General features: G+C 43.3%; 1 protein-coding gene across 1 annotated transcript; it reads left to right on the top strand.

Moving 5' to 3' along the window:
* The first annotated feature begins 7,907 nt into the window (after positions 1 to 7,907).
* On the top strand, positions 7,908 to 83,427 carry PRELID2 (PRELI domain containing 2). Its single transcript, XM_055142217.1, has 7 exons — positions 7,908 to 8,019; positions 26,276 to 26,333; positions 29,344 to 29,417; positions 31,281 to 31,441; positions 56,222 to 56,327; positions 75,561 to 75,630; positions 79,394 to 83,427. Exons 1-6 carry the CDS (start codon positions 7,945 to 7,947, stop codon positions 75,618 to 75,620), a joined length of 534 nt encoding a protein of 177 aa, XP_054998192.1. The 5' UTR covers positions 7,908 to 7,944; the 3' UTR covers positions 75,621 to 75,630; positions 79,394 to 83,427.
* Positions 83,428 to 144,179: the final 60,752 nt, after the last annotated feature.

Genomic DNA, 144,179 nt, shown 5'->3' on the forward strand with positions numbered 1-144,179 from the left:
TCATCCTTAACTGCAGGAAGAGAAACCTGGGTAAGAGATGCCACATGTCCACTTACTTACTCTGGCAATATGTTTCAAAATTGTGCCTTGTTTTCCCTGTAAATTCCTGTCTAATCCTCTAGTTTCTTGAACAACACCCAGGTGGCTGACCTTGATTCTCTACCCATTTTAAATCTCAAGGAGCTAGAAGAGGATTTAGATTTAATCTTGGTCCACTCAGGCATTTTGTTAACAGAGAAATTGAGGTTCTAGGGACAAGGAGGAACAGTTGTTCAAGGTCATACTCTATGCTAGGCACTGTCATGAATTTATTCAACATATATTATGTGCAAGTCATTTTGCCGGGATAAATAGAAAAGAGTCAAAAAGCACATAGTTCTCTCCAGTGTAGAGAACCTGAAAAACCACTTGAAAATTCACATAAGCAGGCAATTATAAGAATGCTTGGGCTGGAGCAATAGCACAGCGGGGAGGGCGTTTGCCTTGCATGAGGCCGACCCAGGTTCGATTCCCAGCATCCCATATGGTCCTCTGAGCACCGCCATGGGTGATTCCTGAGTGCATGAGCCAGGAGTAACCCTTGTGCATCGCCAGGTGTGACCCAAAAACCAAAAAAAAAAAAAAAAAAAAAAGAATGCTTAAAAAAATCAGCATTAGAGAGATAAATGGTCAGGCTGGTCAGAAAAGGTGGAGAGGGCCAGGCTCTATGTCCACTGGAGCCCTATGTCCACAGAAGGCTTTTTATAAAGGGCCAGTCACCAATCCCATCCATAAAAACTTATTGGCTATCTGCTCTACTACACAAGCCACCGTGTCTTACATGGAAGAGAGACAGATGAATTTGACACCCTAAAATCTAAATACCTGTGTGAACTTGTAGGGGAGGGCAGCGAATCCCATGGGTTAACTAGTTCTAGACCAAACCACCCGACTTCAAAGCAATGGAAATTTGTTTTATGTTTCTTCTTTTCTTTCTTCCCCAGAGGACTCTGCAATAACAATTCTTTTTATATTAGCTGACTCTGAGTCTGCGTCCCCACTGACCCATCTAATCAGACCTGCAAAACTGCTGCCACCACAATGCCCTGATGCCCTTGGAATTGGCAGGTGGCATTTGCTCTTGCACAAGGTCCTTTGGCCTTTTAGGATGCAACCTTGCTGTTTGTGGCTAATCTGTTGATGGTGAGCAGCCACCTCTCGGTACATTCTAGAAGAAAATAGGGTCGGTGTGGAGCGTGGGCACAGGGCCCATTCCGGCAGGGGATTTCTGTTTCACACCCGTGTCCAGCTACCCTCTGGGAGCAGGGACAGAGAAGAGATGCTACAAATGCCACAAGTCCATTTTTCCTGTGTGCGCCTGTGTAGTTTCCCACTGGGGCTAATTTTTAGTTACTGGTTTTCTCTGTAAGAAGAAGTTGATGATTCCATAGAATTGTTTTAGTAGATATTCAGCATTAAGTGACTTTGGCACCTACCCTTCACCCAGTACTCATCTATCAAGCAGTATTTCAAGAAAATTCTGCTGATAGGTTTTGTTTAATGGGGATAAAGGATTATCTCTGGGATTGGGTGATCTAAACCAGTGGTTTTCGACCCACTAACGGTTGGGGACTGTCCAAGCACAGCTTTCTCTGGCCCCCGGGCCCTATCTTTTTTACCAGTCGTCCCCCTAGTCTCATGCCATGACCCTCCTTAACCATTTAGGTGAGTTTCAGCTGTGATCCCTTTGGAATATTCTGAGGGCCAATGGGGGTAGGGACAGATGGCCCCAGTTGAGAAGCACTTTTTTTTAGCCAATGGTTGTTTCAGTGGAGTGACGGGGGTTCATACTGATTGGAATGGGCTCAAGAGATTATAAACAACTCTATTAAGGAACGAAAATGAAACAGAGAATACAGCTGGTGAAAGATAAAGAATTAAGAGTGTATATATTTTTTCATAGTTGATATTTGTTTTTAACTTTTTTATTGAATCACTGTGAGATAGACCCATACAAAACTGTATATGATTAGGTTTCAGTAATAAAGTATTCCAACACCCATCCCTCCACCAGTGTCCCCAGGTTCCCTCCCATCACCCCAACCCCCACCCCCTGCCTGCCTTTATGGCAGACCTCCTCCTCCTTCTTCCTCTTCCTCTTCTCTTTCCTCTTCCCCTTCCCTTTCTTCTCCTTCTCCTTCTCCTTCTCCTTCTCCTTCTCCTTCTTCTCCTCCTCCCTCTTCTTTTCTCTGTCTCTCTCTTTATCTCCTACCCTCTCTCTCTCTTTTAGGCACTGTGGTTTGCAATATTAATACTGAAAAGTTATCAAGAATAAGGTGTGGATTTTTAAAAAATTTTATTTTATTAGTGAATCACCGTGAGACAAAGTTACAGACTTACAGGTTTTCATGCTTACGTTTCAGTCATACAATGATCGAGTGCCCATCCCTCCACCAGTGCCCATTTTCCACCACCAATGGTCCCGGCATCCCTCCCACCACCCCCACCCTGTCCCCTCCACCCCACCCTGCCTCTATGGCAGGGTATTCCCATTTGCTCATTCTCTTTTTGGGTGTTGTGGTTTGCTACAGAGGTATTAAGTAGGTATCTTGTTTGGTCTATAGTCTATTTTCAGCCTGTATCTCCCATCCCTAGTGGGCCTGCCTAGCACCCTTTGCTTGTTGATCCCTTCTCTACCAGAGCTGCTTCCTCACCTAGCATGTGAGGTCAGCTTCCAAGCTGTGGAGTACTTCTCTTGATACTCATCTCTACTATTCTTGGGTGTTAGTCTCCCATTCTGTTACTTTATATTGGTGTGGATTTTTTTTTAGTGGAAAAAATATCAGCATCCTTAGTCATGCTGGTTAGAATGATCTAGCTGAAGCAAAACTGAAGATGTATAAAAACCGTGGGACACGGCTAGAGAGGTGTCTTTGAGTGAGAGAATAGGAGCCAGTGAAGTCCTACGAGGGTTAAGACACGTGCACTGCCTGTGGTTCCTTTCCTTTGGCTAGAGGGAGGACACCTCTCACAGGAAGGCCTCCAGCCTGCATCCTGTGGGAAGAACGGGGAGAGGAGGGAACCCCCACCCCCACCTCTGTCCTTTTTTTAAGAGCCTTCCACTTACAACACCAGCATGACCAGGTGCCTGAGTCTGAGGCACTGTGACCTGACCCCTGTGAGCTGGTGGTTAAACACAGCTATTATTAAGTATTAAGTCATATAATTGTACAGTGCAATGACCTACTTAAAGAAGGCAGCAGATTTTCAAGAATCGTCGCTTCCCGATGCTGGACTCAGCGCTGCTCCCACGCTTGTGGTTCTTTCTGTCTGTTGAGGCTGGGTGGAGAAAGAACCACACAACCCAAGGCCATGCTTGGCCTGATGTCAAGTTCAGTGGCAATTGCAGGGAAGTTTAAAACTGTTTGCGGTGGGGGTATTTACCCCAGAGAAATCACAGTCAGTAGAAGCCATGGCCTTCTTTTGGGGGGAGGGAGAGGGGCTTTCAGTAATTTTAGTTAATATGGTCATTCCATTTGATAAACTTGAGATGTCTCAGGCTTGTTCTAATAAAACTGACTTACAAAACAGAAAAGAAGGAAAATTGCAGATATATTTGATAGCTGTGCAGAATAAATCTTCTCTTTTTGCTTTTTTTTTAAAAAAAAACACCTTGGTTTACAAAATTGTTCATAATACAGTTCTTACAGGTATTCAATGTTCCAACATCAATCCCACCTCCAGTGTGACCTTGCCTTCATTGTTGCAGTTTCCCACCGACCCAACCTGTCCCTCATAGCAGGCAAAAAAATAATTTATTTTATACTGCTTCTTCCAGCTAAATGGTTAATGGAATTTTCCAAAAATGCTTCAGTAAAAAGAAAATTTGTGAAAATTGTTCTATCTCACCATGGGGTCATTAAGTCCTTGCCTGAGGGTTTACTAAGTTGTTTTTTGCTAGTTGGGTCTTTCCTTTCACTGTTTTTGTTTATTCAGCTTAGTTGGCTTCTGTGTTCCTTTCCCATCTAGTTTGGCCGCTCCTACTGGAGTGTCAGTATTGGAGGTGTCTGTAGAAGCAGGCTGATGAATTTACTTGGTGGGGTGGCAGCCGCTGTGATCCCGTGGTGGGTGTGACTTCTGGAAGTACAAGGTGGCAGGAATCAGGCCTTTATCATTTTTTAAATTTTTTTTGGTGGGGGGATCTGGTATTGAACCCAGGATCTCACACAGCAAAGAAAGTGCAATATGATTGAACTATACCTCCTGCCCTTCTTTTTGTTTCTTTATTCTATTTATTTTATTGAATCACGGAGATACAGTTACAAAATTGCTCATGATTGGGTTTCAGTCATACAATGTTCCATCACCTGTCCTTCATCTGTGTACATTTCCCACCACCAATATTCCCAGGTGCCCTCTGGCTCCCCTTCCGCCAGCTTGCACTATGGCAGGCCCTATACTTCTCTCTCTCTCTCTCTCTCTCTCTCTCTTCCTCCTTCCTTTTGGGAATTCTGGTTTGCAATCTAGGTGCTGAAAGGTTAGCACTCAGCTCTTGTCTAGAATGATCATTTCCTCATTTCCAGCTGTCTTTGTCATAGTGGTCCCTTCTCTATCCAAACTGCCCTCTCCCCACGTGGCATGCTTCCAACCGTGGATCATTCCTCCTGGCCCTTGCCAGAGGCACTTTTTATTTATTTGCCAGCCCACCACGTATATGGTAGTAAGTGGACAGACTGACCTTCAACTACATGTGGGAGGTTCATCCTTAGACACAGAGGAAAAGGCACTTGGACATTTGGCAGAGAAACAGATATTACCTTTTTACAAAGTGATAAAGGAAATAGGAACTGACAGGGGAAATGCCAGAGGTTTGGGGTGAGAGGAATGTGGGGGAATAATGGATTAAGAGAAATGTAGCATTTTTTGCCTGACACCATTAAAATGTCCCTTGAGGTTAGTGGTTATGAATTGAATACTATAGTTGTGGCTACCAGCTGTGATTCTCATTGTAAATACATTAGTCCTGTCTCACACTTCTTGTTACCAATTGGTAATAAATCACCAAGTCACTTTGTTAGGGAAGCTCACCACAGAAAAGGCTGTCTTTCCTGTAAGCACAATCGTAAACCACGTTTGGCGTTTTCTGGAAACGATCTCCCTGTTGTACTTCCCACCTGGGAGTTCCACCCAGTGCTACCTCATAGTGGCTAGTAAAATCCAATCGGCCAACTCAAGGTAAAAATGAAATGCACTGACAGAATACTAAATTAAAAAAATATTTAAAAAAATTGAATCATAGTGAGATACAGTTACAAAGTTGCCCATGATTGGGTTTCAGTCATATAATGTTCCAACACCCCTCCCTTCACCAGGGTACATTTCCCACCAACAATATCCCCAGTTTCCATCCTGCCTGACGGCTTCCCTGCCAACCCTCACCTGTCTCTACGCAGGCACTTTCTTCATTCTCTGTCTGTCTGTCTCTTTTCTTTTGGGCATTATGGTCTAAAATATAGATACTATAATAACGTATATTCCTTTACCTACTTTCATCACTTAATTCTTGTCCAGAGTGATATACTGAATTTTTATTTATTTATTTATTTATTTAATTAATTTATTTATTTATCTTTTGCTTTTTGGGCCACACCTGGCAATGCACAGGGGTTACTCCTGGCTCTGCACTCAGGAATCACCCCTGGCAGTGCTCAGGGGACCATATAGGATGCTGGGAATCGAACCCGGATCAGCCGTCAGTGCAAGGCAAACACTGCTGTACTATTGCTCCAGCTCTATACTGAATTTTTAAAAGCATGTTCTTTTAAAACCGAATAAAGATAATGAAATTGTAAAATAACATTGAGAAATGGAAAGAGTCCTGTTAGCTCTCTTACAGAGTTATCTATTGGTATTGAGGGGACGACACAACTATGTCTCAGGGATTGGGTGAGGCAGTCAGTAATTAGAGAACTGCTTTAGCCATCGGTAAAATTTTTTCAGAACGGTCTGACTATATATAATAAACAGATGTACCTTGGAATTTAATAAAAGTATACGTATAGAAGCCACCACCCCAGAAACTGTCTTTATACATCCCGACTAAAACCACGGCCCACTGCCTGAAACCTGACATACTTATTTTGGGTGACATCCCACGGACCTTATGGGACCGTATGGGGTGCCGGGCTAGATTCCTACCCACTGTACTACCTCTCCAGCCCTAGCGACCTGTAACTTGCACACACTATTGGATTCAGTTTCCTCCTTGCTGTACCGGATCTTAAATCCTCCTGCTCCCTTGCCCTACAGGATAGTGGGGTCTGTGCTCCATCACTGGTGAGCCTGGAGCCATTCACTGTGCTTGGCACATAGTAACTGTTCAGTAAAATTGTGGAGACTGCCCTGAACAAATGCATTCACACTCATAATTCTCTTAAAAGATGTACAGTCAATGATCGCAATATTTGTGGCATATAAAAAATTGTATGATTGGAGTCATTTGTGAGAGATTTAAAAAACCAATAAGAGACCAACACCCAAGGACCACGTTTGGATTAGTCCATGTTTGGAAGCCTACCTCAACTGCTGGGGAGAAGGCAGCTGGGACAGAGAAGGGACAACCATGACCAAAACAGTTGGAAATGGATCATTCTGGGTAAGAACTGAATGTTGAAAGCAGGTAAAGGAACAAACTTGATAACCTCTCAGTCCCCTTATTGCAAACCATAAAGCCCCCAAGGGGAGGGGGAGAAAGAGAGAGGGAAGGGGGTGGAGGGAGGGAGAGAAAGAGACACAGAGAGACAGAGAGACTGAGAGACAGAGACAGAGAGACTGAGAGAGACTGAGAGACAGACAGAAATAGACACAGAGAGAGACAGAGAGATAGAGAGAGACAGTTTGGGTTGGGGAGGGAGGGAGAGAGGGGTCTGCCATAGAGACAGGCTGGGAGAAGGGTGACAGGAGGGAAAGTAGGGACATTGGTGGTGGGAATTGTGCGCTCCGGAAGAAACGCGTGTTGGAACATTGTATAACTGAAACCTAATTATGAACCACTTTGTAACTATGTATCTCACGGTGATTCAAAAAAAATACAGTTGGGTGAACAAAACTCTAGTTCTCTCCCCCCACCAGCCCTCATCAGTTTCCCTCGTGTTTGAGGAGCCCAGGGACTGCAGAAGCCCCGAGTCTTCGTCCGCCCTCCCCCCCCCCCCCCCCCCCCGTCCCCCAAAGCTGGGCACCTTCGTGCTGGGACCCCGTCTGAGAGGTGACCGGGGAGTGGGGTGGGGGGGAAGGGGAAGGAGCAGGCGCTGGCTTGGTCCCCGCGGACTCAGCCACGACCCGTCCACCAGGAAGGCCGCAAATTTAGGGCTCGGGTCCCTTTCCTCGGCGTTGCCAGAAGCGCTTAGGGGCTCAACACCCCACGGGGCCCCGAGGTGCCTGCAAAGCGCACATGGAAGGGCCGCAGCGGGCAGAGACAAGGGGGGGGGGGCGGGGAAGGGGATAGAGCTCCCGCCTGCGGGCAGAGACCCCGGGGAGCAGGGGACAGAGCTCGGGCCAGCAGGCAGAGCCCCCGGGGGCAGAGGACAGAGGTCCGGCCAGCGGCCAGAGACCCCGGGGAGCAGGGGACAGAGGTCGGGCCAGCGGGCAGAGACCCCGGGGGGACGGGGACAGAGGTCCGGCCAGCAGGCAGAGACCCCGGGGGGACGGGACAGAACTCCCAACTGCGGACAGAGTCCCCGGGGGGACGGGGCAGAGTTGCGGCCAGCGGGCAGAGACCGCGGGAGCGAGGGGACACGGCTCCCGCCGGCGGGCAGAGGCCGCGGGGAGGGACACGGCCGCCCCGACGGGCGCGGGGGGCGGGGCGGGGCGTGTGTGTTCTCGGGCGGACAATAAAGTTTCGGGAGTTTGAAGAGGAAGGAGCACCCCCCCCCCGCCACACCCAGGGCCGCCGGCGCCGCGCGCGGGATGGGGGTGACGGTGGAGGTGCGCCAGGTGTACAAGTACCCCTTCGAGCAGGTGGTCGCCAGCTTCCTCCGGAAGGTACCGCCGCCCCCGCGGGGTCGGGCCGCGCTTCCTGCCGGGCCGGGGTTGGGGGGGGCCGCGAGCCCGGGACGCTGCAGCCCCGCGCGGAGGGTGGGGCGGCCGGAGCCCCGCGGGCAGCCGGCTGGTCCCCAGCTCGCGGGGAACCGCTGCGGGACGCGGGGACAGGGACTGGCGGGGGGGGGTGTAGGAGGGGGGTGTCTCCGTCTCCCCGCCCCCCGCTGGGTCCTGGGAGCGCGGGGACAGGAAACGGGGAGGGCGGGACGCCTGCCACGCGCGCGGTTCGGTTCCCTGCCGGGAGGGATGAACCCCCTTTTGGGCCCCAAGTTTCCTCCTTAGGACTGTGCCCAGCGTAAGGGACAAGGGCACAATGGGACCTTCCTTTTCTTTCTTTCTTTCTTTCTTTCTTTCTTTCTTTCTTTCTTTCTTTCTTTCTTTCTTTCTTTCTTTCTTTCTTTCTTTCTTTCTTTCTTTCTCTTTCCTTCCTTCAATCAAAAACATCTTTTATTTATTATTATGGTTTTTGCTTTTTGGGTCACACCCGGCCATGCACAGGGGTTTCTCCGGCCTATGCACTCAGGAATTAGTCCTGACGGTGCTCGGGGGACCATATGGGATACTGGGAATCGAACCCGGAATCCCCGGTTCCCGGGTTTCCCCATATCTTTTATTCAGTCGCGTACAAGCAAATGCCCCACCCGCTGTGCTATCGCTCCACCCCCATATCTTTTATTTTTTTAAACTTTTATTTTTAAATTGAATCACTGTGGGATAGAGCATTACAGAGCCGTTCCTGATTGGATTTCAGTCCTACAGCATTGGAGTGCGACCGTTCTTGGAAAGCACCCCGCTTTGTGGGTGGGGTCTCGGGACTCTAGTCTGCCTCTGCTCTTTAACTTCCCTCTCTAGGGGTCCAGCTCAGGGGTGGGCTCGCGGAGCCTTCTGTTTCTTCCTCTACAACATAAGAATGTGCTGAAATAGCCTTTAGGTTCCGCCCTCCCGTTCTTTTTCCTTCTTTCCTTCTTCCTCTGTGCTCAGGGGTTACTCCGGTGGTGTTCAGGCGTCCGTATCTGGTGATGGGGATGTAAGGGGTGGCTGCATGTAAGGCAAGTGCCTTAGCCACTGATGTATCTATTTGGAGGGGTGCTCCGTTTCATTGATGTCCCTCTCTAGAGCATTGTTTAGCACCTACTACATACTCAGTCATAATCTAACAAGATGAATAAGAATGAGTGAATGGTCTCTAGATCTGGGCCAGACTTCCCCATAGAGAAACAGCCAACATCCCAGTTTTGAGTTAGCACTGCTATTTCGATACACGGATTTTCTCTTTTTTTCTTCTTTTTATTTTCACCAAACCTGGTGGTGCTTAGGGTTTTTTGTTTTTGTTTTTTGGCTCTGCTCTTAGAAATTACTCCTCGCAGACTCTGGGGACCTTACGGGGTGCTGCCGATCAAAACCAGTTGGCTGTATTGAAGGCAACTGCCCTACCTATAATGGCATTTCTTGGGCCCCCAACACATGGATTTTTCCTTTAGTACATCTTTTTTTTTTTTCTTGGGTCACACCCGGCGATGCACAGGGGTTACTCCTGGTTCTGCACTCAGGAATTACTCCTGGCGGTGCTCAGGGGACCATATGGGATGCTGGGATCCGAACCCGGGTCAGCCTCGTGCAAGGCAAACGCCCTACCCGCTGTGCTATCACTCCAGCCCCCTCCTTTAGTACATCTTTCTGGATTGTCCTCATTAGAAAGGGTCTCTTGCTGCTCTGAAATGGAGCTCACTTTGTCCAGACCCCAACGATCATTTTAAAAGTTACTTTGATGGTTCTCTATTAATTTGTAAACACTTCCTCAAAGCAGGATTCCCGCAGAAACTTGTAGCCCAAACATGCCAGGCTTGGATCTGAGAGTGCTGGGTGCTCGGCAGTTTCTGGCTTACATTACTATCTCGTGTGTGTGTGCTGGATATTTAACCACATCTGAGCTACGTTTTGGCCCTGGGTTAAATGCCAGGTGATTCGACATCGTGAGTGTGTGTGTACCAGGTTCTCTGCTAGGTACAAGGCCCAAGAAAAAGATCCTTTTCTCACAGCCCTGATGGCCTGTAGGGGGTGAGGCTCATGTTAATTAATAATCTACCTGTGAGCAAACAATTCCAGTAGGTGATGCGTATTCAGACATGCAGAGTTTATGGGCCTGCTGAGGCTCCTGAGTTGTCTCTTCAGTCAGAGCCTTTCTGGAAACAGTGACATTTGTGGAACCATGCTGCCTTTTCGAAATAAGCACTCATAGTTATCTTTAGTCCTCGCACAGCCTCATGATGTAGTAAGATGGACTTAATGTGCTTCACTGGCCAAAGAAATGGAAGAGCACGCAGAGATGCTCAGGGCTACTCCTGGCGGTGCTCAGGGATGCCAGGGATTGAACTTGGGTCAGCTGTGTGCCAAGGCCAACACCCTACTCTCGGTACTAACGCTCTAGCCTCTCGGAGACTTTAAGTTCGAGGTACTTTTTTAGGTTACCACCGGCAGCAGGTGAGAGAGCCAGGATTTCCGGACTTCAGCATCCAAAGTCCACAGTCCTGGTGACCAGCGGGCTCTCTCGCTAGTAATTGGCTGTTGACTCATTGAGAGAAGGAACTGCTTACTGAGCAACTTTGCTGTGCTCCTGATGTTTCCTCCCAGGCTAACCCTGCCCCATGAGTCTGCTACAGCCGGAAAGAGAGGATCACTGGAATGAGTGGCAGGCCGAGAAGTGTTTTAGTTCTTCATTGCTCAACCAGCCCCCGGGATTGCATGGCTGCCCTGAGCGAGAGCCTTAATTCTCTTTCTTCTATGAGTTGACGGGGTTTAGCTGGTGCATTCTGCACTGTTTCATGTGTTTTAGCCGAGGTCCTCTGCGTCGCTGGATTCAGTTTGGACGTGGCATCACTGCTTGGCGTCGTGCCTAGAGCATAGTTAGGAACAGACTGAGAAGGGCATTTTGGGAGGTGGATTAGGGAGTGAGGATAACACTGGCCGATGACAGGTCTGGTGATGAAATGGAGTTAAGGCCATGGAAGAGTCTAGAAGGTTATATACAGAGCTGTCTCGCAGAATCTCTGTGAGAAGCTATAGGCCTGTTTTTGTTTGGTCTTGTTTTTGGGGGCCATACCTGTAAATAACTATGCACACCTAAAGGGTGTGTGCTCGAGGACTCTCCGGGCGGCTCTGTCTCACCGCCCGCGTTTGGTGCTCTGGAACCGCTGTGTATGGGCTGGATCGGGAGAGCTGTTGGCCACAGACAGGCGAAGGAAGAACGAGGACCAAGCTGTTTGCCGATTAGTTACCGTTTATTCAATCTTTTGTCTCTCTCATCTCACACTCTCTTCCTTCCTAGCTCCTCATTCCTCCACCCCTGCTCTCTGGATTCTGCTCCTTCTTCACTTGTCTGTCCCCCTACTTGTCTCTCTCCACCCTGCCCTCTAGGCTACACACAGTCTGGTAGCAAAATCAACATAAGAAAGCCCTTAAAGGAAGCACCACCTAGGGGCATTATAAAGCCCTTCCTGAGGGCCCTCAGGCAAAATACCTCTTAAAGTGTTTTTCTCCTTTCCTCAGTCCCAAAACTCATCAACATCCTAATACTAATTATTTTTGTATGGACACAGTAGGATACATTGAGGCTTGTAGGGCAGCTCTCTTGGGAACATCTTGCCACAGACTCAGACTACAGCACTCAGGCCAGATTAATCCTTCCTAACCCTAGCAGGGTCCGAATCTAGTTATTACTTTTTGGATCGTGACAGCATTTGTCCATGACCGAGCTCTTAACTTATAGTTAAGCATTAGGCACTTTGGCCAGGCCCATCTCAATGCCAGGGTAGCACGTATCTCACTGCTTGCCCTGGGTCCGTCCCGTCCCTCGTCGGGACCCTGCTTTTGGGGGTGCTAGGAAGTAAGGGCAGCTGAGGCTTAGGTCTAGAGAACAGATGCCCAGGAGGAAAATATCATGTAGAGTCAAATGACCCCCAGGTTACAAAGCATAGCGTTTGCTACAGTCTTCCTGTGACCATACAAAAGGACATGGCTCTGAATAAACTATGCAAAGGACTCAAGGAGAAGAGCAAAACAATATTTACAAGTCAACAGAACACTAAGATGGAAGCTATAAATAAACACAGAGGAAAGTTCCCAATAGACTACCTGAGGCTATGTTATCCTACAGATACCCATTTATGCTCAGGGCTTACTCCTGGCTCTGCACTCAGGGGTGACTCCTAGCTGGCTCAGGGGACCATGTGGGGTGGTGTGGATTCAATCCAGCTCGGCCGTGTGCAAGGCAAGCACCCCACCTGCTGTACTACCGCTCCAGCCCCTGACATGCCTATTTCTTTTTTTTTTTTTTTAATTTTATTTATTTCTTTTTTTGCATTTTGTGTCACACCAGGCAATGCACAGGGGCTACTCCTGGCTCTGCACTCAGGAATTACCCCTGGCAGTGCTCAGGAGACCATATGGGATGCTGGGAATTGAACCCGGGCTGGCCGCGTGCAAGGCAAACGCCCTACCCGCTGTGCTATTGCCCCAGACCCTGACATGCCTATTTCCAAGAAGCCCATAAACCCACACGCTGGGAGAATTTTCACCTTATGAGAGAATGGGTGGATTTGGATTCCAGTCATTGTGATTTCATTGTGATTTCACGTGCCTTTGGGAGCCGTTTTCACTGGCCTGTACTGTGCCCTTGTGCCAGTTACCAAAGGCATCACTGGGCTGGAGTATAGCGGGCAGAACACTTGCCTTCACATCGGCTGACCCGAGTTCTAACCCTAGCTTTCCATATGGTCCCGTCAGGAGTGATCCCTGAGAGCAGAGCCGGGAGTGAGGCCTGAACACAGCTGGGTGTGACAAAGACAAAACAGAACGTAGAAAAGGCGTCATCTAGGGCTTCGTGAGCTTGCAGTGAACAGGGCTAGTAGAGTTGAGCTATGTAAGCAAAGTTGGAAAAGGTCCATGACCTGCTTTGGGAGGCCTTGTGCAGTGCACGGGGTAAGCAGCTGTAGAAGACGGTCCTCCTGCTTTCGTTTGTCACCTGTGCCATGAAAATACCAGGTGCCCTGCCTCCCTCCCAAGAGTGTTATGAGGATCGCGTCCTTCCCTCCCTTCCTTCCTTCCTTCCTTCCTTCCTTCCTTCCTTCCTTCCTTCCTTCCTTCCTTCCTTCCTTCCTTCCTTCCTTCCTTCCTTCCTTCCTTCCTTCCTTCCTTCCTTCCTTCTTTCCTTCCTTCCTTCCTTCCTTCCTTCCTTCCTTCCTTCCTTCCTTCCTTCCTTCCCTCCCTCCCTCCCTCCCTCCCTCCCTCCCTCCTTTCCTTGTTTCTGGTCGCACCTGGGGGTGCATAGAATTTACTCCTGGCTCTGGATCACTCCTGCCAGTGCCCAGGAGACAATACGTGGTGCCAGGGATCGAACGTGGGTTGGCCACATGCAAGGCAAGTGTCCTACCTGCTGTTCCATCGCTTTGGCCCAACACATGCTTTTTAAAATAAATGTTGACAGACTGAGAATTCTGGGCAAAATACACTTTGATTTTTCTTTTCGTCTTTGTGTATTCCTCCCCTCCCCACTCTCAAAGGAAAACAGAAGGGATAATGAGATGTATAAGAAACATTTAATCTGTTTTGAAACTCCACTCAGCACTGAGAATGTTCTGTTTTAAATTGTTTACTGATCTGTGGCTTTTGGTATGTTAGGGCCTGCCTTCCAAGTTATGATATGCGACTATTTTTAGAATAGGAGGAATGTTTGCTCTCCTTACACCTGCCTGTTGGATTCCACTGGCAAAAGATTAGCGGCATGCTTTCCAACTGCAGCGGCTCCTTGGAAACAAACAACCCAACACTCTTTGGTCATGGGACACAGTGCTCCCTTCCTTCCTTCCTTCCTTCCTTCCTTCCTTCCTTCCTTCCTTCCTTCCTTCCTTCCTTCCTTCCTTCCTTCCTTCCTTCCTTCCTTCCTTCCTTCCTTCCTTCCTTCCTTCTTTCTCTCTCTTTTTCTCTCTCTTTCTCTCTCCTTCTCTTTCTCTCCTTCTCTCCTTCTCTTTCTTTCTTCCTCCTTCCCTTCCCTTCCCTCCCCTCCCCTCCCCTCCCCTCCCCTCCCCTCCCCTCCCCTCCCCTCCCCTTCCCTCCCTTCCCTTCCCTTCCCTAAATCACAGTGACAGTGTTTTTCATTGAGCTCTTCATGCAGGAACTCTGAAACCTTAAATGGTTTATTCATCAGATGCTAAGCCGTAGTTCCCATGAACTGTGGTGTCAAGGCACTTGACAGTGTATTTTGGTGTCTCTTTTTTGTATGGCTCTTAGCTTTCTAGTTCTCATCACAGAGGCAGCACAAAGTTGCATAGATGAAAGCAGAACAGTCTACAAGGGCCTGTTGAGTGCTTCTCTCTCTCTCTCTCTCTCTCTCTCTCTCTCTCTCTCTCTCTCTCCCCTTCCCATTCAGTATTGCTCTGATGATGTGGGTGTAGATGCACACACACCTGTCTCTGCTATTAAAATTTTTCTTTTGCTTTTGCGCTGACATGTGGGTGTTGGTGCTCAGGAGCTACTCTGCTTACTGCCAGTTGGGTATTGGAGCCTCTGGCATGTAAAGCACACGCACAGCTGAGCTCTCTGAGGTCTGAGCCCACTGGAATCCCTCCCCCCTCCCCCTCTTACTTTTGGCATGGTGCGGATGCTTGCATATTTCCAGCTGTAGGGCTTGCTTTGCCGAGCGTGGCACCGCAGGTTCTGGCACTGACACACTTAGTCTTTTTTAAAAGGAGGGCCGCAACCAGTGATGCTCAGGGGTTACTCCTGGCTTCACACTCAGGAAGTACTCCTGGCTGAGCTCAGGGACCATGTGGCATGCGAGGGACTGAATGCAGGCTGAGTGCAAGGCAAGGGCCCCACCTGCTGTGCTATCATTCTGGCCCCATTTTGCAGTCTTTTTGTTTGTTTGTTTTATTTTTGGGGTCAGACCCGGCTATGCACAGGGGTTACTCCTGGCTTTGCACTCAGGAATTACTCGTGGCGGTGCTTGGGGGACCCTATAGGATGCTGGGAATTGAACCCTGGTCGGCCGCATGCAAGGCAAATGCCCTCCCTGCTGTGCTCTCACTCCAGCCCCCAGTATGCAGCTCTTTATTAGCTGTGGTGCTGGCGGGGGTCATAGGTCTTTGTTGAGGCTCTCGGTTAGATTGTGGTGCTGGCCAGAGCTTGCCATGGCGCTCACACAGTGCTCTCCATGGCTGGAACATCTTGGTCATGGTGCATGCACATCTTTGAAGTTGTGGGGCTTGCTGGGGGTCCTACGATCATTGCACTTCCGTGTCTGCTCACACATAGCTGGCTGCGGTCTAGCTGGAACTGGCTGGTGGCAGAGCATCGCGGCCAGGCTCAAAGAGCAGGGCAGCCAGGATTGGGCCCCATGCCCGTGGGGCACTGGGGATTTGAACTTGAGACCATCTCCTGCCAGGCAGGTGCTCTGCGCCAGTGTCCTGAAACCTTTCACGCCTGCAGAAGAGGAGAACTGTTTTGCAGGACGGCTGATGACCAAGATAGACACAGAATCCAATGTAGGTCGTGTTTTTTTTTTTTTTATTATGACCAATTTTTGTTTGTTTATTTGTTTTTGGGCCACAACTGGCTGTGCCCAGGGCTTACTCCCAGCTCTGCACTCGGGGATCACTCCTGGTGGACTCGGGGACCATATGGGTGCCGGGAATAGAATCGGGTCAGCCTTGTATAAGGCAAGCACCTACCTGCCGTTAGATACTCCGGCCCTAAATCCAATGTCTTAAAATTACACTTTACAGCTGCGTGACGTCTGCTGTGCCTTGGAGTTGTGTTGTGATTGGGAGTTGGGAGCAGTTCTTTGTGGCCTTCGTGGCCGGGTGCCAGCCTGCAGATGCCCGGTTGAAGAACAAGGCTCTCAGCCACCGTGCCGTTCCTTTCGACCCTAACCAGCTTCTCTTTTCTGAGTTGGACTCAAAGATAACTTCTTAAGCCTCTCTTGTTTGTTTTTAAATGAGACCGGAAAGGTTATATTTTTCCTTGCTATAGGGTTGTTCAGGTTGATTTTCTCTTTTTTTTCTTCTTTTCTTTCTTTTTCTCTTTTCATATCTTTTTGTTCTTGGCCATACCAGGGGTGTTCATGTCTTACTCCTGGCTTTGTCCTCGGGGTCCATATGTAGTGCCAGGGGTCGAACTGGGTTGACCCATGCCAGGCAAAAATCCCTTAATCCCCTTCTATCTATACTTCTTGGTTTTGCCTTAGCCCCTCAGATGCCTTAACCCCTTACACTTTCTCTCTCTCTTTCTTATTCTCTCTCTCTCTCTCTCTCTCTCTCTCCCTATATAGGTAGGCATATTTATGTATACATATGCATATGTGGCATATATAAACACAAAAAAGTGCAAAAGTTCAGTATAAAGAGGCTTCTTTATTTCTATGTAGACATCCATGTGTATTGATTATGAGAGGCAGACATTTGCCATATAGAGACACATATATGTCTATATAGAGGCATAGATATGTCATAAACTGTGTATATGTCCACATAGAGACACGAAATGAAAACATGTCATTGTAAAGAGGCTTCCAAGACTTTTCTTGCTGGGTTCCACATTCCACTGCAGCCTCAGGACATAGCAGATGCTCAGTGAATCCGTGTTGAATAAGTGAATTCTCACACGTGAGAATTAGGCCCAGTAACTTGGACTGAGTCATGTCCTTATTTAGGGTACTGTAGTAAAATGGACAGATTGAAATAATTTCTTTCCTTCAACACAGCAGCCTCAGGTTTTATTTATTTTCGCCTGGAGCCTGATGTGTCGAACCAAATGGTCTGAGTGTTTACCCTTAAGCGCATAAAGGGGATTTATGAATGGCTATTTCCATTTAGAGTAGAAAGTTTCTTGGGTAATTAATAATGTTTCCATTTCTGATCCTATTTTTTTTTTTAATTCTCTTGCAAATCTCTTACATGTGCTGAACAATTCTCCCTGCAGAGCTTCTGAAATATTTGGGGGGGGCGGGGGGAGGCAAACCTATATTTCTAAAATAAATGATTTGCTCTATGGTAGGCCAAGTTTAGCATAACAGCTATTTATTATTTTGCTCATACTGGAGCAGTGTTTTCCCACCCTTATCTCCTTAGCCTTGGTTCTGTTGTAAGATTCCAGGCAAGCTGGTTCTGTTATAAGATTCCAGGCAAGCCGGTTCTGTTATAAGATTCCAGGCAAGCTGGGAGTAGGGGGGCTGGCGGGGGGGATGGAGCTGCTGTGATGGGCTCAGGTTGCCATAGCCAGGTGGTGCAGGTGGACTGAGCCTGGCAAGCCCAGTGAGTTGTATTTCCCTCTTGTCTGCTGCAGTCCTTTTCCTCACGTGAGGGTAGAGGGAGTCCTTTGTCACATATATGGATTCTGACCATGGGATTGTTACTTTTTGTGCGTGTGGTGCAGGGTTTGAACCCAGGCTTCTGGACCATAGCCCCAGTATTCCGCCCTGGTCACATACGAGCTTGTGAGAGTGTTCTGGTCTAGAATAGCAGAAACTATCTTTCTAATCTTTTTCAGTTGCCATTTAAAAATTTTGGACACAAATGAATAACTGTAGCGCACCTAATGCTATACCATCCTAGTTTGCAAGAATAGTAAAACCTGGTCTTGAGATTTTAAGGTTTCTTTTTTTTTAATGTTAATTTACTAATAGTGAAGCTGGCTTTTGATTGAGCAGAGTATTTCAGTAGTTCAAGGTGCTGTGCTTTGTACTCAATTATTCCTTTAATTTCTAGAGCAACTCTTTAAGGTAAGGTCTTTAAGTAAAACTCTTTTAAAATGAAGAAACTCAGGCAGACTCAAATATAAGTGATTTGCCCTTCAACTGAGATCTCTTGAATTCTAAAACTCATTTTGCTTTTTAACACTACCTTTATGTTTATTTTTGAAATTTTCTAATCTTCCTTTTGAAATAATTAGACTTACAACACATTGTAAAAACAGAGAATTTCCATATGCCACTTTCCCAGTTTTCCAAACCAGAAGATTATTTTAAAACCAGGAAAAGTAATAGACAATAGTCAGGTTTGGGCAATTGTCTACTTAGTATCTTTCTTTGAACATTTGATTAAGTCCAGCTCCCGAACTGCATTTTCCACAATTTTTCTTGGCACTTTTTTGTTTGTTTTCTGGGGCCACACTGGGGATGCTCAGTGTTTGCTCCTGCCCGTGCTCAGGGCACCGAATGGGATGCTGGGATTGAACCTGGGTTGATCGTGTGCAAGGCAAGCGCCCTACCCACTGTACTATCTCTCTAGCCCCAGGAACTTGGTACCTTTGAAGACTACAGATCAGCTAGTTACTTTATAGAGTTTATCTTCTGTGTGTTGGGTTTGTGCAGACATTTAATGTTGAGATAAGAGGACTTTCTTTTGTGCCAGAGACATAAACTCCTTATTTTAAAAATTGTTATGTCACGGCCAATTGGAACATGTTTGAAAGGGATGGGGTGACAGGACGTTAGTGAGCCTTTGGTTAGAGCCCTGCCTTCTCCGGGGACCATCTGGTGGCCGCCCTGCTTGGCATCACAGATGGCAACAGTGAACTCTGCATCGTGGCTTCTCGTTCCTGATTCTTTCCAGTTCACCGTCCGCCTGGTCTGAAGGCCATGAGGCACCAACCAAAGTACCTATCCACTTAATTCTCTGCAGTTCTTTATTACTGACACTTTGATGACTCATTTGATTTTGGGAGCAAATCAACTTTGCTTTTCTTCTAAGACTGTTGTGTGTAGCTCATAAAGGGAATTTGGCACAGTCCAGAGTGATTTTGTGTAATTCAGTTGCGAATCTCTTTTGCAGGAGTCCCAGCTCTTTGCAGGTGCGCTCTGGGAAGTAGTGGGGGGGAGTTTCCCGTAATGCTTGTAAAAGAGGTCAGTGTGCCAGACTTGTAGGTCCACTTGGCTTTTTTTGCAGGTCATTCAAACAGATCATCCGCCCCTCCCCCCCACCACCATTTTGTGCTTTCTTCTTCCTTTTTTTTTTCTTTCTTCTTTTTGGGTCATACCCAGCGATACTCAGGTATTACTCATGGCTCTGCGCTCAGGAATTACTCCTGGCGGTGCTTGGGGGACCATAAGGGATGCTAGGGATTGAACCGGGGTTGGCTGCGTTCAAGGCAAACACCCTTCCTGCTGTACTATTGCTTCGGTCCCATGTTTTGTGCTTTCTTGGAGAATGTCATTTGAAAGTTGCTAAACTAACTCTTTTCAAGGACATTAATTTTTTTTTTTTGGCTGGGAAAGAAGTTTCATGGGGGTATCATAAAAGGCAGACATTGACTTCTCAACTTCTTGGAGAGTTGGTATTTTATACCTTTCCTTTTTCTTTGGGGCCATATTTGGTGGTACTTAGGGAACCGTGCGATGTTGGGATCGAACCCAGGACGGGAGCCCTTTGACTGGAGCCCTAGCTTTCCCCTTTCAGTAGTAGGCTCTTTTTCATTGAAAAAAATTAAGAAAATTTCCTGCGGATAACAACGATAAATGTCATATCTTCAAGGAAGCTCCCCCAGTCCATAAATAAATCAGCTGCTCCTGATTCTTTGACCTCTTAATTGTCCTAGTTACGTACCTGTCTCTATGTACTTATGTCCGTATACTCATGTGCATGTCTCTGTAGCACATTTTGTGGTTTACCGAGTATTTGACAGCACTTGGCCTCTAAAGAGAGGTGAAAGCAAAGTAGACGACTTGGACAGAGGGATAGTGGCCCTGGGTTTGTATCTTCAGGAAAGGACGCAGTTGGCTTCTACATGCTGGGGGGGAAGTGGAAGCCGCAGAGGGAGCGGCTGCCCTGAGGCGCTCCTGCCTGTCCCCCGGCGGCCTGGCACGGTGGGGGATGCGCACAGCCCTCTGCGGTGCCCAGACGCCGCGGCTGCCTCTGCTCCTCCCGGCCAGGTCCAGGGCAGGAAGGCTGGGCCTGCCCCGTGTGGGAGCCTCTCTGGAGGGGGCCGGGGGAGCCCCAGCCTGCTGCCGCCTGCCTCCCTAGCCCGGTGCCATTATGTCTTTCCACGTAGGCTCCTTTTCTTCCTACTTGTTAATATGTTCGCTCGTTGGGAGGAGGCGGAGGGACACGGATGCAGCTTCCGGCCTCTAGGCTACCGCCCGTGTGCTTCAGAGGATGCTCACTGCGTCCTCGGCCAGCACCATCCAGTCCTGTTTGGAAAGATGCCAGAAAAACCTGGCCCTGAACTTCACGAGCCCCTCTGGGACCCGCCATCCCACCCCCTGTTGGGGACCAGTTATCCCCAATATATCCGGACACGTTGCGTACCGGCTTGGGGCAGGAGCCTGGCCACGGGGCGAAGGAGGACCAGCATGCGGAGAAACCCCTCGGGGAGCGGCTGATCACAGCTCACTTTATTGCCAAATACACACATTTTTAAAAAATGTGAATCACCATGAGATAAACTTGCAGACTTACAAACTTACATGCTTGCATTTCAGTCATAAAATGATCGAGTACCCATCCCTCCACCAGTGCCCATTTTCTACCACCAATGGTCCCAGCATTCCTCCCACCACCCCCACCCTGTCCCCTCCACCCCACCCGGCCTTTGTGGCAGGGCATTCCCTTTTGCTCTCTCTCTCTCCTTTTGGGTGTGTGGTTTGCTGTAGAGGTATTAAGTAGGCATCATGTTCAGCCTATAGTCTATTTTCATCCCTAGCGGGCCCACCTAGCACCCTTTGCTTGGTGTTCCCTTCTCTATCCGAGCGCTTTGCCCCCCAGCATGTGAGGCCAGCTTCCAATCTGTGGAGTAATCCTCCTGGTACTTATCTCTACTATTCTTTGGTGTTATTCTCCCATTCTGTTACTTTATATTCCACAAATGAGTGCAATCTTTCTATGTCTGTCCCTCTCTTTTTGACTCATTTCACTTAACATACTTCCCATGTTGATCCACCTATATGTAAATTTCATGACTTCATCTTTTCTAACAGCTGCATAGTATTCCATTGTGTAGATGTACCAATGTTTCTTTAACCAGTCATCTGTTCTCGGGCACTCGGGTTTTTTTCCAGATTCTGGCTATTGTAAACAGCGCTGCAATGAACATATAGGTGCAGATGTCACTTTTATTATACTCTTTTGTATCTCCAGGATATATTCCCAGAAGTGGTATTGCTGGGTCCAATGGGAGCTTAATTTTCAATTTTTTGAGAAGCGTCCATACTGTTTTCCAAAAGGGCTGAACCACTCGGCATTCCCATCAGCAGTGAAAGAGAGTTTCATTCTCCTCACATCTATGCCAACACCGGTTGCTTTTGTTCTTTTGGATGTGGGCCAGTCTCTGTGGTGTGAGGTGATATCTCATTGTTGTTTTGCTCTGCATCTCCCTGATAATTAGTGATGAGCAGCATTTTTCATGTGCCTTTTAGCCACTCATATTTCTTCCCTGAGAGTTTCTGTTCATTTCATCGCCCCATTTTCTGATGGAGTTGGATGTTTTCTTCTTGTGGAGTTCAACCAGTGCCTTGTAAGTCCTTGACATCAACCCCTTACCAGATGGGTATTGGGTGAATATCCTTTCCCATTCTGTAGACTGTCTTTGTATTCTGGTCACTGAATCTTTTGAGGTGCAGAAGCTTCTCTGTTTAAGGTGGTCCCATTTTTTTTTTTTTATCTCTGTTCCCACTTGCCTGGTCAGGTTCAATCACATTAAGCTTATCACTATTGGCCTAGCACCTTTTCCACTCTGTTCTGTCCCGGGTCCAATTTCTTATATATGCTGGGGTTAGAATGTCTTGGTTAAGGCGTAGTGACTCGGGGGTCGAGTGAGGCTCAAGGCCAGACACCTGGTGCAGACACTCCGTTTTGCTAATGTTGCCCAGTTACTCCCTCTTGCGAGGTTTCACCTCAGGGCCGCTTTGCAAGGTCGGGTTTTCCTGCTCCAGTGCCCGAGGCCACGCTCCACAACCCCCAGTCCCTCTCTGCAGACATTTTTGTGAATGAAACCAGAACAATTCAGGTTACCGAGAGGCGGCGTCAGATCATTTAAAGAAGTGCCAGGTAGGGGGAGCCTCAGTACAACAAATCTTACAGTTAAAGTAAAAGTTGAAATAAACGCCTTTCCTGGCATGGAATAAAGCTGTTTGAACCAAACCTCTGATTTCTTTTCCCAGTATCAGGGGAAAACTTGAGGCTGGTGTTATTGAGTTCTAGAAGTAGTTGTGTAGGATAATGACTTGAGTGTTGCTAGTAATGTTTCTGGAATGAATAGGTAGGGTCTTTTGTATGTATTTTAAAATAAGTGATATCTAATGGGTGGCACTTAAGTACCACGCAAGGTGTCCCCATAATTTCTCATCCTTCTATTAAACCTTAGTATGATTTGTTTCCTGCTGATTTATTTGTTTGTTTGTTTCCCCAACTTCCAAATAAATTCTCTGAGAGCAGGAAGCCTTGTTTGTTTTATTACATATCCTCAGTCCCTGGAACAGTGTCCTGCATGTAGATAATAAAACAAGTGACTCTTTTTATTGCTGAGTAGACAGCTCACTATTGCTTAAATCAGTATCTCATGATACTGAGTGATAAGCAGATGTTAATAAACAGATGTTAAAGTTCTATTTAACCTTTCAAAGCGTTTGAGTTTACAGTATGTAGGGCTGTTACTGATAACTTAGGGACGCAAACAGAACCTGGAAACTCTACTTCTCTTTCATTTCCAAGCTCCTTTGCCGTTTAGCAATCACAGCATGTGGTTTATTTATAATAGCTGAGACTTATTTATGACCTTAAAGCATGCGAACCGAATTAGAGTAGAGGAAATACTCATATATTACCTTGGAGTAAAAGTTCTAGTTCTATGTGCACCCTCTCACCCGTGCCTGTAGGACAGCTGAGATTCCCCCACCAGGTGAGAGACCTGCCGAGGGGCAGACGATCCACACCTGTGTCCGGACGGGAGAAAACTTCAGGAGAACAATCAGTGGGACTTGGAGTATTTCTTCCGGGAGCAAAATGGAATGAATATCTGGATGAGTGTATTGCGTGCGCTTGTGTGTGTGTGTGTGTGTGTGTGTGTGTGTGTGTGTGAGAGAGAGAGAGAGAGAGAGAGAGAGAGAGAGAGAGAGATTCATTATTCAGGATCAGAGTGAATGACAGCGTTGACACTGTAGGGCATAAGGGGTGCTGAGGCGATAAGGACTAGGTCCCCTGCTCTCTCCACAGATTGGTTCTCCTCAGAAGCTTCAGTGGACATTCCTTATGGCTCTCTGAAGTCGGTGAGGCCTCTCAGCCAAAGCGTTCATTCACTCAGCCAGTGTTCATTGAGTGCTTTCTTGACCCGATGCTTGGTGATGGAGGCAGGAACAACTGAAGTCAAAATGTCCCTGCCTGCGTGGAGACAATGTTCAAATCCAGTGTCACCGGGGGACACATACATCTTTAAGAAAAAGTGAAACTGGGGACCCTTTTCTTAGAACTCAGTGTGCCAGCCCCCCTTTGCCTCCCTCCCCCCGTACACACAGAGTTTTGCATATACATGCCAACCGCCAGCACCCAGCTTCTGCAGGCAGCGGCCTGTCCTCACCCAGTGCCGTGTCCCATTTTCTGGGATCCAGAGGAAGAAAGCCTCCGGTCATCGGTGCAAGTTCTCTTTCCTGTGCTCCCCCAGCCCCTTCCTCCCGCCTGCTACTCTCGCCTCCTCAGCACCTGTAAGGCCCTGCGTGTCTTCCCTTTACTTTTCTTTCCTTCCTTCCTTCCTTCCTTCCTTCCTTCCTTCCTTCCTTCCTTCCTTCCTTCCTTCCTTCCTTCCTTCCTTCCTTCCTTCCTTCCTTCCTTCCTTCCTTCCTTTCCTTCTTTCTTTCCTTCTTCGTCGCACCTGGTGGTGCACAGGGGTTACTCCTGGCTCTGCACTCAGGAATTACTCCTGGCGGTGCTTGGGGGACCATATGGGATGCTGGGAATTGAACCCGGGTTGGCCGCGTGCAAGGCAAACGCCCTACCCGCTGTGCTATCGCTCCAGCCCCCTCCCTCTACTTTTCTTTTCAGACTTGATCACGGGATGGTGCCGTAGCTTCTGGGGAAAGAGCCCACCCTGAGCAGTAGGCCTGAGGCAGCAGCCGCCTGGTCCTCTGACTTTACGGGGTCACTTGCTCTTCCCAACTCTCCCCTTTGGCCACTGCGCCGTGGAATGGGCTGGATCCTGGGCGAGGTAGACAGACTGTGCAGCAGACGGTTTCTGAAACTACATTCCAGTCTTATCTCTCATTAGCCGGGAGATTTTGAGCCAATTTCTTTATTTTATCAGAGCGTTATTTCTTAGATGTGAAGGGAGACAAACAGCACCTACCTCATGGGAGAGATTTGAGAATTAAACTGAAATTATGTATGTAAACTGCCTGGGACAAAAATAGCTATTATTAACCCTCTTACAATCCAAATAGTTTTTCAGAGGAATTAAATCAATAATTCAGCTACTTCTTGAGCATGTGGTAAAGTCTACGGCTATGACTGTCTTCCTGCAGTGCTGACCTAGACAGTGACACAGGGCATTGTGAATGAACTCATTTGGATTAGGCTGGGTTTAATGTCCTGGCTCTACCACGGAGTAGCTTAGTGACCAGAAAATGACACACTCAGCTGGGGCCCAGCAGGAGTGTGTGACCTCATTGTGTTGGGAGGGAGAGTGTGAAAAGGGGGGAGTGGAACTGGCACCCCAATTGATTCTTTTTTTCTTTTTGGGTCACACCTGGCGATGCACAGGGGTTACTCCTGGCTCTGCACTCAGGAACCACTTCTGGCGGTGCTCAAGGGACCATATGGGATGCTGGGAATCAAACCTGGGTTGACCACATGCAAGGCAAACACCCTACCTGCTGTGCTATTGCTCCAGCCCCTGGCACCCCATTGAGGCAGCTAGGAGCAGACTGTAGGTGGCAAGTTGCTCAGAGGAGTAAGAAGGTGGGACCAGGAGAGAAATCAGGAGTTGGGCTCTTACCTGCTGGGTGGGGGGCAAGTGGAAGTGTGGCCCAGTAGGTAGAGAGCTGGGGGCTTGGTGATTACCTGGGAGGGCACCTGGGGCTAGAGACACACAGGGCCCCAAAGGACACTCCATATAACATAGGTTGGTTCAATATCCATTGTACTATTATTTTCTAATCAGTTGACCCTCTCCTCCCCTTCTCTGCTCTGGGTGCAGCTAGAGCTAAAGACTTCTGAATGTGTGGGAGCCTCTGTGCTGTGAGATGGTATCTCATTGTTGTTTTGATTTGCATCTCCCTGATGACTAGCGATGTGGAGCCTTTTTTCATGTGCCTGTTAGCCATTTGTGTTTCTTTTTTTGAGGAAGATTGCTCCATAGTTGGAAGCCTGTCTCATGAGCAGAGGGGAGAAGGCAGCTGGAATAGAGAAGGCATCACTAAGAAAATGATGGTTGGAGGAATCCTTCGGGATGGGAGATGTGTGGACCAGAGTAGATAATGGGCCAAACATGATAACCTCTCAGTATCTGTATTGCAAACCACAATGCCCCAAAGTAGAGAGTATGGGGAATATTGTCTGCCATGGAGGCAGGGGGAGGGTGGGAAAGGGGTGGTATTCTGGGGATATTGGTGGTGGGGAATGTGCACTGGTGGAGGGATGGGTGTTTGATCATTGTGTGATTGTAACCCAAACATGAAAGCTTGTAACTATCTCACGGTGATTCAATTAAAAAAAAAAAAAAGAAAGAAGACTTCAGGTAGAATGTACATTTTATGTGGGGTATAGTACGGGAACCGCAAACACAGTAAAACTTTGGACTTGGTTTTGCAGGGTTGAGCTTACCAAGGGCCGGGAGGTGCTTAGGGGGACCCTGAGACAGTTGGGGGGGGGCAGGCAGACACTGGAGAGGGTGGCGTTGGCATCTCGCACACATGAAACCCTGTCATGTCATGAACAGTATTGTAAATTATGGTGCCACGAAAATGAAAAACAAAAAGTCCTGAAACAAATAGAAAAGTCATGTCAAAAGATATTAAATAATTAAAAAAGAAGGGTTCCCATAGATTTAATGATGGTGGATCCAAATATTAAAATTAAGACCCTTACAAAAAATTAAGACCCTTGATTGAAAACTTGTTTTAGAATTGCTTGGAAAATATTTTCCATTCATATCAATAGCTGTGGTTATTGCTGTAAGTCACTTGGCAAAATGATGAATGATAACTTTTCTGTGTGTTTTCATTTAGTATCCCAACCCCATGGATAAAAACGTCATCTCTGTAAATACTGTGGAGGAAAAGAGAGGTAAGTCCTCTGAACAGACCGCACTTCGCTGATGGTTATTAAGTGACAGACAGTGATCTCTTTAAAAGATCTTCACAGGAACTGGAGCAACAGTTCACTGTGTGTGTATGGGCGGGGGGCAGGGGTGTGCTTGTCTTGCACGCAGCTGATCCAGGCTTAATCCCCGGCATCCCATACGGTCCTGAAAGCCTACCAGGTGTGATTCCTGAGCACAACCAGGAGTAAGCCCTGAGTATTGTGTGTGTACCACCCCCACCCCCCAAGATGTTCATGTGTGCATATGAATGCATGTGTGTGTGTATTTTGGAAGGGGGAACAGTTGACCTGGGGGAGCATATAATGCCAGGGATCGAACCCGGGGTTGCTGTGTGCAGGTGCCCTAGCCCTTCGAGCCGTCTCCAGCTGCCTGTGATGTTTTGACAGGTGTGCTAATCGGCATAGAGGTGTGTTTGAGCTGAGGTGACAGAGGGAGAAGCACTCAGTATTTACTGCTGCAGTAGAATTGTCTAAATTACCTTTGCCACTTTCTTAGTTAATTATTGGTGGCAGTTTTCACAGCCTACCTTTGAAAGAGCTTAATATGTACCAGATACTTTTTTACTACCTTTTCTGATCTTCAGAACAGTGTGTGTGGGGGGAGGATTTAGTACCTCTCATTGGAATGAATGGAAAAAAATTAATGAATGAAAGACAGGTTAAATAACTTATCCAAGCCTATCTGGCTATTTCCCTATCTCATGCCATCAGTGACAGTATAGTGGGATAGACAGCGTCTGCATGTATGAGATGTGACCATACAGCTGTGAATCGGGGAATCAAGACTGTGCTTAAGGTGGTTCAGTATTGACTAGAACAGGTTGACAAACTGTGCTCATCCTGCCTATAGTAAATAAAGTTTTATTGGCACATGGTTGTGCCCACTTATTTATATGCAGTCAACTGCCATGGAACGACAGGGATGCACTCTGAGAAATGCACCCCCATGCGAGTTTGTGGCTGTGCGAACACTGTATGTAGAGTACATTACTCTCCAAACAGTGTGTCACTTCTTTGGCGGAACAGTTGAGCAGAGCAGCTCCTGAGACTGGGTTCCCTGGGCCGTCTGGCTGCTCCTGTGCTCCCAGGCAGGACATGCTGTGGTGTCACCGGGCCACTGGGATCTGGGGGCCTCTCTTCTGCAGCCAGCGCAAGGGTCGTTTTCTGACACATGACTGTGATCTCAGATGTCCCTGCACCAGCGCGGATTTGAGTTGTTGCGCGAGACCATGCAGCCCACAAAACTCTAAATAATCAGTTTGCTCTTCACGGAAAGTGTTTCCCAAGCCCTGGCACGGCAGAGCACTGCCTTTCCTCGTTCCCCGCCCAGCAGAAGCTTTTTCACTCTCAGGACTGGAACTTCAGGCCAGGCAGCTACCAAGATATAATTAATCAGTGCACAAAGTTTCGGAGGTACCCGTGCGCAGGTCTGTTGAGATCCCATAACATCGCGTCTCCGAGGCCTCTGTGCTTGGTGAACGTAGAGCATCCTTTTGCTCGTCAGGGCATTTTCATACTTCTGTAGCCTTTAAGTACATAGGTAATCAATTTCCTTATGTCCCTGACCTTTGTGTAAAAGGTTTCGCCGCAGACAATTCTGACTTCAAGCCCTGATTTCGTTCCAGACAGCATGTCCGGGCTTCCTGGGGGCTTGGTTTCTCCAGTTGTTAAATGGGAAGATAGTAACAGTTCTCCATGTGGGCGGCTGAGGCCAGTGTTCCAGAGTGCAGCTATAAGAAAAGACAAAAATCAAGCAGTTTATTGCTACATGGATGGATTTGAAGTTACCATGCAGAGGGAAGTGAGTCAGAGGGAAAGGGATAGCTGCAGAATTCTTCTCTTACTTGTGGGACTTAAAGTAAGGGATCAACAAGTGGTCAGAGACGAAAGAAGACAAAACAAAATACCAGACCAGGAAAGTTGGCCCATGGAACTGAGCTTTTGAGGTGGGATGAGGGTTGGGGGACTGAAAGGAAGGGGCCTTTGAGGCCTTGGTAGTAGAAGAATAGTGCTCTGGGGTGGGGGGTGGTATTGGAGTGATGTACACATGAGATCATCATGAACTGTATTGTAGATCAATGTCGTAGTAAGGGTCTAAAATAGTAAACAAACCAGAATGGCTCTGGTCACAGGGAATGTTTCCTTATAAAAAAAAGAATGTGACTTATGTGATTATTATGGGTTTGAATTTTGCAACCAGAGAGGTGTGCATGAAAACACACTTTCTTCACCTTGGTAAATAAAGTGGCAGAATTAGATTCTTCATCTTGTCAAAACATTCTCATTGGAATTGATCAGAGGCTTATTGGCCACTGATTATCACTGGGCCATTGATACTGATAGTCTAGAGAGAGAGAGAGGTTTATAATTCTTTTATCCTTGACTCTGGCGTGAACTGTGTGAAAAACTGTTTCACCCTTTTTCTTGGATCACAGATAACTATTTTTGGATTTGACCAGAAAAGTAATTGTGGACCCTGAGATTTGAGTTGACCATTTTCTCCTTGAGGTCCCCATCCAGAAAACTCAGATCTGTATTAAAACATGCATTAATATTGTGCACTGGTGAAGGGATGGGTGTTTGAGCATTGTATAACTGAGACTTAAACCTGAAAGCTTTGTAACTTTCCACATGGTGAATCAATAAAAGAATTTAAAAAAATAATAAAATAAAAAAATAAATAAACTAGGTGAACTTAAAAAAATATTAAAATACAGACCTTCGTGTTTTTTTTGTTTTTTTTTTTTTTTGCTTTTTGGGTCACACCCAGCGATGCACAGGGATTACTCCTGGCTGTGCACTCAGGAACCACCCCTGGCGGTGCTCCTGGCAGTGCTCAGGGGACCATATGGGATGCTGGGATTCGAACCTGGGTTGGCTGCGTGCAAGGCAAATGCCCTACCCGCTGTGCTATCACTCCAGCCCCAGGCCTTCAGTTTTTTTTTTTTTAATTTAAAAATGTTTCTCTCTCTAGATATAGCAACAGGAATCATCTACAGAAAGAGGATTGCAATCTGTCAGAATGTGATTCCAGAAATTTTAAGGAAGGTAAGTTCATTTTACGACTTAGCCAGATTTGGCATAAAATCGGCCGTTTCCAAATAGCCAGGCAGTGTTTTCTTTCTCTCTTTTGACAAGATGATTTTTGAAAAACAACCAAAAGAACGTCGCAGCACCAGCCCTCTTTACTTCTCCTTTCTCTCCCCATCCCTGTTAGTACTCTCAGTTTGTTGTTCCTGTCGCTTATTTTGGGACCACATTTTCTGATGGAAAGGGGTGTTAGTAATTGTGCTCCTACCTCTCAACGCTTAGAGGAAGAAGCTCTCATCGCCACCTCTCTGGTAGATGCCACTGGAAGTCAGGTTTTTCTCTTCTATATCTTTATTTTGTGGAGGATTCTGAGTGCTCAGAGATGCTTTAACAACTTTTATAAAGAGACTTCGAACATTTTGCATAAGTTGCCATCTTCTTTTGTTTGTTTGTTTTTAATCTGTCTCTGGTTAGAAATGACTTTTTGGTAAGAGTGATCAGAGAAGAGAGATTGTAATATTAGTCTTTTTTTTGTTTGTTGTTTGTTTTTGTTTTGGGGCCACACCGGCAGTGCTCAGGGCTTACTGCTGTCTCTGCACTCAGGGATGACTCCTGGTGGTTAGGAGGGGTAGGGGTGGGGGTCATACGGGAGGCCGGGGATCAAACCCGGGGTGGCCTCATGCAAGGCAGATGTAGCACCCACTGTGCTATTGCTTCACTCTCGTCTCTCCTTGAGTCAGGAAGGTAAGAGCTTCTGTTTCTGTTTCACTGTCCGAGCCATTCATTTCAGGGAGTATGGAGGGTTCTGTGCTCTTGGTAAGTCTTCTTCTGTGTGTTTCTGTCATGTTATGGCTTCGGTGATGAAACTGTCATGATAGCAAACTCTTTTCTCTCTTTGAATTCCTTAAGCACTCTGGTGATTATTGGAAATAGGTAAGTAGAAAGTTTTCATCGCATTGCTTGACCCAGAGATGATTTGTCAATGAAACTCCTTTCAGAATTACTAGCAAAATAAAGGAGAGCATCTTGAATGTCCTTTAAGAAATATCTTGAATGTTTTTAACCTGGAAATGATGGTGTGTGTGATGTCGAATCTAGCCTGTCTGCTGCTCATTGGCTTGCAAACGGTATGACTGGACCGTAGGTAGAAAGGCTGGCAGCTTCCACTCCTTCCTTGCTGTGCATTACGGCGCTGTCTCATTCCTTATTAGGAAGGATGCTGAGCTATAGTGAAAGTGAACTTCCTTTTATTTTCCAGGCAGTAAAATGTTGCACTCTCTGCAGTCAGTTGTAACTGGCTTCTCCACAGAGCGTGTGCTCTGTATTTGCCCTACATACACGCTTGGAATCTATTATTTAAAATGGCATTCAACTTTGTCTTGTATCTCAATTCCTAAATAATTTAAAGACACCTCTGACTCGCGCAAATCTGCTTTTGTAATTTCCCACGTCGCCTCCACCTAGAGAAGCATCATTTCTAGGTGGTGGAGAGTTTCAAGTAAATTTTATTTTATCTGGTGCTGCGCTGCATGTGGGCCTGCAAGGGGGCTCGGTGAGAACCTGTCAAAGACCGTAACCGGCAGAGACCATACCCAGCTCCAGGGGAGACCAGAGGGGCTGATGATCTGCCTGGTGTTACGCAGTTAGGGGAATCAGGCCAGAGACGCGGCAGCCTGCGTGAATCCCAGGCCATTTGCATGTCCTCTCCAGCGTCTAGTAAGGCCAGAGTGTGTTTGATGGTTAGAACTTGAGCCACTGGTGAGTTCTCACCCGTAGGCCAGGATCACGTGTCCTCTTAGTCAGCCGAGACGAGCGCAGCGCCCGATGCAGACCTGCGACCTGCGCTGCCTACACTGAGGAAACCTTCTCCTCTGCTGACAGGTGAGCATCCTCAAGGTGCCCAATATCCAGCTAGAAGAGGAATCGTGGCTGAATCCTCGGGAAAGAAACATGGCCATCCAGAGCCATTGCCTCACGTGGACGCAGTATGCATCCCTGAACGAGGAGTCTGTCTTCCGGGAAAGTGGAGACAATCCAAATTGGTAAGGTCGTGTGTGTGTGTGTGTGTGTGTGTGTGTGTGTGTGTGTGTGTGTGTGTCTTAGATTCAGGGATGTATAGTATATATGGCCATATATATGTGTGTGTATATATATATTCAGGAATGTATGGTATATATGGGCACATATATATTTAGGGATGTATAGCATATATGGGCATAAATATATTCAGGGATGTATAGTATCCTATACAGGAATGGGCATATATACAGGAATGTATATATGTATGTATAAATATATATGGGCATATATATGGGCACAGATATATATTTATATATACTTAAAAGCTATATATTTATTATATTTATATGTAAACATTTAAATGTATATTTAAAAACTATGATTCTAGTAGGGATTAGGGTAATGGATGAGTCATGAGAGTGTGCTTTGGATGTATGAGATGCTGGGTATGATTCTTGGCACCCAAAAGTTATAATTTCACACTGAACACTCTGTTTATAACTCACATTAAAAGATACTTTAGTAAGTCTTAACCACACCAAGAAATTCATCAGTCTGGTTCACTTTGTGGTAAAATAATGGTGTTCACCTTCCTCCTGACTGTCCGCTCTTGGGTTTCTTTTCTCCTTCTCCAGAGGCAGTGGTTACTACTGTGCTGAGTTTTCTTTCTGACCTTCAAGAGTTACTCTTTCTTACGGTTACTAGTACCTTAAACTTATACTTACCTGTACCTGAAAGGCACTTACTACCTGTACCTTTTTTGATCCTATGTAGTCACAGAGCATGCCGAGTATGACTTGGTCTGCCTTTTCTATAGACATGTCTTCATTTTGTGTGTCTATATTTGCACTTAGTAGAATGTTTCTAAAGTTTGTTTGACGTATCTATGGCACATAAGCTAGATCATATATAAAATAAAAACTTAATATTTATATATAAAATCTAGTTTATTCTTGGAACTGCTGTATAGTTCTCAATTCTGTTATTTTATTAGATTTTCTTTAGCTATTTTTGATGTATGTTCATATGGTATGCTGTTTGCATTTATTATAAATAGTACTGCAGTATTTTTGAAATGACTCTTGTATGTATATGCCATAGTTGAAAGTTCCTCTAAGGTAGATTTTCCTTTTTTAATGAAGAACTACCCAGTGGCACTTGGGGACCACACAGTGCTAGGGATCAAACGGGGCTCCCATCTACAAAGCATATGTAGGTCCAGCTCTCAGAGCCCTCTTAGCCCCTAATGTAGAATTAAATATTTTATTTTTAGGTTTTTTTTGGGTCATACCCAACAGTGCTCAGGGCTTAGTCCTAGGTCTGTGCTCAGGAGTCAACTCCTGGTGGTGCTGAGGGAACATATTTAGTGCCAGGAACTGAACTGGGGTCTTCCACGTACAGGGCAAGCACTTTAACCTCTGTACTGTCACTCTTGTCTAAAGTGGAATTTTAAATTTTTAGGTTTATTGACATAATACATATATCATTTATTCTTTCTGGTGTATAATCTTCTTAGTTCTAACAAGCAGGCATATACAGTTGTGAAAATACTGCCTCAGTCAAGGTATAGACCAGTTACGATCTAGAATGAAAAACTCTATGCCAAGACAGTTTAATGGGGAAAGAATATTCTTTTCAATGAATGGAACTGGTACAGATTGATACCAACATTAATCAGAATGAAGTTTGACCTCTTCACCATACCCACTTGGGAGAAAACACCGATGTAAATCTGTGATGATCATGATAGTGATGGTGGGTAAGGCAGTGATAAGAGGAATATAAGTATACTTGTTCTCATTGAAGTTAAAACTTTTGTGCTTCCTAGGACACTGGTGATCCAGAGTATGGGAGATAGCATTTGTAAGCCTTATCTGACCAAGATATAGTCTCTGGAATACATAAAGGACTATTGCAACTCAATAATATAAAACAGTTCAATTAAAAGATGGCAGAGGCTGAAGAGGTAGTACCGGGGTTAAGGCTCTTGCTTGGCATGCAGCAGACCCGGATTCAGTCCCTAGCACATGGTCCCTCAAGTGCCACCAGATCTGGCTCCTGAGCACAGAGTCGGGGACTTCTGAGTACTATTAGGCGTGTGTCTCCACCCTGGGGTGGGGGGACGCAAACAGTATTAGCAAAAATGGGCAAAGAGTTTGAGTAGACATTTCTCCAAACAGGTATGCAGCTAATAAGAACATGAAACAATGTTCAGAGTTGGCATCGCGACTCCTCAGGGATCACCACATTGAAGCGCCAATGAGTTGCCATTTGGCACGTGCTAGCATCGCTGTAAATTAAAATGATAATACAACAGCAAGTGTTGGTGAGGATGGGGAGAACTACGGAGTTAGCAGTTACAGGGTTACATCCTGTGGTGCCACGGCACCGGGTGGCATTAGGGGTTGTGTTCAGGACCTGGCACACGCTTTGCTGTCTCCAGACATACGTTACTGTAATGCATTCGTCTAACGGCAGTGGAAAAGGTCTTCAAGCCTAGAGGACTGGAAATCTAGAATCTGGAATCTATTCTGAAGCTTCATCACTTGTCCAAACCGTTATGGCTCCCCTCATTTTGGTCTTGTGATCATTCGAGGGTGATCTAGCAGCAGCACATGAAATGAGGTCATGCCAGGTCAGAGGGAGTCTGTCCTGAACACCAGAAGAAACAGTCTGTCTTTTGTTTCTCTCATCATTAGAATGTCATATTAAGCCTGTGTATTATAGATGTTTGAGATTAGGCTTGGAGGCAGAACCTAGAGCATTTCTTTTGTTCACCAAAGGAGAAAAAGACCAGAATTATTTTTTATGCAAAACAAAAATACAAAAAGTCTTTCACTTTAGCTTGACTTTTCTCAAATCCTTGGGTGATTAGTCTTGAAAGCTGAACTGAACCCTTTATTAGTTGGTAAGTAAAATGATAATTGGTCCTGAGTATCCAAGGAAAACAGCTTTCAGAAACCTTTTGTAAATATGTTTTTTAGAAAATATTTTTTAGTAGTAACTGATTCTGGGAAAAATGATAATGTATCTTATCAAAAATGTTGTGTTTTTGGGGGAAAAAAGAATTTTTTACCTTGAAGCAGTGTGCTTACATAATGTTTTGGTCCATTGCAAATTGGTATTTATTTTGGTTTTGGATCTTTTTTTGCCTTTTCCCTGTTAGAAACAATGCTCTGGTGGAAATTTCCTGTGACTCCACCGTTTCCCACTTAATCCAATGTCTTTTTTTAAGTTAAGGATTAAAGATCTTAGGCAGTTTATATTTTGATACACATTACCAATTTTTTTTAATAAAAAGATTGAACCAATGACACCTCTTTCCCCCTTTGGTTTATACTTTTATCCTCCCCAAGCACTTGTTTTGCATTATTCCCCTGGCATGCCAGTGTTTACTGAGACCTACCACATCAAGGTCAGTGCTAGAATTTTCTCCTGCGTTGATTTGGAGCCCAGGTTAAATAACTCCCTCGAGCTGCTACAGTGAGTAAGTTGCCAAGTCAAGATGTGAATGTGGGTATCATGAATCCACCCCCAGCACCGTGTGGTAAGATACATGTGGGCTTTTCAGAAGAGCACTTTTGTCTCAGATGTACGGTACTTTGGAGCCCAGGCGATGGAGACTGGGTTTTGTCCTCTCCTTTTTCCCCCACTTTAGTTTTCAGGTCACACCCGGTGGTGCTCAAGGCTTACTCCTGGCTCTGCATTCAGGGATCACTTCCGGCAGGGCCCTGGGCAAGCATGTGTGATGCCGGGCATGACAGGGCTGTCCACTTGCAGACAAGCACCTCCCCCCACTGTCCTACCACTCCAGCCCCCTGGTTTTGTCCCTTGTGCCACACAGAGAGTGTTCAACAGGGGAGGATCTGTTGGAAAGATCCCAACTCGAGGAAAGTTTCGTTTGTTTTTGTAGCTGCCAGCTTGGATTTAGACAGACATTGAAGCAGATGTTCTAAATGAGGTGTGCCGGGGGAGGGCACCGGGGAAGGAATACATCATTGCTCCCATTCACCTCCTTGCCAGAGAAATGAGAGTGGAGACTGGCACTGATCCCTGAAGAGGAAACCTGGACTTTCTTGGTTTCTTAAAAAAAAAACAACATTGGAACTTGGACTTTTTTTTTTTCCCAAAGAAACAAGTTGTCACAGTCGCTGTGTCTGAAATTAGACCTCGGAGCTGTGTGTTGGTGAGTTGTGTGTGTGGGACCGGACACCAGGTGCCCTGCTGTCCCCGTGCCTGGCTCTGGAGAATGATGAGTCGGTGCTCGGGGTCCCTGATCCACCTTTGCTTTCCTGGTGACAGTGCCACCGTCATGGCACCTTCTTGGGCAAGAATGACGCGGGCCTCGTCCCCCTTTGCGGTGCTGCCCTGAGGGTTGTTTCTGATGATTTTCTTCCTTATTAGCGTCCTCAGACTTCTCCGGAGGGCAGTGGGGTCACCGCTCTCTTTAAAGAATAGAGATGGATGTTTTCTGCTTGACTCACTGTTACTACGGCCAGTTTGGTGCTCACGCGGGCAAAACCCTCTTGCACAGCTGTGTCTTTTCTGATACCATTGAGGCTGCACAGAGCAGCCCCAACTGGCACATGTGCCAGGCGTGGTTTTAAGTGCTTGAGTGCTTGATGTATGCATGACCGTGTATGTGTACGTACGTATGGTCTTGCGTCTGTCTGTTCCTGTGAGATTGGTACCTGAGTATCCCCATCCTAGGACCCGGGGCTTGGACAAGTGTAATGACTTGTCCGAGGTAATTTGGCCAGTATTGACCAGATCAAACCTGGATGGCAAATGGGTTCTAATTTCCACCCCAGGCCCATTTGTCTGATCCACAGATTTCTGCACAAGTTCCTGTAGGAACTTGGCAGTTGGCAGCGACACTGGCCTTCCTGTCCCCGAGGGACCCTGTTCTCAGAGCCAGCAGGGCCTCTACCTCGGCGTTCTCGTCCCAGTGGCGTCTCTTTCCCTGTGTCTCCAGTTGTTTGCCCTTCAAGGTAGGCCTCCGCATGGCTGCCCGGAGCAAGGGGGGTCTGCACCGCTTCCTGTCTCAGCTGAGGGCGAGAACCTTTCTCCTGCCCGGGGACTCCCATCAGTCTGTTTGAATCAGCTGAGGTCCCCTGCTTCCCTGCTTTCGTCTGAAGCCAGCGAGAGAGTGGCCCCAGACTGGAGTGGCGTCCCTCGGCTCCTGGAAACCCAGGGGCTGAGCCGGGAGAGCGAAGGGCCCCAGCACAGAGGAGCCTGGAGGGTGAGAAGGCGACCTCGCGCGTCTCGCCCCTTTGCACGGTTGCTCACTACGTGGTGATGCTTTGGAAGTGAAAGAAATGTCTCTCCGCCAGGGAACCCAGGGCTAGCTCTGTTCCAGCCACTGGGCCTCCCGAGGGCCTGGGGCCAGGACTGGGACTCTCGCAGGAACTAAAGCAGCTCCAGGGCCTCTAATTTCCACCGCAGGCTCATTTGTCTGATCCACAGAACTCTTCTCTGCACGCAGCTTCCCTGTAAAGACTCTCGCGTTCTCTGCTGCAGTTAACGGACCTGCCTCTGGGGCTGGAGTCCCACCTCTGAAGCCCCGCAGACTGGCTTCCTGGCCTTAAACCTGCTGTGTGGTGGGAGCTGCCCCAGCCCAGAGGGGTGCTGTGAATGGAGAGGAAGAGCTACCCCAGAGCGCAGGCTACTACCTGCTGCAGAGGCCCATAAAGGCTAAGGCTTACTTCTTAGCACTTGCTTCCCTGTGGCTGCAGTGGTCATGACCTGGGTTCAACCCTCAGCATCGCATATGGTTCCCCAAGTACCACCAGGGGCCACTTTCGAGCACCACTATATGACCCCCAAGTCTCCCCTCCTCCTGCCCCCCCCCCCATACACCAAGAAAAATAAAAACGGTATTTTACAATTGATATTTATGCTGCAGGGCCTTCCCTGTTGGGATTTTGCAACCCCCAGTGCACAGGGGCTGGGGCTGGGGGGAGCTGGACTGTTTCAGTTCCAGAGCGAGAATTCAGCGCTGGAGGGATCAGCATCCAGGGCTCGATGGCAGCATTTTGTGTGGACTGAATTCTTCCACTTTTGGGTTCTCTTCTCGGCCCCTGCTGTGACCAGGCCTGTTACGGACTCCAGGACACCGAACTGTGCCCTTCCATGATGTTTCATTACTATTGAAGCCTCTTTTATGTGACGAGCTTTCATTCTCATAATAAGATCAATATCGTTTTTAATTTCTTATTTTTCAAGTTCAGGGTTAAATTATCCAAGACCCTGAGTATTCCTTTGATGAATCACAACTAGTATAATTTCCATAATTTGAAGGACAAACTTGTTGGACATATTTTCCTTCGCCTCTATGTTCTTCTTCTGCTCTGAGATAGTTTTTTCCCGGGAGTAAACTGACAGTTTGGTGTCTCCCGTGCATTTCATACAGGACTTTTAAGTTGACCTCCAAACTTGCTTTTACTGAAGCATTAAAATACACTGGGTTTGTTAACTTAGGAATTATTTCTCAGCTCCAGTCTAACAGCTGGAGGGTATCGTGATCTAATAGTCTCAATAAATATCACTCTGCTCATTCCACACATGACTCCCTGTTCTCATATTGATCTTGATTTCCAGTGGAACGGTGATGATGACACACTTAGCAGCAATAAGGCCTTTACTGTGCTGTCAATATGACTTCTGGACAAGACCTTTTTTTTTTTTTTTTCCCTTTTTTGGCTTTTTGGGTCACACTTGGCAGTGCACAGTTACTCCTGGCTTTGCTACTGAGGAATTACTCCTGGCAGTGCTCAGGGGACCATGGACCATATGGGATGCTGGGAATAGAACCTGGGTCGGCCGTGTGCAAGGCAAATGCCTTACCCGCTGTACTATCACTCCAGCCCCTAGAGCCTTTTTTTTTTAAATTTGTTATTGAATCACTGTGAGATACACAGTTACAAAGTTGTTCATGATTGGGCTTCAGTCATACAATGTCAACACCCTTCCCTTCCTTCACCAGTGTACATTTCCCACCACAAATGTCCCCATTTTACCTCCTACCACCTCCCCCAGTCCCAGTCTCTATGGTACTTTTCTTTCTCTGAGAACCGTATTTGTGCCCCAATTAAACTGACTTCCAAAACATACTCATTGATCTGTGATGTTTGTGCTCAGGTAGTCCGGCTAGAGAGATAGTACAGGGGTTAAGTGCCTTGATCTGCACATGACCAACCTTTGTTCAACCATACATGGTCTCCTGAGCACCGCCAGGAGTGATTCCTGAGCACAGAATCAAAAGCACGTCCCCAGCATGGCCTGGTGTGCCCCTTCCCCCCCAAAAAAAACCCCAAAACATCCAAAACTAGCCAAAATAGTCAGAGTCTTCTCTGATTTTTCCAGTCCTGCCACATCCCTGTCCTCTGAGTCGTGTTTAGCTGGAGGATGCTCTGTTGCCTCTTGATGATTGAATGGTGGATAATGGCCCTTTCCGGAAAAAGGGATAGAAGTGGCAGAGAGAACTGTCTCAGAGATCCAAAAGCATTTGGTAGGAAATTTGATGGAGAGAATATCTTGTACCACTACTATGGAGACAGCCTCCGGATTTACTGATTGGCCAGTAAGATGCCACGTGACTTCCGGGATGTGGAAATCGCTGAGTAGCACTTGGTTGCAGAGTGCTGGAATAGCCAATAGGGTAACGAGTAAGAAGGCGCTGCACTTGGAGAGGACTCATCACTGGATGAATGAGTCGTTGGAACTAGGGGTCAGCTGTGTTCAAAGTGGGGTGCCTCCTTCAAGAGGCTCCATTTGAAAAACAGAGGAAGCTGTTTTATTTGAAATGGTGATAATCCCACTGGAAAAGACAGCCAAGGAACATTTTCATTTATTTCTAAGTAAGATCTTTTAAGATCTTGTAGCAAATCCATATTCATCTTTTTCAGATACTCCTTTTACCTTTTCTTTGTTCCTATTTTTTCACTACCATATTGCGTTGTATTGGTTTGAGGTATGTAACATAGTAAGTTGATGTATGGGTATATTGAGGAGAATAATCACCAGAGTAGACCAATACCCATCGTCTTACAGGGTTAGAAACTTTTTCTTTTTTTCAATGAGAACTTTAAATTTTGCTCTTGTGGAGCTGGAGAGATAGGACAGAAGGTAGGACACTTACTTTGCACATGGCTGACCTGGTTTGGATCCATGACATCACATGTGGTTCACTGAGCCCTGCCAGAAGTGATTCTGAAGCCCAGAGCCGGGGAACAGCCCTGAGCACAACAGGGTGTGGCCTCCCAAAACACTACAGTAACAGCGACCACAACAGCAGTCACTCTTGCAGCAACCTCTACATGTACAGTACAGTTTTTTTCTGCTGCAGTCACTATACTGCACGTTACATCCAGGATTAATTTATCTTCTGAAGGGACGTTTGTATCTTTTCAATGTTCTTTATCCACTTTGCACCCCACCCCCACCCCTACTCTGGCATCCACCAGTCTGTTCTGAGTATGTTTTGTCAGATACCACAAGTAAGTGAGATCACATGGTAGTTGACTTTATCTGACTTAGCGTGCATGTAGTCCATCTATGTCATAGATGTAGAATTTTCTTCTTCCTTTTAAACTTGCAAAAATATTTGAAAGTGTCCATATCTATGCCTATTCCAGATTGTGTATTCCAGATTCTTCTTTCCTTGATGGATACTTGCATTCTTTCATATTTTAGATACTGTAAATAATCCTGTGAACTCAGAGGCCAGATACAGCTCTTTGAGATCATGATTTAGTGTTTTTTGGGTATATCTATCTATCTATCTATATAGATATATATATATCTATCTATATATCACTGTAGCACTGTCGTCCTGTTGTTCATCGATTTGCTCGAGCGGGCACCAGTAACGTCTCCATTGTGAGACTTGTTACTGTCTTTGTCCTATCGAATATGCCACAGGTAGCTTGCTAGGCTCTGCCATGTGGGGTAGCTTGCTAGGCTCTCCGAGAGGGACGGAGGAATTGAACCCGGGTTGGCCGCATGCAAGGCAAGTGCCCTACCCACTGTGCTGTCACTCCAGTCCTGGATATATATATATCCAGAGTGGAACATAGATTGTTTGATAATGCTATTTTTAAGAATTGTAGGAACTCTTACGGTTTTTAATTTGGTGGCTGTCTACCAATTTGGCTTCCCGCCAACAGTAAAACTTCCTTTTTGTCAACATGCTTGCCATCGAAGGTTTCTTGTCTTTAGGACAGCCCTTTAGCAGGCCTGGGGGGCAGCAGGCGGTGTTGGGGATGGGGTGGGGAGTGGGCAGATGTGTTTTTCATCTGCATTTCCCTGATGATTGGTTCTCTTGGGTTTTGAGACGTGGCCACGGTTCAGGGCCAAGGTTAACTGTGTGATTTATTGTGATTCTGGTTTTGCAGTCCCAGCTGACTCCGGGTTGGAAACAGTTTCTGAGTTCTCCAGGTGAATCTGTTGAACGGTGAGATTTGATTAAGGAGTCCGTGTCCTGGGGTCCTAGTTGCAGGCAGACATGAGTGACACCTCAGGAATTCCAGGGCTTGCAGTTCCTGTTAATCTTATTAAGCATGACCGGCTGATCGTCTGGCTGTCTGCAAACAATACACACTTTGCCGCAGATGTGCCTTCCCGATGAGCGGGGCAGCGTTCTGAGGAGGGCCCGAATGGACGCAAGGGAGAAATTCTCAGGGAAATAAGGACTGGAAGAAGGGAGATTCCAGCAGGTCGGATGGGTGCTAAGCCTGCCTCGCATTCTCGATTACACACTTTATCTCTGTGGCTTTGTACCAAAAAGGTTTCCCTCTCATTTGGCGGCTGCTGTGGTGAAGTGAGGGGACACGGTGAGGGCTGGAGGGGTGGGCTGGCGGCACCCTCAGGCCTGATGGCGCCCAAAGAGAAGCAGGCGTCCCCAAGCACCTCAGAGAGCTCTGCAGGGCGCGGCACTTGGCAGCGTCACACCCGCCTCCATTTAAAATGGGATGGATGAAGGGCAGCCCGTCGTCTGCCCTGTTCCTGCAAAATGAAAACACAGAATCCTTTGTTTGGGGGACACACCGATGCTGCTGCTCGGGGCTTACTCCTGCACAGTGCTCAGGGGTCGCGCCTGGCGGTGCTGGGGACCAGACTGGGTCGGCAGCAGGCAAAGCAAGCACCTTCACCCCTCCTTCTCCTCCAGCCCTCGGAATGCTTTACTTTAAAATGGTGAAGAACTTCAAGCAACGAGCAGAGTATCCAGCTCGATGTCACTCTTCAGATAGTTCAATCCTGGTGACAACACAGGGCCCTCGTCCCTGGTGCCAGCACTGAACGGCCTCTGTGCACCAAAGGGTCTCATAGCCCAGCATTAGTTCCAAACTAGGCTACATTGTCTCTACATTGTGAGACTTTGCCCATCACTTGCAGAGTCTCTTGCCCCCTCGCCTGGCTATCTTCACCGGGCTCCTCAGAGGGGGTGGGTTGAGTCTCCCTCCCCACCCCTCGCAGAGCCCTGGCAGCCAAAGACCTACCTCTGGAACCCAGCCACAGCCATGCTCAAGGCCACTCTCCACATGCTTGGATGAGCCTCACGCATGAAGGAACCGGCAGTGGAACCCAGGTGTGTGGGACCCGGGGCTGAGATCTCCAAGCCTGCTCGGATCGGGACTGGGCTTCTTCCTCCCAGATCCCCATTCAGTAGCTAGGTGGTCACACCCACAGACTGTCCCCAATGCCCGTGTAATCCCATCAACGGCCAGCATCCAGAGACTATAAAACCAAGTTACTAGAAGACCTCTTATTGCCTAGTTCTCCCTTTTGGAGAATCCAACAAGCTACCGAGAGTTTCCTGCCCAAATGGGGTAGCCTGGCAAGCTCCCCGTGGTGTATTTATATGCCCAAACCAGTAACAATGATGGGTCTCATTCTCCTGACCCTGAAAGAGCCTCTAATGTGGCACCCTTGGGAAGGATGAGTAGAGAGGCTGCTAAAATCTTAGGGTTAGGAAGAATGGAGACGTCACTGGGCCCACTCGAGAAAATCGACAATCATTGGGATGATAGTGATAGTGATAGTGCCCATCACTTAAGATGCCGGCCAGTTGCACCCAGTAGGCATTTTTCTGAGGGAAAGGACATGGGAACTGAAGTTAATGTCATGGGCCCTGCCACTTTAATTTTGTGTGCCCTTCGCCAGTCCACCTTAGTGAATCTGCTTTTTGAAATGTGTGAGATGGGCTTAAATCCTGACTTCCGAGGCTTGTTGTGTAGGAGATAACTGCCTCTCAGGGATTCAATCCAGTGTACTGCAGAAGGTTGTCATCAAGTATTAATCATTTATATTATTGATTAATATTATTGATGAGCCATTCTTCAGTATTATTTTAGCTAGGGAGCTACTCTGCCCTATTACACCCACACCGGCTGCCCGGACACTGAGAATCTCAGCCTCTGATTATTTCCTGCTGTTCTGGGCTTTCCCTCTGCGGCTTATTGTTAATGATTTGGGTTCAAGGGAGAAGAGAGTAGTGCCTGAGGACAGGGGGTTAGAGAGCCTGCCAGGGGTGTGGGTCACACCATTGCAGGGCCACGTGTGACCCTGTGATGTGGCGGCAGGCTGGGGGAGATGAGAAGGCTGGAGCCTCGCCAATGCTAGGATGGGGCGGGCGGGGCTCACTGCTAAGCCATTTATGATGACTGTGCGACACCTCTCGGAGAGCCCGGCAAGCTGCCGAGAGTATCGAGCCCGCGCGTATTGGATATGCCAAAAACAGTAACAATAAGTCTCTCAATGAGAGACGTTACTGGTGCCCGCTCAAATCAATGAGCAAGGATGACAGTGACAGTGAGTGACAGTGGGACACTTTGAAGTCAATGAAGTGCAAAGATTTCGGAGTTGAGTGCAGTGGGACTTGCACGCTGGGCGTCCACCTTCTCGGACACTTGCTTCTCTTCCTGCAGATGGAAACGGTGTGGTGGAGAAAGTGTTATGGCTGGAGTGTTCATATTGGCCGAAGGATTCAGTGCTTACCCTCGGTACCTGGAGCCCTTTCCATGTATTACTTGTTCACCCCTGCACATGGGCTAGTAATTACTAATGCCAGTTTACGGAGGAGACAGTTTTCACAGACCTTTGGGGACTTGCCTCAGACAGGAGGGTACCTGTTGCATGTAGAGCGGAGTCTGACTCCAGGAAGTACATCCTCAGTGCATCTGTGTCTGCATCTGTCTTTCTCTCTGGTTGTGTGTGTGTGTGTGTATGCATAATATATATGTATACACACATACATTATATACATATGTATACACACAAACATTATATATTATGTATACACATAATATACATATATACACACTTAATATATATATATATATATACACACACATAATCTCTCGTGTGTGTGAAGACTAAGAACTGCTTTGCACTTACTGAGAACTCTCATGTGTTGTGTGACATATAAAGAGGGGGCAGTTAAATAGGAGTGGACAGACAGTGGGCTCTGCAGACCTGACCTGGCCTTTGGGCTTCACCTCTGTGCCATCACAGGAGAATTCTGAAAACGGTGATTAGAATGGAAATGTCACCACAAGAAGAATATCTATGAAATCCTTTTCTCTCTCTCTTTGTCCAACACACTTTAATTAAATTTCTATCATGAAAACAATTAGGCAAAACTTGCCATACCTAACTAGTCAATAATTCAGGGACAGGATCTCATTAAGCTTGTGCTTTCCTGGAAACTGCCTTTTTGGATTCAGAATCTGTGGCTGTGTGCCCTGGGGATTAGTTCCTATCTGTATTTCCTCTCAACTTAACTCCCAAAGGACATGCATTTTTCAGTGACCCCAAGATAGGAGACTGATTTTGTAAACTGCCGTTTACATCCACAAGGTGTTTCTAGATTTGAGCTACATTTTCTCCACTGTGATCCCCTTGGGTCTGTGTTGATTTATGTCACCCCTGGACAGAGCCGTTGAAGTGATGCAGATGTAGGCACTGAGTGACTTTCAGGAAACCGTGGGAACTCCTCTCTCCACCGGGTGGAGGCTGCCCCCTACTGACTTGAGCATGTGGAACCCCTAAGACAGGTGGCCCTGGTTCCTAACAAGCAGGGAGAGGCAGTAAACGCTTCTTTTGCATCTTCCCCGCCCTCTTCCTTCCCTGCACTCTCCCTCCTTTCCACCCGTTAGCTTATAATGCATTTTATGAAATCCTTCTATGTGTGTGTTACTGCAGTAAATTAATACTACACATACAACTATATAGAAAACATTTGGCACTATCTACTACAGTGGTTATGGTCTTGCATATGGCAACCACAGTTCAATCACTGGCACTGCGTGGTTGTCCTCCCCCCTCCCCCCCGCCAGGATAGAGTAACCCAGAGTACAGCTGGTTGTGACCCACTCCACCAGAAACATTTTATTTTTTCTCTATCTGCTGGTGTACGCTTCCAAGGATATTTGGAAGATGTATATACAGAAACTCCATTGCATGTTGACACTCAGTATTTAGTTCCTTTCTGTCTAATCTTTTTGCATAATTGTTAACACAACTCTGTTGTAAGGGGCCGCCCGCACGGGAGAGCCTGGCAAGCTCCCCATGGCTTATACATATGCCAAAACCAGTAACAATGATGGGTCTCATTTCCCTGACCTTGAAGAGCCTCTAATGCGGCACCATTGGGAAGGATGAGTAAAGAGAGGCTGCTAAAATCTCAGGGCTAGGACAAATGGAGACATTACTGGGCCTGCTCGAGCAAATTGATGAACAATGGGATGATAGTGATACTGTGATACTAAAGTTGGGACTACGCATGACTTATGGTTCAGATATTTGATTGCTAGATACGTCATAGAGACACGTGTGTACTTTTTTCTAGGTTCATGATAAATATAAGTATTTTCATTGTAGCACTGTTGGTAAAAGCTCCAAAATAGATCCATATTAATTGTCCATCTGTAGAAGTGTCGAATTCTTAATAGCATTTTCAAACAATAGAGCTGGACATGCAACAACTACATGCCACAGTATGGAGGAGTCTCATCTGGCACACGGCCTTTATGCCCTTGCCTTCACTGTATCACTGATCGTCCTGTTGCTCATCGATTTGCACCAGTAATGTCTCCATTTCTCCCTGTCGTGTTCAGGGTCAGGGAAATGAGGCCCGTTATTGTTACTGTTTTTGGCATATTGACTATGCCACGGGGAGCTTGCCAGGCTCTGCCATGCCTTAGCACTTAGCAAACAGTAAACAGTCAGTGCTAAGAGAGGTGTATGGTTGGGATGGGGGCTTTGGGTACTGTTGGTTCTAGGGAGCCTCTGCTGGAGACAAGGACCCCATTGAGAGGCTGTTGGGAGTGACACTGAGACACGCTTTCACAACGTGCTGTGCTATGCTCAGGCAGTGACAGTCGCAAGGGGGAGAATGACTGACTTTTGAGGGATGTTAGAATAATAACTAAAAATCCCACAGTCTTGTAAATGATGGAAGTTGGGTTGATTAGAAAGAGAATCACATAAAGTGTTTGTGAGATTTCTAATCCATAGGCATGGAAGATGGTTGTACCATTAGTCGTGAGAGAAGGGCCACAGTTTTGAGGTGGTAGATAATGAAATTGTATACACCAAACTCCGTGACCGTAGCCACATTATTTAACTGCCGTATCCTCGTGTGTAAAAGAAGAATGTTTGACCATAGTTCATATCCGAGCCATAGTTCACCCCTGAGCCGTACAGCATTGGCGGGCTCAGTGTGACCCGGGCATATGGTAGTATGTGATGCAGTCTTTCCTCTGGGCTAAACAGAGATACAAGACAGGCTTTAGAAGCTCGAGTCATCTTCATATCTCTCTCTGCCTCTGTCTCTCGCTGTCTCTCTGTCTCTGTCTCTGTCTTTGTAGTTTTTGGACCACATTTGGCTTACTCCTGATTCTGGTGGTGTTCAGGGGACCATACGGGATGCGAAATATTGAACCTAGGTTGCTACTTGCAAGGCAAGCTCGCTGCCTGCTGTACTATCTCTGTGACTCCCGATTTACGTCTCTTGAGGAAAATAAGAAACATTTTAAGTTTGAGAGTTGGAGCAAGTTCAGGGCAAAAGGTTCAAAGAACTGAGAGTATATAGTACTATGGAAAAAGGAAAGGCACGAGGGCATTTAAGGAGAGTTTTTAAGAAAAGGGTAAGTGAGAAGTTAGCATGTATCTTGATGAAAATGGTTTTTGGTGGCGTAGAACATTTTAAAGAATAACTGTTAATCTGAAAATGGTCAGGATATTATTAATACTTTGATGATTGATCAGTAATATTAATATTAAATTACTACATTTTAAATTATTCTTTATATTTTAATTATTAATTATATAATAAATGCTATAAGTTATTAGAGAAAATATATAAGAACAAAGTATAAAATGGACATCTATTATTCTCATGCCCAGAGATTCTGTCATTTTCCAGCTGTATCCATTTGTCCAGGCATCCATTTTTCTTTTTTTGCTATTTTGGGCCACACCTGCTGTGCTCAGAGATTACTCCTGACTCTGTGCTCCTGCCTGGATCACTCCTGGCCATCTGGGGGCACCATCTAGGCAAGTGCCTTGCCCTCTGTACTACCTCTCCAGCCCGCTTCCGTTTCTTTTAGGAGCTGACATTAACTGTATATTGTTCTGCAACCTGCAACTTAGGAACTTAGATGGAGGCTTATCTAGCGCAGGGGGTTTAGCTACAAGCACTCAGAAGAAAATATCTGATGTGCTTGTCAGTGCCATGTTGAGGGAAGGCACTGTTTCCTTCTCTGGCAGTCTTCAAGTAGAAGAGGATAAATTCTCATCTTCTCCATGGCAAGGGCACGGTTTCCCCTTAGTGCCTCGTTACTCTCTGATATGTGGGGAGAAACCTGGGAAGTGCTTTTCTGAGCACTTACTTCTCTCAAAAGCAGTGGAAAGAAATATTGGTTAGAATATGATGTAAGTGAGATTTTTATTAATCCCTCACCTAAACTTGCCTTGAGGACCGAAAAGTGTATCTCTCCCAAGAGTATAAGACTGCTCCACTTTCACTTGTAAATATTAATGTCACCGTAAATTCTATTCTGAATAATATGGAATAAAGACAGGCAAGATTAGTGTCACTAGGATATAGCTTTACGTGAGCAAAGCATTTTAAATAGGCTTAAACCTGAGAGGTGGAAGCTGCTTTGCCTATACGGTTTGCCTAGTATTTATGTTGGCTTGTATAGGATAAGACTCAGTCTCTTTCTCTCTCTCTCTCTCTCTCTCTCTCTCTCTCTCTCTCATTTTGAAGGCATCCTGTTTACTGTGTACATGATCTAAATAGATTACTGCTATTAGGAGATCTAACTGAAATTAACACAATTTTTTAAATATCAAATTAACAGCTCTTGGGATCCATACTTTTCTCCCAATATCTTTCCTAGCGTCAGTGAATCAGTGAATGTGCTTGTAAATACAGATAGAGACCTATAAAAGCACATGAAACGGGTGGTAGTTAGCATCTCTTTTCCATAAAGTTATAAGAAAGTCAGGGAAATGTTTCTCCTATCTTCATCTCCTCTCTTCTCTGCATACTGTATGCTCCTGTGCTACTTTCATGCCTTCTGCCTGGGTCTTTGTGGTTTCCTCCTGATAAAATGTCAGCTTTGCTGACATGATACTCACCACTTGCCTATCAATCTTTTCCTATTCTACACGAGATCTGGGCAGGCAGAGAATGTCTCCTTACCTGTGGGAAGCTAGCACTCAGTGAAGGACTTAGCATACGGAAGCCACTGTGCTAGTGGCTGTTGAACAAAATGCCGTGTGAGCTCAAGTTCAGTAGAACTCAAATCTATTGCGGTGATGAAGTCCTCATGTTTTGTTTATCTGGCAAGTTCTTTGTTTTTGAGCTGCACCCAGTAGTTTTCAGGGTTCACTTTTTTTTAGAAGAAACTTTATGTATTGAGTTATTTATTTATTGGCTTTTTTGGGTCACACCCGGTGATGAGAGGTTACTCCTAGCTCTGCACTCAGGAATTACTCCTGGCAGTGCTCGGGAGACCATATGGGATGCTGAGGATTGAGCCTGGGTCGGCCGTGTGCCAGGCAAACGCCCTACCCACTGTGCTACTGCTCCAGCCCCAGGGCCCACTCTTGGCTTTGTGCTCAGGGTTCACTCCCGGCAGAGCTCGGGACCATCTGTGATGCCAGAGATTAGAAAGTTTGGTTCTGTGCATGGCAATCGCCTTAACCCAGCTACTCTCTCTCACCCCCCAAATTCTAAACTTGGCCTTCATTTTTGAAGGGCAGTTTCACTAAGCATAGTATTGTTGGTTTGCAGGATTTTTTCCTTAAGTACTTTGAATATTTTATTCCAACTTCTGCCCTATTGGGTTTTTCTCAAAAAGTTACTGAGATTTACACGGGAGCTCCTGTGTATGTGATAAATCACTTTTTTTTGTGGCTATTTCTTTGGGTTGGGGTGGGGTGGTCACACCCAGCAGTGCTAAGGGGTTACTCCTGGCTCTGCACTCAGGAATTAGGATAAATCACTGTTTCTCCCCTGCTTTCTGAATTCCTTTGTTGTCTATGACTTGATGGTTTGGTTATAATAAAATCTTCATGTGGTTCTCTACGGAGTTTAGCTGGTATTGTTTTTTTTTATTTCATTTTATTTTTAAAAGTTGTTCACAATACCTTTGCGGCCCCGCGCGAGATCGACCCCGGAGGCAACTGAACCACTTTGGACACGAGCGGCGCCCCCAAAATGCCTCCAAATTGTGTGCTGGGAGCTTCTGGCCCAGGCGCTGCCAACGAGTGATGCAATTTCCAAAAGAATTTTCCTTGGACTTCATATAGAAATCCAAAACCGCGACCTAATATCTCTTGATTGTCAGCAACGTGTAAATGTTCCTTTTTGGCAGGGCTTACCGTGGGGGGAAACTCCAAACAATAGTACTAAGTTTTTTGTTAAAGGGTAAAAGATTGTAGCGATAGAATTTTAGGCAGAATTTTCCCTGGACTTTATATAGAAACCCAAAACCGTGCGGCCGCGGCAGCCTAATGTCATCTAATCATCAGCAATATGAAATGGTTCCTTTGTAATGGGTTGGACTTTGGGGGGACCATAATAGGGTTAAATTTGTAGCGATGTGTAATTTCTGGCTGTACTTTCCCTGGACTTTATACAGAAATTCAAAGCCACGAGGCTGCTGCCATGGCCGCGCAACCTATTGTCATTTAATCATCACCAATATGAAATGGTTCCCTTTTAACGGGTCGGACTTTGGTGGGAAATCCTAACAAGAATAGTAAGTCTTTTGCTGAAATATTGAAGGCCACCAAAGTGGTAGCCATCTCTATAGACTGAACTAAGCCATATCCCCACGCTGGCTGAGAAGAAATATCCTTCTTTCTCGGGAAGAAACGCGGCGTGGCGTTAACCATAGTATGATGTCCATTAAGCTGACATGGACCTGGTGGCGTGGGAATCGGATACAAGGGAATAAATTATTATGTACTTGGAACAGCGGGACGCTGGTGGAATCTTGAGCCGGGGCCGATACCAGCGTATTACTTTTGGTTCCAGAAACTGCTTGCAGACATTCTACCAGACTATCAACTAAGCCAGAGCCCCACGCTGGCTGATGACGAGAAATAACCATCTCTTTTGGTTTGTTTTCCCTTTGTCAGGCAGCGTGGTGATTACTAAACAGGCGTGATCTCGGTGGCGCGGGACGAGGGGGGAAAAAAATAGAAAAGTTATGTAACAAACAGCGGGACTTAATATCTCTACATTCTCAGCAATGGAGAGCCATCAAATGCTTCCTGGACAGTGGGACTGTCTTCTCTTTTTTTGGGGGAAACCCTAGCAACAATAGTGAATTATGTGTTGAAACATGGACTGTAACCAAGATAAAGCGTAAACGAAGTGAAACTTATCACTTACAAGGGCGGGGACTGGGGGGGCGGGAGGGGGCGGGAGGTATAATGGGGTGGTTGGTGATGGAATATGGGCACGGGTGAAGGGAAGGGTGTTTGAGTACTGTAAAACTGACATAATCCTGAGAACTTTGTAACCCTCCACATGGTGATTCAATAAAATTTAAATTTAAAAAAAATAATAAAAAAAAGTTGTTCACAATAGTTTGTTACATTTAATATTCCAACACCAATCCCACCACCATTATACCTACCTACCCACCACCATATTTCAAATGTTTCCACTTTGACCCCCAAACCTTGCCCCCTAAGCAGGACCTAAATAATTTATTTTGTATTGCTTGTTATGAGTAATCTGCTAAAAATGATCTCAGAAAGTTTCCTTTGAGAAAAGTCTGTGGAGATTGTTATGTCTCACCCTGGAGCAGATAATCTTTTATATAGGAGATTATCAACATGTAAAATGCAGCATGGCTGTGAATGTGGCAGCATGCACCAGGAATTTAAAATTTTTAAATATGGTTATACAGCTGAGGTTAATTTAATTTTTTTTGTCTGATGGTGACTTTGGGGTCCACCTGCATCTTTGAGGCGTATCATTCTGTGTTGCTTTCTTCTGAGAGATTTATTTGTGTGTCTCTGGATCGTGGCTGTTAACGAGCTTATATGGCACCAGAGGCAGTTCCTGGGCTGAGACTGCCAGGCTCCCGGAAGCATAAGGCGATGGGGGAAGGTCACCCATTTTCAACTTCATGGGAGCCTGGAGATTTCAGCCACAGGTCCCACAAACCTGGGTTTTTCTTGCTGGTATTCCTAAATTTTCATTCATTATTTCTTGTCTTTTCTCTCCTTTCTTTCTGGTATTTCCAGAAAGTTTGCTCTGAGCCACATGATGACTTCTCCCATGTTCCTTAGGTTCTCTTCACCTTCTTTTTATTTTTGCTGCTGTACTCAGTAATTTCAAATGACTCCAAGCTCTCATCATTCTTCTGCTTGTTCATGTCTTTTGTTGAATTCCTTTTTTGGGATGTTTTTGTGCTAGTTTCTATCTTTCTGCTGATATTCTGATTTTGCTCATGAATCATTATCATTTTACTGATTCTGTGAAGTTGTCCATCTGTGTTTTCTTAGCTTACTGAGGATCTTTTATATGGCTATTAAGATATTCTTTGCCAGATAATTATAGATCTCCTTTTAAAATAATTCTTTAAATATATGTTTACTATTATTTTGTTCATTTCCTGGAGTTATGTATTCCTGTTCTGTAGTATACTTTGTGGTCTTTTGTTAAGATCTAGGCCTTTGGAAAAACACCCAACTCTCCTAGTCTTTGTAGACTTGCTTCATGCAGAGGAAGATGTTTATCACATAGCCCGACTGGAGATTTTTGGGATCTTTCAAACCCTTTCTGGAGCTGTATCTTCTCTGGACTCATGAATATAATTAATTTATCAGTTAGAGATCTGACACTGTTCTCAAGGCCTATAATTCCTTGCCTTACATGGCAGTATGTTATGCTCTGTGCTGTAACATGTCAACACATTTGACTCTGCTAATAGCAGTCTCAGGGTATCCAGTTTATAGGCTGCTTTCCACAGCATTCTGTGTTAGACTGTTCAGAATCCAGTCTCTTGGGCAGTCCTTCCTACACTCCCTGTAAAGCCAAAATGTTCGATGTAAATAAATTCCATTCTGTTACATGTACAGTCTGTTCTTCTCTCAAGGGAGAAGCTAGAAGTTGAAAGTTTTTTTCCTTAATTTTGTTGCATTTGAGCTGGGTGAATAGGGATTACGGCAAATAAATAACAACATGTTCTGTTAATCATGTGCTTTAAAATTTTTTTTTTTTTTAAGTAGCTGGGACTCTGTAACCACATAACTGGTTTTTGGAGTTTTCAAAAAAAGCAATTTGGTCCTTATCTTATTGTTAGGTCCTTGTCTTAGGGAGGAATGAGGGTCCCTAGAATTTCCTACTGTGCTGTCCTTTGATGTCTGTGATAATAAGTGGTGCTGAGAACTTTTTCACATACCTATTGACCACGGTGTGTATGTGGGGGAGAGCCTGGCAAGCTCCCTGTGGCATATTCATATGCCAAATACATTAACAATGATGGGTCTCATTCCCCTGACCCTGAAGAGCCTCTAATGCAGCACCATTTGGAAGGATGAGTAAAGAGAGGCTGCTAAAATCGCAGGGCTAGGATGAATGGAGATGTTACTTGGCCCACTCAAGCAAATCGGTGATCAACGGGATGACAGTGATATAGTGATACAGTGTTTGACCATCTATATATCCTTTTTGTGATGAGATGTGGTTATTAGGTTTTTTTTGTTGCTTTGTGAGTCTTGGATTTTTTCCCCTATCTAATGTATTATGTGCAAATATTTTCTCCCATCTGGTAGTGTGTACATTTAATTTTGATCAGTGTTTCTTTTTTCATAAAAACCTTTTGAATTTGATGAACTACATTTATTTTTGTTTTTGTTAGCTTTGCTAATGGAATCCAATAGAAAACACCTCTTAAGTTCTTATCCTAGAATGTTCTGCCTATGTTTTCCTCAACGTAGTTTGTGAACTTTAGTCCAATCTTAAACTATTTAATCTACTTTGAACTAAATTTGGTTTATGGTATTAAATATGAATCAAATTTCATTTTCTTTTTGCATATGGCCATTCAGTTTTTCCAGCCCCATTTGTTGAAGAGACTTTCTCTTTGCTCCACTTCATGCACCTAGCTCCTTTGTCACAGATTATATCTGAGGGTTTTTATCTTGGGACTTTCCATTCTATCCCATTGTTCTGAGGCTCTATCTTTGTTCCAGTACCACACTGTTTTGGTTACAATAGCTTTGTATAATCTTACATTAGTGCGAATGGTACATGTCAAAAAGATGGGAATGAATCAGTGGTGATGGGGATGTGGTAAAAAGGAAGCCTCATTCACTATTGGTGGGAATACTGTCTGGTTCAACTTTGTGGAAAATAGTATGGAATTTTATCAAAAGATTTAAAGTAGATTTCAGTATGACCCAGCAATTTCACTTCCTAGCTTATACATTTAAACATAAAACGATTATGTTTTGCATGGTCCGCTGAGCACCAGAAAGAAGAGAATCTAAGTAATTTGCCTAATGGGATATAATTGATAATGTCTCAGCTCAGTTTGTAACTTTGAGCTGGGCTGGAGTGATCCAGCAGGTAGGATGCTTGCCTTGTATGTGGCTGACCCCAGTTCAATCTCCTGTATCACATATGGTCCCCTAAGCACTGCCAGGAGTGATCTTTGAGCACAGAGCTAGGAGTAAACCCTGAGCATCCCCCCGCCCCCCAAAAAAACCCCAATGATTCTATAGCTTGAAAACAAAATGTCTATATTTTTTCTATTGTATTTGAGGTCACATGGTAATAGTGCTATTGTTTTTTGGCCTACAGTCACTGTACCACCACTATCACCACCAAAGAACCGAAGGTCCTTCGGCCCTGCCTCTCTGGCACCTTAGTTCTCCTTACCCACAATGCCTATCTCTGTACTGTTGGTGACCTCAGTCCCGGAGTCAGAGTCCAAAGGTTTGTTACCACTGGATGCTGCCCCTGCCTGCAATTGCTTATACACCACATATGAGGGAGCTCATTTGGATCTTGTCTTTCTCCTCCTGATTTATTTCACTTATTATAATCCCTTCTAACTCCATCCAGGGTGTAGCAACATGCAGGATTTAATCTCTTCTCCTAGGTGAGTGGTATTTCCATCGTGTATAGATATGCCACAGTTTCTTTATCCACAATGTCATCTATCATTAGACACTTGGGTTGCTTCTAGATTTGAGCTGTCGTACGACTGCAGTGATCATAGGTGTGCACATATTTTTTCATGGTACTAGCTTAGATAGATGCCAGGGAGTGGAGTTGCTGGTTATGTGGGAATTCTACTAAAATAATATTTGAATATTGTAATCAGTTATGTCAGAGACAGAACATAGAACTCCTGACTACCACATTCTTATTAAGAAATTATTTCTTAGGTTTGAGTAAGAATCCTATATTCTGCAGTTGTTATAGTTAGAATTATTTGCCCATATATTTTTTTGTTCTCCCAGATACTTTGTTCCCCCAAGTGATATCTGACCTTGTGTAGGGAGTTTGGTTTATTTACATCTTGTGTAATGATTGCCACAATAAAGCTTGTTAGCACATTTGTTACTTCACATAACATTAATATCTTTGGTGGAGACATAAAAATTGTAAAAATGTACTCTCAGGAATTTGAAACAGCATTCTTTTCATTTATTTTACTTTATTTATTTTAAAGCATTTTTTAAATTGACTCACCATGAGATCCATAGTTATACAGTTGTTCATGATTGGGTGTCACTCGTAGGTGTTCCAATACCCGTCCCTTCACCTGTGTGTATTTCCCACCACAGGTGTCCCCAGTTTCACTCCCACCCCCCACCACCCCCTGTCCCAGCTTGCTTCTGTGGGAGGCACTTTTCTTCTCACTGTCTCTGTCTCCTTCTGGACATTATGGTTTGCAAGACAGGTACTGACAGTTTTATCATGTAAATCCCTTTACCTACTTCAACACTCAGTTCTTGTCCAGAGTGTAAATGTCACCGTCATCCCGTTGCTCATCGATTTGTTCAAGCGGGCACCAGTAACATCTCTCATTGAGAGACTTATTGTTACTGTTTTTGGCATATCCAATATGCACGGGTAGCTTGCCAGGCTCTGCCGTGCGGGCTCCATACTCTCAGTAGCTTGTTGGGCTCTCCAAGAGGGGCGGAGGAATCGAACTCAGGTCTGCCCCGTGAAAGGCAAACACCCAACCGCTGTGCTATTGCTCCAGCCCAGTCCAGAGTGATCATTTCTAATAATCATTGTCATAGTGGTATTTTCTCTATCTTAACTGCCCTCCTGTACTTGTGACAAGCTTCCAAACATGGACCAGTCCTTCTGGCCCTTGTTTCTACTGTCCTTGGGTATTAGTCTCATGTTTTCTTTTTATATCCCACAAATGAGTACAGTCATTTTATGTCTGTCCCTTCTCCTTCTAACTCATTTCACTCAGCATGATACTCTCCATGTCAATACATTTTTAAGCAAATGTCATGACTGTTTTTTTTTCTGATGGCTGCATAATATTCCATTGTCTAATGTACCATAGTTTCTTTATCCAATCATCTGTTCTTGGATACTCAGGTTGTTCCCAGATTCTGGCTATTGTGAATAGTGCTGCAATGAACATAGGAGTGCAGGTGGTGTTTCTGCTGTGTGTTTTTGGGTCCCAGAGTATATTCTCAGGAATAGTATTGCAGGTCAAATGGGAGCTCATAAAGCTTTTCCTCCGTCCCTCCGTCCCTTTGTCCCTCCCTCCGTCCCTCTGTCCCTCCGTCTCTCTCCCCTTCCTTCCTTCCTTCCTTCCTTCCTTCCTTCCTTCCTTCCTTCCTTCCTTCCTTCCTTCCTTCCTTCCTTCCTTCCTTCCTTCCTTCTTTCCTTCCTTCCTTCCTCTCTCCCTCCCCCCTCCCTCCCCCCTCCCTCCCCCCTCCCTCCCTCCCTTTATTTTTTTTTAGCTTTTTATGTCACATCCAGCGATGCTCAGGGGTTACTCCTGGCTTTACACTCAGGAATTACTCCTAGCAGTGCTTGGGGAACCATATGGGGTGCCAGGGATCAAGCCTGGGTTGGCTGCATGTAAGACAAATGCTCAACCTGCTGTACCATTGCCCCTGTCCCTGAAACAGCGTTCTTAATAAGACTGTTGTCTGTGTGATAGACTCTTAAGTCTCTTTTTAACAAAATATTTTGTGTGCTATGCAAATATTGACTTACAGATATTATTTTATGCTAATTATAAAAGTTTCTGAATTTAATAATTTCTATATCTTCGTTTCTGTAGGACTGAGTTCATCCAAAGAGGCAGAATTTCTATCACAGGGGCCGGCTTTTTCAACTGCATTTTGGAAACTTTTGCCAGCACATTTTTAAGACAGGGAGCCCAGAAGGTAAGCTGTTTGTACTCTGAACTAACATTAGTTTTTAAAAACCCTAGACATTCCTCTAGGGTTTACTGAATAAAGATCATAAACAGAGAGAGAGAAAAAAGAGTTAATAAATAGCTGCAAAAATAATTTCCTCATTAGACTTTTTTTTTTTCTCTTTTGAGTCACACCCAGTGGTGCATAGGGTTTACTCCTGGTTCTGCACTCAAGAATTACCCCTGGAGGTGCTCAGGGGACCATATGGGATGCTGGGAATCGAACCCGGGTCAGCCACATGCAAGGCAAACACCCTACCCACTGTGCTATTGCTCCAGCCCCTCATTACACAAATTTAAATCAAAATAAAGTTGAGGTACCATTTGTAACCCATTAAATTGAAAGCATGCCAACAAAGTATATATGAGAAGATGAAAAATACTTCACAGGAATAACCAGAAAGAATAATTGTCTGGACTCTACATAATGTGATGACAACGCTTTATTAATTTAGGTTTGGTTTTGGGGCCATTCACAGTGGGGCTGTTTGGGGATGACTCTCAGCTTGGTGCTCAGGGGCTGCTCCGGAAGGTGCTCCGGGGACCCCACAGTGCCACGATCCCACCTGGGGCCCCGCATGCAAAGCACGTGCTCCAGCGTGAGTGCTCTCCCTGGTCTTGACAATTGCTTAAGAAGATACCGATAGCTTTTGTCTATTTAATGCTCACTAAATGTTGCTCACTTTTCAAATTCTCTCGTGGAAAGTAGTTACTGCTGATGTTTTGTTCGAATGGGTCGAAGCCATAGAGTTCCCGAGCCCCCGGTTGTCCGTACTTGGAAGCTGGACAGACGAGAATCGAGGCTTCTGTGGACTCGAAGGCTGCCTTACAGCTTCCGGCCCTGTGTGCCCTCTTTTAACTCTTCTATTTTTAACTTGTCTCGTGAGATTTTCAGTATATCCTGTTTTCCTGCCTTTACAACACAGTTTTCAAAGCTCCTTCAAGTCAAAGTCCTAATTCTTAAAGCCCTAAAGACCAGATCTTTGTATGCTCTGTGAAGGTGGAATGTCATCGCATGATTATTTGTTTGATATAATACTAGTAAATTGTGATGATGATCTTAATCACTTATTTCTAGTATTTGTTTTGTACTTGTATATATAATATATATGTATTATAAAAATATAATACATTATATTTTTATTATACATATTATATTATATTGTATTATATTTTTATAATACATATATATTATATATACATGTATTATATATAATTATTATTATTATTATTATTTTTGCTTTTTGGGTCATACCCGGCGATGCACAGGGGCTACTCCTAGCTTTGCACTCAGGAATTACTCCTGGCGGTGCTCAGGGGACCATATGGGATGCTGGGAATTGATCCCAGGTTGGCCACGTGCAAGCCAAACGCCCTACCCGCTGTGCTATTACTGCAGCCCCTATATTTAAAATTTTTACTGTATTTTATGCATCACAGTTTCCAGTACTGTTAATTCACATGGTGTCAGAGCTGGTTTCTGATGAATATTATCTAGAAACTCTCCTGTGCCTTTAATTTTGTTTGGGGGCCAGTGTTTTCCTCTTCTTTCCTACTGTCACCTGCCAAGAGGCCTTGTTAGGACACTTTTCTTCCTAATGATCCCTCCCCATGGACTTTTAATATTATAGGCATGCTAATACTTTTTATATATTGGCTCTGCTTAACTGAAAATGTATAGTATTTTTCCATTCCAAAGAGCACATGTTACCTCTTACATTGTCTGCATAAGGGAAGCCTACTTTATATATACTACATCAAATAAAAATAACTTCTTGAGTTCTTGTCACCATCTCTTCAAGTGAAAAAAACCCAATCATTAATTTATCTCTCCTACTTTTCTCCCTGAGCAAGCAAAAACAAGGAAAATTTCAAGCCCAAATTCGAAGACCTTTTTACTAAACCATCATGTGATTCTTGCAAATCCCATACTTTATGTTTCTGAGAGAAGCTGAGTATGGGTGATAATAATCTTTTCATGCAAATGTTCTTTTTTAGCTTGTTTGAGTACTCAGAAGTGAGTGGAAATGCTGTGGAATGCATTAATTATGTACTTACACAGAGGGTTTTTTTCCCTAGTTTTTGAAATACATTTTCAATTGTGATAAAGTAATTTACTGTTTCAGTCACTCTCTTGGCAAGTCCCCATTCTTTTCTTTTTTTTTTTAATTAATTATTTTTTTTTAAATTGAATCACCATGTGGAAAGTTGCAAAGTTCTCAGACTTAGGTCTCAGTTATATAATATTTAAACACCCATTCCTTCACCAGTGCCCATATTCCACCACCAAAAACCCCAGTATACCTCCCGCCCCCGCCCCCCCAACTGCATAACTGATAAATTTCACTTCATTTTCTCTTTACCTTGATTACATTCCATGTTTCAACACAAAACTCACTATTGTTGTTGGAGTTTCCCCCCAAAAAAGACATCCCTACTACCAAGGAAGCATTTGATAATTAGCTTTCCATTGCTGAGAATGAAGAGATATGTAGCCCCACTGCTCCAAGTATATAACTCTTTCTTTTTTCCCTTTTTCCTTTTCCTTTTTTTCCCTCCCCCTCATCCCCCTTCCCGCGCCTCATAGTATGGTGGATGCCACGCCGCGTTTCTCCCCCAAAATGGGAAACAACCGGGAAAGAGGGATATTTCCTCTTCTCAGCTGGCGTGGGACTGTTGCTTAGTTCACAGTCCAGAGAAATGGCTGCTACTTTGATTACCTTCAATATTTCAACAAAAAACTCACTGTTATTATTTGGAGTTTCCCCCTCAAGTCAGACCTGCTAAAAAGGAACCGTTTCACATTGCTGACAATTAAGAGATGTTAAGTCTCCAAGTATATAACTCTTTTTGTACTTTCTTAAGGTTTTGGATTGCTGTATAAAGTCCAGGGAAAATTCTGCCAGAAATTGCATAGCCCCGCTCACAGTCCCAGTGCATTGCTGTAAGAAGCTGTGCTGGATGCCAAAATGTGTTAGAAGGTCTCTGGAATCAAAGTGTTTAGACGCAGAGGGTCCATTTCACTCTCAGCAGCTCTGGATTTATCTGGGCCGAGTTTGTGCCAGTAACACCCACTTCCCATGATTCCCTAGGAGCCCCAAGTGTGAAAACCGTATACCTCTGGGTTAGGAGTCTTAGAAGGTGGCTCCTGCCATGTGGATGTTGCTTCCGCCGCCATTTTCCGTGCAGAAAGACAGGGTGGGGAGGAAAGATCCATCCCCAGGCAGTGTAGAGTTGTAGCCCAGCTCACAGTCCCAGTGCATTGCTGTAAGAAGCTGCGCTGGATGCCAAAATGTGTTAGAAGGTCTCTGGAATCAAAGTCTTTAGGCGCAGAGGGTCCAAGTCCCCATTCTTGGTTGTAGCATTATTGTGTTGTGTTGATCAGGAAGCTAAAGCCGAGAGGGACTGAATTCAACCTCTTGTGAAATTCTTGCCACTATGACAATGGGGACAAGGCACACCGTTTGAACATCTCTCCAAGGAAGGTTTGGCCTAAACATGCTAAAGCTAAAGAAATGCAATCTTCTTTTCTTTTCTTTTTCTTTCTTTTCTTTCCTTTCTTTCCTTTTCTTTGTGTGAAATATGAGTTTTTATTGAATGAAACTTGCTTAGAAAGATGTGAAAGGAAATAGCACGTTTATGAGGAAACGAGGGTTTCTCCAGAGTAGACAAAGCAAAGGAGCAGGGGGACACGCAGGTGAGACACGTGTCCACGGGGAGCGCGGGCTTGACGAGCGAGAGACCTGAGCTTCTGAGGGTTTGTGCTTGTTGTGGTCTTAGAGGAATCCACTGTAGGGGCTACTTGAAGGGCCGATGCGCATGCCCCAGCGAGAGGAACCCGGGTTCTGTCTCTGGGACTAGCTGGAGCATCCCTATGAGCAGACACTTTCACAGTCTCAGAGTGACTTTCGCAGGCTCACTTTCCCCCTATTTTTTTCTCTGGTAGTTCAGCAGCATGAGCTCTGCTTTTAAATGCCCCTTAAGAGCATTTATAATAATCTCTTATTGTTAGATTTTGACATCTTTGTCAACTCCCATTACTGTAATTGCTCATTCTGTATGAAATAAAAAAAATTCGCTGGCCATTTCCTTCCCCCCACTACCCAGAAAGGAAATGAAAAGGACCCATGATATAGGCTATATATTGACCAAATTCTTTTCCCCAAAAGAATTCTGCCAGTTTATAGCTTGCATCGCCAGCTGGCTCTGCATTATCAACTTTTTTGCTGTATGACTTGAATTAATAACTTAACCTCTTAAAACTTCTATTTCTCATTTGGAAAATGGGGCTAATATTATTCTCACCTCGTATGATTGTTAGGAAGGAAAAAAATGAAATGTTTCCTCTTAAGTCTTCTGATTCCTACTCCAAAGACACTGAAAGATAATCGGTTCATTGATTGACTGGTTTCCTTCCTCTTCCAGGCTTTCTAATTGCGCTCCCATGCACGAGCTGGCTGAACATCTTAATTTTCTTTATGTAGCTTGAATGGGTAGTGCATACACAGGCTTAATATGACATACATTAAAAAAAAACATACAGGGCAACCAGTCCACAGCAGTCCAATAAATATTATTGCAAAACCCAGTAGAAAAAAGAAAGCAAATGTAACTGTCATTCAAAAGGAGAAATAAAAGTCACCGCTGACATAAGAACATCAGTGTAATATTCTGCTAACTGTATTTTGGGAACTTATCTTTCCTGCTGGGGGCAGATGAATTCTTTCAAGCTTCTTTACATTACTTGCATCACTCTGGAGAACTGATGAAATATGTTCCATCCTTCCCGTGGCAGACTTATTTCTTGCTCTCCATTGACCTCTGTTGGTAATGAGTTTTAATCTGACTATTGAGTGCGCAAATAGATTTACTTATTTGATATTTATTCATTGTAGGCTGTGAAAATATTATAAGAATTCTGATTTTTAACAACTTATTTCTAGCTGAGTTAAATGATGGAGATGCTCCTCCCGTCTTTTCAGCTACCAGCTGTTAGCTCTGGAATTCGGGTGACATAAAAATGTCACCATTTTGCAGTGAAAAGATTTGGCAAAAATGAGTATTCTATGAGTGATACAATTTTTATTCCTTTCACGGGGTTTAAATCTGTGCCTTTACCTTGACTGTGAGACTTTGGAATCCCAAATCCCTCAATGGCTCATTTGAATTCATTGGGGTTGTAATAGACTTTGCTCAGAGGTAAAGCTTTTGGGAATCCCTTAAATCAGCAAACCGACATTCTAGGATGCTGCCTTCTATGAAACTAGACATAACTTGGGAAGTTAAACTCTTACAGGAAATAATAGATAGTGCGTTTGTGTGTGTGTGTGTGTGTGTGTGTGTGTGTGTGTGTGTGTGTGCTTGGTAGCTTGATGTTTTTCTTTGCACAGTGATTGGAAGTCTTGTCTCTGCAAAGTCCAACACTCAGGAAGTCGGGAAGCCATGTTGCTTGGCAGCTTGCTTTGAAATTTACTATCTTTCAAAAATTATGATGATTATAAAATCAAGGATTGCGCTAGGTAGGTCATTTTTTTCTGGCATTTTATGCTTTTTATTTAAGCCCTCTTACTGTTGCAGCATGTACAGATGCTAAGATTTATTTAGTTCATATGACAAATAGTCTTTAAGCCTACATAAAAATCGAGTTTAAACTAAGGGGGGACCAAAAGGTATCAAAGGTAATACATATAACAAATAAGCGGTCAAGGGTTTAGGCGGCATTTTAAAAGTAAGAAATAGGCTTTTATAAAATACAGGTTAGCAGGAAGGTTAGTAAGCTTGTGGCAGGGTTGTTGAAATTTCATTTTTAATATTGTATTGTGAGCTTAGAGACTGTATATTACAAAGATTTGTAGGGCTTTTAGGAATTGGTGCCCAATTTAGTATGTTAGCTTATGTTTAATGCATGCCTTCTGTAAACACAGACCATTCTGGAGGCAGGGAAAAGCCAGATATAATAATTGTAGCTATAGCTATTATAGCTATAATCTGAGTGATTCTATACTATTTTATGAATATTGGGTTCTCCCAACAAAACAGAAAGAAACGATTCTTCATCCTTTATTTTGATATTGCAGATGAGAAAATGTGGGAAGCATAGGTAAGGAATCGGACAACTGATTAGGTCAGAATTCTGGACGGTCAGGCTTCAGAGCCCGCCACACCCTGAACTGCCTTCCTCACTGATGTCCTGCCCTGCACGGTAAACCTTCCCCCGGAGAATTTGGGTGAGGAGAGCAGACAAGTTCGTGAATCATTTCCATTAGCCTCAGGTAGGGGTATACATATGGTTTCAAGCGGACACGTGTTGAACATGGAGAAATGATTTGTCTCCATCTCCCTTACGGTGTTATTTGCTTTCCCAAGGCTCCTTATTCTCCTATGCAACCCATTGTTGTTGGGATTTGGGAGCCTGTTTCTCACTATTTTGGATGGAATTCCCAACCAATCTGTTATTTTTCTGAGTCTTCCCTCTCTTTTGCGCTGCATCCAAAGACAAAGACAGTGAGAAATTAGGTATCTGTAACCTCCATAAATCTTTCAGTACCTCGAATAAACCTAGGACAGACATTGAATTGAAATCCGAAACAGCTTTGGCCAGGCTGAAATACCAGAAAAATAGGGGCCGTGTTTGAAGATTGTGCGGACTAAGTGCCTTTGAAGCCCAAATCTTCTTTGGATAAACTCTGTTGTAGTATTGGACTGGGATTCAGGCAGGCTTTTGGTGCTAAATTAAGGCTCTTAGATTGACCAACAAGGTCAGAAGAAAATGTCATTTACACATTGTACTGCAGGAGTTCGTACAGAATTTTGAATAGGGTGACTTGAATTGCAAAGGCAATTTCCTTTTTTAGAGTACATTCAATAGTTAAAGTCTAGTTGCGTGCTCAGACACTGCAGAATGCTAATTAAGTCCTCGAGTTCTCTGAGGGCTTCGGATGCCCCTCTTGATCATTCTTCCCCTCCGTTGATTTCTTGGTCTTCCTCCCCACTCTGTGGGAGAATTTCATCTCTTGCTGAAGGACCCCATTAGTTGTTTTCATCCTTTGTGGGGCTTTTACTAGCAGGCACATAGCCAGGAGGGTGACAGGGAGGAGGTGGTAGAAAGTTTGCATCATAAGCCTCGAGTCTCTTAAACTCAGATTTGTTGCCCTGTTATTTCTTTGTCACTTTCAATTTCTGTGGAGTTCCATTTGCTCCTTGGCATTTGACCTCTCTGTGCTCAGCTTCCCCTTAAGACTCCCGCAGAACTCATACTGTGTTTTTCTCCCTGAACTTCTTCAGTGAAAGAAATTGGTGGCTTTCTGAGAATTAATTAATTCCTTTTATATTGATACCGCATTTAAGAATTTAAAGGCTATAATCGACAATTTTCTTCATCAGTGGGCTAGGGTGTGCATGTAACTTTTGTTACTTTAGAAGACATTCATTATCACTGTCATCCTGTTGCTCATCAGTTTGCTCGAGTGGGCACCAGTAACGTCTCCATTGTGAGACTTGTTACTGTTTTGGGCATATTGAATATGCCACAGGTAGCTTGCCAGGCTCTGCTGTGTGGGCGACATACTCTCGGTAGCTTACCGGGCTTTCCGAGAGGGACATTAACATTTGTTAAAGTTCTATGACTTTTTCTGTTCTCTTCTTGACATGTTTAGAATATTTTGTGACTTAAAAAATTGTCATACTCCTTAAGAAAAATAAAAGATTCTTTAAGCAAAACTTTTCAAACATTTTTATTTAAAATGTTTTTGGATAGGTACTATCTGCACATTTGGTTTTAATATTTGTTTTTAATTTTTTAAAGTTTTAATTTAATTTCTTTTTTAATGTTTTAAACACTATAGTTTACATAGTTGTTCACAATACAATTGTTTTAGGCATTCAATGTCCTGACATAAATCCCACCATCAGTGTGACCATCTCTCCACCATTGTCCCCGTTTTCCCACTCAGCCCCAAGCCTGACTCCTTAGCAGGCACAAAAAATTTATTTTATATTGCTTACAGCAACAAAATGGCTAATGAAATTATCCAAATGTGCTTAAGTAAAAGAAACTTAGTATTATTAAAGTCATTGTTGGAAGGTTTACTAAATTGTTCGTTCTTAGCTGAACTTTCTGTGTTAATGTTTTGATTTATTGAGCTTAGTTGGCTTCTATGCTACTGTCCCACCTGATTTACTCTGCCCTACTGGGCTGTCCAAACTTGTAGAATTGGAGGTGTCTTCTGGCCAGGGTCTGTAGCACTGGGCCGGTGAGTTTCATTGGCTGGGCGTGCCACCTCTTCTGAGACTAGTTGTGAACATGGGCCATTGTTTACGTGATAGAAGCTGCGGGACATGCGTGTGGCTGCCTGGGCTCAGGGTAGACCGTGAGGTAGAAGCCTCTTGGCACAGAGGCTTCATGCGCCGGGAGAAAGCGTCCTGCCTCAACACCGAAAGTCCCCAGAGTTTTTAGTCCGGAAACTGATGTATCTGGAATTTTGGTCAGTTTTGCATCTCTGCAGAGTTTAGTTGTGAAGAGGTGCAATTTGGGTCGTTGACTTGGTGGTTCTGTGGGGTGTTGGTGTGGCTGCCAGGGCTTTGGGAGGGTGTGGACGGAGCCTGCCCACCTCTTCCTGAACATGCCCCCATGTGGGAAAGCCAGTGTACCCATGAGTTTCGTGGCTTGCATCTCTTTTAAGATTAGTTGTAAAGCTCTGGAGCCAGTCCAGTGTTTACATAGCAGCAGTGGTGGGATCTAATGGTACTTGTTTTTAATGATAATTCCAACTGACTGGCTGTCAGTACAAAGTATCAGTACTTTGTACTGATCGGCCTTTGGCAGATCAGTGCAATCTCCTGCATCTCATTTCCTTATCTCTAAAGTTATGATAATATTGGACCCTACTTCAGAGAGTATGGGCGGGGCTAATGAGTTTAGTTTGTAAAATGCTTAAGACAGGACTGGCCACACAGCAGGTATTATTTACAGAGAAAAATGCAAGGAAAGTTTTAAGCAAAAATATCCTTTGTCCGTATGACACTGTAGATAAAGCTTAGTAGTGAAGGTGAGCCTTTGTTTGGAAACAGCTCACCCTGAGTTTCAGTCTCAGTGCTCTCCCTTAAAGGGTCTGCCTAGGTTTAATTGCCCCAAGTGAAGCAAAGTAATAGTGCCTACCTAATAAAAATCAAAGAAAATAATGTAAAGAAATTCTTAAAATAAAATTTCTTTGTACACAGAAAATATTTCATAAATAGAAATTATCTTTCTATTATTATTCAAATTGGCGCATGCCTTTTAGTCTTTTATATGTAGATTTGAAACAGTCATAATTACAGTCTAAGTAAAATTTCACATCTTGGTTTTGTCAAGTAATGTCACAAATGCCTTATACAATAACAACATAAACTGTAAATCCATTATGTTAACGACTGCATGATATTTTATCAAGTAGTTATAGAATAATTGATTCCACCATTTCTTTAATATTGGCCATTGAAGTTACTCCTAACTTTCACCATTATATGTGAGATCATGTGAAGCATCTTTAGCCCTAGCACAGAGACTTCATATTTTGTATAACTTCCTTACAAAACATTCCCTGAGGTATTTTTATTGGTCTAAGCCCATTTTCACTATTAGTTAATGTGCTTTTTGTCTCTGTCACTGAATGGCATCCTTTTTTTTAAAAAATTTTTATTTATTTAAAATTTTTTTTATTAGAGAATCACTGTGATGTACAGCTACAAACTTATGAACTTTTGTGCTTGCATTTCACTCATACAGTGATCATTTACCCATCCTCCACCAGTGCCCATTCACCTCCACCAATGATCCCAGTACCCCTCTCACCACCTCCACCCATCCGCCACCACCCCACCCTGCCTCTGAGGCAGGGCATTTCCTTTTGTTCTCTCTCCTTTTGGGTGTTGTAGTTTGCATGAAATTTGCATATAAGTGGATCAACATGGAAAGTATCATGTTAAGTGAAATGAGTCAGAAAGAGAGACATAGAAAGATCGCACTCATCTGTGGAATATAAAATAACAGAGTGGGAGACTAACACCCAAGAATGGCATCCTTTTATAAGGAGCTCAGTGCTTTATCCTCAGCACCTATCACATAATCATTATTCAATACCATTGATTGAATTACTGAAAAAATACATACTGAATTATCTCCCAAAATTGTAAGACCTATTTATATTTCCATTCTGTTATCATTGGGAAAGAGTCTTAAAAGCAGAGGGTCTTTTTATCCCCTGGGGTACTAGAAAATTGACAATAACAGGGAATACTTATTGAGTATTTTTTGCGTCTCCAACATTATTTTGAGTCTGTTCCATGCATTACCTCCTCCACATTTGCTCAAGTATTCTCTGCAGTAAGTACCATTTAGTAGGTGAAGAGGCAGAGAGAGGTGAGTTGAGCTCTTGAAATTCACACAGGTGGTAAGTAGTAAGAGCCCACATTCAAACCCAGTAGGTCTCTGATGACTAGTTACCTCCTCCCTAATTTTACTTCTCCAGCTGCTTACTCCTTTGCATTTTAGTTAATTTGGTGGAATATTTCCCAGGGAGCCTGAATTTGTTGACAAAATTCCACAAATAGCATGCGAATTTGAGTTGTCCCCCAGCCTTGAGGATTTTATATCAGTTAGAGAACAATGGGTTTGCAGTACTTGTTATATAAAAGAAATCCCACCTTTGCAGTTCACCAAGTGCAGAATGTCTGAATGTATTTTATTATTATTTTTTTTTGCTTTTTTTGGGTCACACCCAGCGATGCTCAGGGGCTATTCCTGGCTTTGCACTCAGGAATTACTCCTGGTGGTGCTTGGGGGACATGGGATCCTGGGGATTGAACCCAAGTCGGCCACGTGCAAGGCAAATGCCCTACCTGTCGCTCCGGCCCCTGAATGTATTTTTTATAATCTGCAGATTTTCTTCTGCCTCTTTCAGTTAATCAGTCCAGTTCTGAACTTCCTGTATCACAGTTTCCATGTCTTGGAGGTCGAATTCCGATGATTTGTGCCCTCTTTGTGATTCATAAGTCCCTTGAGGTCTCAGCTTGCCTTATGTTATACTTTTTTTTTAATGTGCCCATTTTCTTACTTGATTTTTTAAGATTAAAATGTAGACTGTTATAATTCTTTCTATTATCTCTGGTCGGTAACTCTGAGAGTTGAGCTATAGTGGACTAGATTGAACTAATTCGGCCTAGCTGGCTCCTGTAGTGCTGAGATTTATTTTTCCAGTTGCTGGGTCAATAGAAGGTGGGGGTTGGGAAGGTCCAGCTTTGATGAGAATATGCTGCAGGCTAAATAATTTATTTTGTATTACTTGTAATGAATATTTTGCTAAAAATGATCCCAAAAGTTTCTTTGAGGAAAGTGTCTGGAGATTGTTGTATCCCATCCTGGAGCTATTAAGTCCTTGTCTTGGTGCACCTGTGCTACAGAGTATGAAATGTTGCATGGCTGCAGATGTGGCTGAGTGCTCCAGGAATTCTAAAATTTTAAATACAGTGATACAGCTGAAGTTAATTAATTTATTTTTAAACTGGATGTTGACTGTGGGGTCTGGAGGCATCTCTGTGGCGTGTTTCTGTCATGTTATTCTCTTCTGAGAGATTTATTTGAGTCTCTGTATCATGGATTTTGGTGTTAGAGACAGTTCTTGGGTGTGACTGCCAGGTTACTGGGAGCACAGGGAGATTGTGGGAGGTCGCCCATTCCTGACTCTGTGTGAACCTGGAGATTTCAGTCACAAGTCCCACATACCTAGGTTTTTCAGTAGACTCACTCATAGAGAAGGCTCGTCTGAGCCTGTGGAAGTCAGCCGTGAGCATGGCAGCAATTGAGTTCTGGAGTATGCCTGTTTTGTGTTTGTGGTCCCTCGGCTATCTCTGGGCTTCCATATCTGTGACTTGGGCCAGCGTCAGTACCAGTCCAGAGGAGTGGAAATGGATGTAGTATTGTATTTTTATTTATTTATTTTTCTACTTTTTGGGTCACACCCAGTGATGCTCAGAGGTTACTCCTAACTCTACACTCAGGAATAACTCCTGGCGGTGCTCAGGGGACCATATAGGATGCCAGGGATTGAACCCCGGTCAGCCACATGAGAGGCAAACTCTCTACCCACTGAACTATCGCTCCAGCCCCGGGGAGTGGAAATGGAAAGTTCAGTTTAGATTGTCTCTCTGTGCTCCTCCTTCGAAGGGCCTATGTGCAACTCTGCAACCCCTCCCTGTGGGCATGTAGGTTGTGGGTGTGTGAACTTCCTCCCCATTTCTGCTCAGCCTCCTCAGGGCCGCAGGCTGGGCTGGTTACTTTGTGGCATGTTCCTCGTGTCAACAAAACCTCTCATGCCTCTCACCTACCTTTTGCCTTGTGCAGGCCAGGGTGCCTTTGCTGTACCCTGCACAACAGAACTCTGTCTCTCCCTCTCTCTCTCTCTCTCTCTCCCCCCCCTCTCTCTCTCTCTCACTCTGGGGCTTGTTCTGGTTGATAATGAATTGTTTCTGGGAGTGCTACAGAGGACCTGCGATGTTGCCATCTTGGTCCCCACATCCCTAATTTTTGGATTTCTTATTTTGAGATTTTTTTTGTCTGTTTCCATGACCAGTTGTGAGAATTTCATAATGTGAAGTGACGGTTCCCGAGTTCTGGAGTCAGATTAATGCTCTGTGTTTACTCCTAGAGATTTTGTATTGCTAATCAAAATATGAATGCATCTCACTCAAGAGCTTCTTAGCTACTGTGGAAAAATTACACCGAAGTCATCTGTACTCTTAGGCTTTTTGTACTGACAGCATTGTCCTTAAGACGGTTGGTAATTTTAAATATTTAAATAATCAGTATTTAAATATTAAATATTGATCCATAGGTTAAGATTTGTGCCATTTAGTTGGGGAGCATGGCTAAGATACCTGATTTATTTTTTCGGCCATCTGAACATAGTCAAGGGAGAAAGGAGGAAGAGTTGGGGCTACTGGTGAGCGTTTTCACACGCGCAGTCTCATTTGGCCTCGGGAGTTCTGAGATCCTGGGTCCTGGACGCCCAGTTCTCATGGCCTCAGGGCACGTCTTCGAGTCTTCAGTTACTCTGTGGTTTTGTTTGGAGGCTTAATTTCTGTGAGCATTCTGGCTCCTGTCCAGAAAAGAAGAGCACAGTCCTCTAAGGCGGAGGGGAAGGTAACATAAGCCATTAGCAAAAATAGCACAGCCTTTGACCGGGAGGACACACTTGTCAGTTTTCACTTGCATTATTATTTTATATTATTATTGTTTGGTTGTTATCCAGGCTTTAGACGAGTGGTCATTCTAAACGGAAAGGGCTTGGATAGCATTCGGTTAAAAATACTTGCTTGTGGTAAAAGCTCTCTTCCAGGACAAACAGTGAACTGCGTTGTTCAAACTTTTTCATGAGAAAACAGGAGCCAGATTCAGTGACAGCCCCTCCTTCCCGCCTTCCCTTTTTTCAGACAGTTCCCACTCGCCAGGTCTCTCTCCAGTCTCTTGATATTTACAGCATATGGGAAGGGGCAACAGAGAGTTAACAGACTATTAAGGAAGGTCAGTTGGGCCAGGGGGTCAAAAGATAGTACATTGAGCGGGGGGCTTGTCTTGCACATGGCTGACTGGGTTTGATCCTCAGTTCCCCATATGGTAGTACACTGAGCCCTCCAGGAGTAAGCCCTGAGCATTGCCAGGTGTGGCCCCCAAACTAAAACAAACTAACAGACAAAAAGGGCTACAGAAACATTGAATGTTAGTAAAATGGGGCTATTTTTCCTAGACTGGCTCGCGCAGCTGTTTTAGCAGGGGCAGCCAGGAGAGCCTCTGCAAGAAAGTAACTCGGCCATGGTTAGTTTCTATGAGATGTTCCTGCGGGTGGGCAGGCGAGGTAAGAAGGAGCCGTGCAGAGAAGGGAGTGCAGGGAGACAGAGCACAGGGCAGGAGGATGGAGCCCGACCACATCCAGCCGCCCGCTCTGATCAAGGATGGATTGGAGGATAAGCACAGCCACCAGGGAAGGGCTGAAGCCGGGCGGGACACTCTGACTCCAGCTTTATTCAAGCTCCTGGGATTCTGTGTAAAGACGCTTCTCAGAAAGATTTTAGAAACCAGTTAAAAAAGTAGAACCCAGAGTGAAGTGAGGCTTGTTTAGAAACCGACTTATTGCGAATCTCTGATGGAGAGGTACAGGTTGGGTCCTGAAAACCCCCGAGAGGTGAGTCGGCCACTCTCGAAAGCCTTTCTGGCTCTTCCACGTGCTTCAGACCCACTGAAGTCCCACCTCTTGCCAGTTCTTGTGCATCTTTTCTTCCCCTTTTTATCTTTTACCCTTTTCCTCATCTTTCGCATTTCATTTGTGAAGGCGGTTCTCTCTCTGACTTTTTCAGCATGTATTCATATATCTTTACTACTGGGCTGACTGTACTATAATTCCCAAACTCAAACTCTGGCATTAATCTTTAATCCTTCAAATTTGAGCACCTACCATGTAGCAGCTTCTGTAAGGTAAATTTTGAGGTAAATGGCTCCTGTGTTCTGCCTTGGAACACCTTGCTCTTGCTGTGTACTGGGGTAGACTTGTAGGTAATCATTGATTGCTTCATTGATAGGCCAGTTCATTCATTCATCCACTGGACACTTGCTCTCTGCCTGTTATATATTAGTCACAGTTCTGCTAGAGGATATGTGTGGACCAAGGGTGCTTACTTTAAAGGGGGATTAGGTGATCATGAAGGAAATGTTAATACAGAACAACTCTTCATGTTGAGTGTTTACCAGAAGTTAGGTGTTATGACAAACAGATGTGCCTGCTGGCAGGAGATGTCCCCGAATCTACCCTCTCACTGATCTGTACATTGGCAAAGAGGAAAAGCTCACATTGGCAGCGTGAGAAAAATTTCTCAGAGGTAAAATCAGGCTGGTTTGTGGTTTGTCGTCCCCAAAGCTTTTAAGCCCTGTCCTTAAAGGTGGATCCACTTAATGTTTATTCTGCACTTCACGGCGTCACTGTATGGTAAGCGGTATGAATTTAGTCCCTCAGACCTGCTGTTCCTTAGGGTGAGTAGTTTTTTTAAAAAATTTAAAAAATTTTATTGAGTCACTGTGAGATAGTTACAAGCTTTCATGTTTGGATTACAATCTCACAATGATCAAACACCCATCCCTCCACCAGTGCACATTCCCCACCACCAATATCCCGGGTATATCCTCCCTTTCCCACCCTCCCCCTGCCTCTAAGGCAGACAGTATTCCTGATATTCTCTCTCTACTTTTGGGCATTATACATTGCAACACAGACACTGAGAAGTCATCATGTTTGGTCCATTATTTACTTTCAGCATGCATCTCCCATCCCAACTGATTCCTCCAGTCATCATTTTCTTAGTGATCCCTTCTCTATTCCATCTGCCTTCTCTCTTCCGCTCATGAAGCAGTCTTCCAGCTATGGGGCAATCCTCCTGGCCCTTGTCTCTACTGTCCTTGGGTGTCAGCCTCATGTGATGTTATTTTATACTCTACAAATGCGTGCAGTCTCCCTCTTTTTCTGACTCATTTTACTTAGCATGATACTCTCCATGTCTATCCATTTATAAGCAAATTTCATGACTTCATCTCTCCTAACAGCTGTATAGTATTCCATTGTGTAGATGTACCAAAGTTTCTTTAACCAGTCACTTAGTATGAATTTTAAGCATTGAAACTTCTTTTGAAAGACTCTGTCGATTGGGCTTGAATTTGTTCATTCTTTATTCAAGAGAGGATGATGTGGTATCCTGTTGGGTTTTTTTTTTTTTTTGGGGGGGATGTTTTGAATTTATTTTCTAGGCCTCTCTCTCACTCTGCCCCCTTTATTTGCCTTCTGTTTCTAAAGGTTCTGCTTAAAAAGACTAAAGTGGTATGAGAGAGAGGGGAAAGAGGGAAAGAAAAATCAACTGTCACATCATGAACATAATTGATTCAATAAATAATGTCTTTCAATTCTCAAGGCAAACCTTGGTGTCTTCACTTTATGTCAATTAGCGTTCAGTACAGTAAGTGGTGGCGTTCTTAATTTAGACGGATGGGGACCTCAGCAGCACTCACTTCCTAAGGAAGGTTTTCAAAAAGTATCTTCTAGATTTATGTTCCCATTCGGCAAGATGCAGCTCGAAACAGAATGAACACCGTAGATGTTATTTTTCCTTCCTGAAAATAGGAGAACATTTAATTGTTGTCCAGAGATTTATAAAAACAACAAACCAGAAGTTGAAAAGAGGAAATTTATTAGGTGCCCGAGGCAACACCCCCACCCCTATTTCCCCCAACACACACACAACAAAAAGCCTGTTTTTCCCTTAGAGATTCTTTGAATGGATTAATAATTAAATTAACAGGCATAGGATTGTGACTCAGCAGTAGGACATTTGCCTTACATGAATGAGGCCCTGGGTCCGATTCTTGGCCACACAAAAGTTGATAGATTAACATCATAGATGTTAATCAGATATGATTACATACATTTGGGGGAGCCATAAATAAATCTGAGACTCAAAGACAAATGTCTAGGCTGTTGAGGATTATGTCCCATTCTGACCGGAGGAGAAAGGCACTGGATTTGGGAACTTCAGTGGGGAGGAAGACAATTCATAGTAAGATAAGAAGATAGTACAGTGAGGGTTAGGGCGTTTGCCTTACATGTAGCCAACCCAGATTTCATCCCCACCCAGCATCTCATATGGTCCTCCAAGCTCACCAGGAGTGATCCTGGAGCACAGAACCAGGAGTAGGCCCTGGGTGTGGCCCCCAAACAGAAACAAACAAAAAAAAGAAGATGAGCAGATAAAGTATCTTTAAACCAATGTTTACCTTCACAGCAAGATGAAAATATGTTTATTTTGCCACATCCGTCAGTATTTATGGTAGAAAAAGTTTTCTCTGGGAAGAGCCCCCATTTATTTATTTATTTATTTATTTATTTATTTATTTATTTATTATTTTTAAGAATCACCATGAGATAGTTACAAGCTTTCATGTTTGGATTACAATCTCACAATGACCAAACACCCATCCCTCCACCAGTGCACATTCCCCACCACCTATATCCCGGGTATACCCCCCCTTTCCCATCCTCCCCCTGCCTCTAAGGCAGACAATATTTCCCATACTCTCTCTCTACTTTTGGAAGAGCCCCCTTCTTGCCATAGACCCCCACCACCCCCCCCGCCCCCCCCATCTAAAATCTTCTTGGCAGCTAAAAGGATTTAAGAAGCTTTTTCTGAATCTGGTAAGATTTCATTGCCTTTAAGCCAAATCAGTCTGTATGGCAGAGGACCACCTTTGGCGGTGGTCTGTTCTGCTTTTCCTCGTCTGTAAGTTTTTGAATGCTGGACTCTGACGTGTTTGTTCACTATATTACCTCCAGTGCCCAGAGCAAGTAGATAATAAATGTTTGTGAATGGGCTCTGTTGTTGGATGAATGGGAGCTGGAGTGAGTACACATCAGGGGTAAGATTAGGTAAAATTTATCCACTGCTGCTTCCATCCTTGCCTTCCCTCTCTGCTGCCTTATTCTTTAGAAGATGAGTAAGTCCACGAGTATAGTGCTTACTGGATACAAGTGGTGAGTCCAGGCATTCAGCACATAACTGGCAGGACTGGGGCCAGAACCCGACCTCTGACTCTGCCTGCAGTGCTCCAGGCCTGCAGTTCTCTACTATGACCCAGCTGGCGCTCACTGCTCCGTGGGCTTCTGTAAGATCTTTTAATTCAGTGGTTTCCAACCTATTTTTTTACACCTGTGGTGTCTGGTGGGTGGAACTAGGAGAATCATTTCATGAACTGCTAAGGCAGAAATAAAAACCATTCTTTATAATAGCATTCAGCGTGTTCATTTTTAAATGTAATATTTTAAAATGAAAATTTCACCCAGGCATACCAGGTGGTTTTTAGGCAGCAATAGCTTTTCCACACCCTGGCAGAAGGTGAAAAGCTCCACCTTGATTGGCCCGTTTTCCTTGTAAACGAGCCTTGGTATTATTTGTGGTGACGGCAACACAGACTCTGAAGTCTGAGTCCGATTCTTCAAATTCTTCCAGAGTCTCAAGGAATGTTAACTCACTTAGTACTCTTTGGTGCTAAATAAATTCCGACTCCATTTTCTCTCGAGATGCCCCTGGCTACTCTCCGCGCACAGGTTAATACAGACCCTGAGTGGGAATTCCTCCTCCTCCTTCTAGCCTGATCACTGATTCCTTGTCTTGCCCTATCATTGTAGTCACTGGGGCGCTTATTAAAAGTGCAGAACTGAAGGGCTGGGGTCTTCTTGAGTCAAAAGATTCTAGTAAGATGGCACTTAGGGGGCTTGTTGGGACTACACCCAGCAGTGCTCCTGGGGCATTCCTGCTCTGTGCTCACAAATGAATTCCCCTGGATCTGGGGACGGTCTGCAGAGCAGGGATTGAACTGGGGTTGGCCTCCTGCAAAGCGAGAGCCTTTCCCACTCTTTGCTGAGTCCATGGGCAGCTGTGGCGATGGAAGTCCTTCTGGGCTGATGGGAGGGTCAAAATTCAGGTGCCTTCACATCCTGGTGTGCCACAGTCACCAGAGTGGTGAGCTGAAGTCTGGGGGCAGCTGCCTGGTGCCAGCAGAGCCCACAGGGTAGGCAGATAAGGAATATGCCAGAGACTTCACATGCCCAGCACCCACTACCTAGGCTAAAGCACATAAAGGCCAGAGCAATGAGTACTGCACAATTGTAAAGTGGTTAACATGTATTAATTATTACTATTGTTATTTATTCTAGCTCAGGCAGTGACACTTAGTAGCTGAGCCACTTTCATGAAATCACATAACTTCTCTAAAGCTTTTTTTTTTTCTAGTTTGGTTGGTGCATTTGTTTTATTTACTTATTCATATTTTACAATTGTTTTATTCCCTTCCACGGTGGTGTAAGTCTTTGGCAGGCTGTTTTCTCGTGTGGAAACTGGAGAACCTAAACTGTGTTTGCTTCCTTCCCTGGATATTTTGAGCACCTGTGGGGATAATGCATGTGGAATTGCTGAGTGAAATATTGTAAAAAGGCAAGGCAGAGCTCTGAGCCCGCTTCCCTGAAATGAATATACGGCCATGACTGGGATCCCTCGAAGGGAAAGCGTTCTGATAAATGTGAAAGTGCTTGTCCGTGAAATATGGCATTTTGATTTTTCTTTCGTCTCTCCATAGGGAATTAGAATAATGGAGATGCTGCTAAAAGAACAGTGTGGTGCCCCTTTAGCGGAATAAAGAATTATCAGTGAGTACCAAAACCCAAATCAGAATTATGTACTACAGCCCTATTTTCATGCTCCTAAGCCTGGCATTATGCACCGTCTCCCTGGGCTTTGCATGCTTTACCTTTCCCGGCTGTATGCACAGCGGCCTCTTTTGCATCCCTTTTCTTGCCTGTTTGATACCTTTATTTACTTGGTTCTTTTGTATTTTTCAGAGCAATTTTGTATTGTGTGCTGGGTTACAGCTACATTCAAATTGTTTAAACAGCTCAGCACAATCCACTATGATTTCGACCCTGAACGTAAAACAATGGTTTCAGAATTAACTGAAACTTAGTCTTAACTGTTTCAAGCGCATCAGAAGGAGAACCTGAAAGCTGTGTAGGAGCAGGCAGCAAAGCAAAGGCCGGGCGTGTTGATTGGCTAGTGAATACATTTTTTTTCATTAATCAATATTTCCTCATCTTTGGGGAGTGGCTGCCCGAAATGCGGTGGAAGATTCGAAGACTTGGCGAAGAAGCCTCGGGTTCTGTTAACCATGACTTGATTGATTGGCAGCGCCGACCGCAGGAGCAGGATGGAAGAGAGATAGGGCATGTCACCTCTAATTTAGGGAAAATGATGGAGAGTTTGCAGTTGAATGAGTAGACGGCTGGGGGATTTTAGAACTAGTTCATTTTATCCTTAAGATTTATTATCTGCATCAAGGATTGGTCTTTATAGTGAAAGGGGCAGTGCAAAGTTATTTCAAGGAGAACAGAACCTAAAATAAATGAGTAGAGTTGATCCATATGTTAGAAAATTTATAGGCCTTAGATTTGTCAACACCTTAAAGAAGGTGAAACCTCTGAGTAAAGCGAACAATGTCTGAAGTAATTTACAACTACATTTCCCTACGTTGGCTTAAATCTATAGAACTACACGTGATTTGGGCATAAGTACCCTAGATCCAGTTGTGATATGAAGAAGTCATAGGAACATGTGATTTAGATCTCGTTGTGATGTGAAGAAGTCATAGGAACATTTATGTGCAAGCATGTCTTCATTCAGTGTGCTGGCCAGACCTGTGGATGTAAATTTGAGAATTAAAAAGCGTTTCTGCTGTTTACAGGTTTTCGTCCATTTCTGTTCACTTAGGCCTCTCTGTAGTTAACACATTGGTAGACTTGTTTATTGCTAGATAAGATCATTGCATTGAGCACTTGCTTTGCACACAGCCGTTGCTCAGAAAGTGCTGGAATGGAATGTAAATATGGTGCCCACTCGTTTCTTTGAGCTATTGTGCAGAGGCACTTGGCGGCGTCTTTTCCAGGCCGTTGTCTGTGCTGCTCTAGTGCTCATGCGCAGGTCTCACCTTGCAGAGTGGGCACCAGAGTCAGCTCCCCGCACCCCCTTATCCATATATACTGGTTTTCAAGCTTTAAATTTGTGACCATGACACTGTAGTGAGCCTCGGTCATCAGGGGAATTCATTAAACACAGATTGGGGGTGGCAAGGGGACTGGTGGCCGGACCCACCTTTATGTCACTGATGCTGTAGGCCTGTGATTGAAGCTGAGAACTTTTTTTTTTTAAAAAAATAGGTTTCCAGGGAGCTGCTGCCCCCAGTTTGGAGAACACATTTGGAGAACTTTTTCTTCCAATGGGTCCTTATCTCTGAATGGAGGCAGATTAGCGCAAGGGCATGGAGGAAACTAATCGCTCAGGCTTTGAACTTGTTGCCCTGTATTCCGAGGACTTTAATCAGAGGACTGATTTTCTTTGTGTGACTTTCCCCTGATTTTTATCATCACAGCCTCTTCATGTTTGCCTCTTTTTGTGCTGCTTGAATGTTGATGGGCTCCGCCCTGGAGCTAAAAACTGCCCAGAGAGAAAGCAAAAGGACTTACACCTACTTATGTTTGAAATAATCAACTTGTGTGTTTGATTGATGGTGTCGCCAGTGAAAACTAGAGAGTTCAGCAAGCATTATCTGTCGTTTAATGACCCATGTTTTGTTTTCACCCGGTTCTGTTTGTGGTTGAGAGCTGAATGATGAACTCAAGACTTTACAACTTCTTTTTGTGAAAAGTTGAGGTCTGGAAACTGAGATCAGGAGTTGAGGGAAGGATGGTTGCAGTTAAGGGGATTGAGCTCCTGCAGGGTTGACATCATTCAAACTCCTAATTTATGATGCGTTTTCTCAGAGGAGCAAAGGTCAAATCTGAGAGGTGTATTCTCTTACCACCTAAATCTGCAATTATTGCAAGTCAGAAGCTATTAATGAAGCTTCATTTCCCCCCTCCCCCCAAAGTCTGCATATTATTATCTGTGCATGACTAAATTGCCACTTTTAAATATACAATTTGGTTAAATTTGACAAATAGCATTATATAAGCACCACCAAGCACATGACAGAGACTATGTTACTGCAGCGTGATTGCCAGCTCATTTTCTTTCTCTTTTTACCCTTCTCAACTATTTTTAGAGTTTACAAACTTTTGTGCTTGTTTTCATGGAATTAAATGTTTTTTTTTTCCCTCAAAATTAGTTGCATGGAAAATAGAAGCATAACTGTAGGTATGGTCCTCGACTTTTTAAACGTTTATTTATTGGCGGGGCATGGGTTGGACCACAACCTGCAATGCTCAGGAGCTGTCCAAGCCCTGGGACCATTGTGCTGGGGATTTGAACCAGCAACTGCAGCTGCATGCAAAGGAAGTTTTTTTTTTAATGTCCTGTCCTGTATTATCTCTGCCTGAATTGGCTGCTTTTTTGAGGAGTAAAATGCTATGTAAAAATAAAGGGGTGAAATTGTCTCTAGAGCAGGGCTCAGCAAACTCTAACCCATAAGCCAAGACCATCCAGCTTGCTGCCTGCTTTGTGAGTATGGGGGTCACACCCACCGGTGATTATTCTTTGCTCTGTGCTCAGGAATCACTCTTGGTGGGTTTGGGGGATGACATGGGGTGCCAGGGATTGAACCCAGGGATTGATCTGAAGGCAAATGCCCTACCCACTGTATTACCACTCTGGCCCCACAAACCTTAAGTTTTAAATAAACATTTTGTGTGGGTGCTACAGATATGCTTAGAGAGACAGCATTGAGTCTTTCATATATACCTGATCTCAGTTAAAATTCACACAGACTGTGACTATGCTGAATGTGTGTGTGTGTGTGTGTGTGTATATATATACATATATATATGTAAAATATATGACATTAATGCATTTTTGCTCCTCACTTGAGCTCACTGGTGTTATATTCTAGTAGATTAGATTAGTAGGTATTTAAAATTAGAAAACTTGTAAGGGGATTTTGTCCTGGGATTTTGTCAACTTCTTTGACTTTGTCCTGAGTCAAAGAAGAGGCGCAAAATTTCACTAACCAATATGCTTGTGGTGTTGCTGCTGACGTGACAATTTGATAGATTTTTGATTTCCTGTCATTCTTGAATAAAAGAAATACCCCTGACATCTGTTCTTGCTGCTGGCGGTTGGGAGATGGGGCTTGCTTAGTTTGTACCATAGCCGAGTTCTTTCTGCTGGAATGATTAAGACTTGCATGTTAGCTCTAGCCGAACTCTTCCTTGAATCAACTCCTCTGGCTTGAAGGACTTACTAAAATGAGGTGCTTGCTTTTCTTTGATGATCATTAGGAAGCAGAAATGCAATTTCTTCAAGAATTATCCATTGTGATAGAATTCAAGTGAGTCTTTAAGAGTTGTTTCAGAAAAGAGGCAAATAAGTGTTGGTTCAAGAGATGTATTTATTAGGCGATAAAGCTTTTTGCTCTTTTTCTTGCAGGGGACATGTGGTTTATCTGCTTAGGCTCAAGAATTACTTCCCTGCCACAAACATTATAGACCCAGTTTTGGAAATACGGCTCTAAGGATATGGTGTCAGCAGCATAAAGGAAAGAGGGAGACCCTTAAGCCAGGACTGAAATGAGAACCTCCTCTGCATCGTGCCTCGAGTGTCAGCCCTCACGGACAGGAACCCTCTCGCTGGAATTGTATGGCCTGGTCTTTTTATGATTTTACAGATAAAGGAAAATCCCACGCAAGATGAAGCCGCCCTTCTTCAGGATGTCCTGCTAACTTCCCAGTGACAGTGACAGGTTGGCCAAGCCCGGACAGCCCACTGTACTCTTCAGTCACCAGCGTCGTTGCTGATGCTGAGCGGATTCTTTAATTTGGTTTTGTTTTGTTTTGGGGGCCACACCGAGCAGTGCTCAGGGCTTTCTCCTGGCTCTGTGCTCAGGGATCACTCCTGGCAGAGCTCAGGGGGGTCATACGGGGTGCCCGGGATCAAACTGAGTTGGACGCATGCAGGGCAGAGTGCCCTACCCAATTACTGTTGCTCCAAGTCCATGCTTCAAGGGTTCTTGAGAGAACACGGAGTGGAGAGTGAGGAGCAAAAATAGAATCCGGCTCCTCCCAACTCCTGTGATGCGGATCTGACAATTTGTGGTTTGAACTGGGCAGATGGGCAGATGTAGCTCAAGAACTTCCTGTCTGTGTTGTGATGATTATACAAGTTCGATATGAAAAAAATCACAGATTTGGGTGTCCAACAGACAGACCTTGATTTGAATTTGTGTGCTGATTCCCACCAGCTCAGTGATCTTTTAAATCTTTCTGAAAGGACATACTTCTTAATCATTCTGAAGCTCATTTCCCAAAGCTATAAAATGGGAAATGCAATGGAATATCCACTGTGAGGTTATTGTTCTGATTTGAGATCATGTGTATAAAGTGCCTGGCATGCAGCCGGGTGCATTGGAGAAGTCCAGTAAATAGAAGCCATTATTATTATGTGGAACCATTTTGAAAATGTGCTTTTCAAATGTAATATAAGGTAGTATTACTGTTTGAAAGTTAGATGACAGTAGTTTGCATTTCTCATGATCAGAAGCCAAGATATAAATGAGCACTGCTAAGAGACTGAAGAATATTTGAATTCATCGTAAGATAAAATTTGGGCCATTATTGGAAAGTGTTAGGAAAATTGTTGTTTTTTAATATTAAAAATTTTCCACTTATTCCATTGATGAATTTCAAAGCAGTCATATATTTTAAAAACAAGCCTACTTCAGTGAACCTTTTATGTAGTTGAGCTGTTTATGCTGCCTGAATTTTGTCTCAGGATAATTTCCCTTCATTTCTTTAGCATTTCATTTTGTACCTGTGTTGGAAGGAAAATGAATGTAGAAACCAGAACACACTTGGACCTCCTTTTCCACCTTCTGAGTGGCATTTGGTAGCCCTGTGAAGAAGGGCCAACTTCCAAAAGCAAGTGGTGCATGAATTATGGACGTGAGAGGCAAGAAATTGGTATTTGGAGGATGTTAGTGCTATATTTTGTACTCAACAATTTGCATCCTATATTGGCAGGAGTTCTTAACCCTGACTGCCCATTAGGACCAACTGGGGCGCAATCCGGATGCCCAGGTTACATCTCAGGCCAGTATTTTGAACATCTGGGAGTGGAACCCAGAAAGTCACATTTCCAAAGGTGAAAGTCAGATTGCACATTTCCCCACATTTCCTTAGATGATTCCAAAAGGGAGCTAAGAAGGAGACCACCAAATTCTAAATGATCTGCAGACATCATCTTATTTATTCTTTTAAAAATGTTTTTGTTTGGGGGGTCATACCCAGTGGGGTGCTGGTACTATTCCTTGTTCTGTGCCCAGGGATCACTCCTGGTGGGGCTCAGAGGACCATATGGGTCTCTAGGGACCAAACTCAGGTCGGCCTCCGGCCTTATCCACTGGACTCTCTTCAGCCCCTGTCTGAATTCTTTCTTGACACCTTTGTGTTAAGAGAGGATTTTTTGTGGCAATATTTGCATGTGATAGAAAGTGGAACCCATAGAAGTATCTGGAGTGACTGGCACAAATGTCCACAGAAGCCTGGCAGAGCTGGGGGCCATTATCATAAGAGGAAGGCAGTGGTGCCCAGTTTCTGCCCAGCACTGCCATGTGGCTGTTGTTTTTTTTTAAAAAATTCTAATTTGCAATTTTCCAGGAAAATAAGGAACTAAAAAGGAGAGACATTCACCAATCTTTTCATGTTGGCAATGAATTTATAATTGCTTAAAACATTGTGCTGGCCAAACAAAACATATTTGCCAGTAGTTCTCAGCCTTCTCAGAGCTAAGCACCAGCCTAACACATCCCGGCCAATTTTTAATCGATTTTCATTTTCCTCTTCTGAAAGTGTGTGTTCTGTCTCTCCAAGACGCTTTTCAATGTGTTTTCCTCCATTCCCAAGTAATTCTCTGGACTTGCATCAAACACTTACTCAGTATTAGTTTTTTTTTCCCCCCTGGTGAATACTCATTTCTTCAAACTCTGTAGCTAAGAAATCTTTGGCTCTTATTGAAGATTAACTAGGTCTTGTTAGAATTGATTTTTTTATTGTCAGAGTCCTGTTCCTGTGATAAAGCTCGGAGATACCCCCATTTGGCGGTATTCTCTGATTCACGTTCAATGGCAGGAATACCAGCACCAAACACTCAGCGCAGTTTGGAAAGACTGACTCTCAGAATAGCCCGCCCATCTCTTCCTTCCAGGGCTGCTGAATCTCATCTCAAAGGGTTCATTCACTGGAGTAACCCTCCGCCTTCTACTTTGGTCAGAAATCCTCGGATGTGATTCCCGGACACTTCTGGGACCCTGCCTGTAGCTCCTCAGGCTCCTTCTTCCACTCTCATTAGTGAATTGTCAGCTGGGATCAGTGTTTTCAAACAAATTCACCGGGAGATTTGGTCTTTCTACAGACCTCACTGTGAGAAATTCTACATCAGGGGAGGTGCTTTTAGCTTCGGTGTCTCTCATCACTCAAGATGGTTTTGTAGCTAGATGGGCCCGTCCAGGTGATTGTCCAGGACACAGTCTAAGATTTTATGCAGCGAGAAGCTGACTTCAGCTAACCGTGCATGATTGAGGTGCTTTTATCCTGAACGGGCTTTTACGGTTTCAATCATGTGGATTTAAAAAAAGGTGCTGTTGTCTTTTTATAAAAATTGCTTTGCATATTTTATGAGCAGTATATATGTAATAGTGCATCATTTATGACACATCGTGGGTGTGCGGTATAGACAACTGTGATTCGTTTAAGTGGAACACTGTTTTTGTTTTATTTGCATGGAACCCTTTCATAATGTACTTCCCCGATTTTGCAAATAGAACCCACTGATGATAATAAAAATCTGTCAGAGTTATCCTATACATTTTCTTTAAGGTCCTCTTTAGGTTTGTTAATGTCCCCACACAAAATAGCCCTGAGTAACTCTGCCCTGAGTTTGGCAATGTTTGTTTATAGCTTTTCTCATCTCTCCCAGTTTGTCATTTCTCTTTGCCTGCCCCTCGGGACTTCCGCTCCCATTTTGCTGTGTGGGATTTGGAAATCGTGTAACTGTTGATTCTGTGGAAGGCTTCGAGAGGCTTTTCCAACAGTGAAATGAATGAATGTGGCCACGTTGATTTGGTGATATTACTGGAAGGACTCAGCTCTCTTCCTCACTTCCTTCCTTACCCTCAGCTGCGGTCATCAGCGCCCTGGGCTCAAGGTTAAGTGAGCGCTGGCGACAAATGACTGACCCTTGATTTGTAAATCGTGCCCTTCCCCCGAATCATGTTAATATTTTATCTACCTGGTTCTATAATGTGAAGTGTAAGCCAGTGAAAATTTAAATGACTATTTCTCAGGCCAAGTTTTTGTGCAGGATAAAGTGTTTTTGATTCAGTGTTATTGTGATTTAGACCGGTAAATTGGTATCTACCTAGGAAATCCAATCTTGCAGTCAATTTGAAATAAAGGCATTGCAATTCGTGTTTATGTGTGAATTCTAATTCCTTCTCTGCAGCTCCTCTTAGTTATTTGTCCTGATGACCCTCGTCTGTTTCCCTGGCCCCTGTGAGAGTGCTCTCCACTGGATGATCTTAGCTTTGCCTTCCCCTGAGCTTGAAAATCTCTCCCAGGAGGAACTGGCGAGCACTCGGGGACGCAGAGGAGGTCAGGTGCTGATGGGGCAGAGGACCAAGGGCTGGAGAGGAAGAAGAGGCAGAGCCCCATTCAGGAGGATGGCAGCACGCAGACAAGGGGGCCTCAAAGAGGGAGGGGGTGCAGGCAGCTGCTTGCTGGCCTCTGGGGTCAGCTACATTTTCTGTACCCTGTTTCCACGAGGTTTCCCTTGCTCTGTCCATGCGTCCTTCAATGCATTTGGGCGAGTTTCTGTGCCTTGTTACCAAAACGCCTTTCTGCCCTGTTCCTGCTAGTCCTCAAACGCTTCAAACTGAACCACATTTACCTGGTGACCAGCCAGAAATCTCTTCCCAGGCCCCAGGTGCCTCCCAAAGGCCCTTACAGTCCTGCAGAGCATCTTTCCAGTTTATCATGCTCTCATTCAGGGATTCTATTGTTTTTTTTTTTTTTTTTTATTCCTCTGCCCTCTCGGAGAGCCCGGCAAGCTACTGAGAGTATCCCACCCGCATGGCAGAGCCTGGCAAGCTACCCGTGGCGTATTCAATATGCCAAAAACAGAAACAACAAGTCTCACAATGGAGATGTTACTGGTGCCCGCTCAAGCAAATCGATGAGCAGTGGGAGGACAGTGACAGTTTAATGGCTTTCTTTAGTCAGCGGTGGGTTGCCTTTAGCAGGTCAGTCTTTAGTTTAACAGTCTCTATTTGGTGCCTAAGCAGGATCTGTCTCTTTTTTTTTTCCTGTCATGATCGGTGGGTTTTCAGAAGTCTGGCTCTTACCTTATATTGATGGATGCTATGAGTGATGCTAAGGCCAGACCCAGTTACCTCTTGGGGAAATCAGGTGGTGATTGTTCATTAAAGGATGCAGAGCAAAGCATTGGATGCCAGGGCAGGTATTGGGAGAAAATGCATCGCTTGGTGGTCCCAGTGCCTCTTCATCAGATTACATGGCTGTGCATGGTAATGTCTGAATTAGTCAGGGGCACGTCAGACCTTTTGAATGACAGCTGGTTCCCCGAGGCTTAGTCTTCTATCCACTGCGAGTCTCTTTTTCTTTTATTTTGGGGAGCTTGGACTACACCTGGCTTTGTTTAGGGCTCGCTTTTGACTCTGCTCAGGGAACACTCCTAGCAGTGCTTGGGAAGCCATTTGGGGTGCTGGGCTCCGCTGCATGGAGAACATGCACCTCACCCCCTTCCTCTTCCTTCAGCTCCATTTGGAGGTGAGACTTGCTTGAGACCAAACTCATCTGCCCCATGTAGGAGCACCCGTGCAGTGACCTGGTGCAGGATATCTGGGCTTCAGTATCTCTCCTTTTCAAACGCTGACTTGTAGCCCGGACTGAGGGTGTCGCCTGAGATCAAGGCCATAATACCAGCCTGGTATTTCCTTGCTGCTTTGAGGGATGAGCTCACTTGTGTGGGCTAATCCTGTAAAACCCCAGAAATCACTTGTCACATGCCTTAAGAGGTGCATCAGGCAGATTCCAAGAATGACACCAAGTTCATTGGGAACACAAAAGAAATTTATTTATAGAAATAGTTTACAGGCATTTACAATGCAGTATTTTAGATTTTTAAATCCAATATTTTATTTATATTTGAAGTGACAGTTAAAACAAGCTTTATAAAAACAACACTGATGGCCTGGTTTCGCCGCAGAGGTTCTAGTTTATAGCTTGGCATTAGGATTGTGTAAAGCTGCTAGAAGACCCTTCAGTTAGGGACAGTCATTCCTACTGACTTCTGAAGGGACGTTTCTTTTTTCATAGAGGCAGAGCTTAAGCTGGCTGGAGGAGAGAGTCTGTGTTGATTGTACAAAATCTCACCTTTCTAGAATTTTCCCTTTTGTCCGTCAGAAAAATGCTACTCCTCGTCCAAGGGAGGGAAAAAGTATTCTAATATCTCTTAAATGCTACTAAAGGAAAGATTTGCAAGAAATCTTCCCTCATGCTCTGCCCATTTTGTAAGAATCACAGTGATCTGAAGAGATCCCGAGCCGAAAACTCCCACCATAACTCGAGGCCTTTGCTGGCTTCAAAGGGTTAGTCTGAGCAGTCACTGCACCGCAGGACCTTAAGATGTGGCTCTCCAAACTCCGGACAGGCGTGATGTGCAGGAGGCGGCAGAAAGGAAACAGCAGCCACCATCCTGTTAAATTAAACTCCACGGAGCTATTCTCTGGCTTTCTCGGAGAAGGTTAGAGCCATTTCGTGCTTGCCATCTGTTAGGCTGCTGATGGAATCATTACTTCTTTGTGTTGGTGCCAGGACGAACTTTTAGATCTAATGACAAAAGGGAAAGTGTTAACTGTTCAATGGTATGTTTTTGTTTCCCCATTTTGAATTCAGGGTCTTCCCTATAGTTGAAAGCCCGTCAATTGTCCACATGTTGAAATCAACCACACTGATGGCTTCTTTCGAGGCCTGGAGAAGATGAGCTTCCAGACTGTCATTTGTATTTGTTTAAGGACATAATCTTTAGTCTTTTCAGTATGAAAGTCAGTTCTTGTTGATAAGTCCAAAAAAAAAAAAAATTTTTTTTTTCCCACTCCCTAACTGGAAGTTCACAAAAAAAAAAAAAGCCTGGAAGAATTGAATGAATGACCTCTACTTCTGTTTCTAAGAAGAAATAGAATGTATCAAGTAAGGAAGTAGGGGAGAGAGAAAAGGTAAAAGGATATCATCATCCTGTTGATCCTTGAATTTCTCGAGTGGTCTCAGTAACATCTCCATTCGTCCTAGCCCTGAGATTTTAGAAGCCTCTCTTTACTCGTCCTTCCCAACAGTGCCGCATTGGAGGCTCTTTCAGGGTCAGGGGAATGAGACCCAGATTGTTACTGGTTTTGGCATATGAACACACCATGGGGAGTTTTCGAGGCTCTCCCATGTGGGCAGGAAATTCTCGATAGCTTCCCAGGTTCCCCAGAGGGAGAAATAGGCTATAAGATATTTCCGGGAGCTTGGTTTTAAGTCTCTGGATGTTGGCCGTTGGTGGGATTACACGGAGCCGGGGGCAGTTCCTGGGTGTGACTGCCCAGCTACTGGAAAATGGGAAATCTGGGCAGAAGAGGCCCAGTCCCGATCCGAGCAGGCTTGGAGATCTCAGCCCCGGGTCTCACACACCTGGGTTCCTCTGCCAGTACCTTCATGATATATCTCCTATATATATATATATATATATATATATATATATATATAATGTAATAATATAGGATATATATTATTTGTAATATATGTATACATAATATATAATGTTAAGGTGTTTCTGCATGCCTGCCCTTGCCCCCACCCCCTTACTTAGCTGTAGATAACAGAAAACGTTCAGTGCAGTCTCTCTTTTGATATCTTGGCTCTAAAGCCTGGGGAGAAATTGGAGTCACATCTGAGGCATTAGATGGCAACAAATTTTAATTTCAGTTTTAAATTGGATTAAACTCTGCACCCGGGTTACATTTGGAACCGTTTCAGTATGGAAAGTAGTCTTTTTGTATGTGTGAAGTCAGAAGTTAGCATTATAACTTGTTTCCATAGGTGTTAATTGTCCTGTCAAGTGCTATGAGAACCACTTCTTCCTGGAAAAAAAATAAATGCCAGCAATGTTTTTGATCATTATTTGCAGAATTTTGCCAGAAGAACTGGGGAAGGGAAAAGGGTGAGGTATTATTTATTTTCCTTTCTCTGCCCCTGAAATCCCTTCCTGCTGGGTGTCCCCTGCACGTCTCTAAACAAGGTGCTTGTACCCTTGAAATGTACATTCATTTCTTTGGGGGATGTGAGAAGTTGTGAAGTCACAAGTTGGATGGACAAAATGTTCTTCTTGGAGGGCACTTATCCTCCGAGAATTTTGTGGAAAGAATGTTAGTTTTATATTAGAGTCAACATAGCATTCTTTGTAGGATGTAAAATTGGAATCGATATTAATTTTTAAAAATTGAGATTTTTAAGAAAACAGACACTTTTCAGGCCAGGGGGATGGAGCTCAGCAACGGGGTCCTTGCCTTGGATGTGTGAGGCCCTGGGTTCTATCTCTGACACTGCAAACACACACACACATACACACACACACAAAATAAAACCCAAGAAATATTGTGCAACTAAATGTGCTGCCCCGTCTAATATATATGAATCTAATGAAAAGGTTGAATCTAATGGAAATACTAAAGAAGGCACTTTCGTTTGTCCAGCGTGTTACAAACGCTGGGATTGAGTACAGCCCAAATGCTCCAGTTCCCTTCTGCCGGGGGAGTCAGGTTCCTTCAGGAAAAGCTGGAGAAGCCCAGGAACCTTAGGCTTTCCAAACTCTTTCCTCAGACTTTTCGTCCGGACTTTCCTCAGAGACTTGGCCTCAGGAGTCTCAGCCTCACATCAAAGCAACACGGCCTTTGCCTGCCGGTGGCTCGGTTATCCAAAATAGGCAGAATTGGTGAAATTGGACAGCCCTTGCCATTGGGGCATCAGGGTTTTTTTTGTTTTGTTTTTTGTTTTTTTTTTAATTTTTTTTATTGAATCACCATGTGAAAAGTTACAACGCTTTCAGGCATAATTATCAATGATACAATGCTCAAACACCCATCCCTTCACCAGTGCCCATGTTCCACCACCAAAAACCCTAGTATATCTCCCACCCTAGCCCCACCCCCACCTGTGTAGCTGATAATTTTCACTTTACTTTCTCTTCACTTTGATTACATTCAATATTTCAGCATAAAACCCTATTATTATTTGGGATTTTCCCCCCAAAATAGAACCTGCTGAAAAGGCAGCATTTGATAATTTGTTTTCCCTTGCTGAGAATGAAGAACTATGAGGTTGGATTTCTGTATTTTAGTAGCTAAGTCCACGGAAATTTCTTCCAAAAATTGCATCATTGCAAGCTCGTACCTCAGTTTAGTGGGCCTTATAAGATGGCGGTCGCCACACCGTTTTCCCACACACACACACACACAAAGGAAAAGCCAAGAGAGAAAAACCTTTCCCCTCCTGGGGAGGCATGGGGCCGTGGCTTAGTTCACAGTCTGGAGGCATTTCTGCAAGAAGCTGCTGGTGCTGGAGGTAGTTAGATGGCCTCTGGGATCATGGGCGTTCAGCAACGGAGGGGCCGCACATGTGCGACCGCTCGGATCACATCTCAGGGGTTGTTTTGAGAACTAAGTGGAGATGGGGCCCTTAGTTAAGCCAAGGAAGCACACATACCCGGAGAGCATTTATGGAACACTAAAATAGAAGTTTTCCCTCTGCCATTGGTCTGGGTGGGCAGCCACGCTCCCTCTATTGTTCAGAGAAAGCTCTTAGTCAGAAAATTTTTATTTGTTAGTAGAATGCTTTTAACGTGTCATTTCCACCCCCCCAACCCCCAGAGGGAGACAATTCAGATACCTCTAAAACACAGCTCTCTAACCAGCCTGTGTTTTTCCAGGGTACTTAGTAAAGTCAGTAGGAAGGGGTATAATTAATCTTGATGAGTAAAATAACAGAAGGAAAAAATTAATGAAGTAGTGTTTTGATTCTTCTAATTATAGTGGTGCGGCTGGTTCTGTAATATTCAAGCTCGTACTATTTCCAATAACAACCTCTTTCCTGATTTATTCTCTCAGATATACTTTAACTGTCATCGAGATGGAAATTGTATGCCAGTTGCCAGCAGGAATAACCTTTACTTTTATTAAAATAAACATTTTTATGGAGAATGACAACTTTGGTAGTTCCCCGTTTTTTGGTTTTTGAAATAGGATATTCTGGTCAAGTTTGAATTTCTCTTCACAGGAGGTAAATTTAACAATAAATTTGATGATAAATCAAGATTAAAAAAGAAGCAATCTGGCATCTGATTAAACTCAAATATAACCTAGAAGACTAAGCTTGGAATCCTGGTTGTGCCATGTCTTCACTATTTACATAACCCCTCTGGGCTTCATTTTCTTTCTGCCCCCAAGAGTAATAATAGTGTGTATTTTGTAGGGTTTTAAAAAGACTTAAATGAGGTAAAGACATGAAATCCAAGGCAAGAGTTCAAGACAAGAACAATTATTTACTACAATTATTTACTAAATATTTACTACATGTCAGGCAAGAACAATGCCTGACAAGTAGTAAATATTTAGCAATCTCTAGAAGAGATTGTGTTGAACAGACGTGAATTCTTTAAATGTTTGCTAGGCTTTTCCAGTCAAGTCAGCTAAGCCTGAAAATTTCTCTTTGGGGTAGATTTTTAAGAAGAAAACTTATTTTTTTTAGTAGTTGCAAAGCTATTCAAATTTTGTCTTATAGTGGTGAGTCATGGTAGTTTGTATTTTTTGAGGAATTGGTCCATTTCATCTAACAGAGAGGTTTATAGTATTGAGACCCTAAGGACAAACATACAAATCTATGGGCAGTTAGTCTATAACAAAAGAGTCAGGTATTATAAGTAGAGCACAGAAAACCTCTTCAACAGATGGTATTGGAAAGCTGGATAGTCACACGTAAGAAAATGAAATGATCCATATTTCGCACAACTCACCAAAGCTAATTCAAGTGGTTTAAAGACCTCAAGATTAGGCTAGAATCCATAAAACATGTTGCGGAAAACTAAGGCAGTACTCTCGACTATATGAGCCTTGAGGTGTCTTCAATGACTTGACTCTGTTGGCCAAGATAAAAAAAAGACAAAAATAAGCAAATGCAATTTTATCAAATTTAAAAAGCTTTTGCATAGCAAAAACATTAAGCAAAACAAACAAACAATACCACCAACTCTCAAGTTAAAAATGGAAAGACACCTTACTAAATGGGAAAAATGTTTAGACCTCATGCGTCAGGTGATAACAAAGCACTCACAAATCCCCAACAACAAAAAACCCAATAACCCCATCAAAAAGCAGGGAGAGAAGATGAATAGACACTTTCCTGATATTCAGGTAGTCAGTAGGATGTAAAAAAGTGGTCCTCATCATTAGTTATCAGGGAAATGCAAATCAAAGTGATGAGTGAGAACGGAATATATGGAAAAGAATGGAAACAAACCTCATTCACTGATGACTGGAATATTGTCTGGTTTGGTCTCTGGGAGAAAGAGATGGAGATGTTTTTCATATGGAGATTTATAAAAAAATTACTATGCTTCTATATAATCTGGTGATTCCACTTCTTGGCATCTACTATCTATACATGAAAACATTAATTTGGAAAGAGATGCATTGCTACATTTATGACAACACTACAACACTAAGTACAACACAAAGTACAACACTATGCCAGGGTATGGAAACAACCCAAATATTCAATGACAGAGGAACGGATAAGAAATTGTAATGTGTATGTCTGCATGTGTGCGTGCATGCACGGGCAATGGACTACCAAGTAAGCTGTTAGAAAATAGGAAATATTGCAGTTTGCTACAACATGGATGAAACTGGGGGGCAACATGTTAAGTGAAACTTGGGAGAAAGACAAGTACTGGATGACCTCACTGATGGCATTTAGAGAAACAAAGCAAAGGGAATAGACAGCACTAAACAATGACACACCACTGGTCTTGGATTAAAAGAAACAGATGACCAAACCTTTGGGCATGGAGAGACAAGAGGTGGATTAGAAGTATCAAGAATAGTGGTGAAGCTTCTAGTTGTGGGGGGATGAGGCTGAAGGGTACATTAACTTTGTATCTCAAAACCATAAACATCAACAATATTGTAACCGTATTACCTGAAGTATAATAATAACAATAAAACATAAAGTGAAAGCCAAAGTGCTTAAGATTTGGAGGATTTTTAACTAGTAAATAAATATGGGTGCCAACAATATAGCAACAGATACTGCAGGAAGGAAAGGAATTGTGGGATCTAATGAAACCACTTTAACAAGAGCCAGTTAGGCAGCAATTGCAGAGGAACCTGCCTGGAGTCTAATTTGCATCTTATTTTATTTTAAAATAATCTCTGTGTTACATTTCACAGACATCAGAGGCTATGATGAGAGGTACCTGGTGATGTGTGGAATAAGAGTCAGGTTTCAAATGGAAACCATTGCTCTGATGAGCTAAAATTGTACTCAGTTAAGAGGGGACCCCAAGTGAGACCACCAGTCTCCTGATATCGTTGGTCACCTTGATTATCCACTCATTTTATTCATAATTGTGATATCAGAGTTTTCAGAGAATGTTTCAGCTTAATTCATTTCTCAGTGAATATTTCTCTAGCAGTGTACATATTTTGTGAAGTAATGCCAGATTATTGTCCACAATAATCTGTCACCCTTCCTCCACGTGGCCTCCAACCACATTTTACTTGGTGCTCCCTTCTCTATCTGAGCTGCCCTCTCCCCAGAATCTGAGGCCCTCTCCCCAGATCTGTGCTGGATCAGTAGTTGTTAGCAAAGTATCGTTGCTCAATTTCCGCATTCAGGCAATTCTTAGAATTATTTAGAATTCTATTTTTTGAGTAAATAGGTTTAAGTGGTAATTTGTTGTCTTGGAAATTGGCCTTTATATAACTCCTAATGATTCTGAATACCTTAAATGTAGAGTATCTTTTTTCCCCCCCTTTTTTTTCACACCCAGTGATGCAAAGGGGTTACTCCTGGCTCAGGAATTACTCCTGGCGGTGCTCAGGGGGCCATATGGGATGCTGGGAATCAAACCCCAGTTGACCACATGCAAGGCAAACGCCCTCCCTGCTGTGCTATCACTCCAGCCCCTGAGTATCTTTATTTTTTTTTAAATTTATTTATTAGTGAGTCACATTGAGGGTACAGTTACAGATTTATACATTTTTGTGCTCATGTTTCCCTCATACAAAGTTCGAGAACCCATCCCTTCACCAGTGCCCATTCTCCACCACAAATAAACCCAGCATCCCTCCCAACCCCCCAGTCTCACCTCCCTCCACTCCACCCTGCCACTGTGGCAGGGTATTCCCTTTTGTTCTCTCTCTCTAATTAGGTATTGTGGTTTGCAATAAAGGTGTTGAGTGGCCATTGTGTTCAGTCTCTAGTCTACATTCAGCATGCATCACCCTTCCTCCACGTGGCCTCCAACCACATTTTACTTGGTGCTCCCTTCTCTATCTGAGCTGCCCTCTCCCCAGAATGTGAGGCCAGTTACATTTCCTGTTCTTAGCTTGTGCCTCTTTGTATTATGATTCCTGATGTGGGGCTTTTTGGTGGTAGTGGTGGGGGCAGTGGTGTGGATTGTTGTGTTACAAAAATCACTTTCACATATAAAGGGTTGCATCTTTTAGGCAATCAGAATACTTTCCCCCATTCTTTCATCAACAGATGTCCATCAGAAATCTACGTTTAAAAACCTATTCTGAATATCACTCTCTTCCGAGCGATGCAGAATCTCATACGGCAGAGCCTGGCAAGCTACCTGTGGCATATATAATATGCCCAAAACAGTAACAATGTTGGGCCTCATCCCGTGACCCTGAACATGACAGTGATGCATGGAGACGTTACTGGCACCTGCTAGAGCAAATCGATGAGCAATGGGACGACAGTGATACAGTGATTCTGAATATCAAGTTAGAAAAATTATAAAGTTATCACAAATAAGAAATTCAATGTTACTTAGTCAGTCACTAAGTTTAACAGTTTGTTCAGTCTCTCTCTCTGGCCCCCCATATTCTTATAACAGGACTTGCTAATGATTTCGCTGTGCTATCTCCGACTAGCCCTGTAACTGCCCATCTTCCTCTTACCAGTGTTCTGTGTTCTAGCTAACCCATGGTTTATGGTCATTTGTTTCCCCTTTAAGAAATTTTATCCCTTTAAGAGTATTGTAGGGATAATAGATTTTTTTTATTAAGAAATTTTACTTCCTTTAAGAGTATCTTAAGAACAATAGGCTTTTAATCTGTGATACAGTTTCTCATTTGTCATTTTTACTTGGCGTGTCTCCCCCCACCCCCAACCGCCCCATGAAAGCCTTTGAGTTCTAGGACCCTGGAAATGCTGACTGGACTGAAACACCTGTCCAGCACTCACACCATCCTGGTGCTTGGTGCCTGGGTGGATGCTCTCCCCGCATATCAAAATGACAAAGCACAAAGGAACTGAGACTGGGCATCGAGAGCCAGTCCCTTTCCACTGGCTGTGCTCTGGGTGGTCTTTCATCATCAGACAGGCCCGTGCATCGATGGGGGCGGGTCCCTTTTGTCCCCCTGCACTTTTTCCAGCAGAGCCCCTAGCATCTCACCACCTTTGTGGGCTTTACTGGCCACATGTGGAGGCAGCTCTCGCCATGTCCTTGATGCCAGTGTGCTGGGGAATTTTCCACAAAAGCACAGGAGGATTTGTCCCACCCGACTGAGAAGGCTGTTTTTCTGGATGGCTCTCTATTTATGCATGAGGAAACTTGGCACCAGCCAAGCGCTAGCTTATTTTCCTTTTTTGTTTGGTTTTATTTTGTGCTTCAGAAATAGAACAGATTAAGCATTACTTGCTTTTGAAGGCTTCGGCTCTCTCCCTACAGCATGACTTTAAATTCTGTTCTCCCCAGGAGAGAACGTGGAAAACATCTCTTCTAGCTTTTGTTCAAAACCATGCAAATGCAGAGAATACTTGGGAGGGATTTTTTTTTGTTTAATTTAATTTATATGTCTTTGAAAAGAAATCTTCCTATTTTTTTAAAAAAATTTTATTAGAGAATCACTGTGATGTACAGTTACAAACTTATGAACTTTTATGTTTGCATTTCACTCATACAGTGATCGTTTACCCATCCCTCCACCAGTGCCCATTCACCTCCACCAATGATCCCAGTAATCTTCCTCTTTAAAAAAATGCATGGTCATTGTATGGAAATTAGAAGGAATCAGAAAAAAGAAACACAAAAGAGAAAGAAAAAAATGGACGGTAATTAAAATGATGAACGAAAATTGCATTAGAGCCAGGAGTGACCTGAGAAATGATCTAAAAATCATCACTCTCCTTTTTTGATGTTGATATTGTGGCTCAGAGATGTTAAGTGACTTTTTTAAGACCACATAGCTGATAAAAGGAATAGAATCCATCATTTTCTTTCTTGATTATTTTTTCCTACTGTAGTGGAGATTTCCAATCACACCAGTAGGGGTGATCTAGTGTGAAATCTCTTTGAGGGGAGCTGCAGGCCCTTCTCCCCACTTCTCATATCCCTAGAATTACAGAATTCTTCAGAGATACCCCTAAAGCATGCCTCTGATTTCCTGGGGTAACATTTGATATGCTAACTGATCATGCAAAATATCACGCATTTATTTGCTAATTACCAGCCAGGGGCCAAACCATGGGTCTCATGGGACATCTTATATTTTTTGGTGTTTGAGACTATCAGAAGAATAATTTTATTTTGCAACATGCGAATTTAGATGAAGTTGACATCAATAAGTCTAACACTTAATAGAATACAGCCACTCCCATTTCTTTGCACACTTTTCAACCGTGGCTTATTTGATGCAATACTAGGAAGAATAGTCGTGGCAGATTGTCTGGCCCTGAAAGGCTTAAAGTATTTACTATCAGGCCCTTTACAGTTTGTCAGCCCGTCCTATAAATAATATGTCTTGGCAATTTGATCTGCTTAATGAGAAAGATATCTCCTGAGGCTTTGGAATGGAAAGATGGTTTGAAGGGCCAGGACATATGATTTGTATGCTGCGAGATTTGGTTTACTTCCAGCACCACATGGTCTGATGAGCACTGTGCCATGAGTATCCCCTGAGCACCTCTGGGTGTGACTCAAAACAAGCAGTCCAACAACTTTAGGTTATGCTACTTTGCTTCCTTAGGTTTTATGACAAAAGCAATAAGCCAAGTGCTTGTTTTACAGTGACCCTTCGTGAATGGGCCTGTTGACTGCCCCCCATGGTTACTACCCTAGCCTTCCTGTTTCACCCGCTGGAATGTTCTTTAAGACTTTATGGAGTAGGTGATACTATGTGGTAGGTTATTTTCGGGATTGGGAAAGTTCAGTAAGCTGAACGGTATGAGTTTATAAACTACTCTTGGAACGCTCGTGGCTTACCAGTCACAGAAACCACCGTGTGTCTCTTCAGCAAGAAAAGAGGATACAGGGATTGGTTCAAGAATGTGGGTTTGGGACCGGAGAGTACAAGTGGGTAGGTTGCTCGTCTTGCACATGGCTGACCTGGATTTGATTCCCCAACACCCCATGTGTTCCTCTGAGCATTGCCGGGGTGATTCCTGAGTGCAATGCCAGGAGTAACCCTCGAGCATCTCCAGATCTGGCCCTAAAACAGAACAAACAAAAGAATAGGAAGTTTTCCATCCAGCCCTCTTTATGACGGGAGCGAGACAGATGGACACAGCCAGACTCTCACCTCCTCTAGGTTCCATGAATGCCCACTGTGGTGGGAGGAAGCGGGTTGACCAATCCAGAGAACCTTGTTATCCACATTCCTCCTTCAAGAAAGCTGGCTGTTCCCTTGGGAACACAGTGGAGGTGCAGTGGCAGGGAGGGGAATGCAGTGACCCAGAGTTGATCCGATGGTTGTTTTGGTCCAAATCACAATGACCATAGAGTGATTCGATGGTTATCTTGGTTCAACTCTCTATGACCATTGCTCATCGATTCACTCAAGCAGGCACCAGTAACGTCTCCATTGTGAGACTTGTTACTCTTCTTTGGCATGTCAAATATGCCATGGGTAGCTTACCAGGCTCTGCCGTGTGGGCGAGATACTCTCCTTAGCTTGGCGGGCTCTCAGAGAGGGGCGGAGGAATCAAACGCGTCGGCTGCATGCAAGGCAACACCCTACCCGCTGCACTACATGCTCCAGCCCATAGAGTGATAAAAGTCACTACCTGATGACTATATAGTACAAAAGTCTTCGATCACAGTGGGGACAGGTTGGAGGGGTCATTGTGAATTGACAGGCATTTCAAGTGATTGGTATCAGTTTGTTCTCCAATTTTACAGAGAGCAAGACTGAGTCTTAGAGACCTCAAGTCTATTACCCAAGCAGTGGAGTGGCTTGTCCAGTGAGAGCCCACGCAGACAATGATCCTGGGCTGTCTTCTGGCGGTTGCCACCCACGGACTGAAGGGGCTGTGGATGCAACCATGGCAACATCCTCCTCTGGGCCACTGGTCATCTTCTACTCATTTTCTCCCCCTTTCATGCTTAAAATTTCATTGAAAGTAGGAGATTCCCAGAGTCTACTTGGTTTTAAGGCCACAGCTGGGGGCTGGATGGACAGACACAGACACAGGTTTGGAGCTTTTTTTTTTTTCCTGGTTGACTGTTTTGCTCAGAGGGTTTTGAGCCATCAACCAAGGGAAATTGAGTGAAAACGATCCACATGACAATCTGGCTTTGGCATTCATCACTTAGCCCAGCATTTGTCTCACATCTTGTGTCTGACGCCAGCAACTGCATCTCCAAGCTCGATTAGCAGTGGTTACAGTCCAGTGAACACGAATCTAGAAACTGCTGTGACCTATTTCATCGGGGGGTTTTGCAGCCATGGAGTCTGCTCTTGAGCCAACGGAAGAGACACCCCAGGTACCAGAACTCTGATGATGGTACAGCTGTTGAATAAAAGATGCCATGATTTTGTGGATTTTGTTTTTCTCTTCAGTTCAATGAATAAAATGTGCCATGTGGTTTCTATAAAATGTAGCATTTAAGGGGTCCTGGAATCTGAAGGCTTGCTTGAAAAATTTATCAAGAGAAAGCCCAGGTGTGGAGAACAATGGGGGATGGAGGATGGTGGGATTTGTCATCATTCCAACCATTCCTGTCTCCTTTCCTTTTTTCCTCGAACTGCTGAATGAACATAGTCCACTTCTGTGTGGGCTGGGGGGTGTAGATCCCACACCTAATTCAGCAGCAAGGCTGTGGCTGACCATCACCAACCTGTGCATTACTCCTTCTGATCACAGCTGTTAATGTGGGTCTAGTCAAATGCTCTATTTCAGGACGACGAAAAAGATCCCGGGGAAGTGGACTGTATATTACCAAACCTGACATTGTCTTTCCTTGGATCATTAAGGATAAGAGTGGGGAGGTCGCACACAGAAGCTGGCACTGTGTTTTCATGAGAGTAAATTTCCTCCTGTTCTGTACCTGTGTGGGGCGTGTCAACCACAGTCCAGTGGAGAAGCACATCGACAGGTAGAGTTCAGGGGTGGACAGAAGAGGAGACAGGAGACAAATGACAAGGGTCCTTGGTGGTAATGTCTGAGCTGTGACTCAACGAGCTAATTTTGGGGTTGATATTTTTTCATTTGTTTGTTTGGGGGCCACACCTAAAAATTCTCAGGGCTTACCAGTGGCTCAGGGGACTATATGGGATGCCAGGGATCAAACCCACATCAACTGTGTGCAAAGTCTGCCTACACATTGTACAATCTCTCTAGCCTAACAAGCTCTGTGAGTGTTTGCTGAAGTTCTTTTGCCTGGGTTGTAGAAGATTTGTATTAAAAATTACCATGAGTTACAAGCAGTGTTATTAATCTGCTTTAAGTAGATTATATTTGTTTAATCATTTAATTGGCTTTTCAAAGGCCTAACACACTTGTTACATGATGGCCAATGGGTGCTACACAGATAAGTAGAAGAAATCCACCTCCCAATTTTGGTTCAGATTTGCTTACATGGCATTTGGGCATATTTGTCAGGGCTGAGAGGAGTAATGAAGTGATTTTACTTGGAAGTATTTGCTATCTTTAGATAGAAAGGGAAATCATTATATGCCATTGTGCTCTCTAAATTCTTTATCTACTATGGTCTACCTTATGAGTTCTGGAGACTATGGAAATATGGAAATTGCTGTTTTTTTGGACTTAAAAACTTTCATTTGGGGCACTCTGAAGGTAGTGAAAGTTTTGGTTGAAAAAAATTATTGAGACAATTTCTTTCTGTGACTTTTTGGTTTAGGCTTGCGTATTAACTCAAGTCTGCAATTGATATTGAAGTCGGCTGGAGGTAGATTTACTTCAGGAATAAGTTTCTTAGTTCTTTGAGTGCAAGGAACTCGATGTCATTGAATTGCTTTCCCTTTTGTCTTCACATTATGCAAGCTTGTTGTCTCACAATTCTTAGTATTGTCATATTACGTGAGACCGAATGTCAGGATTTCTTTCTACTCTTCTCCCTTCATTCATGATACAAAAAATTTTTGAAAGTACGTTCTGCCAAGAGTGCATCAAGTTAGGGGGACTTGGTTTCTCCTAGGGAAAGAGACTGAGTGCCCTATCTGATAGAAATAAATAAATAATAATAGTTTCTTTATAGTCATCTGAATTTATTTGGGTGTCCTGATTCTCTGCCCTGCCTGCTTCACCAGCCACAGACATAGGTGCTCTGTATTTTTTTTTAACTATCACATTCTTTTTTTTTTAAATTTTTTATTAGTCAATCACCGTGAGGTACAGTTACAAACTTATGTTCCCATTCTTCTCCACCAATGTTCCCAATATCCCTCCCACCACCCCCACCCCATCCCCTACGACCCCAACCCACTTCTGTGGCAGGGCATTCCCTTTATGGGTGCTCTGTATTATCACTGCCTTTGAGGGCTGCTTTCTGCACATCTGTGGTCTTTGAATAGTGTAGTCAGATTACTATAAATTTGTTAGTTCACTCTCATATGAAGCATTATTTTTCTAATTGTTTGCAGGGGGAGGGTGAATAAATACTAAAAACCTTTTCAGTGATCTATAAGTTAGAGTATAAATTAAGGTATTCTTAAAATTTTGGGATGTATTACTTTTTATTCTCTCAACTTTATTCTCTCCCAAATGATAGAAATTGTGGTGTTCACAATTAAAAATGGTCATGATTTATGGATTATTTCTTGATTCTGAGACATTACATCCATGATCTCTTGATGGCATGGTTGTCACATGTTAACAACAGCTGTGTGTTGAGACAGGGATTTATATTCAAATCTCTCTCCAGCCTCTCTGTTCAGTTGATATCCATTTAAGACTTGAAGTCTTAAAAAATAGAATTTTCCTTTGAAGTTAATAATAATGTTCATGGTCATATCATAAGACCTCATTCAGTATCTTCTGATAAACTACAATGTGTATTTTTTTCTAAAGTAATAAGATTTTTTTTTTTTTTGCTTTTTGGGTCACACCCGGTGATGCACAGGGGTTACTCCTGGCTCATGCACTCAGGAATTACTCCTGGTGGTACTCAGGGGACCATATGGGATGCTGGGAATCGAACCCGGGTCAACCACATGCAAGGCAAATGCCCTACCCGCTGTGCTATCGCTCCAGTCCCGTAATAAGATTTTTATGTGGTCAAATTCTCTACCAAGTGAGCCTGGGAAGTTTTCTGGAATGTCATTGTTAAACTGAGGGGTGTTTTTCAGGTGGAAGACGTTGTGGTATGATACGGCGTAAAGGTCCATGGTACCTCACTCTCACCAGAGGCCGAGCCGAGATTTGGACTCTGCCACATTTTAATGGTGTCTTTGTTTCTTCAATTTTTAAAATTGTGATATGGTGGAAGAGAACAGTAATTGTAATTGTCTCAAAGGTTCTCAGTTTTCTTTATGTTGGGGGGGGGTGTTGTTGGGTGTGGGAGCCACAGCTGGTGATGTGCAGCGTCTGTTCCTGGCTCTGTGTTCCGGACTGTCACCTGGCAGTGCTCATAGCACCAGATGTGGTGCTGGGGATTAGCACACAGGGCTCAGCTGCATGCAAGGCCAGGACCGAACTCCTGCATTACCCGCCTGGCCCTAGTACTCTCCCCTCTGAGCGCAGCGTCTCTGGGGTTGGAGGCTCAGTCTGGTTGAGCCCAGGTGGCACCTTCTCTCTGCCGACCTGCCCACCGCCTCTCCCCACCTGCCTCCAGTTCTTCCTGAGCCCGCCTCAAGGTGACTGCACTTTTTTATTTAATAATATCCAGGGTCTTGGATTTATATTTCCTATTGCCTTCCAAACTACACATACACATATATTCTGTAAAATGATATATTTTTCTTTTAATATTTGAAGGGCACCAGGAGAATCATGGGGTCTCACAACCTCCTTTGATGTGGGGAGGTTGCAAATTTTTAGTGATTTTATTTGGGAGTATCAGGTAATAGGCAAGTGAACTCAAAGGAGCTTCAAATGTCACAGAATGTCTTCTCATAATTCTCCTCAAGCACTGAATGCATCAACGCTTAAAGGCACAGTCTGCATATCCCAATGCACTGTAGACCCAAACTGTCTAAGCAGGCATCACCACTCCCAGCAGGCTTTTCTGACCCAGAGTTAGAGTGCAGGGGCTGAAGAGACAGTGCAGCCAGTAGGGCGCTTGCCTGTGGAGCCAATCCTAGTTCTAACCTCAGCGTCCCACGTGGCTCCCCCAGCCCACCAGGAGTGATAGCAGAGACAGCAGCAATCCCCAAAATCTCTAGGTGTGACCCCCAAATCATACTAAACTAAATTAGACTGCAATCATGACAGTTCTCCTGAATCTTCCAGCTAGCTTTTACTTTAGTAAAAAAATTAAGATATTTTTCAGGGTGCATCTCCAGTAGACTAGAGACTGTACATGATGGCCACTCAGTACCCCTATTGTAAACCACGACACCCAAAAGGAGAGAGAGAGAACAAATTGGAATGCTCTGCCACAGAGGCGGAGTGGGGTGGTGGGGGATGGGATTAGGGGGGTGGGAGGGATACTGGGTTCATAAGTAGTGGAGAATGGACACTGGTGGAGGGATGGGCTCTCGAACATTGCATGGGGGTAAAACAAGCACGAAAATGTGTGAATCTGTAACTGTACCCTCACTGTGACTCACTAATTAAAAAATCAATAAATTATAAAAAATTAAGATATTTTTATTATACTGTACATTTGGACACCCTCCAGAACTCTTTGCACATGCTCAGAGCAAGCCTCACATATAAGCGAAGTCCCACGGAACCCAGGCAATGCGGAACTTTGTGATCTTGGACTCTGGGTTCAACGGGACCTGGGAGCAAAGGTCCTCTGTCTGCTTCCCCCAGTATCTGGCAATCCAGGGGTCACACCCAGAAACCACCTCCTGCTGGCGCCAGATAATCTCCTCATCGGCCACCCTCCAGAGCTCATGGCTGCTCCTCTCGGAAGGGAGCATAAAATGAGGCCCCCATAACCATGCCACCGGACTCCGCACCAGAGGTGCCCAAATGGGGGCGGGTGAGAGCCCTCCCTGCCCCAAGGGACTCAGCCCAAGCAGCCAAGCTTTGCTACCCCACCGCCGCCACGTTCCAGGCCACTTTCCACACGCTCAGGGCGAGACTCATGCATGAATGAACATATTCCTGGATCATGTGGCCACAAGGCAGCCACACGACACAGCATCATAATGAGAAATATATATATGTATATATATATATATATATATATATATATATATATGCCTCTCAGAGAGCCCGGCAAGCTACCGAGAGTATCCCGCCCACACGGAAGAGCCTGGCAAGCTCCTCATGGCATATTCGATATGCCAAATATAGTAACAATAACAGATCTCATTCCCCTGACCCTGAAAAGAGCCTCCAATCATTGGGAAAAACAAGTAAGGAGAGGCTGCTAAAATCTTAGGGCTGGGACAAATGGAGACATTACTGGCGCCCACTCGAGAAAATTGATGAACAATGGAATGGCAGTGGTATAGTGATACAGTGATACATTTTGGTGTGCACACTAAATATTTAGAGATATTAAAGTTTGTCTTACATGGTTACAATAAAGTGTTTATGGCATCAGTATACAGTTATCACCATCAGCGTACCCAAGACCCTCCACCAATGTCCTAATGTTATAGTGAGTTCACCTCCATATATCCTCCCACCCCAGATCCCCACCTTGCTTGATATTTGCAGTTTTGTAATTCAGAGTCAAGGGTTTGTTAGCAATTTATATTGTTTATCCTCTTTCTTTCTCTCGACACAGCATGAGAGTGCCATCATCAGTATTTGTCCTTCTCCCTCTGACGTACTCACTTGACTTGATACCGTTTAGTTCTATCCAAGAAAAAGCAAAGTACAGGAGTTCATATTTTCTCATAGCTTCATAGTATTACTTTATGTATCTATGTCACCATTTCTTCATCCAGATGTCAATGTCCATCTGAACTCTTTTCATCTTCTGGCTATTGTACTGAGTGCTACAATGAACATGTGTTGTGCATATGTCTTTTCAAACTAGCTTTTAGATAATGGTTAAGAGCAAGGGCAGGGAACTTGTAAAGGATGAATAGCATTGTCTGCACCTAAGATCATATACTTTCTAAAGCGTGGCAGGAACCATAACTGCCTTTAAGCACTCATCCCTGCGTGCACAGACTAAGTGCTCAATAATTCTGTATAGAATGATGGGATGAATATTTTATGCCTTTGTAATAACTTTTTCTCAGTTCTGGCATTCAGAGTCTTAACACCGAGTCTTAGTAGATATCTGCACCATTTAACTTTAGTTGCCCTGGTTTGGGAGAGGTTCAAAGTATCAGAATGCATACGTGGCAAGAGTGTCCCCAATTTTTAAAAAATGCAATGTTCTATTTGTCCTACTTCTATGCCCAGACATTGTCACTCTGATTTGTTATTTTCAGACCTAATTATTATGTTCTAGAATGATACTTATTTACTTGTATGTTTTGTTTTTATCCATCTTCTGTCACTGGGAGGTAAGAGGGCAAGGATTTTTCTATATTCTTTTTATGAAGTAGTCACATCAAATATTTCCTGAGTGAAGGGATGATATTTCTAAAGGCCATACAGGGATAACTAATACCAGAAAATAAAACAGTAAGTAACAAAACAAAGCTATAGTCATACTTTTAACATGGACTTCAGATTCTTTAATTACAAAAGATTTGACTTAATGTCAAGTAAAATTTGCAGATATAGCTTATATTATAGCCATATATTATATGTCCTTAAAATGGTTATGAATAGAATAAAATGATAGTGAGTATAAAATAATGAAATGATTTTACTTGTAAAATAAATATTTATTTTATTCAGCTAAATATAGAGTACAGTCAACACTTGTTAATACATAAAATTTATAATGTAGTTCTGTAGTTAATGATATGTTATTAATAAAATATAAAGTTAAAGCATTTAAGAAAATTAACCTCATGGAACATTATCAAGTTTTTCGTTGGAGAGAACAGGGGATAAAACACTTGTTTTGCATGAGGCCAGTCCCAGTTCCATCCCTGGCATCACACGAGCAATGATGAGTGTGGCCCCAAACCCCAGCTCAAAATTGGTCAACTTTAACATGAAAAAAGCATCTTCATTCTAGAAAAGTAAAATAGGAACACCAAAAAAAGTCTTAAAAGTAACCCATTTTCTTTGAGATAATCATTGCTAATATTTGAGAACTTTTACAAGTTTTTTGTGCAATATATTAATATGTGATTGTGGGAAGAGCTATAAATAAAAAGAAATTCAGAATCAAAATTTAGGTAAAGACTGAGTAAAGAAATTTGTATACTTAACAGGAAAACTGAAGTCTATTTTGAGCCAAATGAAAGATCTTGCTTTATGAAGACACAGAGTTAATTAATCTATGTCATATTTTTAAAAACACTTGTCTTTTGAAATAATTCAAACTCACTCTTGCAGAAATTAATTTCTCTTTATTTTCCCATATGTAATTGTTGATCCGACAGGCATTTCTTTTGATGATATTTTGTAATGTAAAGTGTTTATATTGCAAAATTAGCATCATTAGACAAAGTGTCATCCCTTGGGTAAAAACACCGAGCATTTTTACCTCTTGAACTGTCTGTCAGCTCAAACTCCTCGATTGATGCATGGTGCTATTTTGGGAGAAGGGCTCCAACTGGTCAAGTATTTCCTTTTCCAATATTTGCAAACACACAGTCTGGTTACACCTGAGGTTTATGTAAGTGCATGCACCTATGCATGTGTGTGCATGTGTATAGATAAGTTTGGAGAACTTGTATTGAGTAAAAATATAGGTATCATTTTAAACTATCATTTCTTACTCCAAAACATTGGGTGCAGTTCTTTGAAGAGTAATTCACTAATTGATTCAATAAGCATTTATTGAGAATACCATATTTTTGCACTCTAGTGAAGATGAGTGGATTGAGAATCTCAAGTATTATGTAGACATTAGCTAGGCACATATGTAACTGGGGATCACAAGATATTGTCATCACTGACAGTAAGTGCATTCAGCAGTATTAGTATTTATCAGGAAAGGAGAGGCCTTAAAAGAATGCAGCCTGAGGTCTTGCTTAGGTTGAGGACTTGAAAGCTGCATCTGTAGGTGGGTAGAAGGAAGAGCATGTTCAAGGCAAAGAGTTTTGAAGCAACATGTAGTATGCAAAGACTCAACTCCACGGAGATGCTGCAGAGGTAGCTCATAGTTTACTCATGCTTGAGTGACAGAAAGGAAAAAGTGAATGCAGGTAATCATTGATTGTCTTTGCATTAATATTATAAGAAGATGAAAAACTGGATGACATAAATTTTTTGAAGCTGCCTGGAATTCTGTGCAATTATGATTGATTTGTTTGAGGTGAGCCTTGGTGCTGTTTTCCATTCAAGTGCCAATGCTCCTGAGACGACATTTATCATAGTCTTATTATCTGTCATCACTGTGCCTCTACTAAACTATTGTATACTGTTCCACTTCTTATCATATAATCTAACCTATATACAGCTATTCTACTACTATTTTTAAATTATTTTTATAAATTGAATCACAGTGAGATACACAGTTACAAGGTTGTTTGTGATTGGGTATCAGTCATACAATGTTCCGACATCTATCCCTTCACCAGTGTACCTTTTTCACCACCAATGCCTCCAATTTCACTCCCTCCCCCACCTGCCTCTATGGCAGGCACTTTTCTTCTCTTTCTCTTCTCTTTCCCTCTTTCTCTCTTTTCTTTTGGGCATTATGGTTTGCAATATAGGTAGTGAAAGGTTATCATGTATATCTCTTTACCTACTTTCAATACTCAAATAGGTATAATAGTTGGAAATGATCACTCTGGACAAGGGTGTTGAAAGTAGGTTGAAACTATTCTACTACTATTATGCAAGAACAATACTTATTTGTTGACTGGAATGTTATCAGGTGGTTATCAAGGCAAGTTCATTATTTCTTTTTAAGAGGAGCTGCAAGTCTTGCAGGAGAAATGAGCTATAATTATCCAAAAACTCATAATCCAAAATTTAAGTAACAGTTAATGGCCACAAAAGATGTGATGAGATCAATATAAATTACCAAAAAATGTTACTCAGGCTTCATTAGTATACTTAGAAATAGAACTCAGCTTCCTGAAAATGGGTGGAACACTATATTCTGCTTTTGTAGCATCTGGTGTACAGTTTTAGTAATTAGTAAAAAGGACATTGATGAACTAGGGCTAGAATAGGAGGGTCAAAGAAGATAATGATCCATGCAATTATTTTCTTAGCTTAAAAAATTAATATATAAAAGTATGATTGCTGGATCAAAGGTCATAAGCAGTTTTGGATCGTTAATACAATTGTAATAAGATTTACAAAATAGCCATACCATTTACATGACCACACACAGCATATAAATGCACTTTTCGATTACATCTTTGTTAGAGTCAGTTGTCGTAACTTTTAACGCTGTTTATTTTTGGAAGAGTGGATGTTTGGACCACTCAGTGGTAGTTGCAGATTACGTGGGTTCTGTTCAGAGCGATTCCCATGATGCTCTGGGGACCACGTGGTGCCAAGATCTAACGGGGCTACCCACATGCCCGGCAAGTGCCTTAACCACTTTACTCTTTCTCAGATCCCCTAAATGTTGGGTTTTTCCATTTTTGAGATATTTTGAGATATTTTTGAGATATTTTGAGATATTTTTGAGATATTTTGATATATTTTTGAGATATTTTGAGATATTATTCATTAATATTTCTTTATTAGTAATGTCAAAGTGTTTTCTAATTTGTGACACCATTTACCTGCTGCTCCTGTGACTAAGAGGAGGGCAGGGAAAGGTTATTCTCTAAACGGAGCAAGAGTGGGGCAGATGCAAGATACTGGTACTTCATCATTATGTTTTGTGTCTCTCCCTCCCCACCAGCAATTTCAAGAAAGACCATATTCCAAATTGCTTAAGTTAGAAATTGAGGGTATCCAAGAAAATTAGAATTTTAGGGTATCCAAGAGTATAGTGGTTAAGTCATTTTCCTTGCATGTGGCTGAAACTGCAACAATAATGGTTTAAATCTTGGCTTCACCAGGTGTGACCCCCTGAGCACCCCTGGGGTCCTCACTACTGGGGGTTCACTCCCCACACCACCAGGAAGAATTGTTTAGCTTATTGACTGAGAAGTTCCTTTGGTAGATTTGGCTTCACTTACAGCCTGGAGCTCAAATGATGTTACCAGGGCTCCATTTGACACGTGGTTGCACATGTCTCCGCAGCTTTTCTCCTAGTGGGAAAACATTTCCGATGGCAGAACCAGTCTCTCTCCCTCTCTCATTGGGTCTGATTGGGCCACCTGAACATCTGGGTCTAAATGCAGGCGCCGGATGCGCTGCTCTGATTGGCACGGGCCTGTGTCACGTGCTCTGATGCTAAATGAGTTGGCATGGCCCCCTGATCACTAAGGCTTAGGGGAGAAGATCCCCCAAAGGAAACTGGATCATTCACTAATGGTTAAAAGGACGCTGAAAGGTGGTGATGTGTCATGCTCAAAACCTTCTCAGCTGTGGAAACGTATTAAAATATTTCAGACAAAAAAACCCCACAACACCTTATCAGTAACAGCATAGTAAACCACAGGACCAAAAATTTATTTTAGGAGTGCCAGTCATGCACGCAGACTGGTGGGCGGGTGGGAAGCTGTGGACAGTGGTGGAGGAAAGTGGATCCTGGTGAAAGGATTGGTGTGGGGACATTGGACGCCTGGAACCCCATCACAAATCACTTAGAATTCACGGTGACTAAGTAAAAATTTCTTTTTCAAGTTGCAGTAGTTTGGCTTCACCAGAGCCTTTGTTTAAAACAGGGGACGGTCCAGTCTTCCTGGGACACAATCATGGGGGCACAAACTCTAGTGGTCTGTGGCCTTGGAGAGTCCTTTTGGTGCAGTAGAGCTGAGAAGGCGACATGTCCCCAGTCGCCCAGCACCCAGATTCTTTGGCAGGCTTCCGGCCCACTTGGGTGCCCATGGTCTCCTTTGAATGGCCCCTCCTTGGGGTTTGTTTAAATCTCTTGCTTCCCAGTTTGCTCTGGCCCGGTGCGGTAGTGAGGGCAGGTTGCCGAGCCATTGTCTCTGAGCTGCTGTCTCTGCTCAGCTTTGTGGGCTGGCGGGGTGCTAACCACCTTCCTCTGCCCGTGTGGGCGACCAGCCTGGAGAAGCTGTGAAGCTGGAGGAGGCAGCAGGGTGGCTCCTCCGAGCTAATGAAACCCAGCAACACTTTCGCCGCTTCACGCTGACACTCGTCTCTAGTAGCAGCCGTTCGTTCCGGTGCGTTTTTCTTTTTTTCTTAAAAAATTTTTTTTTTAAATAATTTTACTTAAAAAAATTTTTAACTTTGCAAATCTTCTTTCATGATTCACGAAGTTATTCATAGTTGAGTGTTTGGCATACAATGTTCTAGCACTAATCTCACCGCCAGTGTTGCCAGACAAGTGGATGGCCAAAAGGCCCATGAAATAGTGTTGGGCATCATTTATTATTGGGAGAATCCAAATGAAGATGACAAAGAGATATCATCTCATGCCAGGGAGAATGGCACTGTAGCACTGTACCACTGTCGTCCCATTGTTCATGGATCTGCTTGAGTGGGCACCAGTAACGTCTCTATTGTGAGACTTGTTGTTACTGTTTTTGGCATACCCAATACGCCACGAGTAGGTTCCCAGGCTCTGCTGTGTGGGCGGGATACTCTCGGTAGCTTGCAGGGCTCTCTGAGCGGGACGGAGGAATCGAACCCGGGTCGGCCATGTGCAAGGCAAACGCCCTACTTGCTGTGCTATCGCTCCAGCTCAGGGAGAAGGGCACGTATCAAAAATACTCTGTGATGGGGGCTGGAGTGATAGCGCAGCGGGTAGGTTATTTGCCTTGCATGCGGCCAACCCAAGTTCGATTCCCAGCATCTCATATGGTCCCCTGAGCACCGCCAGGGGTGAATCCTGAGTGCAGAGCCAGGAGTAACCCCTGTGTATTGCCAGGTGTGACCCAAAAGGCAAACTAAAAAAAAATACTCTGTGATGGTGGGGATGTGGTGCGAAAGGAATTGCCATCCACTTCTGGTGGGAATGTTGTCTGTTGTCTGGTTCAATCCCCGTGGAAAATTGTGGCAATTTCTCAATAAAGAGTTGCCATATGAGCCAGCAATTCCACTTCTGAATATCTACCCCCGGGGTACAAAAAAAAAACCCGAACGTTTATTCCAAAGGACCTGTGCATAGGGCCAGAGCAATAGTACAATGGGTAGGACACTTGCCTTGCATTCAGCTGACCAGGGTTTGACCCTGGCATCCTATTTGGTCCCCACAGCCCATCTAGGAGTGAGGATCCCAGAGCTAGGAGTAAGCCCTGAGCATTGCTGGGTGTGGCCCAAAAAACAAAACAAAGCAAACAACAGCAACAACAACCAAAAGGACACATGCATACCATTTTTCATTCTACTGTGTTTTTTGGAGCCAGCAAAACCTGCTCTTCATTGCTTCAGCACTGCTCAGCCTTTCCCGGAAGTCAGAATCCCAGGTCCTCTGCATGAGTCTTTGTGAACAGCAAAGAAATCAGCGCCCGCCAGACAGAGTGGCCTGTCAGGGATTTGGCCAGAGTTCTGTAGCTCCCTCCTGGAAGCGTCTGCAATTGGACAGCACCATCATTTCCTTTTGCTTCTGCGGACCTTGTGATGGAACCTTTTTCCTGTGGTCATTTTACCTTTATGCTTCCACCCTATCCCCTTCTGCTCTTCTTCAGTTTTTCCACCTCTGGATGAGAATTTTTAACAGCAAATCTTCCCTGTTAAAATCATTAGCGCCGCTTCTGTTTCCTGACGAGACTCCAGCCAAGGCAGCTGTGCTGTGCCAGCATTGCCCTGGCATCAGTTGAAGTAAACTTGAAAATTGTTCTGATAGAAAATTAATAGCATCTTCCCGTTGGCCCGGGGAAGCATCTAAATCCTCAGGCGTCTTGCTGATTCTATAGTTGCATCTCTTGTTGCCCTGTGCTTACACGTATGCTCTATGCACCTTGATCTTCCTTGAGTTCTGCCAACATGCTGTGCTGTGTGACCTTCAAGCCATTGAATGTATCATCCCTCCTGCGAAGGGACTAATCCCTTCCTGCTTTGAGCCGGGAAACTTTTACAGATCTCTTAGGTGTCCACAGAAATGCCCTTTTCCCCTAGTTTCCCACAGCCTTTCTTTTATTGTCTCTCTTTTTTTCCCCCCTGGCTGGACTGTAGACTCTCTGAAAGCAATATCTAGAATTCAACAGATAGATTGAATAACTAGTCGACAAGGACTTTAATAGAAAATCTTAATACTTTGTTCTTACTTTTTTTTTTCCCTTCTGGAACAAGGACAAAAACGCATCTCCCATTACTGCTGATATAAGTCACACCCTAAATGATTACCCCAGGTTTCATCTCCCATCCGAAAGACAAGTTAATGTTGTGAAAATTGCCAAATTGGGACTCAAGGGCAACAAACAAGACGCCTTAAAGACCTGAGCTGCCTCTGAGGCTGCCACGTGCCACTGATGGCGGTGGACAGGGATCAGCTATTGATTCACTGGGTTAAAAGCCTTCCCATCACCCACAGCAGCTGAAGGCACTGTGTCAGAGATAAGCAGCGAAGAAAATGAATCCTTGTCAAGTCCTTACACATCTGATTTCAGGATGCTAATGAGAGGGGATCAGAGGGGAAGACTGAGCGTTCCTGCTTCTTGGAGTCTGTGCCATGAACGAACGAACAGATTCTCTGGAGTCACAACTGGCTTCAGCTCTTTATTTGCCCTTCAATCTATTGCTAGGTGAGTACTGTGTGAGATTCTTGTATTATTGATCCCTTACAATGCAACTGCCACCATCTACTGTGTTTGAAAGGAACTATAGAAGGTGTTTAAAATAGTAAGCCTGGAGTTGGAAATAATGATAATTTGGGAAATGACCAGATTGGTAGAGCTGCATCCATCCATTCAAAGTAGATCGCTGAGGGCTGGAAAGATCTCTCAGTAGGATGAGAGCATTTATTGCGTGCATGAGAATCAAGTTAGTCTGTGCTATGATATGGTTCCCTGAGCACTTTCAGGAGTAATTCCTGAGCACTGACTTGGAAATATCACCTGAACACCGCAGGTGTGTGACCCAAACAAGCAAAACTGAAAGAATATCATTCAACACATGTGAAATTCTGGTGATAGATGAGCACATAAGTTAACATATAGTCTTCCTTTCATGGATTCCCTGCTGGTAGGAATCTGAGAAAGACATCAAAAAAACCAAACAATGACCATTTTGACAGTTGACCTAATATCCTTGATGGATGATTTAGTCCTGATGTATGAATGGTCTGTTGTCTTGTGAGGCTGGAGTGGAGCCATGACAGGACCCACTTTATGACCGAAGCTCAGCAGGCCTAAGTTTCGGCTTCCCCATCAGAAAGTCCCGACTTCTCAGAAAACAGCATCATCCAGGGCAGATGAACCAGCCCATGGGAACTGCCTACCAGAATAGGGGACGTGGGCAGTGACACCCAGCCAAGCAGAGAGGGCCCAGGGAGTGGAATCACGGGACCGGACCAAGAATTGGAAACATAATGTTGGTCCCTGAAGTCACATTTGGACAGAGACCAGAATCGGAAGCATATTGCCAGTTCCTAGAAAAAAAATGCTGTTATGGAACCAAACCCTATATAAACTGCTTAGAATTCTGAGTTGGGGCCCTTGTCGAGACCCCACTGCATTGGATGAGGCCTGGACCTAGCTCGAGCCAGCAATAAAAGGGCCTTGCGTTTGCATCCTCGCATCTGGTCTGGCCAGTGTGTGAGCAAATCCCCCTGGCCAGGACATAACAGTATTTAATTGTTGGTCTTCTTATTAGCGTTTAGGATAGTTCCTTGACTTTTCCTTGATATTCATGATACTGACATTTTTGAGTCCAGACCAGTTGTTTTGTAGAATGTTTTTCCATTTGAATTTGTGATTGTTTTCTGACAATGCTCTTATTTTTTTCAAGGTCAAGCAGCCAGCAAATGGCAGAGCTAAGACTGACTCTATGTCTTATAAACTTTCCTCTTAAAAGCTACCTGGAGACTTGGGGGTCAGAGACCCCTCCTAACTCCCCCACCTCCCAAAGCTTAGTCCTGTTAACACCACTAGGATGTTCAATAATAGCAGCTCTGACATGGTGCCAATCAGAGAGAGTACTTCCTCCCAGGTAAACCTCCTACTTTTGGGGTGGGGGATGTCATTTAACTTCTCTAGTTCTGAGTGACAGGTTTTAAAAAACTGTAGTTATTTCATTACTTTTTTATTTGCCTTCATCTCTCAAGGTGACAATTTGTCCTGCTTTGATAGAGCAGCTGGGAAAAAAAAATTAGGAAGATTAGACCAAATGCGAGTAAAATGCCGTAAGACCATTTCCATTCTATTATGAAGTATTTTTCAAAATTGTAGGACATTGAACAAAATGCACTAATTTTTTTTTAAAAAAACATTTTTTAATTTGGAAAATTCCTTTTAAAAGCTGAACAATTGCTGTAGCTAATCTATAATTTACCCAAATGTTGGGTACTTTAGTATATTGGCATGCTACGAGCTAGCTCATGAAAATTTCTCAAAGATACGGGGAGACAAAGGGGCAAGTAATTGCTCCTCTGAACCTGTGGTCTGCTTTCCAGATCATGAATGGGACCTCAAGCCATGAGTGTGTCCAGATAGTATGGTAAAACATTCTCCAAACTGTAGCCCTAGATGAACTCTGTCTTTTCACAGCTTTCTGGCTTCTTGTTGGCCATTTCTTCTGCTGCTGCCAAACCCGAAGTGGGGTTAGGAGGGAGCCATAAGATGGAGGTCATGGCGGAAAAAATCCTCCCCACTTAGTTATTTTTGCAGTGGGACTGTGTGAAAGTAGCACTGTAGCATTGTCATCCCATTGTTCATCGATTTTTTTTGCGTGTGGAGGTAGTGATAAGAACTCTTTCACATATCTTATTATCAGGTGTAATATAATACAAATAATGGGATGTTTATTTATATGTAGTCACTCATCCAAAATGACTTATTGAGTACCATTATGATAAGCCAGGTGCTTATGCTAGGTAGTGAATTGAACAGAAAGATAAGTCAGGTGCCTCTGTCCTCTGGGAATTTAGAATCATATCTGTAGAAGTAGGATATGGGTGAGGCAATTCTACCTGCAAAGCTCATGATGCTTCTGCAAGACATGTATTCTGGTTTGGGAAGGAATGGCTGGTGGCGAGTTTCAATGCTTAACTTGCTCCAAAACAGTTTTATCCTGTGGTTGGGAACCAAGACAGAAGGGAAATAGAAGCCTCACTTCTTTAAATAGGGATCCATCTCCACGCAGCCTGATTTCATTTAACATAGAAAACTAACGACAAAGAACTTGACGAAGAATAGTGAGATTGGTCACCAGAGTGGTCTGAGAATTCAAGCATCTCTAATGGATTCTTTCTCACCTGGGCCCAGATGTAAGTGTATCAGAATTTGGAGAGAGAAGATGTTTGAACAGGGGTGCTGCCAAGTTTGAAGTTTTTGGTTTTAATCCCCTAGATGATTCAGTCTGTCACCATCTGCAGAGCAGGGCGACTTGGCCCTGATAGCAGCTAGTGGCTTCCTGTCTTTCTCTGTCCTCTGAGCAACTTTTCTTTCTAGTGATGTTTACTTATGCACTTAAGACTTAGTCCAAGCAATTCCTCTCTCTGCCTCTCTCCCTGTTCCATTCCCTTTCTCTCTCCCTCTCTCATTTTGATTGATACACAGAACTTCCCTCTCCCCACCGACAATACTATGCTGCACTCTTGAAGGAGAAGTCAAGGTCAGCGTGGGATTTATAGTTATCCATAGGGGGAGTGTTGTGGCTAGAGGGAATTTAGTGGTGGGAGAGTCCACGTGATGGGGTTTATCCGTCAACTTCTCATCTCAGCAAAGGCTCCTGAAGAAGAGGTGGTGTCCACGTCGAGACTCGAAGGCCTCGCCGTGGAGTCTGGGTTCTCAAGTGCAAGCTCGTTGCCAGGAGAGGAGATGGGGCAGGACTGCCGCAGGAGCGACGCAAGGAGTTGGGGTTGGGCTGATGTAACCGCAAAAAAACAGTACATGTGAGAGATGAGGTCGGGGTTGTTCAACTAATGGACAGCTCCGAGCCCTTTTAAATGACCAACTCCCTCCTGAGGCTCATGGAAAACTACTGAAGCATATCCCTGAGCAGAGACGGTGCTGAAGAAACTCAGAAAAGAACAGTTAAGGACAACAGCAACTAGAACACGTCTGCCCACGCTTGCTTGCTGTTCTACAGCCACTTCTGTTCTCAGTGGAGAGTGCCGCAGAGGCATCTTTTATAATAGGTTGGTTTTCCTTGTCCACCGGTTATTAGGCACAGAATCATGGAGCTCCCCAAATTCACAGTGATAAGTCCCTAATGCCTGGTACCTCAAAGTGTGTTCGGAGATAGGGCCTTTAAGGAGCTAAGTTAAAACGAGACAGCTGAATGGACTCCAATGCAGTCTGGTGTCGTTGTAGGACATTTGGCCCACTACCTTTAGGGTTGTGCATGCACAGTGATGTTGGATTTTAACCCTAGGTGTTTTAGCTTCATCAGTAAATTGCCCCTTTTCCTTCTCCAAGAGAAGTTTACCATGCTCTTTCAAGCATCCCTAGTTCCCTGAGTTTATCTTTAATCTTCCCTTTGTGTTTTATTCCTCATTGTCACAGTTCACCAAGTCAGTCCTGGCTGCTTATGAGCCAAAACTTTCTGGTAATTCTGGATTTTGTATTTGTAGTGAATTGCTTGCTTTTCTATCTACCCTATAGCCTTTTCGTAAGTTACTGTAAAACAATGTTCATTGCTTAAACACAAAAAACCTTATTGTTATGCTTCTAATACTTGGGAGTTGATTGATTCTGAAATATATCTACTCTTGGGCATCTGTCATAATTACTTGATTCAGGCTTCGGTTTCTTTAGATCCTAACGCCCCAAGAGGGAGGTCCCATCATGGGACTGGGATGGATCTGGGGCAAGTGGTGAAGCCACCCTAATATCGAATTGGGACAGTGTAGAAAGCATAAATGCAGGTTCTTGATGCAAGTTGTTATGACTTAAGAGACGGGACCCGCATGGGGAAGGACAAGCTGAACTGGCCTGAGAACTTATTCTGGGATTTACGGTAAAAACCTTGCTTGCTCTCAGAAAACTAAGAGCCCAGAGAACTGAATTTGAGATCTTTATCTCTTACTGTGTTTGTCCAAACAACTGAAAGAATTGGTAAGAAGTTGACTTAATTGTTTGATTGTTTAACTTAATTGTTTGATATATAAGACTAGAGGGAAGAGGAAGGCATTATAGATATCCCTGGGAGACAGAGCATCTCCTTGAGTTAATCTCCCCCAGAGAATTGCCTCTGCTGGAAAGTTTTACCTCTGTAAATGATCAATCACGCGGACATGCAGTCCTGGACCCTTTCAGATGTTCACTGAGTAGCTAGCAGCTCTGCATTTAAAGGGCCATATTCACTATCAGTCTGTGGTCCCCGTTCTCTTTGTCTCTCTGCTGGGGAGGCCTGGGGAGGACAGGAGGTGACTCCTCCCCACTGTGGCACCCCCACGCTTCGTGAACTCACACAGAAAGACCACACAAGAGGATGAGATCCCGCGAGAATACTGGGAGAGCAGAGGAGTCACCTACAAGCTCACAGAGACAGGCCTCTGGTCAGCAACCCAGCCAGCGTCTGGACGGGGAACTTCTAACCTCCAGAGTCTTGAGAAGACAAATTTCTCTTGTTTACACCCTCCATTATGCAATATCTGTGTGACAGACAGCCCTGGCAAACTAATATCCCACCGGAGTGATGTCTTTTGGATCACCGTGTCTGATAGTAACAATTCTAGTCAGCGCTTATTAAATTCTCGAGGCCGCAGGGCTCCCATGATTACCTGTTTCAGCGGTATTTGGATATTCTGATTTCCCTTTTAGAGAGGAGGGAAGGAAGCCTCGGAGAGACTTACCTAAGAGCAGAGCTACAGTGTTCCAGGGGCGGAATTGGGCTGAAACCCCTCTGGATACCTGTGCTTTTTTTTTTTTTTTTTAAAGTGACTGTGCTCTAAAAGTACTAAAAATACTGGTCTTCTTTGCCTCTCTCCTTTCCCCCATTGAATAGCACCTTTCATTTTTCTCTGCCGGCGCCATTTCTTTCCTTTGGAGCACAAACTGCAGTGTGTCTTTGCAAAATTGAATGGGGTTCGCCCTCCCCCACCCCCTTCTTTGCCTGCCCCTCCTTGCCCCGTTATCCAACGTCGCGCTGGGCTTCCGCTCACGCAAGAAGAGGTCGATTTTGGAAGAAGCAGCAGGGAAAAGCCTCTTGCTTTTTGCTGCCAGGTGAAAGGCTGCCAGCCCTTTGCATATGGTGAAATGATCAATCTCAGTGGGCTTTGGCAAGCAGCGGGCCACTGCTGCCCTCTTTAATTTATACCATAATGCGTCCGCATGCCGGCTTAGGAGCCGAGCGCTCCAGGCCACCTTCCCACCGCGCTGGTGCCCGCTGCCAGGTGCTCGCAGCTCCTGTTTCCCGAGTCTGACCTGGCCTGGGGCTGGATGACTTGGTTTGTCGCGTTGTGACGCTTGAAGCCGAAGCTGTGAACTACATGATGCTCCCCACTCGGGATTTCGCTTTACTTGGCCCAACTCTCCACCCTGTTGGTTCATGCGGGAGCAGTGGCAGTTACTCATTTGGGAAATAGTGGCACCTAAAAAGATGGAGCCTTGTCGGTACCTATGGTTCCGAAATGCTGGTCCTCAGTGAACACGGTCCCAAGCAGATCCTTGTTTTAGGGGCCACCCTGTGCTAATCACCCACATCAGCTAATGGAATATGCGAATCACCCACTTCAGCCAATGGAAAAGGAAATTTCCCGCATGTTTTCCCGTCAGAGGTGAAAATACCTCCCCTCCTGCAACCCATACCGAAAAAGAAAGTTCTATCCACTTCCCAAGGGTTAAATTTCATAAAGACAGCCTTATTTTCCTCTGTGTGGCTTCTTATTTTTAGTATCCCTTCTCCCTCCTTTCCCACTTTTCCCCCACTTAATGCTTTCAGAAAGAATGAACAGTAGCCTACATTTTAATATTCTAAACACTTCTGCATGATTCTATTGAATTCTTTGTTGGCGTACCCGCCCCCCTTTCCCACCCCCTCCGCCACCAAGTTATGGGTATAAAAATAATCTAGGACTAATTTGTCTAATGAATATGCAATTATTGCAAGAGTTTTTTGAGGTTTCTGAGACCCGCCAGTCAGCGTCTTTCTGGGATGCGATGATGAGCACAGCATCAGGCCCCTGGAAGTCATTTTTTATTTTCATTTTTTATTTGGCATAAGCAGGTGTCATCTTTACACACTTCAAAGCAGGGCATAGTGCAATAATTCGCTGTGTACTTATTATGATTAGCTACCATGCTTGCTTTCTACTTAGCTCACTTCCTCTGCAGCACTGAAGGGGATGCTTCTGGCTTGAAGTGGAAACCATGCAACAGTGACAGTCTGCAGGAGAGCAGGGAGCAGAGTTTGGGTCTGCTTCTGCTCACGCCAGAGCTCGTTGACAAGGCTACACTTTTCTATTGTGTTGCTCTCACACAAAGTGGCTTCACATCGTCTTAACTTGTCCTAAGACATGATCTAGGGAATAGGGGAATAGTATCCATATCTCATTTTCCTAAAATGAGGGCTGGATATAAGAAATATCTCATGATTAAACAAGTAATAATGGCAGAGCTGTGGTTTTAAAATATTTTTTATTAAAGAGCCATGCTTTACTAAGTTACTGATAGTTGAGTTTTAGATATACAATAATTCAACAATAATCCCTCCACCAGTGCCAACTTCCTTCCACCAGTGTTTCCAGATTCCTTCCTCACCCCAAGCCCCCACTGCACCCCCTCCTGTCAACCTGACAGGCACAATACAAAATTTCAGTGGTTGCCACTTTGATCGTATGTTTTCAGTTCTGTTGAGTCTGTGTTTTGGGCATATGGCTGTGCCCTTCACTCATGTGACTGGTTTGACTGAAGTCCCGATGCCTGTTCACCCATTACTTCTCATTCTCTTCTTGCCCTCTTGAATTCTTTCCCTTTTGTCCAACTCCTCTCTAAACACTGGGGTCAAGGGAGATCTAGGCATGCCCCTATAATTGCATTTTTCCATCCAGTCTTCTAAATATTCCATAGATACGTGAGATTCGCCTGTGCTTGTCTCTCTTCTTCTGGCTTACTTCACTCAACATGATATCTTCTAATTCCAACCGCATTGCAATAACTTGCATGTTTCATTGTTTCTGTAAGAACTGTGTTTTTATTTTTTATTTTAACAGATACTGCTAGGTGAGTTTCTTGTGTAACTTTCTGCTGTGTACTTTCATAAGTCTGGAAATAGTTTGACTGGAGGCCTATTCTCAGAGCATTCAACTCATGTTAGAGGAGGAGAGAAGACAAGCAACAGTGATATGTATATTCAAGAACATGGAGGAGAGAGACAAAGTATTGGGCCACTTCACTTCAGGGGAAGGGAAGCAAAGGAAACGGAGAACACCTTGCAGCCTCAGTGGAGATCACAGTATCCTCAGAGTAGGACTGATGTTCTAGCGTTTTGCTCACAACTTCCTGTTTCCTGGCATCTGTGAACATAGTGCTTTCCAAGTGGCCCCTGGATAGAATATTCCAGTCATCTTTTTTTTTCCCCCGTTCTTTTTTTTAAAAAAAATTTTTTTCAATCTTGGAAACCAGCTTCCTCCTGTCTACTTTCCCCAGTACCTGAGCAAAGAAGCCAGCTGGGCTTCTTCCATTGCTGAAGTAAGCAAAAGCATCCAACTCCAACTGTGGGTTCATTAGCCACTGCTGTCAAACATCCCTGACCAGGAAGATGCGAGAGACAGAGACAGAACCTTCCCTGCTGGAGCTGGGACAAAAGCTGTCAGTGTGAAAACATGCAGGGCTACTGTCTACTGCCAGATGACATATACCTCATTCACCAGGTTTTTTTTTTTTAATGGGATAGCTTTGCTTTACTTCAATAATGAAGAATAGTTTTTTTTTCTCGTACTCAATCTGTGTAGATTTATTTTCCCTTTCCAGACTCTGTGCAATGTCAAAGCTCTTTTGGAGGCAGGTAGCAGAAACACTTCAATTAGCTTCATAAATAAAGAACTTATAAGACTCTCAGGAACTGGACAAAGGAACTTGCAAAACTAAGAGCCAGGCAGATATGCTCTTTTTTTTTTTTTTGCTTTTTGGGTCACACCCGGCAATGCACAGGGGTCATTCCTGGCTCATGCACTCAGGAATTACCCCTGGTGGTGCTCAGGGGACCATATGGGATGCTGGAATTCGAACCTGGGTTGGCCGCGTGCAAGGCAAACGCCCTACCCGCTGTGCTATCACTCCAGCTCCTGCTCTTTTTTTTTTTTTTAAATTGACTCACCATGAGATACAGTTACAAAACTTTCATGTGTGAGTTTCCGTCCTACAATGATCGAACACCCATCCCTCCACCAGTGCCACATTCTCCACCACCAATGTCCCCAGGCTCTCAGGAGTTCTATCTCTCTTGGTTTAAGTAGACCCATGCTTCTGCTTGATCCTTTATATCTATCTCTTTTCTGTCTCCTTCAAACTATTTGTCTCTTCTCGGAAGGGCATCCAGAATAAGTCTCTTAAGCCATCTATGCCCCCACATCTGCTGCTGCAAAGCACAGGCCTAATTCTTTAAGGCTGAATTCAATCATCTGTAGTGGTGTGGGGCCACATAATATGGACCTGATTTCAGGCCCCCATCCTGTTCCAGTGCATAGGTTTATTTAACAGAAATGGGAAAAGTCAAGGAACAAGTAGTCATGCAGGTGCTGCATATTATAGAGAAGTAATCTAGCATAATCTTATGTTTTCTTGGGAGTCAGCAGACCATGCTAACTAGTTCATAGGAGGGGAATGGCTGTGAAAATTCATTACTTATTTTTTTGGAACAAATGGGATTTACTTGGGCTGGATAAAGACTAAAATTTCTGGTTTCTGAGGAGTCAGAAACTCTTAAATCACACAATTAAAGAAATATACTAGTACTGACAATGTGCTTACTGGTGTTTTTAGTGTGACCAGGTAAGTGATTTTATATACAGTTTATTAACTTAAGAACTTAGAAGCTTAATCTGAGTCTCAGTCTCTCTGACTGCAAATTTGGCAGGGAGAAAATAAGGGGGAAAATAGGGAAAGTAATAACACTTCCCTGCAGAATGATTGTAAGGATTACAAATTAAATGTCAAACCACCAAAACAAAGTAACTGGGTTTTTATTGTTTTTGTTTGTTTGTTTGATTGTTTGCTTGTTTAATTGTATGTATCGTTGTGGTTGGAATGAATCTTCATGCATAACTCTCAAGTGCAAAAAAAAAAAGGTCACATCTCATTATTTCTTGAATTCATACTGCCTCCTCTGACATCTTCAATTCCCTAGGAGAGAAATTAAATTTTAGTTGTGTTCTAGAGATCAGTAAACCTCCCAAGAATCTAAAAAGTCTTCATATATCTTGCCAGTGTTTTTCTTGGGAAAGGCTCTCTGGACCTCAATTTGTTCTGTTCTCCCCTGATGAACTTCTTCAAGCCCTTCTTGCCCCAAACTTTGGTTTAAAGACCTCTAGCTGGGAATCACGGAACTGTAACTTATTATGGTTCTTGTTACCTAAGTTTTTTTTTTATTATAGTTACACCTATCTTCTTCCCAGTTTACTCCCATACATTACGTGGGAGGCCAAGGTAAGGTTGGGAACGTCTAGAAATCTGGCAACTTTTATGTTTGTGAAACAAAAATTGTTGGTAATCCTTCAAGAAAAAAAATCTTTGAACTTTGATACCTTCTTGATGTTGGAAGGGATAACGATAGTCACTGTTCCCATCTTCCTTTAACAAACAAATCCAATTAAGGTCTCAAAAGATCATCCGATGCCAGGCTTTCTCATGCTCATTATGCTAAAATTATATTAGCCTGTGTGCATGTACCTTTCCTCAGGACATAGTCAACTTGAAGCATTTCCTACCAGCTCATAAATTTGTCTTTTTTTTTTTCCCTCTAGGTACTGTCTCAGCCTACATCCTAGTCATTCATAAAGATCTTTCAGGAACACCCCTTCTGTAGTAGAGACCAGTTACAACTTTGGTCTCTTACACAATACCATTTTTTAAAAATCTTCATAGAATTTATCACCAACTGATTATCTTGATTATGATTTTTTTCCTTTTGGGTCACACCTAGCGATGCTCAGGGGTTACTCCTGGCTTTGCACTCAGGAATTACTTCTGGCGGTGCTCGGGGGACCATATGGGATGCTGGGAATCAAACCCAAGTCGGCTGCATGAAAGGCAAATGCCCTATCCGCTGTACTATCACTCCAGCCCCTGATTATCTTGATTATTAACTTGAATATATTTTTCCCAAGGATATGGATCTTGTCTTACTCACCATTATGTCTTTAGTTCATTGCCAAGCAAATATAAGATGCTTAGTAACTGTTCTTGAAAGAACTAATAAGTTTCCAAATTGTGATGCTGATGGCAGTGAAGTGAAAATGTTGATAGAGAAGACTTGTATCACTTGCATCACTTGTCCTCCTGTTGTTCATCAATTTGTTTGAGCGGTACCAGTAACGTCTCCATTCATCTCTGTCATGTGCTAGTGTAGCCCAATGGCATCTGCTCACTCCAGGAACACAAAGAGCCTCAAACCATTTATTCCGGGTCTTTTTTTTTCTAAGTCAACAGATTTATTACTGTCTTTGCAAAATCTCCATAAAAACACCTATCCCTCCACCAGTGCACATTCCCCACCACCAATATCCCCAGAATACTCTCCCCTTTCCCACCCTCCCCCTGCCTCCATGGCAGACAATATTCCCCATACTCTCTGCTTTGGGGCATTATGGCTTGCAACACAGATACTGAGAGGTCATCATGTTTGGTCCATTATCTACTTTTGGCACACATCTCCCATCCTGACTGATTTCTCCAGTCATCATTTTCTTAGTGATCCCTTCTCTATTTCATCTGCCTTCTACCCTTTGCTCATGAAGCAGGCTTCCAGCTATGGGGCAATCATCCTGGCCCTTGTATCTACTGTCCTTGGGTGTCAGCATCATGTGATGTTATTCTATATGCCACAAATGAGTGCAGTCCTTCTGTCTGTCCCTCTCTTTCTGACTCATTTCACTTAGCATGATACTCTCCATGTCTATCCATTTCTAAGCAAATTTCATGACTTCATCTCTCCTAACAGCTGCATAGTATTCCATTGTGTAGATGTACCAAAGTTTCTTTAATCAGTCATCTGTTTTAGCGCACTAGGGTTGTTTCCAGATTTTGGCTATTGTGAACAGTGCTGCAAAGAACATATAAGTAGATGTCATTTCTACTGTGCTTTTTTGCATCCTCGGGATATATTCCCAGAAGTGGTATTGCAGGATCATATGGAAGCTCAATTTCTAGTTTTTGAAGGACTGTCCATATTGTTTTCCAGAATGGCTGGACCAGTTGGCATTACCACCAACAGTGAAGGAGTGTCCCTTTTTCCCCACATCCATGCCAGCACTGGTTGCTTTTGTTCTTTTAAATGTGTGCCAGTCTCTGTGGTGTGAGATGATATCTCATTGTTGTTTTGATTTGCATCTCCCTGGTTACTAGTGAGCATTTTTTCATGTGCCCTTTTGACATTGTATTTCTTTATTGAGGAAATTTCTGTTCATTTCTTCTCCCAATTTTTTGATAGGGTTGGAGGTTTTTTTCTTGTACAATTCTACTAGTGTCTTGTATATCCTGGATATTAATCCCTTATCAAATGGGTATTAGATAAATATTCTTTCCCATTCTGTGGGCTCTTTCTGTATTTTGGTCACTGTTTCTTTCAGTTGCTTCATAGAAACTGTTTTTGATACTTCAATTTCCTGGAAAAGCTTAAAGAGGATTGGGAGTAAGTCCTCTTTAAAGATTTGGAAGAATTCACTAGTGAATCCATCTGGGCCAGGGCTTTTGTGCTCCGTTTCAATTTTCTTGATGGTGATACATCTGCTCAGGTATTTCAGGTCTTCTGGGTTCAGCCTTGGGAGACTATAGGAATCTAGGAATTTACCCATTTCCTCGAGGTTTTCGTATTTCATGGCATAAAGATTCTCAAAGTAATCTCTGAGGATTCTTTGAATTTCTGTAGTTTCTGTTGTAATGTCCCCTTTGGCATTTATGATTCGATTTATTAGGGTTTTCTCTCCCCCTTTTTTTGTGAGTCTTGCTAGAGGTTCATCGATCTTGTTTATTTTCTCAAAGAATCAGCTCTTGGTCTCATTGATCCTTTGGATTGTTTTTGGGGTTTCCATCTCGTTAATTTCTGCTCTGAGTTTTATTATTTCCTTCATCCTGTTCGAATTGAGCTCCTTTTGTTGGTCATTCTCCAAGCTCTTAAGCTATAAGGTTAGGTTACTTATATGGGCTCCTTTCCTCCTTCCAGAGGAATGCTTGTAGAGCTATAAACTTTCCTCTTAACACAGCTTTTGCTGTGTCCCATAAGTTTTGGTAACTCATGTCCTCATTTTTGTTCGTTTCCAGGAATCTTTTGATTTCCTCTTCGATTTCCTTTCTAAGCCACTCGTTGTCCAATAGTAACCTGTTTAATTTCCAGGTGTTTGATTTAGTTTTCTGTTTGTGTGTGTGATTTACTTCTAATTTCAGTGCATCGTGGTCTGAGAATATTGTTGATACAATCCTTATCTTCTTTGTTTCTTGGAGCTATGTTTTGTTGTCTATCTTGGAGAATGTTCCATGTACAGTTGAGAAGAATATGTATTCAGCTTTTTGAGGATGAAATGTCCTGTATATATCTACTAAGTCCCTCTCTTCCATTTCTTCCCTCAGATGGATTATGTCCTTGCTAAGCTTGAATCTGGTTGATCTATCAAGAGGTGATAAAATGGTGTTGAAGTCTCCCACTATTATTGTGTTGCTATTGATGTCTTTCTTCGAGTCTATGAGTAGTTGTTCTAAGTACTTTTCTGGTTCCTCTTTAGGTGCATATATATTTAGTATTGTAAGTTCTTCCTGTTGTACAGATCCCTTAATCAATAAGAAATGACCTTCACTGTCTCTCCTGACCTTTTTCAGTTTGAAATAAATGTGGTCTGATACTAGGATGGCTACCCCAGCTTTTTTATGGGAATTGTTTGCCTGTAGGATTGTTTTCCAGCCTTTGACTTTGAGCCTGTGTTTGCTCTGATTGTTGAGATGTGTTTCTTGCAGGCAAAAGAATGTTGGGTTCAATTTTCGAATCCATCCTGCCACTCTGTGTCTTTGAATTGGTGCGTTTAGCCCATTGATGTTGAGAGAGATTATTGTTATGGGGTTTTGTTCCATTTTTTTGCTGAAATTTGGTGGTATTTGAGGGGCTTATCTTGTCTTAAAGTAGCCCATTCGGTTGTTCTTGTAACCACAGTTTTGAGTCTGTGAAGTTCCTGAGCTGTTGTTTATCTGTGAAACTGTGTGTTCTTCCTTCCGTTATGAATGAGAGTCTGGCTGGGTAAGGTATTTTTGGTGAAGCATTTATTTAATTGAGTTTTTTCACTATATCCCACCACTGTTTTGGGGCTGTGAGAGTTTCATCAAATAAGTCGGCTGTGAATCTTAAGGATGCTCCTTTATAGGCAATTTCTTTCTTTGATCTTGCTGCTTTCAGGATTTTGTCTCAATCTACGGTTTTGGTCATTTTGATCAGGATGTGTCTTGGGGTACTTTTATTTGGATTTCTTCTTGCTTGTACCCTTCAGGCCTCCTGAATGTGGTTGCATGTTTTCTTCAGCTCTGGGAACATCGTAGCAATGATGTCTTTGACAGTTTCTTCTTCATCAGGGTTTTCTTCCTGTCTCTCTGGGACTCCAATAATCCTTATGTTACTCCTCTTGGCTTCATCACAATCTTCTCTTGCCATCTGTTCCTGGATTTTCAGTCTCTTTTCCATTTTCTGATCTTTTTCTAGAGAGTCTCTGGACTTCATCTTCAAGCTCACTGATTCTGTCCTTAGCAGCATTTACTCTGCACTTAGGTCTTCCACTGAGTTTTTTAATTCATCTATCAGGTTTTTTCAGGTCTGACATTTCCGTTTGTAATTTTGTTTGCTTTCCACATTTCTACCTTCAAATTCTCTTGTATTTTATTGGCATTGCTTTTCATTGCTTCTTTTAGCTCCCTAAGCATCCTCAGTATCTCCCTTCTAAATTCCTTGTGAGAGAGGTTGTCTATCACTTCATTGCTGTTGGGGTCTTCTGGGCTAGCACCTTCAATAAGTAAGCTTGGTGGGGCTCGGTGTTGCTTTACCATTATGACCTATGTGGTTTACCCCTTCATGCTCACTGTTATTATTCTGCTTATGATGCAGTATTAGTTGAAATGGCATAATGAGTTATTGGCTAGTGTGTTCTGGTGGATAAGCTAACCTAGTGGAAGTTACAACTAAGAGGGTAACTTATGATTCTTATGGGATATGAGGAGGGGAGAATAACTCGCGGCTGCATTAGTGATTGAGAATCTGGGACGGTGCCCAGACAAGGGCCAGATACTTGAATGGGATGAGCAGAACTTTTCAGTTTTGGGTGGGCGCAGTGTGCCTCAATTCCCATCCCCTGCAGATCAAGGATGAAAACTGACTGCCCTGGGGTCTAGTTAGAATTGTGGCTCTGGGAAGGAGCCTGGACAAGGGCCGAATATCTCTCATTCAGGGTCTTGACAAAGAAGTCTGACCATCTTGTAGGTGGGTGGCCATGCAGTCTTTTGATGTCCCGTGGAATCCAGTCGGTAACAGCCCTAGTCCAGCAGCTGTCTCTAAATTGCATTATGTGTCTGGCCCATCTGATTTTCAATGCCTTGGCAAACGAGACAGTGTCCCTGATTTTTGATTGTCGACAGAAGTCGGAACTCCGGATTCCTTCTCTCACTTGAGTGAAACGTGATATTCCAAGCATAGCTCTTTTGATTCCTCTTTGGGATACCTGAATAGCGTTCTCATCCTGTTTTCGTAGAGCCCTGGTCTCTGAGGCTCCGAATGCAGCAGCTATGTGTACCTGGGTCAAGAACTCAACATGAGGAATGACTTGGCGCCAGAACTGTGCAGGAAGAAGGGAGCAGTGTGGAATGCATTCAAGAGCATTGAAGAAATTCTTAAGTGGACGAAGAACCTCCAGCTTCAGGCACATCTTTTCAACTCCACCATTCTTCCTGCACTAACATACGCCTCAGAGAGCCAGAGGTTCTTCATCCTCTTAGCCACTTCTTCCACGCTCTTGAAGGCGTTTCACGCCAAGCTCTAATCCTCCCGCGCAGTTCAGGTGCCAGGTCGTTTGTCATGTTGGAGTTCTCGACCTAGGTGCACATATCTTCTCCGAGAGAAGACTTAACTAATTTTAAGGTTGCTTAAAATATTTTTAATGAATCTTCAAGAAAAAAGTTGAGGATAAACACAAGGGTTACATGGCATATCTTTGATTTTAAATTTTAAAGTGTTGTTTCCAAAAATTTCTATTTTTTTTTTGTCAGAACTCCACATTGTTTTCCACAGAGGCCCAAACAGATGACATTCCACCGAGAGTGAGTGAGCTTTCCTTTCTTACCATAACCTTGCCAATGGACTCTTTCCAGACTTTGTTTTTTTTCTAACTTTAAACACTATGGTTAAAAAGTTGTTCATAATAAGTTGTTTCTGGCATTCATTGTTCCATCATCACTCCCACCACCAGTGTGATCCTTCTACTCTTTCTCCCAGTATCTCACCCAAACCCCAAGCCTGCCCCATTAGCAACCATTAGCAAAATGAATAATTTATTTCATATTTATTGCTACAACGGGCTGGAGTGATAACACAGTGGGTAGGGCATTTGCCTTGCATGCTGCTGACCCAGGTTTGATTCCTCTGCCCTTCTCAGAGAGCCTGGCAATCTACCGAGAGTATCCCGCCGTCATGGCAGAGCCTGGCAAGCTACCTGTGGCGTATTGAGTATGCCCAAAGCCGTAACAACAAGTTTCACAATGCAGATGATACTGGTGCCTGCTCGAGCAAATCGATGAGCAACAGGATGACAGTGATACAGTGATTGTTAGAACTTAAAAATAATAAGTAGAATTATCAAAAAATAGTTCAGTAAAACAGTAAAAGAAAATCTCTGAAAATTGTTATATTTCACTATTGAAGTTATTATCTGAGGATTTACTGAGCTGTTTGTTGCCATTGAGTCTTCTGTGTTATTTATTTTTTTTGCTTATTGAGCTTGATGAACTCCTATGCTACTTTACTATCTAATTTGCTGTATTCCTAATGGGCTGTCAGTATTGTGGTAGCTAGGGCAGGGGTCAGGGGTCTCAGGCACATAGATGCTGTAGCATTGTGGTATATATATATGTATATATACATATTACAGTACAATAGATGCTGTAAACATGAAATTCACAGCATAACTTATAAATGTGCTTGTCAGGAAGGCAATCTAGGAGATGGAAAAAACCTGGGAACCTGGGTGAAATAAAGTTGATGCTGGTGGTGGGATTTGCTGTTGTATGTTTGAAACTCATCTGTGAATAACTATATAAATCAGGTGCCTTAATATTTAATAAAAATGTAAAAAAATGATAACTTCTTAAAAAACAAAATGTCAAACCAACATCATATGAAAAAAAATTTTTTTTTTGGTGTGTGTGTGTGTGTATGTGGTTTTGGGCCACACCTGACTGTGTTCAGGGGCTGTTCTCTTCGGTGCTAGGGGAGCCGTGTGGTGCCAGTGACGGAACCCAAGGCCTCCAGCATGCGAATCATTCACTCAGCCTGTGTGCTATTCTCACTGAACCAATCCTCATCATTCTAAAACCTATCAAGGAATTATTTATTATTTTTTTAATTGGCCGCAGACTCATCTTTTGTTAGCATAAAACTTCAGTATGTACCATGTTGCTTTAGACAGTCGTGAGCTCTGCAAGTATTTGAAGAAAAAATTTATATTTTATCTCTTGATTGTGTCTCCCTTCTCTTCTGCCTTCTCCTCCCCCTACCCCCACAACCACAATTCCACAATTAATTTGAAAGTTGTACAAAGCACACTGGCAGATTTGGCCTATAGGAGACTGACAGACTATAATTTGCTGATCTCTGTGCTGGTTTCTGATTGGTAGCTCACTGGTGTCTTTGCAGACTTTTAAATTTTTCTGCAAGAAAAGGCATTATGCGTACAGCATTTGCTACTTTTACTATTGGGGTAGAGTCATATAGGTGTGGATTGCTTAGTTGAAGTGTAGTTACATGGTTTTTTTTTCTAGATACGTTCCATTTCTTCTCCTGGCTTTACTTCATTTTGTAACTGCCACGTCAGAAAATGCTTATTCTATCTAACCTTGCCAAACGGGGATAATCTTGCCACTTTGCATGGATGGTGAGTATAATTTTGTAATTTGCATTTGGAGATTGTTTTGGGGGCCACATCCAGTGATACACTGGGGCTACTCATGTCTTAGTCTTGATGGGCCCTTCCAGCAGTTCTGGTCAGCCATATGGTGCCAGTGATTGGACCCCGGATTCCAGCTGGCAAAGCGTACACTCCAGTCCTTCGAGCCATCTCCTCGGCCATCCCCACATTTTATTTATTATCTACAAGCTTGAGCTTTTCACATGTGCTAAGCATCATTTACATTTCAATGAAATGTTTTACATCTCCTACCCATTTCTTCCCGAGAATTTATTGATATCTTTATTCTACATTTAAAGAATATTAGCTCAACATTTCTGCAAAAAGTGATAAATATTTTCTCTGGTTGTTTTTCTTTTTCACCCACCATTTTTACTCTGCAATTTTCATTTTTAATGGTGGATTTCATGCTGTGTAGAACGCTTTGATTTTTTAATACTTTGGAGTCAGAATTATCAAACCTTCCCTTCATTGCATCTTGTTTTTGAGTCATAGGAAATGTAGGAAATGTTTCCTACGTCCAAGTTTAAAGGACTTCATACAGTTTTATTTCCTTCTTCCCTCCTTTCTTTCCTTCCTTCCCAATAAATAGTATTAAAATAAGTGGTGAGCTGTATAGAAAAAGAAAAATTGGATCCATTTCTTACTCCTACATCAGTATAAACTCTCAATTGGTCAGATATTTAAATGAAGTAATAGTATTATATAAGCAATAAAAGAAAAAGTCTGTGGAGGCTAGAGATATAGTACAGCAGGTAGGGTGCTTGCCTTGCATGCTGCTGGCCCAGGTTGAATCTCAGGCCTCCAGTCCTAACAGGAGTGATTCCCTGAGCACCTCCAGGTATAGTCCCCAAACAAAACAAAACAAAAAATAAGAGAAAAAAAGAAAGGCAGGAAGGCCATGTGTGGTGTTTCATTATGGGTTTATCTTATTAGCTCCTTTTTTTCTATTTTTGAATATATTTTTGTCACTTAGGAAGATAATGATTTTGATCTACTGGCGATTCCTTTCTCGGGCCATGCCTAATGCTTCACTCTGAGAAACAATATTGAAATGAGTCAGCATCCTCTTCTGTTCCTCTCTCTGTTTCTCTTGCAGCATTTAATATAATTTAACAGTGAAGTAGTGCTATTTCTCATCACTGAATACTGCTAAGGCAATCACTGAACTTTAGTTCTTTCATTATACTCTCCTTCTCTTTTCCATTTCTGTCATCCCTTTGATTCCTGGAAATAAGGGAAAAGAAGATGGCATCATCTTTCCATCTCCTCTATACATCATCCTACCCCTTCCCCTAGAGCTGAAGAAGTACGGAGGGTGGGGAATGACTTGGTAGATCCACATGGTTTTGGTAGCTCCAAAAGATTCATTTTTGGGGATTCTCTGAAAGTAATATCTTTTCTTTTTAACAGGTGAATACTCTAGAGGTATGTTTATTTAAGAAATCATCAATTGCCTTCAAGATAAAGAGATAGTTAACTATTTGGGAAACAGTATAGAGCTCTGTCTTTCAGCATCCTGGGAGAAAAGCGAAACTCTGTGAAGGAAGCAAAGACTTAAGTTCACTCATGAATTCGAACAACAGGGGCTTAGAGCCTCTCTCTTAACAGACACCATGTGCTAAGGTGCACAAAAAGCCACAGTGCCATCTGCTCTCAAGAGATGCTGTAAGTGTGTAAAATCATAACACACATATGGAATACTGGGATGGAATAGAACTTGGTTCAGGATGGTGAGCTAAGGGAGAATCTAGCGCTATCCCGAAGTATAGTTTTCAGAGCTTTTGGTGGATTCTAGAAATCTTGTTTGGTGAGTCATGTGTTGGAAACTCTGCTCATAAGTACGTGTCTTTCTACACAAGTTTGGAGGACTTCTGAATCTCTGTCCTGACATTTATTTCAGTCTCTGGAGATTTACCTTTCATTATGTGTGAGCTTTTCTGCTGCTCTATTTACCACTCACTTATATTGTACCCCTCAAATAATGAGAATGTGCAGCTTGACTGACCTCAACTAGAGGAAAGATTTTCATGAAAGATGTGGTACCTTGGGGTTTAAAGATTTTTAGAGGTCATACTATGGAAAGGTTTTAGAACTTAAATAAAACTATTGTCAGTACGAAAATTTATATGACCCAAGGCCAGAGGAAAATTTCTGCATATCAGTAGAAGGATCAAGATTCTTTTAAAGGTAGGTAAATGATGAGTATGGGTTACATTTTCTGTCAACCCTTTTACTTACTTTTATGGAATCTTTTATTGCTCAGAGCCTTTCTGTTCTGACTGATGTAAAAACCACTGGAGTTTTTAACTTGTGCCCAATTTTTGGAGCCTTTAATGAATGAAATATCATGGTTCTCTTAAATTGTCTCCTTATATATTTTCTATTACATGAAAAAGAAACTAGAGAAAGGAGATATGCATAAAAATGAGCTCATCATTTGAAATGGCTCCCCCCCTCCACACATCCCCTCCAGAACGAACACACACAGGTTCTATGGGGAATTCACATCATTAGCTAAAAATAATTTTGTTTCTTATGCCAAAATTGCTTTTAGATTTGGCTTGTTGGGAACTTTTTTGTGAACTCTAGCACTGAAAATAAGAAATGCTAATTCTTGAAATGAAGGAAGGGTGAAGCAATGGTCTAAAATCAGACTAGATTTATCCAAAAACTTTCTAAGTGTGAGAATTCCTATTCTTTTGCCTCTACTTTATTTAAAATGATGCCAGTTTTACCCTTTCCAGCTCTTATCCCTTCAGTGTAAATCCACACTGATGTTTTATATCTTGGTGATGCAAAGTAAGAGAAAATTGGGAGGATGAGAAAAAAAACAAAGGCAAGAAGAACTTGTTGGGCCCCTCGTGGATGATAAATATTTTGAAGAACTTGATAAGTGAACCATGGAAAAAGTTGTAAGTAAAGGAAGTGAAGGGGAAAATAGAGAAAGAAAACTTAAGAAATTTTTCTTGAGGTATTTAAAAAAATTATTCTTATTTTGATCTCTGAAGTGTAATTCTTCAGTTTCAGTAAAATGGCAAACATAGTCATAATGAATTGTACATCCTAAATTGTACTTCTGTTCCTTGATTTTGTTCTTAGAGAACTTTCCATTAGGTCCCATGTGGAGAGTAGGTCACATCTTGTTATTAACTTTGAGTTTCATGGCTCCTGGAGCTTTGTCTTGAGGATTGAGATATATCATGTGAGTAACAGTGGGAAAGAATATTCGGATTGATTAGTAATGTCTGCATGGGCAGGGGCCAACTAATGAGTAAGTTATGTGACAAATAGTCACGGATATTGGATAAATATTCTTTGCTTTTCATGCAATGTAAAACTAAAGTTAGGTAACAGGCCCGCAAAGTACTGTTATTTATGGCTGTATTTTAAAAATCAGAGTTAAGCATCGGAATAATATTGTTTTAATAGAGCAGAAAGGAATGAGTTGAATAGCACAACAAAGGTGCTGTTCTAATCCTACAAAATCCGTTTAATTGCAATGTAATTATAACTTCATGTAAGTTTAAAGTGTGAGACTTGTTGACTCAATATACTTAAACACTGCAAAATTATTATCACCATAGCATTGAGCTGATTTCTGCATTCATGTTATATAATTGCCATTCTTTGTGTGGCAAGAATATTTAAGTCTAGTCTCAGCAGTTTTCAAGCATATAATAAAGTTGTATTAAGTCTTCACTATTCCAAACATTGGGTCTACAGAACTTGCATCTTATAACTGGAAATTTGTACCTTTTCCTCCTCATTTCTATTTCATCTATCAGTGTCAGTGACCATTTTAGATTCTGTTTTTATGGGTTTGATTTTTTCAGACAGTATTTCTCTTTCTCTGACTTATTTTACCAGCACAACAAAAGTTCAGAAGTAGTCTAATTTACGACTGGGTTCTGTAAAACAGAGACTGTGACCTTGATTTAGTTACACCGTTAGACCTAAAAAATTTATTGGATCTCTAGGGGTGATAGACCAAGTTTAAAAAAAATCAAGCGTTTGTTGTATGATTAAGTTATATTAACTATGCTCACTTCCTGGAACCCATAGCTCTAATCCCCCTTTACCTTAAGTCAGACTAATTTTTTTTTTTTTTTGCTTTTTGGGTCACACCTGGCTCTGCACAGGGGTTACTCCTGGCTCTGCACTCAGGAATTATCCCTGGCGGTGCTCAGGGGACCATATGGGATGCTGGGAATCGAACCCGGGTCGGTCGCGTGCAAGGCAAATGCTCTACCCGCTGTGCTATCGCTCCAGCCCCAAGTCAGACTAATTTTTGTTTATTTGTTTTTGTGCTACGCTTAGCAATGCTCGGAGCTCACTCCTGTATCAGTGCTCAGAGATCACTCCTTGTGGGCTTGGGAAACTATATGGGTGCCAGGGATTGAACCTGGGTCAGCCATGTGCAAGGCAAACACCCAACCGGCTGTTTTATCACTTCAGCCTTTGAGCCTAATGTTTTTGTTAAGAGCAAAATGACTCTTTATAAAGCCCACTTTTCTATGAAGAACATTTCTACAGCAACAAGAATTTTGTCTGTTAATTATAGCTTCCATTCTGGGCAAATGTTTTGCATATTTTAGTTTATTGAATAACAAAAAATCTGTGAGATCAATATCATTCTCCTCGTTTTATGCTGAAACAACTCTTGCTCAAAGAGGTTATAAAACCAACTCAGGTATATGCTAATATATGAAGATTTTACTATTTTGTATTGTAGAACTTGAGTTCTTCATTATTTACTGGCTATTAATTCTTAATTATTCATAGTGGCTTTTAAAAACTTGTTTGCTTATTTATTATTTACTTTACACTTGGGGACTGGAGCGATAGTGCAGCAGGTAGGGTGTTGGCCTTTGCATGCGGCCGACCCAGGTTCAATTCCTCCACCCCTCTCAGAGAGCCCGGCAAGCTACTGAGAGTATCTTGCCCGCACGGCAGAGCCTGGTAAGCTACCTGTGGCATATTGGATATGCCAAAAACAGTAACAACAAGTCTCACAATGGAGAAGTTGCTGGTGCCCGCTCGAGCAAATTGATGAGCAAGGGGATGACAGTGCTACAGTGCTACTTTACACTTGAAGGGCCAAAAAATGTTGTTAGCTGCTTTCTAGATCCAGTCTAAGTGATAAGGCCATGAGACACTGAATTGTAAAGATCCTGGAGCAGGGAGGAAGGGGGTGGGGCTGAAGGTGGGAGAGAGAAAGGGAGGGAAGGAGAGAATTAGGAGAGATACAGATTGGTATAAATCTGTTAAAGGTATGAACAGGCTTAGGCAGATTAATTAATTGTAAAGAAATTAAGAGAAAAGAGAGGAAAAAAATCCTGTCGTCTCTAAGTTGTTTTTCATTCCAACCAATATTTTCTCAACAGTGGCCTTATATCAAGCAATATACTGGAAGTTAGGGATATAAAACAGCAAGATCTTCAGCACAATCTGCGAACAGGATCAATCCCTGCCTTGATGGTGCTACTAAACTACTAGAGACAAATCAAAAGCTTTAGATACATTAAATATGGAAGAATTGACTGTGTTGGAGTGCAGCTCAATGGAGCATTTCAGATCAATCCAGATGTTACAATTTTGACAGATGGATGCCCCAAATCATAGGAAAATAGGGATAAGGTGGTCGGAGCCCCAGCAATTGATGAGACAAAATAAAGAACATTGGAACTGCTGCAGGGAAAATATGGTCCCAAGAGACTAGGGGTTCTGGGGTGGGGACAGTGCATTTTCCAGGGCCACAGTGAGCTTCCTTATTAAGGATGGAAGAAAGAGCCACTCAGTTGTCAGAAGTTGAGTGTGACAGTTGAATTCTGAGTTCCAGCATGTTTATCGATAGAGCAGTTCCGGTTGAACCTCCCTTTGCACCAGCAGTGCTAGTACTCTAGTCACTAGAGCCTCAGGCTGCAGGACAAGCCTCACAGCTGGGCCAGTAGAACAGAGTCACTGCAAGCCAAGGGAGGGAGGGGGCAGGACTTGGAGATCACGGCTCTGGGATACCAGCAGGCGTCTTTACACAGGAGGGATCCATGTGTCTATTCAAGGTGGAAATTGATAGCGAACAAAAGTTCCTGTGATTTTATCAGACAGAGCATGGCAGTCCAAGCGTTTTTTTTTCTCTGTGCTTTGGAAGTTAAGCTCTGAAGTTTCCAGAAACCCAGTCTACAAAATGCTCCCCTATACTTTGGCTTGGTAGAGTGACAACTGGCCGAGTGAAAAAGAGGAGACCCTCTCCCTCCATCCTTAGAAATCCGGGGAAATAAGGCATCACGGTATAGCATGGATAGCAGCACACACCTGGAACCGAGTCTGAAAGAAGAATCAGGAAACATGGTCTTTGAATTTAGACAGAGAGTGGAACTGGCCCCCACAGGAGAGGAGACAGTAAGGGACCTCAAGGTCAGGGTGATGCTGTCCACCCAGGGCAATGATTGAAAGAAACTGCTTGACAAATTGGCCTTTTTCCCTGAGGTCCTGACAAACAATTTCCCTGAGGTCCTGACAAACAATTCTGAAATAAAGTGACATGGAAACTGGGGGGAAAGAAAAGCCCAAATCAAAATCTGCAGACAGAATGATCAGAGAGAAAATTCCTCAAAAACCAATCTTAATCACATGGGAATTGGTAGTCTAATACACAATGTACCTCAAATAGTGTTTATGAAGAAAACCAATAAGGTCTGTCAAATGGACAATAACATACAGGATAAAAATTCCAGGAATCACTTAACTGGAGTAGAGGAGGAAAGAGAAATTATGAAGAAAACCTTCAAGAATTATCAGTCTTTATTAGCAGATGAGACATAAGATAAATAATCATGTCAGAAAGTAAAGAGAGTGAATGAAATACTGTGCCTATTAAAAAATTGCTCAAAGTTTTCAAAACTTTTGGAAAGAACAAGCTATAGAAATCCAGGAAGCTGGTTTATAAATCACCCAAAATTTATGAAAGCAAAAAGATTTACATCAGGACACATCTTTGTTAAGTTATCCAAACTCAATGATAGATAAAACATATTAAATTTTTCTAGGAAAAAAATAGAATATACATAGGTAGCCCAATCTGGCTGCCACAAGATTTATCAGCATAAACTGCAAAACAGGAGAAGATGGAATGATGTACTCATAACAGTTCTAAAAGATAAATTTCATCCAAAAATACTCTTACTATGCAAAATTATCAGACAGTTGCAAAGAGAATGGCTTTCCTTGAAAAATAAAAGCAAATGGGTTACCACCAGATCTGCACTGCAAGAAATATTGAAAGAAATTAATTTATAGCAGAAAAAAATGTAAAATCTTCAGTATGGTGATAAATAGTAATTTAGGGTTAGAAACACAAATGAGAATAAAAAGATTTTAAGAAAATCTTGAAAGGGCAGAAGAAGAGGGCAGAGTCTATTTAAAAACAAAGATGGAGTCAGATCCCTTCACAAACACAAAACAAACATCTGGAGCAAAGACACTTAGAAAACTTGAAGAAACTGAGACAATCGCTAGAGAACACCACCCAAAGAAAAAGGCACATCCAAATAGAAATACACAGGGGAAGAAACCACCTAAAATGTGAAACAATCAGAAAATAACCACAATGTGGGGATATTTTTTTGGTTGTATCTATTCACTTAATTTGTCTTGAGGGAACATTGAATCAACTTAAGTATTTCCAAAATGTATAGATCAATAATCTAGTTCTTTCCCTCAAAATCCTAATGAGACCTTTGGGCCACTGTTAAGACTTTACAATCTTGGTTGGCGCTCCCAAAATAGATGGGATGATTTAAAGCAGAAACTTGCTTTTGAGCCTCAAAGATTGTCCCCTCTTTCTCTTTTTCAATATAAATTCACAGGAGGCTTTCCAGAATCCACCTTTCTGCGAGTATCCTCCTAAAGATCCACTCAGGGGCTGGGGCCTTCTGCAACGAGCTGGGGTAGGGAGAAAGTTAACACTGGAGTGGAACGTGGGAAGGATTGCTCTACTACTGTGTTCCTGCAACCAATGAAATTCTAGGATTCAGAAGGGGGAAATAGTTCATTCACATGGCTAATTCATAGGTGGCTTTGAGGGAGTTTGAACCCAGGCTTGTTTCACTACAAAATCACTGTGCAGGGGAATGAATAGGAAGCAGTTACTGCATGATCCAAGACTTCATCACCAATAGCCGGTATCTACTTGAGGGCCCTTCTGCTTATTGATTCTAGGCAAGTTACTCAACCACCTTGTCCCTCAGTTTCCTCATCCAGACAATGGAAATAATATTAGGACCTGCATCAAAGGGGTGTTATGAGGTGTTAAGAACAATGCTTGGCACAAGGTAAATGCTAGATGTGCTTGTTATATAAAATAAATGTAATGTGTTATTCGCCATTAGATAGATGTGTCCAAAGGTTGATATTTTCTGTTTGGAATAAATGTCAATATGTGCCTTGTAAAGAAAGTAGAAATAATTTTGTTTAGTTTTTTTCTTTTAACATTATTTTTATTAAAAACATGGTGATTGCACTGGGAATGGGTGACCTCCCCTCATCTCCCCTAATTTCTGGTAGCTTGACAGTCACACCCACTTACTGCCATGTAACCTCACTAACGGCCATAATCCAGAACTCAGTATAAACTCTCAGAAGAGAGCACAAAACGAGATGCCATAGCCGTGTCACAGGACCCCGTGCCAGACTGTTTCATTTGGGGAGAGGGGTGGGTGAGGGCCCTCTCTGCCCCCACGGAGCCAGACATGGCAGTCTAAAATCTCCAGAATTCAACTGCCACCATGCTCATGGCAGCTCTCCACAAGCTCAGGCCGAGCCTCACCCATGAGTGAACCTATTTCTGGACAACTCATGCTTTATAGCACCAGTATACCAAGAGTAGCTCACCACATTTGATTGGGAAGTCAACCAATCCTAGGGGGTAATATATTTGTACATATACATATATATATATACATATATATATATATATACACACACACACACAAGTCTCAACCTTTAACAAGTAACTAATCTCTTATAGAAGGGCTTAATGGCTCCTGGACGAGATACAATAATCTTCACACACTTTCCTCTAAGAAACCACTTTTGTCTCATTTTTAAAAAAATTTAAAAAAATTATTTTATTGAATCACGATGAAAAAAGTTACAAAGCTTTCAGGTTTAAGTCTCAGTCATATAATGATCAAACCCCCAACCCTTCATAAGTGCACATGTTCTACCACCAAGAACCCCAATATACCCCCCTCCCACACCCACCCCCCACCTGAATGGCTAATGATCTTCACTTTATTCTCTCTATACTTTGAATACTTTCAATATTTCAACAGAGAACTCACTATTATTACTTGGAATTTTCCCCAACAATCAAACCTGCTGAAAAGGCATCATTTGATAATTTGTTTTCTACTGCTGAGAATGAAGATTATATGAGCTCGCGCGGCCACTGGTTTTGGATTTCTGATATTTTAGCTCAGTTCACAGTCTAGATGCATTTCTATAAGAAGCTGGTGGGTGCCAAAATGGGTTAGTAGACCTCCCGGATCATAGTCTTTAAGGAGCAGAGGGACTGTTTTCGCGCACGGCTGCTCCGGATCTCATCTCTGTCTCATTTTTTAGTGGATTATTCATAACAAGCAATACAAAATAAATTATTTTAGTTCTGTTTGGGGGCCGGGGTTTGGAATTTGGGATGCAAATATGGTGGTTGGGAAGATGTAATGGTTGGTGGGATTGGTATTCAAATATTAAATGTAATCAAATATTGTGAACAACTTTATAAAAATAAAATAAAATAAAACCACTGTGATTTACAAAGTTCTTCATTATGCTGTTCTTTCAGGCATTTAGTGTTCCAACACCACCAGTGTCACCTTCCCTCCACCAATGTCCTCATTTTGCCTCCCATCTTCAACCTGCCCTCTTAGATCACTGTATCACTGTCATCTCGTAGCTCATCCATTTGCTCGAGCGGGCTCCAGTAAAGTCTCCATTGTGAGACTTGTTACTGTTTTTGGCATATCAAATACGCCACGGGTAGCTTGCCAGGCTCTGTCATGCGGGTGAGATACTCTCGGTAGCTTGCTGGACTCTCTAAGAAGGATGGAAGAATTGAACCCGGGTCAGCTGCATGCAAGGCAAATGCCCTACCTGCTGTGCTATTGCTCCAGCCCCAAAAATTTACTTTATATTACTTGTTACACGCTCCAGGCCACTTTCTGGACCATTATGACACTTACTACACATTTTCCATAATTACCACACCATATTTTATGGAGTTCAGACTGTAGGTAACAAATCATAGAGAGTAATATATACGTATACGGATATATATACACCTCTTGGAGAGCCCGGCAAGCTACAGAAAGTATCCTGCCCGCAGGCAGAGCTTGGCAAGCTACCCGTGGCGTATTCCATTTGCCAAAAACAGTAACGATAGGTCTCATTCCCCTGACCCTGAAAGAGCCTCCAACCATTGGGAAAGATGAGTAAGGAGAGGCTGCTAAAAATCTCAGGGCTGGGAGGAATAGAGACATTACTGGTGCCCAGTTGAGTAAATCAACGAACAATGGGATGACAGTGATACAGTAATACAGTGATACAGTGATAGTTGTTCCAAGAAAATTTAAGAAATGGCCAATAGAATAGTCAAAAAACAAACCAGTATTTAGGTGTGATTAGGACATTTTAGGTGTGATAGTGTGGGGAAAAAGAAATAGTGTGCCACTAAAGAAATTAAACTTTAAGGCTGACATTCATACAAGTTTCTAGACTCTTCAGATTTCTTATGAGAGATTAGGAATTTTCTTTGCATATTGGGACTTAAAATCAAATACGATTTCAAATAATGGTACACTACTTTGCATCTATAGCTACAGTCACTAGAGAGTTCTCATTTCTTTGTTGTTGTTGTTTGTATTTTTGCCACTAACAAAAGCTTTTCCTTATTCTTTTGGGTTTTCTTTTGTTGTGGTAATGAAAGATTTTAAATATTTTAAATGTTCACATATAAGCCATTTTTAAATGTCTGCATTAGTTTTGAATCAGTGTACTATAAATAAACACAAAAAATGGAATACATTTTATTAGCAAGTAAACATAATTCATATCACAGAACACTTCACATAAATTCCCTTCTGTGCTTGTCAAGCAAAGACTGGAGAAATGCTTGTCTCTGCAGGCTGCACCAAAACTCATAAATTGCTTCACAGAATGAGGAAATACTCGGTAAACACAGACAATTGATAACCAAGCTCCCAAGAGGCTGAAGTGGAGCTCCTATGCACTCCAAAAGGGTCCAGAAAAGTGTTTGTCCTTACATTGTCCATGAAGGGTATGCCTGTGGGCACTATGAATGGATGAGACGGGCTCAGTTAGGGGAGGAAAAGAGATCTAGTCACTCAAAATTCATCACTGTGTGTATGTATGTGTGCAGTTATTATATTTTCCTTTCCTGAAATAGATTGCTTCTCTATCAGAAAGAAAACTCTTAAATGCCTTTGGCTAATCCAGTCTTCCCTATTGTCAGAGTTTTGGGTTGTTGTTGAGAAAGCAAACCAATTCTCTTCCTTCGTGGGTAAGATGTGATTCAGACCTGGACAATCAACAGGTTCTCTCCAATGACTGGTTTGAGAGTAGTAGATGATCCCGATCTGGAAAGAAGATTCAGTGAAGGGACTTTTAAAAAAGGTATTGTATTTGAAACTCTATGATTTACAATTGTTAATGATAAGGTTCGGACTGGGCCTATAACACAGAGGGTAGGGTGTTTGCCTTGCACGTGGCCGACCAGGGTTTGATTCCTTCATCCCTCTTGGAGAGCCCAGCAAGCTACCAAGAGTACCCCACCCGCATGGCAGAGCCTGGCAAGCTACCCGTGGTGTATTCGATATGCCAAAAACAGTAACAACAAGTCTCACAATGGAGACATTACTGGTGCCCGCTTCAGCAAATCGATGAACAAAGGAATGACAGTGCTACAGTGATAAGGTTTCATGCATACAATGTTCCATCATCACACCCTCCATCAGTGTCTGCTTTCTTTTTATCATTGTTCCAGGGTTCCCTCTGAGCCGCCCAAACTCCTGTCCTTGGTAAACTGAGTTCTGTAGACCAGTTGTCAGGTTCTGTTGTCTTTGAATTCTGGGGCTTCCTTTGGAACCTTTAGGAAAGAGCAATCCAGTTTGTAGCTAGCGAAGGTCCTACGGGAGAATAGTTTGTTTGGAGTGAGAGTCAGCATGAACAAAAATGCCCTGTGAGAGAAGGAACCAGCTATGAAGACATTGTAAATACCTTGCTCCCGTTATATCTTAAAACTCTCCCCAAACTTTTCATTAACATATGGAATAGTAAATTCTTTGGGGAAAGCATGATGAAGAGGCTAGAGTGATGGCTCAATGGGATGAGCACATGATTTGCATGCTGGAGGCCTGGGTTTGATGCCTGACCTCATAGGGTCCAGAGCAATGCTGAGACTGACCCCAAACTCAGAGTCAGGTGTGGAGCCTTCAGGCACTGCTGAGTGTGGCACAAATTAAAATAAAGTTTGAAAACAACACTTACTTCCTACATAATTAAAGTCCCATGAGCATTTACCTCGAATGTCAGAGGTCCTGGCTCCAAGCATAGCACTGAAAAACCAAACTGAACTAAGAAAAATATAATTGCTTGAGTAATTGTTTACTTGTGATGCTGGTTTCAATTTATTTTCATCATTGTAACAGGAAAATCCTCATTCACAGAGTTATAGGAGAAAAAGTCCCATTGCAGCTATGTGAGTGAGTATAAGACCTTGATGCATCTTTGACAAAGAAACTCAGGAGTGATGTTTGAATTGCGCTTCAACGGATGTGAGTTTCCAAGGGATGTATGGCATGGAGAGACATTTCAGAGACTAAGATCACCATGTGTGGTGAGGAAGGGGGGTCGTTCAGAGAATGTGAAACACTAGGGATGACCCGTGTTGGGTGAGGGATGCTGAGAGATGTGGCTGGAAGGAGAGGCTGGCGCTTGATGGGCTCAGATGTCAGATACATTGTGGGAACCTTCGGCATATGAGGATCCCATGAGGCATGCTGTGATTCAATACGCCTGTTCCATTTCTGGCCGTGGTGCAGAACGGAGACCACCTAATAATGTGGAGACCTGTACTCAGGAGGGATGCTTGGGAGGTAGCAGTTCAGGAAAGAAAATATTTGTTGATTAAAGTTAACAAATCTGTGGCAGCATTGCTCTGCTTGCCCATCCTTGCCTCTGACACAGCCATGGCTCGATGCCCACCCTTTCCAATGTACTATTCTCAGCTCAGAGTTCCACACAATTATTCCCAGTTATTTGTTGACACTGACACTAGGGTTGGCAGTTACCTGTTATTCCAGATCATTCTTTTGGGCCAACTCTTGCGTTATGTTTTGTAGGTTGTTTCATCAAGCTAAATCCCTCATATTTTCACTTGTAGAAGTAAACTGGTGAATATTTTCTGAGCAGAAAAAAAAAAAGATTCTGAGTGAAATCTCAATCCCTAAGGGAGATGGAAACTTTTCTTCTTCTCTCAATGCAAACAGTGCCCAGATCAAGTAACCAAAACACAGTTTGAAGGGCTCCATAGGGGGCCACTGTCTAGCTCAAACCACTTTTAATGGGATGTGAAACATGTGCATTTTCTTGAGGTCACAACTTTAAATCTGACCTGTGGCCGTAGGCACCACCAGCTGACAGCTCCCTGCAGCAGCTGGGAGATGAGTTATGGGTCTCAGGGCCGTTGCTACTAGCATGAGTCCACTTCAGTGAAGTTGTTCTGGAGTTACTGCTGGAGAGGGAGTGCTAAGCTGAAAGGCAGAGGAATAAACGGAGACAGAGCTGTTCTGAACACCCATCAAAGATGTTTTTCTACAGCCACCTCGAGACCTGTTGGGTTAAAGGCTTCCCTGAAAGATTTCTGTGGAGAGATGACAGGGTCCTGAAGGAGATGAGGATTCTTTTGCTGGCTCAAAGGCATCAATTCAGAAATCAAGAAAATGAGTGGTTTGGGAGTGGGGAGAAGTAGCTGGCCTCCAAGGTAGCAGAGTGGTGCTATTTTCCGTTAATGCACCAGGAAAAGAATCTTGAGAGTCTCATCAGATTTTCATTTTCATTAAAGAAGAGCAGTTCCTCATTTGGACAGATACAGAGACCAGGCAGGAAGGAACTTGGGTCTTGGGTGAGAAGTTTTGAAACTTTCTGAAGTCTCTTCTCATTTTGCTTCCTAGTAAGTTTGATTCTGGCTTCAAATGGAAATGAGAATGCACAGAACTCAAGTATTTTAGGGAATCCAGTTTTTAATAAAAAATGGGTCTAAAGGAGGAATAATGGGGGAGTTAAAGATCCCCTTACTATCTGTACTTTCAGAAATTCAAAGAAAACCTATACAAAATATTATCACACACGAATCACAAATCATGAAATCTTGTTGATCGTCGATTTCTCGAGCGGGCTCAGTAACCTCTCCATTCATCCTATCCCTGAGATTTTAGAAGCCTGTCTCCACTCGGCCTTCCCAGCGATGCTGCATTGGAGGCTCTTTCAGGGTCAGTGGAATGAGATCCAGCTTGTTACTGGCTTTAACATATGAATACACCATGGGAAACTTGCCAGGCTTTCCCATGTGGGCAGAAAACTCTCAGTAGCTTGCTCGTTTCTCCCAGAGGGAGAAGTAGGTTATAAGCTCCGCTTCTGGGAGCTTGCTATTAAATCTCTGGATGTTAAAAATATTATATGTTAAAAGAATCGCCATCATTTCTCAATTAAGGGAGGTATATTGGGTTATTTTCTTAATTTACTAATGCAGTAACTGAGAGTTTCAAAAAATTACTCTCCCAGCTTGCATATATAAAAGTAATGGAGCCCAGATCTATCTAATTGCCACGCCCTTGCAGTTTGCACTCCATCGAATACTTTGTGGTATAGAAAATAGGTTGAATTGGAGCAGATATTCCAGGCAGGATACAATGGAGTGGCTTAAAAGTGCCTAAAAATAATGGATACTGGACACTCTGCTGAACACATTCCAAGTATTTTGTTTATACATACTTAGCAGTAGGCATTTGGATCTATTACTCACTTCATAAATGAGGAAATTTAGGAATTCCAATAATAGGCCCAAGACCTCTTATTAGATCTAATAAGTAATAGAGCCAGGACTAGAATTCAAGTTTTCTCCATTGCAAAGTGAATTTTCTTCTTTTCATTACATTGTTCATTATTGTGGGGATCACATCCTGGTGGTATTCAGAGAACCATTAGGTACCAGAGATCAAATCTTGGTCCCTGCATATGCCAGGTATATGCTCAACCAACAAGTTATTCTTTTTTTGTGTGGTTTTATGTATATATATATTTGATTCCTCCCTTTGTAAATTGAATCACCATAAGATACAGTTACAAATCTTTCATGTTTGAGTTTCAGTCATACAATGATCAAACACCCATCTCTCCACCAATGCACATTTTCATCATCAATGTCCCCAGTATCCACTTATCCCACCCTTCCCCCTGACTCTATGGCAGACAATTTCCCCTATAATCTCTCTCTGCTTTGGGACATAATGGTTTGCAATATAGATACTGAGAGGTTATCACATTTGGCCCTTTATCTACTTTCAGCACACAATCCTTCCAAACCATCCCTGCAACCATCATTGACTTGGTGATCCCTCCTCTACTCCAACTGCCTTTTTCCGCAGCTCATGAGGCAGGTTTCCAACTATGGAGCACTATTTCTAGCCCTCCACACAATTATCCTTAAGCTATAAGGCCAAGTGGTATGTAGACTTATTAATAAACATACGTGGGATGATTTTCGTGAGCACCTGAACTATTTTCTTTAGTTATTTAAATTCAGGTAAAGGAAATAATTTTTTTAACTAGTGGTGCTATAATATTTCTATTTCAA

Source organism: Sorex araneus, chromosome 6, assembly GCF_027595985.1.
Source record: "Sorex araneus isolate mSorAra2 chromosome 6, mSorAra2.pri, whole genome shotgun sequence".
Taxonomy (NCBI): domain Eukaryota; kingdom Metazoa; phylum Chordata; class Mammalia; order Eulipotyphla; family Soricidae; genus Sorex; species Sorex araneus.

Excerpts from the sequence above, each read along its gene's own strand:
- PRELID2 (XM_055142217.1), top strand. The coding sequence starts at position 7,945 with ATGGGGGTGACGGTGGAGGTGCGCCAGGTGTACAAGTACCCCTTCGAG. Across the intron at positions 29,418-31,280 it reads TTCCAGAAATTTTAAGGAAG|GTGAGCATCCTCAAGGTGCC; the intron begins GTAAGTTCATTT and ends CTCTGCTGACAG. Across the intron at positions 31,442-56,221 it reads AGTGGAGACAATCCAAATTG|GACTGAGTTCATCCAAAGAG; the intron begins GTAAGGTCGTGT and ends TCGTTTCTGTAG.